Raw genomic sequence first — 129,384 nt, forward strand, 5'->3', positions numbered from 1 at the left:
TTCTTCCAGTCATCCAATCTGTAGGAACAGTAAACACAAACACACAGAGAATTGTGCTAACCTCTTACTCATGTGTGCCTGCATATTTTACTTCATGGGCTTTATACATTTGAACTTCACAAAAGATCATTTGCCTCTTTTGCTGTAGCTCACTGTTGATGTCAAAGTGGCAGATTCTTCTACCAATGCTTACAATAAAATGAAATTATGTGGCTACACAAAGAATTTAACTCTTCTACTACTTCATATGCATACACCATACACTTGCGCTGAAGCATCCACACTTACGGCATTCAACACAGTACAATGAAAAAGACCAAGATCAATTTCAAGATAGCTTCCCTTTTTAAATCAGTTGCATGACTCTCTTCTCTTTCAGTACTTCTCAACTTCAACATCATAAACGTAGTCTGTGTTGCTACTACTCTTCACCTTACAGCTAAGAGGGAAAACAGAGAGACATACTCTACCACCTTTACACAAATTCAGCAGCCACAGCTCTATTATTACCTTTGGCATACATCCTCTTCATTCTAAACAGAACAATTTTTTTTTTTTTGTGACATATCTACATAGACATTCATTCAAACACCATTTGGGGGGAACCTGCTTTACAAGATTACACTTATAGCAAAATGTGTAAAATACCATCAGTCTCCAATATATAAAAACTGCAGAAGAATCCTAGAAGGTGCATTAAAATACAAGGCTGCGGTTTCATCATTTATTTCAGCAGAGACAATGCAGTTGGTGTAACTCCTGTTACTAGAGGATGTGCTATAACAATACACCACCAGTAAGTCAGAAGGGTGAAAATGGGGGCAAATTTAGGGTTTTGCCTTTATTTAGTTTTTCCTCAGTCTCTGAGAAGAATGGATACCTGATATCCAGTCTGTGAACAGGTATGTTTTGTAAAGAAAGGCACTACCAGCAACACAGTTCAATTATTTCAGGTTTTTTTTTTTCTGAATAATATCTAAGGCAAAATCTATATAAACCCCACTAAATTACTACAGCTGTAAATGTGCTGTACATTTACAAAAGGGTGAATCTCTCTCCTTTTTGCTAGCAGAGTTGCGTATCTTTTCCTTAATCACTGTCACAGGCAAGACAGTGAAATGATGGATCCCAAACACCTGCAATTCCCTACAATGTATTTATTAGCCGAATGACAGTGTTTTAGACAACTGGCTTTATTTTGATTACAGAGGCAATTTCAAACATTACTCCTAAGTTGAAGAAAAGGTCACTACAGTGCCTTTGAAGCACCACTACACAGTAGTGACAGAAAAGCAAAGATTGAGTTTCATGCCTGCAAGTTTTACTTAAACAAATGGCCTCAGTTTGCCTACTCACTTAGGTGCCTCTGTTAGTTTTCCCATAACTGTGAGGTCTGCAGTTAAATGAAATGGCAGATTCATCACTGATACAATCTTTGTCAAAGGTTTACAGTCCTTTAATTTGTGTGCTTTCAGGGCTTGAGGGCATTTTCCAGTAGCTTTTCTTTATTCTGAAGGGATTTGGGTACCCTTAACAGGCGCCTAAATTAATCCCTACATCAAATGATACCAGAAACGTGGCCCTCACTTACTGTCAATTTAGAATTAAGAACGAAATTGCCTTCTCAAAAAGCAAAAGGAATGTAGAACACAAGTAGAAATTACACAGAAAAAAATTACAGTCAATAGTTCAGTGTCTACAACATTACAGAATTCCCAAGAGTAAACGCACCTTCATGTTTGTTGGTCGCAAAATTTTGAATCCACCCTATATATAGGTGTTTGAGCACATAAATTAAAATTAATAGAAGAGCAAAAGCATCACAGGAGGGGGAAACAATAGCAACTGGGGGAAAACTGAAAAACAAAAGTTCATAACCATGCCTATAACTATCAAACATTGTACCAATCTACAGTCATCAGGCTTATGTACAAACACTCACTCTTGTGAAATGTCCCCAAACAACAATATACCTAAAATTTACCCTTTCAGAGTGAAATGTAGAAATGCTTTTTTGCCTTTATTAAGGAGGTATTTTTCTCCTACCCGTAACAACTAGCAGGTTTGGGTTTTTTCTTCAAACACAGCAAACTACTTCAAAAATAGCAAACTACTAAAGAGGATGAAAACACAACAGATTTTATATTCATATTAGACTGTCTGTTACCAGGTCTTAAGACTTCCCACAGCAACTGATGGTTGCTTTGACCATTTTCTAAAGGAACTGGCTAAGATTCTTCACACAAATTTTCAAAACGTTCTTATTACCTTTTAATGAAACAGTGATGTTTTTAACTAAACTCTCTGCTGGTCAGAAGTTGGCTTATAGCCCTAACAAACAACAATGAGGCTCTATCCACTGGCTTTCATAAACTGAATAACCTTGACTGCTGAAGATAACCGGCTGTGTGACTCTTGGAAGAAAAGCAATAAAAACTGTTTCTCTGCACAGTAACACACACCTGAAAGAAAATCCACTGTTTGAGAAACATCTGAACCACTGCCATAACAAGTTACTGCACTTTCTCCTATAACCTACACTATAATAACAAGGACCTGCCAGTTCCTGTTTCCAGAATCTAGTTTTCAGTATTCTTAAGAATGGTTAAAAAAAGTCATGTCAAGATTTGTTTCAGAAAATCTTCACAATCCACCTTCCTTATTTCTGGCAATCTTTGCATTTCAAGAAGCCCACTGATTTTGGGCAAGAGGGAGGAAATCAACGTATTTTGCTGAGTACAGAATTGTGTAAAGAAAAGTGGACCACTATACATCTTTGCCCAGAACAAACATGATGCAATCACAGGAAAACTGCTAACTTTAATAAGTAAAAGTTAGCTACATTTTATTAATATTTACAGATAAGAACTGTATATTTACAATGTAAACACTTCAAATTAACATAACTTCCATTTGACCAGTGGAACACATTTTCCCTCCCTGAATTCAAAGAGAAACAGAATTAAGCTATGTCTGAAAGCTATTTCTTTCATTCTTGGAGGGAAATTACAAGCAGAAATCTGCACATAATAGAACAACATTTTAAACTCACACGAATAGTTAGATAAATTAATGCGGCATAATTCTCATACCAATGCATGTTATTAAGGTGCACATGTAATAAAATCAAGCCATCTTAAGGAAATATATTAACATAAATTTAGTTAGATTCAGGGAAAAAAAAAAAACCAAAACCCAAACAAAAGCCAAAAACCCACAAAACCCCCAACTTTTTTCTGCAAGTAGAAAGAGATTGGGTTACTTTTAGCTTGGAGAGGTTTTGATTTTCCTTATGTAACACTTTTACTAATCCTTTATTCAAACAGATCTTAATGACTATCTGCTATTGCAGATTCCTTTTTCAGAAAGGAAAAACATTCTGTTTACTTCACTGATGGGAATATCCCTCAGTGCTGGAATTGCTTCTTCTTGGAATTTCTTCTGCTGCTGTTTTTTTGCATAGTTATCTACAGGAAAGAATGAGAACATTTCATTTATTATAGATTTTTCTTTTCTTTCCTTTCAAGAAACATTATATAATGCAACACTGTATAAATTTAGCTGCTATAAGTAATGCTGAAAGGCCCATCTTGCTGAGGTATAATAAGATGGCCATCAGAAACACTTTACATCAAGATGTCTTAGCAGAGCCCCTGAAGAAATCAACCCCACCCTCCTGCTGAAATCACTGTCTGGGACTTGGTTTAAGATGCTGTACGACATTAAATCTTAACTACCCAAGGATAAAAAGAACAAACAAAAAAACCCAGAGTGAATAGCTCAGTCTGTAGTTTGAACACGGTACTAGGATTTCTGCTGAGAGATGCAGTCCACCCTCCCTCTATCTTGGCTGCTTGTTCCCATCACGACACAGCACCCACTCCTGTAACAGCATAAACATTTTTGCAGATGCATTTTGAACACAATTACAGAACTTCCCCCTCTGAAAAAGAAAATTTTCAAATACAGCTGTTTTTCAAACATAGTAAGTCCCCCGTCCCACCTGCCATACAGCCACACAAGCTCTTGGGTTGACATCAAAAGAGAAGGTGATATGGGAGCGTCAATGAGTGCCCAGGAACACAAGGGTGACTAAATGACAGTTCTTGACAGCAGCATTAGAGTAACGCATTTGAACTACAGCCTCAACTGACTGCTTTTCCTTAGCAGTGCATTGTAATGTACTACTACTATCTACATAGTTTGTTGAAACAATGCAACTTCAGCAGTTGCTTTAGCAATAAGTAAATTTCGTGCCAAATTTTACTGTCTGCATTTTTTTCTAACACCTGCAAATAGTGGTGGAATTCCTCATGTGGAAGAAGGTGCAGCTGCCTGGAGAATGTTGTGAATGCCTAGAATATGTCCCCTTGGCAGGAGTAAAGGCTACACAAAAGCTAAGAGAAAAACTGAAGAACAGCTTTTTTTACATAGGCAATCACTGACATATTTAATCATGCCTCAATACTACAACATCCGCCTCTGTACCACATTGACTTCTGCTTGCCTTCCTACTTCTACCACTGCCACGCAGGTACTCACACCCTTCTTCCCGTGACACTCTTCACTGGTTCACAACGCAACGCGCAAATCTTGCAGATCTTTATATGCTTAACCCCTGTTCCTCCAAAGTGGTCTGTTTTACCAACAAAGTACTCTTTACTAGTTGGAAACCACTGCCATATGATTGCATAGAGGGAAGAGTCACGCTCATGGCTATCTTTTCATTCTAGTCCTTCAGTACTTCCAAGAACTCCTTTTCTAGATCAAACTATTTAATGGCTTAAAATTTGGTTTATACTATATACAGCTACATATATGTATTTACAGAAATTACCAGTTGAGTAACAAAATTAAAAAACCCAAAACAGAAAAATTAATAAAATTACCTGTAATGGTATGTGTGGAGTTAAGTGGAGCTGTACTCATCATGTTAATACCAAAAAGTAATATATAACCAATTCCTATAGCAACCAGTAGATACACTGGCAAAGCAACTGCCCAGTATCTGAGGAAGAAGATTTTAAAATTCACATATCATAATAACAAACACCTAATGATACAACAGTTTTAATATAGCAGTTGTTATTGTATCTCACACAAACTCAGGCAAGAGGAGAACAAACACCACCTCTGCATAGGGGCCATGGCCTCTCTCATTATTACTGACTGCAGAGTCACCATAGCTAGGCTGGTATAGATCCTCAAATAGATTTCTTACCTATGTGTTGTTGTGGGTTTTTTTAATTACTCTTTGAAGATACACTCTGTGGTTAAAAAGAATACTATCTTTGTACAATCCATAGGCCTAAGGAAGAGAAAAGGGATGAGAGAAATCATCCCAGGAATAACATTCCTCCAGAAAGTCTCTTAGGGAGGATGTTGAAAAATTGGAAATATATGGCTCATACAAACGGAAAAGACAGGAAAAAGATGATACAGTACTGTTGTTTTATATGGAGAAAGGAAAGTATTCAGCCACCGGCCACGTTTTGGCCAAAGTATGGGGCTGAGGAAATATAAGTTTAATCAGGCTTTAAATCTTTATATAAATATCAAGGGGTAACAAAGTTAAACAGGGGAAGTTTAGGTTAGATATAAGAAAGAAGTTTTTTACCATGAGGGTGGTGAGGCATTGGAACAGGTTACCCAAAGAAGTGGTAAACGCTCCAATCCTGGCAGTGCTCAAGGCCAAGCTGGATGGAGTCTTGGGTGACAGAGTTTAGTGTGTGGTGTCCCTGCCCATGGCAGTGGGGATGGAACTTGATGATCTTAAGGTCCTTTCCAACCCTAACTATTCTATGATTCTATCAAGTTTACTGCATTTTCATTGGCAAAGTTCCTGATAACAAATTTATCATAAACATTCAAATACTATTGCTTTTCTCACCATAGATACTTACCTACATGAATAAAAATGCTTCAAAAAGATTAGAGTGCTTTATCATCAAAAACTGGATTAAATACAGGGCCATTATTTAAAAAAAAAAACAAAACAACAAACACCAAAAAACCCAGCTTTTGGTATTTGAGGATATTTAAGGGCATCTGACATTTACACATATTCAGGCTAAAAAGTTCAACTGGCTGAACTTACTTTTGAGGCCAGTATGTTAGTCCCAATGAGAACAGCCAAGTCTCAGGAACATAAGCCCAGATGAGGTACAACACTGCATGAAAGAATTAAGAGGTCACAACAGTACAATTGATAGCAGTTTACACTTCCTTTGTTAGTTTTACAGCAATATTTTGCTTTTACACTATTTAAACCAAAGTAGCTCAATCAAAACATTGTAGAATATGTGTCTCAGGCAGAAAACCTGCCCAACACAGGGATAATGTTTTGTAGGTGGTTATATGGTATCATTTTTATATTTGCTTTAACATTTACTTTCCGATTTCCTATACAGACAGACAAGAATTTCTTGCAAGCTGAACCGCAAAACAAAGCAAGCCCTCAGTAAAAGGATGTCAGATGACTCTGGATGTGGAAAACATAGCAGAAAATGATCACACGGTGAATCATGCGGTTGAGAAAAGTCGGTAGATTTACAGTGCTTGGACAGAACTGGTCAGATGCTGTTACTGGAAATACTGTTGGCAAGATAATAATTTTCATGTCAACTAAAACAATCAAGAGAAGTTTTGTTTCCTAACAACAAATCCAGAGAAAAGTTTAACAAAACTTGAGGGAACAGGTTAGTAGCCAAACAGTACACAAGCTGCAGAACTTCAGTGGCCTCCTGCAACAGTAACAGAAATCAAATACTTTCATTCTTCTTACTTTCTAAGGGTGAGAAAGACTTACAGTAGGATCCTGGTTTATTTTTTGACTACATTATAGTTGCAGCACCTTTTCTTGTGTTGAAAAAGTGTCCTCACCCTCTCAAGCCTTGGTCCTGTGGGGGCATGCAGGGTATTTGCCCCAGTATTTAAAGGACGACTACAAAGAGGATGGAGACTCCCTTTTTACAAGAAGTCACATGGAAAAGATGAGGGGCAATGGGCACACATTATTCCTGGGAAGATTCCAACTGGACACAGGAAAAGTTTTCACAGTAAGAACAACCAGTCATTGAAATAATCTCCCAAGGGAAGTGGTGGGTTCTCCAACACTGAACACTTTTAAGATCCAGGTGGGCAGGGTGCTGGGACATCTAGTCTAGGTCATGCTTTGCAAAGAAAAGGCTGGACCAGATGATTCTTGAGGTCTTTCAACCTGGTATTCTGTGATATGCCAAAGCATCTGTCACACCAATAAAGTGACAGATTAGTGTAACCCTAATCATTCTCCATTGCTGTTGGCCAGAATGACTCATTTTTTTAATTTCAATACTTGGGTGGGGAAGGTTACACTACTAGCAACAACAGCGGTTACTGAATAACGACCACATGTGCAATTCAAGTAAAAAAAGCTAACAAAAGAATGCAGAGAATTTTGTAAATAATTTGACTCTGTAATACTACTAAAGGTCCTGTAATAAGGTTCAAAACAGACAAAACACGAGGAAATTACAAAAGGTAATGACACATCTTTGTAACAGCAGACAGGTTTGCTCATTTTAGGCCACCACACACCCTTGCAACAGGCAGTGTCTTACAAGTTTGATCCTTTCCAGCCGGCCTTATCGGTAACTACATTTGCTTCGTAAACAAAGCAACACTTTTAGGTGAAGTACTCAGCACGCGGTATACTTACTGAAGCCAAACCACGATCCTAAAAAAAGGGCAAATCCATATATTGCCCTTTCCGGCAGTGGGGCTGGAGAGTTTTCAACCATGTCCGTCTCTTCCCTTTAACTACGGGGGGGGGGGGATGGAGGGTGGGGAGAGGAGAGAACGACACACGGAGGGCACGGTCAGGCGCTATCAGAGGTTTCCCGATCAGGCCCTCCGGGGAACACCCTCCCGGTGTTCGCGGGTGCGCGACCCTCTTCTTCTCAACCCTGCACGCACCCGCGGTTTCACTCGCCCCACACACAGGAACCGCAGTGTTACCGACCGGTAACCTCCCACCTCCTCTCACCGGACCCACAGCCTGCCCGCACCCCCGTCCCGTCTCTCTGCCTCCTCCCTTTCGGGGTCACGGCCTACGCAGGGAAGGAAGAGGAGGAAGATGTGCATCACCCTCCCCGCCAGGCCTCATCCCGCACATGCGCACGCACAACCCCACCGGCTTTAGGCCCTCTCGCGGCAGCAGGCGCGGAGCCTGTAAGTTCACTTGACGTCAGGCGGCAGCCAGCCAGTCGCCAGAGCCCGGCTGAGTCCGGGTAGGAGCTGCCGCGGGCCTGCGGAGCCGGGAGGTAGCAGCTGAGGCGGCGGCTGGTGAGTGAGGGGGCGGCGGGCGCTTCCCACTTCCCCGTGTCTCCCTGGGCCCCTTCGTCCACGTGTGGCTGGGTCCGGGAGGGTGATGCCCATCTCTCCGGAGCTGCCGGAGGAGTGACGCCGGGCCCATTTCGGTCAGCCTGAGGCGGACACTGGTGCTGTCGGCGCTGGGAGCCGCGGCGGAGCTCCTCCAGGTCGCTGAAGCTCTTTATTCCTGGTAGGACCGAGCACGGGCAGGGCTGTCCCGGCGGGAAACGCTGGGCTGCGACACATCAGTGCCGAGCCTCGGAGTTTCCGGGGTGTAACGGCGATGGCGAGTCCGGTTGGCTCTAGCCTCGCCTTTGGCGGAACTGTAGAAGGGACTGGCGCTGCCGAGCGAGCAGCAGAGGGATGCGCGGCCTGGGCCGGGGCTGCCGCGCCGGGTCTGTCAGGCGGGGCTGCCCGGGGGTTTAACTCCCCTCACCTGGGACGTGGCAGTAGTTCTGGGATGCTGCCTCCTGCCCGGCTGGTAGAAACTGCATGTTCCTCTGCTGCTGGTCTGGTGCGAGGGAGCGCGCTGGAGTATTGTCAGGTATCAGGGACCTGGGAGAATGTCAGTCGATTTAACTAGCTTTTGACTGATGCCCTAAGTTACTGTTTCGCACATTAACCTATGCTGTGTGAAAATAAGAACACATCTTCCGTGAAACTCTTGCAAAGTGTAATTTAATGTTGTGATCATTTCAAGTCTTGCAAAGCATGTGTTAGTTGTTTCTTCCATTCATGCCTTTCTCATCATCCTTTTCTCTCAGGATCATGTACCATGGGTGAACCTGTATTCAAGTCTGAGTCTGCAGGCCTGGCTTTTTATGCTGATCGTAAATCTTGCTGTGAATTGGTAAGTAGGGTTGGAACTAGATGAAAAACTTGCAAGATGTTCCAGTGGAGTTTGTACCTATATCTGACTAGCAGAATAATTGCTAGTGTTGAATAATTCAAACTGATGCAAAAGTACCTTATACCACTGTTACTCACTTTCAAAAGTACTAAATTGGTGTATAGCATAGAGACTGTGTATCCTCTTATCGAGTAAGTTTTACTTAATGCATATACAGCTATGTGAAATGAGATAGTGATGCATAGGTCCTATTAGCAGAACTCGACCAACTTTTTGGCTATGTATCTAGGCCATATTTGGGATGCTTTGTCTCCAAGTGGCAGATTCACTTCCTATAACTGCAGAGCAATCACAGCTTAGTTCATGTAAGTTCAAGTCTGCAAATTAACAAGTGTTCACCCATTCTGTGTTCTTGTCATCTTACATTTTTTTTCTAGCCCTTAGTGCCCAATAAAGCCTCTACTCATTTAGTTGTGTCTTTCATTGATTAACTGTAGCACTCTTGTGTTCTAATACTTCCAAGATTGCTTTCCTTTATTGTTATTTTCCCTGTCTTGCTATGCTTAAGCAGCCTTAGAAAACACTATAGTAGTTAATCTTCCTGCTGCTTGGAGAGTTCAGTTATGAGTTATTTATCCAAGTGTTGCTGCTGCAAAATACAGGCTAGCTGGCCTAGTGTTATTCTTCCGAAGCAGAAATTAAAAGTAGAGGTAAATTGAATTTACCAGTCCAGTATTGAGACTCATTAGAAATTGTTTAGATCAGTAAAGATTTTTCTTTTTCCTGTGTGTTCTGTGGACAAAATGAAGTACTTTAACAGCTGTGTTAGCATAAGATACTAGACATTTTATCTCTTAAGGTGACATGTGTGCTGTGCTATGGAAACAAAGCCCTTGATTCTGTGCAGGTGCTAAATCTTGGGTTTCAACTTTGCTTTGGTGGGAATACCACCTTGAGCTTGATGTAGAGAGGGTGTGTGTTGGGGGTGTGTGTATGGTTTGTTTTGGTTTTAAATGTTGTAGTAAAATCTGCTCTGTGGAGTGAAGGAGATGTTTAGTCATCTTTCAAGATTAACTGATTTTGAAATATTTTTTTTTCCTCTTTGTCATTGGGTATCATGGTCTGTTAAATATGTCGATGTTAATAGCAAATTATTTCTGAGAGTAAGCTTTGATTTGCATGTAACACTGATAGTTCAGAAATGCTGCTTTGGGTGAAATCACATGATTGCTTGTCATCACCTTAGGTCAAGTTAGTAACTCATTTTTGCACATAGCAAGTCAACTTTGCACATAGCATGCTAGTATTTCCAGAAAGTCCGCCACTGAAAGAATAAAGGTCTGCCAAAGCGCATCTTTTATACTGGTCTAAGTATGTTCAATAGTTACCTTTCCTTGAGAAAAGAAGTCAGTGACAGAATGTAAAAATCGCTTCATCCCTCCCTTCCACTGATGTAAACAACTTGTATTGGTTTAATATTTAAAAACAGTTCATCAGTCATAGCTAGTGTAACACATTTGTGAGATGAACAATGTTAAAAAAATATCTTTATCTTTAGGGTCATGCAGTGTTTGTACAGCGATCACCACAGAAGCCTAAAACAGGTATATAAACTAAACCAATATTACATACTTTCGAATACACTTTTTATGCTGTGTTTAGGTTTTTTGATTGCTATTTCACTTTTTTTCCTTATTTTGTCTGAATAAGTAGAAAATTATTATTTCTGAGGAGAAACATTAGTATGTTCTTTTACACTGGAAGAATTCTCACCTTTTTGTCTTAACGTAAGGTGCAAAAGACTGCTATACATTTGTGAGAACAGGTAAATCCTCAATAATATGTGCATATATGCAGACAATTAATGTTCCAGGATGGTGACTTAGGCTTGTGTTCATTACCTATGTGTTAATTGTAGCTGTATAGATCTAAAAATACATTCAAGTTGATCTTTGTAGGTAAAATTCTGCAGTTACAATATTTAAAAATAGTTTTTAATTGCAGAAAATAAAGTGGCTCAAGAGTATGTCAAGTTCTTCAAAACTGTAACATGTTGGAAACTCATATGAACACAGCCAACTATGTAGAATGGATTTTTGCATATATTCAGGATCTCAGATAATACTGCTTCTGCTCTGAGAATGATTGATGCCATCTCAATAGTGTAAAAAGGATCTTCACCTTTTAAAGACAATCTCTGAGGGAAATGGATTATATTTTTGAAAGAGCCATGCATCATGCATGTAATGGCCTCTGGAGAAAAAAAAGGAATAACATTGCTGATTTTATTGTACCATGTTACTATGAGCCACACTACTCTGGACTTATTGTAGAAAATAATTGAAGGGGTACAGTTAGAAGATGCTCATGTTTTACCTTGAACATTAACAGCCATTAAACAGCTCACAGCCCTTGTTAGGCTCCTCATTTAGTAGCACGCTGTGTTTATTAATTAGACCTTAAGATCATCTAGTTGCAACCCCCCTGCCATGGGCAGGGACACCTCACACTAAACCATGTCACCCAAGGCTCTGTCCAACCTGGCCTTGAACACTGCCAGATATGCTCCATTCACCACTTTGGGCAACCCATTCCAGTGCCTCACCACCCTCACAGTAAAGAACTTCCTCCTTATATCCAATCTAAACTTCCCCTGTTTAAGGGTGTTGTGTGGGACAGTGTCGAATGCTTTGCACAAATCCAGAGAGATGACATCAGCTGCTCTGCCCCTGTCCATCAGTTCCGTAGCCCCATCATAGAAGGCCACCAAATGGATCCGGAAGGATTTCCCCTTAGTGAAGCCATGCTGGCTGTCACCAACCACCTTGTTGTTTTTCATGTGCCTTAGCATGCCTTCCAGGAGGATCTACTCCAAGATTTTGCCAGGCACAGAGGTGAAACTGACTGGTCTGTAATTCCCTGGGTCTTCCATTTTCCCCTTCTTGAAAATGGGGGTTATATTTCCCTTTTCTCAGTTGTTGGGAACTTCACCTGACTGCCATGATTTGTCAAATATAATGGACATTGGCTTAGCAACTTCATTCGCCAGCTCCTTCAGGACCAAATTGATAAGACATTATATTTGTGCAGTTCAGAACACAGGCAATTCCTTGAGCAAGGAATGTAAAGCCTGCCAGCAGACCTGTATTCTCCCATACATACTGCTTCTATACCTCCATATAAATTCCCTCTCCTCCTTCAATTTATAAAACACTTCAAGTTGCCAGATGTATTTAGAGTGTTCAAATTTTCTTGTTTTGGTTACGTAGTACTTAAGAATACAGCATGGAAATAACTGATGGTTTGAATGTTTATTTTGACTTTGGTTACTTGTAATGCCTGAATTGAGTAGTCTAATTCCTAACTGTTTTCTTGAAGATGTTGATCCCTGTGAAGTGTGGTGCAGTCAGCCAGTTGATGTATTAATAGAATGCTGCAACGTTATTAAAATACTCATCTTTTGGCCTCTTCTCTTCAAAAGTGAAAGTAATTCTTTGGCAGCTGATTTGAAGTAAGTAATCATATTCTCAAAATGATTTAATCAGCCTTTGTTTTGGTTTGGGTTTTTTTTCTGTTTGTTTGGGGTTGTCTGTGAAAATTCATTGTATACTTTCAGTAGCAGTTAAACTGTCTACAGGAATTTTTTTACCAGTGGCCTAAGTTAGTTATGGTCAGAAAGCATTTCCTTTTCCAGGCTGAACTGTCTCAGCCTGTCTTTGTATGGGAGGTGCTCCAGCCCACTTATCATCCTCATGGCCTTTCTTTGGACTTTCTCCAACAGCTTGATGTCCTCCTTGTGTTGAGGACACCAGAACTGCACACAAAACACCAAGTGAGGTCTCATGAGAGCAGAGTAGAGGGGCAGGATCACCTCCTTTGACCTGCTGGTCTCACTTCTTTTGATGCAGCCCAGGACACGGTTGGCTTTCTGGGCTGTGAGCGCACACTAAAGCCGGCTCACGTTCAGTTTCTCATCAACCAACACCCCCAAGTCTTTCTTTGCAGGGCTGTTCTGGACTACTTCTCTGCCCAACCTGTAGCTGTGCCTGGGATTGCCCCAGCTCAGGTGCAGGACCTTGCATTTGGCTTGGTTAAACTTCATGAGGTTGGCATTGGCCCACCTCTCAAGCATGTCAAGGTCCCTCTGGATGACATCCCTTCCCTCCAGTGTATCAACTGCAACACACAACTTAGTGGTGTTGGCAAACTTGCTGAAGGTGCACTCAATCCCACTGTCCATGTCGCTGACAAAGATGTTGAACAGGATTGGTCTAAATACTGACCCCTGAGGGACACCAGTTGTTACCGATCACCAGTTGGACATTGCACCGTTGACCACAACTCTCTGTGTACATCTATCCAGCCAGTTTTTTATCCACTGGGTGGTCCATCCATCAAATCTATGTCTTTCCAGTTTAGAGACAAGGATGTTATGTGGGACAGTGTTGAATGCTTTGCACAAGTCCCAAGTAGATGATGTCAGCTCTCTGCCTCTATGCAGAGCAGCTGATGTTGTCTTCCTGGATAACATTTGTAACTATTGAGTTTGTAACCATGGTCCTGCTTAGACCTAATTACCGTAAATAGTAGTAATGATGACCATATAATACAGTGTTATTTTCCTAAATACAAACTTGTTCTGTTTTTGAGCAGCTCACGGATTTTAGACTGGAATTGGAAGAGACTCTGTGATTTAGAGGTTTTGGAAGACCTTTTTGATTTAATGAAAAAAGTTGTTGTAAGTACTATATTTTAACTTTGTGTAAGTGTTCAAGTATAATAGGTTAATTAAGTCCTTATGCATCTTGGGATGTTATCTTAAATTAGACATTTCCTTTTGCTGGAGTGAATAACTTGTCTGATAGTTGAAATTGCAGCTTTCTAGAAAGAGTGTCATAGGCTTTATTTACAGTTCAGATAACTTACTAAGTATTTGCAGAGTTGAGAATATAGTTGACTGGGGCCCTTGTAAATTTCTAAGAGTCATATCTGTGAGGAAAATGACACCATTCCTGGATGTGCAAGTTAAATACTATTTTTTCCCTCATTCAACAAATGATACTTAAAATTCGATATTGTTGCTGACTTAAAAAAGAAACAGAACAGTGCAGAGGAGAGAATGATGTAACAAATGTTCTCATCAGCTGAAGGGAAGAGATTTTTTTAACCTTTAATTTAGGTATGATAAGTTTTTTAAAAAAAAAAAAATCAAAATTCTGTCCTCAACCCCAAGCAACTTTCTTTGATGAGATACTCATGTACTGTGTTATCTTGTGGATTCATACTTCATTATGCTGTTTTTGCTGCTTCCTCCTTTAGGCTATCTGAGTGCTCTGTTTTCACCTTCTTGTACTTCAGGATGTCCCTACAGTTTTTCCATTTTATCTCATGTGATGAGTTCTTTGTGCTGTTTCCTTCTCTGGTAGTCTCCCATTCGATCTTTATGTGTGAGAGTCCATGAATATTCCTATATCCCTGTTTACTTCTGCTTCCCTCTTCTTACTTCCTCAGCCTGTATCTCCTCTACGTAAAAAGATTGTATATCCAATAGTAAATTTTATTTGGAGGAGCATAAGGTCTCAGGAGAGGAACTGCTGTTGTTTTGGATGGTTTTCATTGGATGTATCAGCTGGTTCTTTGGTATGTAGATAACTGCAGAGGTGGTTAAAGTGGCTGACTTTCCTAACTAGATGTAACAACATCCATGCATTTTTATTTCCATGTCAACATTTATTTATTTTTCAACAAAAATTGTAGGGGATTTGCTAGCAAATACAAGAATATTTCTTGAAACTTTGAAATAGACCAGAGCAACTGTCCAGATGATACTGCATTCAACCAGAACAGAAAATGTTATTGAGCCTCAGCAGATAGAAACTAAAGTTATCAGATCTAAATAACTTGGGTTTTATTTGTTTTCTATCCCTCTTCCAGAACATTCCAACTTTTATTTATGGTGTACTGAGTATTGGCAGCAGAGTAGAACACGTAAGTTTCTCAAATTGTTTTTAATAGGAATGCTTCTTTATGTGTGAATAAAACCAAAATATTTATACAAATATCCCAAACTTGAGAATGTTTGCATAAATAAACTGAGTCTGGAGTTTTTAAAGTATATCAGTACAGGACTGGAGTTGCCAGCTGTTGCAACTCTGAGCCACAAACCAAAATCATTGTGTGACAGGAATTGCAAAATAAATATCTTAAGAAGACCAAAATGAGTGTCCTCTCTTTCTGTGCTGGTATTGGTGTGTAATGCTGAAAGGCTAGGTGTGGGCAAAAGGTAAATACACTTTATGTGTAAAGACAAGAAGTTGTTGCTAGTATAGTAGATGTCTTCCAGAATGAACTATTGCAGAAGAAGAAAGAAAATGAGGAAATAAATACTACTAAACAGAAAAACTCTCTAATGATAATAATAATACGGTTAAAATCGTAATAAACACACTTCCTAGTATCTGACTGTTTTCCCAGTGTTATGCTCGCTTCTTGGGATCCTGAAGTGAATCCTTCTGTGTTTGCGTGTGTGGAGTGGTGGGTATAGCCATTGCTAGCTGGAGTTCTTCCCTGCCAGGACTGCTGTTGATGTTTTCTTCTTTCTCATCCTAGGGTCTCCTTAGGTTCATTTTAAAACCAGATTAGTTGTAACCACCTGGTCAGAAGGAAAATTTCTGTTACAGTTAAAGCCAAGTTAAAACAGAGATCTAAGCAGGTTAGAACAAGCTCAGGATAAACATGACAAGTCACAGCCCTGTGGCCTTGCAAACTCCGCATAAAGCAATGACAGTGCTGTATGATGGGGCTACAGCACTACAAGTGAGGGACCACTGAAAGGATGCAGAAGTTCTCCTCTTTGGAGATGGGTTGGAAATCTTTTATGAGATTATCAAATAGTGATACCAATTCAATCTGAAGGACTATGAATGGCAAGAGTAAGAGTGTGATTTGAAAACCTGTTAATCCATTGCCAGTGCCAAATTCGGTGTATAGTAGACCTATACCCGTTACATTTTTCAGCTTGTAAACTTTGGACAGTGAATGTTCTTAGTTTCCCTGTGTTTGTCATTTTCTTCCCACTTTCTAGTTTCTGCTGTCTGCTGTAGGTTAACTGCAAAAGCTAAATTAAAAACATTGAAATTAGAAGGCAGTATCATAGCTGATAGTTGCAATGGGAGAATAGGTACAACTGTATGTTACTACTGGATGACCGGGTTCCTATATGTTTAGTGATAATTTGTCTTAGTTGTGTGGGTTTTTACGTTGTTTTTCAAAATCTGTCAGCTCAGGTAATGTGGGAATATCCCAGCCAATGGATATTATTCACTCCATCCCTCTCCTTCAGTTAAAGCTCTGTAGCTCGAACAATTAAATACAGTTTTAATAGAAAGGAAGTAATGATTTACAGAATTGAGTCTTAGCCCTGCCTGTGTGTCTAACAACCTGGAGAATGTTGCTTTTTTTGATCAGGCTTGTCACTTCACACTGAAGCAATTTTGTGTGCAATCACTGAAAAAAGTTTCTAAATCACATTCTGTAAATTGAGTGGCTCCCCTGTCTCCTGTTGAAAGAATGACTGTTTTCATTTTGTGAATATGCTCTATTATGCTATGCCTGTGTTATCCAGATATTTGTGTTTATGAGCTGTTGTCTGTTTCAAAGGCTAAAAAATCATTAACAAGTGCATAGTGTGTTACAGTGGTATTGTTTGTTATATTTACATGGAATGCTTCCACTGTATTGTCAGTGAGCTGCTGGTTTGTGTGGTGGTGTTTTTGTTTTAAGACTTTGCTTTGTATAGAATTTTTTTTTTCTTTGTTTTCCTTTTCTTCAACTGAAATAGGGTGTCTTTGATTTTGGGCATGGACTTGATTGGGTCAGATACACAGGTGATCTCAGTATTCTGCGAAGGCTAGAGAAACTCGGTGATTTTGGTTCCATGTGTCTTGGAGTTTTCTTTGGTCAATGTAAGTATGAACACTTTTGGAGAAACAATGGTGAGGAAAGTCATTTGTGTTGTAATTACGAAATAGTGAATGTTTGCATGTATTTCATTACTATGGGAGCGACTCAAACAGTGACTAGAAAAATAGTGGTGGTGTGGGATTTTTTCCTTGTTTTTTGTCAATTCTTCCTTGAATTTCTATATGTGGGTCATATTTACAGTGCACATGTTCTTTCTGAACAGAATATTTTTGCACATTGGTGTCGCTTATGGCCTGTACATGTGCCCTGTATTGTTTTAACTTAAGGTTTAGTTGAAAGTTGCCCGAAATACTGTTTGAGTCTTTCTGTTAAATGTTTGGCAGAGGTTTTTGTCAAAATACTAATTAAGAGGTTAGTCATATTTCAAAAATAAGCTTATGTAGCTGATTGAAGTTACCCTGAGATATTAGCACTAGCAGTAGAACTTCTGCTGAAATTACAAAAAGCTCCAGGCTGCTGTATTTGGCACATGTTTAGTGGCTTCTATTCCCGTATTTTTGCATGTGTGCATTCTAACTCAGTAGTTGCAGTAACAGTGTAGTAGAAATTGAACTTACGTGTGAGGAGAAGAATCTTTTTATAGTTAAGAACCAAATTCTTTACAATACAAATCTTTACGGATCTTTAAAGTGCAAATTCTTTAAAATACAGTCAAGTTTCACTTGGTTGCTTGAAACTAGACAAGTACTTAAACATTTTGCAGTCTGTAGCCAGTTATTTTGGACTTGCCCAATAATTAATAAATGCTTTTCTTTTGAATGTTTCTTTTGCTTAATTTGTTCCTGTTATTTAGTTGATATGTCAAATTTTGCTCCCAGTCAGAAAACAGTGTGATTCTTAGCAGCAGCAGATAAACACTACTTCTTGTCGTTGGTAACTTCTTCACCCACTGTATTTCTCTGAATTTTGTCTCCAGGCAAAGGTTGTATTACTAAAGTTGCTTTGGAAGATTGTAATTTAGTTGAAGAATTTAAAGCTATGACCTGTGAAAACTGTAGGAAGGTGAGAGAAGATGTCAGAATGTGTTTATGCTTTTCACTTTCTGTTGTTATCTTTTAAGGGTTTTTAATGATTATGAAAATGACCAGATGATTAAAGATGAATAAGTAATTGTCCTGACATAAACAGTTACCTTGAGACATCCTCTCCTAATAAACAACAAATCAGTTATTTATGTTGCCAGTGTACATTGGAAAGTGTTCCTTTCCTTAAGCCCCGAAAAGCTCAAGGAAATGCAGTTAATGTTGGTAGAGGATTTTCAACTTGATCCTTTTAATACAGAAATAAGATGCTCTAAAATTCTTTGCTATGTGTTCCTTTAGTGTAGATGTATAGGGTTTCTTTCTATGGAAGTCTTGTTAATTCCTGTGTCTTCCTTGCTACAATTATGTAGTTCAGGAGCTGCACTGAAAGCACTGAGTAAGGAACTGTGCTGTACTCTGCTTACTTTCCTATTTGACACATTCTCACTTTTGATGATGACTACACTATGGAACTCAGGAAAGCTTTTGAGTTAGTTCTGCTTTTTAATTATTGTTCATTGTATTCTTGTCTGCAAAAATTTTCATTCATGCACTTCTAAGCTTATTAATTGTAGTGAATTGAAAGTATTAAATTACAACTCATAGCGCACATGTAACATTCTGTTTCTATAAGCATGAAACCTGAGGTGCCTCTTGTCAGTTTTCTTTACTTCTCATTGCAGATGAGTTTAGTTACAGTCATTACTAAATTGTTTTTTCTTGATTTCACAGAACAGTGAATCTATGAAACAGAAGGGAAATGAGGAGTTTTCCCAAGGAAACTTTGATTATGCTATAATGTCATATACTAAAGCCATAGAGTTTTGGTAAGAACTAACTAACTGGTTAACTGGATTGTGTTATATAATATGTATTCAGCTTATTCAGATTTATCCTGGGTTTTGTATAGTTTTGCATGAGCCACTTGGAGGCCAAATGTAACTTTTAAAAAAAAAAAAAAAAAGTTAGGTATCTAACACATTTTTTGTTCTATTTTAGTTCTTGTTACTAATGGTTGTTTGCACTTGTACTGCCCCAAAAGTCCTCTTAAGGCTTAAAGCTGATTTAAAAGGACTAACAGTAAGTATAGTAAACCCAGGAAAGGAAATAAGTTATCTGGTGTGAACAGCTGCTGTTGGCATCATCCTTCCTGAATACTCTTCCAGCAGAACAGTATGACCAGCTCTTGCAAATGTTTATCATCTCAGCTATGACACAGAACAAGTAAAAGAGAACAAATATTTATGTTTAAGTCTTGGCACCTGTGTATGCAAAAGACTTAATTTCCTTTTGCAAGTGTTTTTTAATTTCTTCTCAGAAGTCATTTGCTGAACAGCTTTGGAGACTTTCCTGGGCTCTGTAAATGGGCAGGGAGACTTTCTTTAGAAAGATTAAATGAGAATTTGTCTCATGCATATAGAGCATTTGCCCATTTCCTATAGTCCGTGTGGAATGTCAAGTAGTTACAGAATGCATGCTTGGAATATATCACTGCTTGTGCTGTAGTTGTGCAAATGCTGCTTTTACAAGTCCTTGTGTCTGTGAAATACGGTGAAATTCATAAAGTCCCACTTTTCATAAAATTTGATTGTGGAGACTTATTTTTTTCATTTTGAAGTCTGCAGATTTATAATTGTGCAGTTGAAAGGGTTAGCATTTTCCTGATCCTTGCTTCAGATTTTATGTCACGTAGTAGGATACATTTCAATCCCAAATTGAAGCTGATTTCAGCCTCCTTGAAAAGTTGGGTTGGCTGACTTCAGTCAAGTGACTGTATCCAGGGTCTTGGAGCAGGCTAAGGCAGCTTTGCACAGGGTAGCTGATGAGGGGAAGGGATGAACAGAATTCAGTGGAAGAGCAAAGGAAATCCCATGGTTTGGAAAGAGGAAAGGAAGTCTCATGGTTTTCAGGGGCTGTAGAGCTCAACTATTGTTACAGCTATTTGTTAAAAATTGTTCTTTGGCCTTAAGACCCTCCTAGAAGGTGAAGGGATGTCTAGCAGCTAGGGGATCCTTCTTCATCTGCTCTGTGCACTGTCTTCCCTTTCTCATACTCCCAGTGTGAACTGACTTTCTTCTGCTTCATCATCACATTCCATCCCTAACTAGCTGCATGTTCCCTTGGTATTCTTTCAAGTGGTTGCTGGATTACATTTACTGGTTCCCCGCTTTCATTCTCCATTAGGTACATTGGGGATGATTCTTTAACTCTTTAGAGCAACTGCTTAGTCTGCACAGCTGGGCAGTCAAGCTGGCTTTTCCATGTTCCGTGCTTCATGCTCTTTTTTTTTTTCTCTTTTCCTCCTCCCCGCCCCCCCCTTTTTTTTTAACTTTTTTTTCTTTTTCCTTTAAAGTAGTCTGAAAGTGACTTGAATTGGTTGGAAGTCACATTAGTGGGACCAAATATAACGAATTATTACATAATTGAAACTGATATTCTCATTGACTTGTAAATCAGTGGGGGTATTCAAGGAAACTTGTAAATAATTGATGCTAGACTGCTTGCAGACAGTTATTGTGAAAGCTTACTTTATTTTCTCCTTAAGATTTTCAATAGTAACATATGTTACTAACTCTTCATAATTTTCCTTTTTAAGTCCTGCAAACCATCTTCTGTATGGAAACCGAGCTCTTTGTTTAATTCTCACACGGCAGTACAAGTAAGTAATGCCTTGTTTATAACCTGAAATGTTGTGATCCTGCAGTTAAAAACTGTCAGTATACTTAGGAAAATAATATTCTTAAAACTTAAGTATATAATAATTATGATGTTATTATCTCAGAAAACTGACATTAAGAAAACTGAGTAATATTAGAGGTATCTTCTGGCAGTATGTAATACCACTTAAAATTTGTGTGAGTGTGGCTTATACAACAAGAAAAACAAATCTCAGTACCTGTGAGTATTGTGATTTTTATTAAACCTCTTGAAGAAGAGATCATTGTGAGTATGTGGGTTATTTTCCTTAAGCCAGTTGTTAATATAAAAATCATGTTTATGGGCAAGGTGGATGTATACCTTTTATGTAAAGCCAAACCAAGAATTTATTGCTAGTATAATTGAAGTCTTAAGGGTCTAATTTTTATTAGCCCTGATCTAATTGTTGAAATAAAAAGAAAACATATCAATGTAATTAAAATTGGTATGTACATGACTTTTAGTTTTTGCCCATTTTCTAGTGTTATCCTCACCTCTTCCACTGCTCCTCTGGATGGGTACCGAAGTTGGCAGTTCCATTGCTGTAGCAGTGGGATTAGAAAGCTGTAGGTGAACAGAGCCCTTCTCCATGAGAAATGTGATGTTCATGCTGATGGTTTATTCTTCCTCACTCTAGGATCCACTTGGGTTCGCTTTTTGCGTTTACTAATGTGCTATTACACCTTTGCTCTATCTTTGTTGGTCTGTGGCACTCTGTTAGATCTGAGTTTACTACACATAGTACTTTTTATGGATATTACTTTTTGTTACCCTTAAAGTCATATTTGTCTACATTTGGCATGTCTTTAACTGACCATTGGTGAATTGTTTACAGCCATGGGGTCTCCAATGCCAAGATTGTGCTCCATTTCTTGTCATCTCCTGCCTATACTCCTTTGTTGCATGCTGTGTCTCCACTTCTCAAGGCCTCTGCTGTCATACCAGGGTTGTATTTCTCTACAGGACATCATTGTTCTGTAATCATAAATACCTCATTCTGTATAGATAGCAGTTACTAGTACTTACTCCAGCTAAATCTATGGTCGTACCACGCAAAGATGAACAAGTAGCTCAAATTAACCATACACACCTGCTCAATTAGAGAAGTTGATGTTACACTTAAGTAAAAGAAAGCTGCAGGCAGGTGAAACTGCAGTTGGGGCTGAGCAAGACCAAGAAACCTCAATCCTGAGGTTTTTGCAAACTCAGCAGCTTAGATCCTGTTGTCAGTGGTGGCAATACTGTACTATGGGGCTAGGCAGTTAACAGTGTTCTCCAGATCATCTGCTGGAGCCTTGGAAGCTTTTTCCAAGCTGTGTGTATTCCTCCCAGTTTCAGAGCCTCACGAGAGACGGTGATCATGTTCCCCCCAAGGCTTTGCTACAGGACAGGACCTTTCCCTGCAGCTTGGCCTCATGTTGTGATGTTTTGACAGTGCTTCACTGGAGCAGCTGTCCTAGCACTGCGCCAAGCTGTCGAAAGGTGGCACTGGAGGAAAGACTGGGAGGGTAAAAACAAAACACAACAGCATACACTAGAGAGCAAGTCAAATGCCTCTTTTTTAATCTTTTCAACTGCTTTTATAATCCCTTACTATCTTGAGGTTCTGTACCCCACTGTCTCTTACACACTTCTTTCCTTTTGTTTGCGTCCCTTGCAATATGAATATGGTGCAATTTCTCCCGCTTTAATCACTAGTTCTATTGTGGTTTTTATTTCTTACTAATTTTTTGTAATGTATTGCTATGTCTCTAAATTCTACCATTACTGCCTTGTCTTAGAATTATTGTCTCTTTCAGGCCTTTCCTTAGTGTCCAGCTTTCATTACATCTCGTTGTCCTCCTTCAGATCCCTGTGTTCAAGCTTTCCTGCTATAGTGGTTACAAAAACCAGAGGTAGTGACTAGGCAATTTATGGAGACTTTTTGTGTGAAACACGTGTGGGTTGTTTGGGGTTTTTTTCCCATCTTTCTCCCCTTTGTGGAGGTAAAATAGTTAAAGCCTCAAGCTTTTGCAGTTAGGTTTCGCTGCAGACATTTTGTAAAGGCCTCACTGAGTCAGCATGACCCAGCAATCAAAGGAGTGTGAGATTATTTGTAAACTTCCTCGTCTGAAGTAATCCATATGTGACCACTCTTTGTTGTAATTTACTACATCCTGCTTATCTGACACATAGCTGTAGCTCAGTGAAAAGCAAGTGGTTCATCCCAAAGGTATATAAATTCTTCAACTGTCCATTGTGGACAGCATTGAAAGCAGCAGAGGCCATCACTGGTGCTCTGTGTTCTCTCCTGTAGCCATAGGGATAGTCTGCTTCTCTTATGATCAAAGTTGTAATTCTAGTTATTCCACGACACCTTGTATATAAAAAGTCAGAGTCAAGCATGTTTTGCAGGCTTTAGTTGTCAGGAGTCTTGGAGGTTACTGTTTTTCGTGCTCAGCAGTTAATATTTGCACTCTGCCTGTGATGATGTAACTACTCTCTAATACGATTTTTTGTCAAAATATTTAGGTTTGGTGTTCAGGGTTTTTCATAAGGCTTTTCTTTTTAAAGGAACATTTTGTTAAACACCAGCTAAGTTGGGGGGGTATAGATGCAGAAATGCTGGAAAACCTAGTAGGCAGGAGGAGGGAATAAATAACTGATGAGTGAAATTGTTTAGACTGTAACATTTTAATCCAGGTAAGTTTCAGCGAAGAAGTGTTGTCTGGCCATGCTTTCACACAGGTGAATGAACTCTTCTTTTATTCACTTGTGTTTTTATAGTGTCTTGTGTGTCTGGTCTGTAGGTTTTTCTAAAGTTTAAGTAATAAATACCTCTTCTTTTTCTGTCACTTCTCTAAGGAGAGCCCTTGCTGATGGAAAAAGAGCCATAGTTTTGAAGCCTAATTGGCCAAAGGTTAGTTTCATATACATTTCAAAATTGTCTTCTGTTGGTACTGTAAACTACTACAAGAACCTGGAATCTTAGTTACAGGTTTGACCCAGATAGATGTGACATGTTCTCATCTGCATTCAACACAGTAAATTTAAAGGACAGTAGAACGAGCACAGTACATTGTGAACTAAGAAGTCTGCTTCAGTCAGCCAAGTACATAGTTTGCTTGTATTTTTATATTAAAAATATTGTTTTGACATGCTTGTAAGTGTTGTTACATGGTGTTCTGAATCTGTAAAGAAAAATACATTGTTGTGAGTAGCTATGTTATCACAATGCTTTACAAAGCATATATGTTGTCCTTGCAATAAAAAAATCTTGGTTAATGATCAACATGTATTTCCCAATACTCTTGGCCTGAAAAAGAGTAAATAAAGGGATAGTTACAGAATTGCAAAGTAGTAGTTGAGATTAGGGGAAAAATCAGAATTGCTGTTTTCCAAAGCTGGAGGCTAGATGCTACTTCCAGTCAATTCTCTTTCTGTTTCAGAGTTCTGAGTAGTTGAAAACTTTGATTATTCATCATATGACCTGAAATAGATGGAGTAGGTAACTTCTGAGTATATAAAATGTTACTTTGTCTGTTGCAGCTGGTTTGGATAGAAACTTTTTTCTTACTTGTGTGAAAGAATGCTTGAAATTCAAACTTATGTTCGTGTAGGGTCACTACCACTTCTGTAAGGCACTGTCATTGCTGGGGGAACACGAACTGGCTTTGAAAGCCAATGAGAGGGCTCAGGAGCTATGCAAGAATGTTCTTGGTGGACTTAAGGATCTAATGCAACAAAATGAGAAGTTAAAGAAGACATTAGAAGAAATCAATGGTAACCTTTACTGATTTCAATATCTACCTTAAACATAGCACAATTCTTTCATTGGTAACTTTCCTCTGAAACTAGCTAATTTTTTTTTTTTTTCCCTTCCTATATAATTTTCTATAGCTATTAAACAACATAAACGGAAACCAAAGAAGTCACTTGTTGAGAAAAAGTAAGTAATTGCAGAGTTTCCTTTCCTTTTTCAAACTTAGCAATTCTTAGTATAAGTAATATATAGCATATATTTTGCTTAAATTTTGTTATCTATGAGTAAATAAAAATGGAAGGAATAAACTTGCCAGAAATGCAACCGTAGTGTAGCCTAGGAGTAAGGAGGCCTTCTGGGAACTAAATAAGCTGTCTTGAAACGTGTTCCACTTTCAAGCAGTTTCCTTCAGCATTAAGTTTTACAAATGGGGGAAATCATAGAATCATAGAAAGGTTTGGGTTGGAAGAGACCTTAAAGATCATCTGGTTCCAACCCCCTGCCATGGGCAGGGACAACTTCAACTTAGATTGGCCCTGAACACTTCCAGGGATGTGGCATCCACAGTTTCTCGGGGCAACCTGTTCCAGTGCCTCACTACCCTCATAGTGAAGATTTTTTCCTAATATCTAATCTAAATCTCCCCTCTTTCAATTTAAAGCCACTTCCCTTTGTCCTATCACTAGATGTCCGTGTAAAAAATCCTTCTCCAGTTACGTTTTTGTGGAGATCTTTGTCCTGCCAAATTGAAGTACTTCGCTGTTGGGGAAATTTGGTGCGTGAAAATGTCAGGGCAGTCATGGCCACTTTTTTATGTTAACTTTGCTATATGAAGTTTGCTAGGATAAGCTGACTTGAGGAACTGAATGCTAGCAAATGCATTTTGGCAATGGTACAAATGAATGTGTATCCTAGTTTGTAGGAACTTGGTTTTGCCACATCTGTGCTTTTGCCTTGCCCAGAGAAAAGAGAGTAAGAGAGATTCCATATTCACAGGTTCAGCTAAGTTACCATATATGCTGTAACTTTTCTATTAAACATTTGTCTGAAAGATCTTAATTTTTATTGGTCTACTTGTAGTGATGAGCTATCTGTCATTCAAAAACAGTACACTACTAAACAGCTTTTTGTAAACCTGAAAGTTCTGCAGGAGCTTAATTTTGTTTCCTTTCTATATTGCACAAATAAAATGTGGCTTTGGGCAAGATTTTTCGTTCGTTACCCAAATTATTTATTTATTTTTTTTAAAAGTGCAGTAATTCAGTTCCTGTCCCTTTTCTAGAAAATGGTGTGCTTTTTTTGGTGTTATATTTTGCATAGCTTTGGACTCTGCAATTTGAAGGTGTAAAAAAAATGGCTGTTTGATCAAATCCTTTAAATATGTTTATGCCATTACACTTGTGTGATGGTTAGGCTTGTATATGTTTTTGATTTTTTTTATTATACATATGTGGTATGTGTCCTGAATACGGGGAAAAGACATCAACATTGAAAGACCTCGGGTTCTCTCTTTTTGCGTATCAGAGACTACAGTTCTTCAGAATTCCATTTAATAATCTCTCAAGAACAAAAGGAAACAGAAAAATACAGAAAGAGAACAGAGTCTGATCCTAAAGAACATTATTGTCATCAAAGCCATGATATTAAGGTAAGTTACGCTACAGCTGGCATTGCAAGACAGTATGTTGATTTTCATCATCCTGGACTGTGTTGTTTAATGGTGTGACTGAAATTTTGCAGCCACTGTGTTTTAATAATTGTCTGCTTTCTCAGCCAAGTGCAGTTTTCCTGTAATATTTAAATACCAAATCTGTGTTCAGAACTTTGGATTTGAAAGGAGGTGGGAGGTGGTTGCTTGAATGAGAAGGTGGAGGCTGTATGTTAAAAGGAGGAAAGAGGTCTCTTTGGGCTTATTGAAAGTAAGACTTGAAGTCATGTCTGATTTAATAGACTGTCCAGTCCTACCTATCAATGTCATTCAGATGTGGGTTTCCCATTGGCTTTAGGGGAGGATTCAGTTAATGTGTACTGGTGTTACAGAGTTCAGTGCAAGCTGCTTTAACCGAAGTTAGCAAAAGCCCTGTCTATGGATTATACTGGAGCATTGTTTTGCACTGATAATGTGATGTTAATGTATTTGCATGGTTATAGACCATTATTTTTGTGCTCTGTAAACAGATTTCTTTTGCATGGGAAAAATGCTGGTTAAATAGTATGATTGTATTTGAAACTAGGATTTTGTGGTTCTCGAATATGTTTGGCTTATGTGTTTAAAATGAGTGGTATAGTTCTAAAATGCAAGATGGGCTTGTGTTATTTTAGTAGCCCTTTGCAATTCTTTAGATACATTCTTTCATTTTAAAAGACTGTTTACAAGCGGAAATATTCTGTTAGATTATTAACTTATATGGTTAGGAAGGCTTAAAACAGAAAGAGAAGCTGTCACAGAGGAGATTTAGACTGCTTAAAGAGCCACTGCCAAAAGTAGCAGCAACAGTGGTTTTATTGAAGCAAGATGTTGTAAAAGTGAGGCTTAACAAAGTCGGATGGCAAGGTTCAATCTATTATGCTACTGCACAGAGAATATAATAATAATTCAAAGCTACCAATACAGGAACTTAATGCCCTGTGATACGGGGTCATATGCAATATTAATCATTTACTGAAGATCTGCAGTTGGTAAGGGGTCTTTCAAGCACAAGCAGTAACCTTGAGAGGCATCACTGCCGTGCTGCCAGCTACTTAAGAGGGAGAGCTCAAAAAAAGCTCACTCATGTATATGGAATAAAGTGGTTGGCTTGTGGTCAAATTACGTGTGATGGAGAAAAGACTCCTTGTACCCACAGCTTCCTTTTTTCCTTGACCAAATTAGTTTTGGAAGAACTATCTTCTATTTATGCATTAATCCTGTTTCCAAGTTCATAGACATCACTACGTCACCCTGTCCCTTTGGCTTTTCAACAACAGGTTGGAACTAGAGAAGTTCATGGCCTGGTCACAGCCTAGTCCTTTTCTTCCTTTGGAGCCTGAACCAAACTATTGGGAATCTAGTGCATCACAGAAGCGTAACAGAGTAAACTTTATTCTCTGTTCATGGATTACTTTTGTTTCTGAAAAATAATTACACTAAAGATCCATGTTAGTTGAAGGCCGACCGAATAAATCCATCAAAAAAAAGGCCTCTGACTATTAGGATGTTTTACTGGTGAAAGGGCAACGGCATACAATGTTGTTGTGGTTTAACCCCGGAAGGCACCTCATTCCCACACAGCTGCTTGCTCACTCCCCTTAGCAGGATGGGGGGGGGAAAATCCTAAGTGTAAAAGTAAAAAACTTGTCTTTATCAGTTGAGGTAAAGAGAGTTTGATAAACAAAACAAAAGCTGCATACACAAGCAAAGTGAGATAAAGAGTTCATTCCCCCAGCTTTTGTTGCTGCGCAGGAGCTCATATAGTCTGGGATATCCCTTTGGTCAGTTGGAGTCAGCTATCCTGACTGTGTCACCTCCCAACTTCTCACGTACCCCCAGTTTACTCGCTGGTGGGTGCGCAGCATTTGAAACAGAAAAGATACAGTGCAGGCACTGCTCAGCATTAGCTAAAACATCCCTGTGTTATCAACATTTTTAATCATAGATCCAAAACACAGTACCATACAAGCTGCTATGAGAAAATTAACTTTATCCCAGCCCAAATCAGTATGTATTTTTTTATTCCCCAAAAAACAAACACACACCTTAAAAAAGTGGAATGGTAAGGGATTTTGTTGATACTTACCTTGTTTTACGTGGGTTTCACTACTGGATGTCGTTGGAATTCCTCAGCTGTTGCTGTCTTAGTGCCTATCTTATGGTCAGTATCATGGGGAGCCCATAAGCCATTCCTGTGCTTAAATTTTCCTGAGCAGTTTGCTTTGCTAGATGCATGCAGACTGTGACAGTCCTGCTGTAACAGCGTGGAATTAAAAATCGAATAATCAACCTCCAGTTTGCATATAGACAGTTCTCTTTCACACTAATTCTTAAAGAAACATTTGTGCCTCTTTCTGGTTGTCTGTAGCATTACTATTGTAAGATAATTAATAAATTATTATAATTTGGCCTATAAAATGTGTTATAAATAAGCTATTTAATGTAGAAAACAGGATGATAAATGAATATGCTAGTGAGGTCAAAACAATTTAGCACAGGAGAAGAAAAACATTCAAGTTTCACAGGAGGGTGGGGCAGCAAAAAACCCAGATGACTTGTTAGTGGGGAAAATGAAACCAATGTCCAAGGGAAAAGGAAAAGAAATGAAAATTACAACTTCTTAAAAAAGAAAGCTATTTACAGAATTCACAAGAAGTGCTTGAAGATTTCTGACTCTCTTATGAAAGCTTTCATCTGCTTTTATGCTTTGAAAATCTTCATAATGTAAGTCTGTAAATTTATCTTCCTTGAGGATGAATATTAATGCAAAAAATGCTAGTATTCATCACACTGGTAGATAGCAAACTGATATTAATCTGGGGAAAAAAGTGTAAGTGTACAAATGCACTTTGATTAATGAAATTGTTTTTCTTTATCTCTTGAGTTGGGACATAATATACTGTATTGTCATTGTGATTTCTTTGGTTAAACATTAGCGTCTTAGTTCTTTGTTTAAATTTAGAGTGATATCTGTTTGCTTTTTGTTATCTGTGTAAAACCAAGCTATTGTATTTGTCATTAGGTGACTGACATCCAGAGAACAGAAAGCAAAGGTTGGTCTCTGGAGTTTCCACCAAGTGAGTTTGGTTTTGCTATTTATCAAGTCTGAATTGATTCTTTCTTTGCTGTTGCCATTAATAATAAGCAAAAGTGTATCTATTGTTATTTTCACAATGGTAAGCTGTTATGTTTCACTTCTTTTCCTGTTAGCATGCTATTACTTTAATACTATTTTCTCTTCTGTATTTGTGTTATTTCTTTTGTGTAGTTTGAATCTACTTTGCATGGATGAATTCAGAATTGAAACTGGAAGTAAAAAGTAGAATGCTGAGTCACAGGCTAGAAATGCTTTCTCTCCTTCTGAGATAGATACACGGGATCTAAAAGGATCTAAATTTAAGAGAAGTAGGTAGTTTCAATATTCATAATTCTTTTGTGATTACTAAAAGCTCCATATAGGTCCTTAAGAAAATAATCCTGCAGTTAGAGAGGAAGGAGGCCACAAAATATTTGTCAGAGAGAATTTTGAGCTACCAACTTTAAGAGGTAGAAGTTGGTGTGATTTATTGTTCGTGTTTGGGTTTTTTTAATGAATTAAAAGAAAAACAAAACAAAACAAAAAACCAAACAAAAAAACTCACCACACAATCCTGTTAGAGAGAACTTACCCCCTGCCAAAACTCCCACAGTGCCAGAGTTACTTTTCTGTGGTGAAAGTGAAGTGCAAGCAGTTCTAATCTTCAAAGTGAAATATTTTCCTGAATTTTGCCTGGGCTTTTTATCCCTTGCTAAACCTGCTGTAACCAAGAAAGTGTAAGATATTTCCCCATCATCCTGAAATTTCTTTTATTGATGATGTTTGTATGGAATACTCCTGCCAAATCTGGACCAGCTGCACACTTACGCTGTGTTCTAAAGTTGTGACCCCCAAGGCAGTGGGGTCCTTTTAGTCCTGACCATTCAACAATCTGAAGTTCTGAGTGCCCAGCCATACTGTTCTTTGGAATTTGCATACTTAAATACTTCATTGAATAGGTGCCAAAGTGCAGAGCACTTCAGAATTTGATTTTAGGAAACTAGTGAAGACATGTTACAAGATCTTCCTTTAAAATGGGCAGTAAGAGAAGTGATCTTGCTCTTGTGGACTTTGAGCATATGCAAACATCTTGAGGAATTAGAGGATTTATTGAGAGATGGAAAATGTGGGATAGGTTGCAAAAAAGAGTCAAAACGAACATGTTGAAAAGATGTTATGTGGTAGGATAACAAAAAAAAAGAAACTGAAATGCTGAAGGAACTTAATGCAGAAAGCATAAATCAGGGAAGGGGTTTAGAAAAAGGAAGTCAAGCTCTGGAAGACAAATCAGTTTAGAGGAACTACATGAAGGTGGTGTGAAGGAGCAAAATGTGAGATGCATGGAAGCCATAGGAAATTTTGAATGAGTTTGAAGCAAGTGACAGCTAAGGAAATCCAGATGTTTTCCTGAGTGAGAAGATGTGTTTTGAGTAGTAATGGAGTTTGATGACACCGTATAAAACAAAGTTTTACTGAGGCAGTGGTAAAGGTCAGCAGCAACACACCCATACAGCGACCTGTTCAATCTCCAATTGCAAACACAGGATTATAAGCAATGTCTCAACTCCAGTGGACTCCTAGAGGCACTTGGTGTCCAGCACACCTGGCGGCAAGACCAAATAATGCAAATGCTTTTTGAATGCAAGTAGGAGTTGTGCTCGCCTTTTGGTTCCGCTAACAGTATTGGGATTTGAGAGAATCGCACTTTACATGACTAATGTGGGCAGTGTGATGCTGCCCTTGGTGGGGGAGCAGGGTGCTGGCAGTCTGTCTGCACTGCTGATACTGGTGAAGGGGCAGGATGTCAGAAGGATAGCTAATTTTTGAGGGAAGAGGGATAATGAAAGGCTGAATGTTGAGAGAGAACTGAAAATTCTTCTAGGCTAAAGAGATCAGAGGACTTTGAAATGTTGTATTGAACATAGTAATTTCAAAAAACTCTGTTCATTCCAGTTTTCTTTTTTCTGTTCTTCCTGTCTCCCTCACTCTTACTATTGCAGATAGAGTGGGAGATAGATGTATTTCAAAGTTGTCAGGGAGGCTCTTCTGTTCAGTCACAAGGTTCGGAAAGGACCCCCTTGTTTTCTAAACTCCTTCACAGGGAGGAGCTTAGGTGTGGCTGGATCCAGGGTTAGTCTCAGACTTGGACAGTGATTTTATACCGAAAGGATTATAGATGCATAACCAGTCATTTATACCACTTTGTCCTGCAGGATTAAGGATGGCAAACTTGATCTATCCATAGGTAAAATAAACACTTTAATAGGTAATGATAATTCATAATTATATGATTAGGCCAGAGAACTTTAATCAGAATATCTACTTGTTTTATGAACAGGCAGGGTAGTCTACAAAATGATCACATATTAGTCGTAAAGTATGAACAGTTTATTAAACAAGCATGCTAAAGCAAATTGGGTGTATACATACATATATATAGTGAACAAGCACAATAAATCGAATCAAAGAGAGAGAATACATTAATAGTACAGAGGAAAATTAGCAATGCATCAAATCATTACTGCATAGAGAGAACAGTGATTGAAAAGAAATACATCACCAATTACTACCTAATCCTCATCATCCAGGCCCACACTTCAACCTGGAAGCCCCATTGCAGCTGATGCTGGGAGCCTTGGGTAACTAGGAAAATTCCTACACAATGCGTCCACCTGTAAGTGAGGCTTGATTTGGCTACAAGAGGGTCCTGCTTTTATACCCTTAGAAACACAGCCGACTTTATGCCAGAGCTGTAATTGTTTACTGGTGTGGCTGTGCAGTTTCTCATGATCTTGCTGTTGGCCATGCTGAGAGCATTGGTCAGGCACCCTGGCGTGGCTAAATGTGGAGGTCGTGGAGCAGCTGCACACTTATGTTTTCCTGCCTCTTTCCAACAAATGGCCATAACAAATACATACTTTATCAAATACACTTAATCAAAAGCATACTTTGTTATGTTTCTCACAGTCATGAGCAGGGATCAACTCTTGGTTAGATTCTCATCCATTACACTACTACACAGTATGAATTCTTAGAATTACTATTCACTATAATTCACTATAACTGCCATTTACTAGACTTACTGTTCCTTAAATCAATAGTTTCAAAGCTAGCTTAAGCATTAAGTAGAGCTTGATCTCACCCATACCAGTGACTGTGGGCAACTGTCTTGCTCAGCCTGGAGGAGTACCCTTGAGGGGTGTCCCCACTCAAGGGAGGAATTTTGACGCTTTCCCAGGAGGGGTGTGCTAGAATCTCTGTTGCTGAAAGGTGGGACTAAGCTGTTGTAGTAGAAAGTGATTAACTGTCAGTCATTTTCTACAAGGCTAGATTTTCCAGCTCAGTGAAACAGAATTTGTCTTTAGGTCAGTGACCATTCATTGGTTCCTCTGTCGGGAAACGCCTGGTTTCACATGCTTGTTGGTTCCTCTGTCAGGAAACATCTGGTTTCATATCATGGTGATACTTAATTTTACGGGACTGTTTAGTTCGGCTGGTCTTGGATTCTTCAACACCAAAACCAGTGTGACCTCCCTCCATCACTGATAATCTTCACAAGTAAGGTGAAATTTGAGCTGGTTTACCCCTGCGCAGGCAGAGTGTCCTGCTGCAATTACATCAGTAGAAGAAAGTATTTGATTTGCTTTGATTTGAAAGGAGGAGTTAGGCTCTGAATGCCTCGCTGATACAAATTTCATGTGGGTGGGGAGGAAGAACTTTCTTTTTCTTCGCCTTTGTTTGTTTAAAGGCTCAAGACTTGCAGAAGACCTAATGTAGAGGAACTGTATGCCACTGTATCGTATCTTAAAGTTACTGTCTTTTCTAATTTCAGTTTTTGTCTGCATGTACTATTTTTTTGAGCATGTGTACATTTCTGTTAAATATTGTTGTTCGCTACTAGTCGGAATGTCTAGCAAAAGCAATACTACTTCTACTAATATTTTAAAATGCTTGTGGGGTAAGTGAGTCATATTTGCAGTTGAATTAATATATCTCCTGAAGTATTTTAGCTATAATTCAGCAGGATTTGCTTGTTACTTTTATTTTAAAGTATATTTTAAAAACCTTAAAGTAGTATCTTTTTCAGTTGGGTAGTATATGGGAGGAGTAGTTTCTGTAGGAATTTTTTCTGAAATCATATTTGTTGAATGGCTTTTAGACTCAGATCATTCAATGAAAATATGATGCTGATTAAATTCTTTCATTTGATGGTGGGAGGGAAGGTTTATATTTCTTTATCATAATTAGGATTTTGGTTAGAGTGATACATTGGTTCCTCAAGGGAAAGAAACCTATATAATGAAGAAAAGGGAATATATATCTCTCTCCAAATGGTTAAATGATGATATGCTTGAAGTGTTTTCGGGCTTTCAAAAGGATTATTGCTTTCCAACCATTAATTGACTCTATTATGAGGAATTTGTGATGATTATTATTGTAGCTTTGGAGTTTTTAATGTGTATGAACTGTTTTGACAAACACCATTCAGACTCGTGTGTTACAGTTTCAAGAAGTGTTCATGAAACAGTTCTGAACACATTCAGTCTTTGTGATGCTTGATTTTTTGTTCTGATTAATTTAAATTTTATGTGATTAAGTACTTTTAAATTAAATATTACTGCTGGCATGTATGCATATGATTTAACTTGAGAAATGTGTACATGAGACATCCTGCTGGCTTGAGTGAGATTACTCAAATAGGTAGATTCGTATTTTTCAAAAATCAATGTCTTTCAGTATTTCATGTCCAGTTATATAAGACACTTAAGTATTATGAGATAAACATTTTAAGGCATAGATAGTTATTATATAGAGAGTGATTAAGTCCTTTTTCCAAATTTAATTTTCTGGTAATTCAGCGTTAAGTCTTGTAAAATCCATTAGGTTTAGCTAGCAAAAAGAATCTGCTGCTCTGCATCACTTCCACTTACCCTGTGTAATAAGGAACACCAGCAACATGGGATGCTTGGCAACTGTGTTTGTCAGCTGAGTGTTGATTTCCTAACAGTCTAGAATGTAACTTTTTGCCTTGTTTAATTGTCAGGTTACTGGAAGGCAGCTCTTCCTTAAGTGTATTTTGTTAATGCCTTGTAAAGTTCTAACATAAAATTCTTGAAAATGAAAACCTTCTTGACTTCATCATGAGTATGCATGTGCATGTTCAGATGCCTGATGTTATGTTTTAATCCCACAGAAAACAGTTGAGAGGTTATTTTGCAGTTAATGACATGGCTTCCTGGTTTTGACCACTTACAATAATGTTTTCTTTCTTGTTACTAACGAATTGTTTACTCAGCTTGTACAGCCCTATAACTGATCAAGGACAGTGTTAGACGGCTGAAGTTGTAAAGTATATTAGTAAAGTTTTGTGTTAAGTCTTTGATCTTAAGTTTCAGAGTTAGAAATGGGTCAGTACCAGGATAGATTCTTTCTTGTCTTTATCCAGAATTTCCACATAGGAAAACATTTTTGTTTTGCAATCAGGTACAGAGTTAGAAATGAATCAGTGCCACATGATAGATTCTTTCTTGTCTTTGTCCACTGTTTCCGCATACTAAACATTTTTATTTTGTAATCAGGGACATTTATCTTGATCTGACTCATGTTTCTAAGATTAATGTGGGTTGAACTTAACTCCTTTAGCAAGGTATTATTGAAGCCTCTGGAAGATTTCTGTAGTAAAACTTCAACATCTATAGTGATCTATTATCCCCTTTTAAAATTCTAGTTATCAACTAACAATGAATAATATGATCTGTGGTTTTACATAAGATATGATTTCTTTAGATTGGAGTCAACTTTGACAGTTGTTACAGTATTGTAGAGTCAGATCATATCTTACAGAATTTTAAGAGTCTTCTGTTTATTTAAAGTATCTTTTCCCCTTTGTAGGATTAATAAAATCCAATCCTATTTAATAAAAATAATATGAAATTTTATAATTTAAAACACTGAGGTGGCTTTTTGAAAAACCTTTTGCTTGTGCTAGTTTATGATATTGTGACTGTTTAAGATCTATTATATATAAAGCAAAATGGTGAGTTCTGAGTGCATTTTTCCCCTTTGTTTTAGGTGATGTTAATTTAGTTTTAAATACTTTCTCTTACTACAGGCCAAAGTCATCAAAACAAAGGAAGGCCAAAACCTGGTGACTCTGAAAAGATAAGGCAAGAAATCTGGCTTATTTTTTAATTATTGAGTTATTTTATGTAGTACTTAAAAAGGTGTTAATGCAACTTTGACTTGCTGCTTGACTTTGCTAGTTGCCTTGTTTATGTTGTTTACATACTCTTCAGGATATAGTTCGTGTTAAGATAGCTGATTAAAGTTGACAAAATTCCAGTTTTCACAAAAAGCCTGCGTTATTACTTGATTTTAGTAAATGAAGGCATAATTTTAATAACTGCCATTTAAAAACTGTTGCCCCAAAACAAGTCACACAGCATAGCTGTAACAAAAAATGTGCTTCCTTTACAGCCAAGAAAATAGGGATCTTGGTCCAGTTGTTACATTCAAACTTAGACCACAGCATAACTCAAGCTCTATCTTATTTTCAAGGCCTCTTTGTACTAGTTCTACTCTGTGTACCAAATAATTTTTAAAGCATTTCATATGCTTACTATGAAGAAGAGGTTTGACTGTGAGGAAACCATTGTAAGTCAGTCTCAGAATTCAATACTGGGAAAAAACCTTCTACTTAAAGAGCCTCTAAATTGTTTGTAGAGTTGAATTTTTGCTTAAACCATGTAAATGTCTAATTTAAGTACATAGATACTCCCTGTAGAACATGCTGAATGTGAATGAATATGTTTGACGGTTTGGGGCCAAAATTAAATTAGTCAAGATAAAAAGCATTATAGACATTATGGACAAAATTTATGCTTCCATCCATTATAACACTTAAAACAAAGTTGAACAAAAGAAATAATTTTTTCCAGTGATACTGGGGCCAAAATACTGCAAACAAGTTTGGGGAAATCGCTGCATTTATAGATGATTTCATATGCCAACATATTCCCTCATCTAATAGATAGGTAAGGAGTAAAGAACTGTCACTGACTTATTTGTAAGGTGACTGAGGCAAAAGATGACTGGCTACTCAAGGACACGCAGAGGTGGAAGCTTTCAGTGTTTCAGCCCGAGTTGTGAAATTAGATAAGTTGAGCTTTGAGTGTAACTTCTTGCTTGTATGCTTCTTCAGCTGGTGTTTTTAGTTGTGTATAGGGTGATTAAGAACAGAGGGGTACAGCAAAATAAGTTGCTTATATTAAAATAGGAAAGTTTTCATTAAGCGATAATTTTTTTAAGACAGGTTTCTCATATAGGAGAGGCCAACTTTTAGGAAACCTGGGAGCTGAACTTGATCATTCTCAGTCCTAATCTAAGTGTGACCACAAAACCAACCATCTCTTAATCTATATTTATTACAGTACAATACTTTTAGATTTTTCCATACCTTTTTGAATACCACTGTAGCTAAGACAATTGAAACTTTGTCACAGGAGAGGTCGTTTTCATTCTTTGACTGGGTAGCCACTGCTTTCCTTTTCCCTTCACTTTAAGAGGGAGGTAAAAAATGTTAGAATTCACCATGGGAGCAAATCCTCTTTAAAGTAACTGAATCATCTACAAAATTGCTTCTCTCACAAGAATTTTATTGGGTATATACAAAACATGCTATTTCTCAACAAGTGAGGTGCATGGTGGGTTACAATCTTAATCTTATCTCCATTTCTGTAACTAGCAGGTTGCTTGGCTTCCAAAAATTTATGAAATCCACTGACACTATAAAAACTTTATCTCAGATGATGAGTGTTTGATGGCTTCAAGTGTGAGATGAAACTGAATGTATATCGCAAAAGGCACTATAGTAGCATTAAGTATTGACTAGCAATTTTAGGGATGGGGATTTAGAGTATTACGCTATACTTTGCCTCTTTGTTATACTTTTCCCATTCCCTAGTTGTGCATGTGTTTCTGCTGCAGTAGTGGAAAGGAAATGCTAGGAAGAACAGCTCTATTCCTCTCTTCTCTGCTCTCCCTGCCCCTGCTGTGCATAGCTGCTACGTGTATTTTAAGTGGTCGTTGAGCTGGAATAAAGGATCTTGTACTTAGGAAGAGTAGAGAAGGGGAAAGAGACCTAAGTACCTTCTCATGCTGCTACCTTTAGTATAGGGAAGTTCTTTAGTCACCTCTCCCATCCCTTCATAAGATCAACTCAGCTGAGAATAAGATGGAGAAGGCAAAAGAAAACAAATAAAATTATGGAGAAGACTGCTACTTCCTTGAAGCCCTAGTGATTCCTGAGCCAGAAATACATGAACTATATGAATAGTATCATAATCCTTGATAGTGTTATAATACTTACGGCGATTGTGAAAGTGTGCTATAATCACCTTTAGCATGTAGGCAAATGTAATGTGGTTGACAAAAGCACAGAAATTGCTGTTTCTTGAAAATAAAATTACATATACAGTACACATACAAACTCATGATGCCGTTGTCCTATTATTTCTAGAGATCACCTTGATCTGAAGGTAGAATCTAAAGCCATTCAAGATAAACTCTTCTCTACTATGCAGCAGGTAACTGGGAATTCATTACTATACAACCTTAAGTGTAGATGATTTGTCACCTTTTAGTAACACTGTCCAGAGTAGCAGTTCATTCAAAAATTTAACACTTCATGCTTAGCATGACTTCTGTCGGGAGCCAAAGACTATGTGATTGCACTGACTCATACTGTCTTGTTGCTTGTAGTCTTTTTGCTTCTCCTCTGTCCCCTCTGTAAGACCTCACACTGGAAATTAATGTAACAAAAATTGGTATAGTTATAGAATAATTTAGCTAAAACCATGAGTTAGTAATATAGCTTTCTTGCATCTTAATTTGTAATAAAACCTACAAAAATCACTGAAAATCATTCAGGTATTTATAATACCTTTCCCAAAGTTCTGACCAAATACATTTTAATGTGTTTGATACATATTTGGAAATAACCATGGAACATTTTGTTGAATGGTAGTTTAAAACTCTATGAAATTCATAAGTTGAGAGTTTTCCTTCTCAGATCTCATCAGCATTGAATGATGGGTATCCCAAAGTTCTTAAATGAAATCATGGGGACATACGTAATTAATCATTTCCTCTCTGTTAATATGGGGAAGTAGATACCAGAAATCTCTATTCTGATTTAATTGCATGTTAAGACAAAACTGGATTCAGGAGAAAGTGCATGTTCTGCCTGCATTAAGACCCTTTATTTCCTTTAAAATACCTATTTTTGTAATGCTAATGCATTATTATTATTGAAAATAAGGTTTTTACTTTATTTAATCAGCTTCATATGTCATGCAGTTTAACATTAATAATTTAACTTTCAATTACTGTATTTTGTTCTGTAACTATATGATCTGACAGCATTAACTGGTATCAGTAGTCCTAGGACACTAAAATAAGTCTTAATAATTTTTTCATTTGCACGTTTCTGCATTTTGGTTATTACCTATTTGTATTTTCCACTGTCCCTGCCAACATATAAACTTTTGTTTATATATGTCATTAGATGATGGGTATTTTCTTATGTTTGTTCTTTTTGATCAATTGATACGATGAAGACAAAATAATATCAAAATTCATAGACGCTTAGGAAAATACATTGCAGACATACATTAAATTTAGTATGTCAAAAGCCTAATTCAGTTCACAGGAATACATTAATGTTGTTATGTTCCATTCTTCCCAACCTTCCCATTCTTCACTTTTTCCCTGCCCATGACGGTTTCTTCAGACTCCAAGGCTCAAATGTTAATATATGGAGAGAAGGAAGGAGCAGTTAGCAAAAAGCTTGTAAAGTGGGATTACTTCATACTGAAGATTAATTCATACTAAAATGAGGTAGTGGCATAAACTACACAGATGGGCTTCCTTATTACTCTTTTTATTTTGTTTATGATTGCAGGAGTAGGGCAGGAGTAGGTGTTGAAAGAGCTTCTTAAATAGTCAAATTAGTTCTACCTTGGCACAGTGATCTGCTTCCCAAAGCTAATTTTATTTTAGTTTTTCAACAGATCAAAGGAATAGACATACCTAATCTGCAGCTGCTTGTCGTGATTTACAGTCTTACTGCTGGGAATTCCTGCAGACTCCAGGAAGTATCCATAGTGAAAGGCTAATAACATAATGCATTCTGAAACCTTCTAGTATCAACTATTAACCTAGATGGAGAGAAAGCGTAGGCAGAAGGAAATACTTCTCAGGTTTTACAAAAATGTTTGCACGCCAAATGGAGTGTACAAGTGATGAAAAGCATAAGTCTGAGGGTTTTTTCTTAGCTATAAGAATGGTTAAAATGATGCTTGAAACTAAACTTGAAACGTTCTGGAGAGAAAAAGGATCTAAACTTAGAACAAAACCTAGACTTGAAAGAGATTAGCAGCAGTAGATCCATGAAAATCTTAAGTTTTTAGAAATTTAAAATTTAATTAGAATAAAATTAGAATTTAAAAGTTTTTAAAAATGCACCTGATTTTCTGCCTTAAAATGACACTGTGATAGAACTGTAGGAAGTACAGAAATTTAACAGTTGTCTGTGGGATTTTAGCATATAGTTTGCTTGCTTAAAAAGAAGAAAAACTGTTTTCTTTTGGACTTACTATTTTCCTAAATGTTCCAGGTTGATTTAAGTATGTTCCCAGAGGAGGTTAAATCCCTTGTTCGTGATGGTTATACAGCCTTGATGGACCAGCGATGTCACAGTGCTGAACAAGCCTTTTCACGATTGCTGAGCATTCTGAATCCTTCAGAATTAAAGGTAAACCAAGAGGAATAACTTAGTTTATTGGAGTACTTGAGATTTATGCTTTCAATACCATGTTTCATTCTTTTCTTCTTCTGAAACAGTCATTATTTTTGACTTGTTGCCAGTGATGTTTCACTGATAAGTATGCCAAGGAGCTTGCAAGTGAAAACAGGATTAAAAAAAAACCATAGTAGGGAAGTATTTTTGTAACATTCAGCATCCATTGCATTTGTAGATGCAATCTGAAAAATACTTACTAAAATAATGAGTAATATAAGCTAGTCTTATCAAATACCTTTTTTGATAAGAAACTACTGTTAAGTTTTCAGCTTAACTCTTATTCATAATGATGTAGGGTAAAAAGAATTTATATTCTTCAGGTCAGATAACTCTTCGATGGCAAATACTTTGAAATTTTGTGTATATGTATCTAGCCAGTCAGCCATTGACCCATTTGTCTCCCAGATTTCTTTAAATTCTTGTACTGTAATATAAAGTTTTGTGTGACAGTGCATGTGACACATGTATTGCTATGTTTCAGGCTCTCATTTTAATAAGGGTTGTTGCGGTGCTAATAAATCTGTCCAAGCAAGTAATGCACCAATCCAGTTTATTAGGAAGAAGGAGGTTGAGAAGGTGTTTTGGTTTTTTTGGGGGGGAGGGGTTTGTTTGGTTGTTGGGTTTTTTTTTTTTGTTTTTTTTTTTTTTTTAATAATTAAAAAAAAAACACCCAGCCAAACCCAAAACTAGAAAAACCTGCTCAGTTCTTAACATGAGCTATAGCAAAGACAAACTGCACTCTATGAGGTCAACACAGTAAGTCTAGAATGCTGTAAGTAGTTATACCATTTCTAAAAGCAGAGGTTTTAGGATGTATCACTTTGAAATGCATAGGGGCACCAAATGTCCTGTAGTAAAGGTATAGTTAACCTTCACTTTTTATGCTAATTATAACAAATCTGGATAGAGGCTATGATAAACAAGGATATTTCCTAGCTTTGTTGTAGCAAAGATATTCGATTCATAGTAGGCAATGTCTAGTTACCAGCAAAGTGATTTTGTGCATGCTACTACTATAATTTCTCTCTCTTTGCAGCAGCTGAATCTTTGTGTTATTAATTACGTTGTTATCATTTATGGACATGCCACTGCTCTTCTTGGAATAGGACAACCTGAGGTATGACATTAAGGCACTATATAGATATTATTCAAAACTCTAGTTCAGCTTATTGGCCATCCATTTTTGTCTCTTCTTAACAGACAACATGAGTGGGGAAGGAAAGTTCTTGTCACATTTTAGAATCATATAGTTTAATATCTGGGACTAGATCTTTAATGGTTTTGGATAAAGTAAGCCACCAAATTTCTTCATAAAATTTCTTCTTAAGCTTTCAGATGAGATGCTTAAGAATTAATGAAGTATAGTCAGTCATTTTTCTTCTACTTTATTGTAATGGGGTTATGCACTAGTGTTTCTAACACAAACATTTTGCTTCTAAACAAGAGAAGGAGAATGCTTTTGGTTCTGGAAAACACCGAAACAGATGTGTGGGGTTTTTTTGAGAGTTGGTTTGGTTTTTTTTTTCTCCTGCAGCGTTTAAAAATATTCAGTGTCTTACAGTGAATTTAACAGTGCGCATTTGTAGCTCAGTGAGCTCGATCATTTAATTTCATTACTTCAGAGGGAGCCCATGGTTACAGAATAAGTTTCTTTTTTAAAAAAAGAGAAAGCCTTTGTATGTGATCATGAGGTTGCTCAATTCCCTTTATTGTTCATCAAGCTGATGAAAGAATAGGGCGTTCTGACCCACTCTAATGGAGGAAAAAAAAAATAAAGGAGGAAAATACTGGCAAAGCACCACATATTTTTGTCTTACATTTATTTTGAAGGCATTGGCAAAGGCTGAAGACCAGTTTAAGAAAATAATTGAACAGTACCAGGAAGAAAGATTTGGTTGTTTGGCATACTATGGAATTGGAAAGGTGTACCTCAGACAAAACAGGTTGGTGTAATATAAAGCTTCAGTATTCGATTTAAAAAATATTTTAATTTGAGAAAATGTGTGGAGGTTTTTAAATTATTCTTTGTTAATCATGGAATTCATATATCAGACTGATTTATTACAACTTTGTTACTGCTAAGGACGTAATGGAAGCTGCTGAATCGAGAGGAGTTTAGGGCACAGGGGTATGTCCAACCAGCACCCTCTGCATTGGAGGAGAGCTAGAAAGAAAAGGGCAAAAAATGATGATCTCAGGGAAAAAGTATTGTAAAGAAAGCTTAACTTATCTCAGCACTAGGGAGATGGGAGGGTAACCTTGGTTTTAGATAAGGCAGCTGCACCAGTCATTGAGTTCCCTGAAACAGATAATGTGTTCCGAGCTAAGCAGACCAGTGTGGGGAGAGGCTCAGCCAAACAAAAAGTGCAGAAAGTGGATACCTAGTAAACTTGAGAGCAGAAGGTTTGGGCTGGCTTCAACCCAGGTGTTCCTGGCAGTATTTTCTTCCCAGCATTGTGGCGGTAAGTGTATAGGGAATGGGAATCAAGTTTGTAGTAATTCAACTGTGTTTTGCAATTGCTATGTTATGCTTGTGTTGCGATTTCAGTATATCACCGTATTGCTCTACTTAATCAAAATCCTCCATATACCTGTGGTTGGCTGTGCCTTGGCTGGCTGCCAGACCCTCATCTGACTGTGCTCCCACTCCTCAATGGGAGAAGGGGCTGAGATAAAGACAGGGAGATCACTAGGGCAAACCAGACTCAAGTTGAGGAAAAATAATGTCTGTTAAAATAGAGTTGGATATTGAGAAACAAAGTAAAAAAACTAAAATCACCTTCCCCCTCCTCCCACCTTTATCCCAGGCTTGACTCCCTCATTCCTCACTCCTCTACCGCCTCCTCCCATGAGCTCCCCAGAGAAATGGGGAATGGGGGTTGTAATAAGTCCCTAACACTGGGTCTCTCTGTGTCCTTCCTCCACACACTCCTCCCCTGTTGCAGCATGTGGCCTTTCCGGGAGCCACAGTTCCTTTGGGGCACACCCACCAGCTCTGGCAGGGGTCATCCATGGCTACAGTGTGGGTATCTGTCTGCTCCAGCAAGGTGCTCTCCAGGGGCTGCAGAAGGATCTCTGCTCCATGCCAGGAACATCTCCTCATCTTTTTACCTTCGTGCTTGAAGGGCTGTTTCTCAGACTTTTTGTCCTTATTCCTCAGAGCCGTGCAGTCCTTTATATTGTCCTTTCTTATCCATGCTTTTACTGAGGTGCCATTATCTTGCCTGAGGGGCTCAGCTGTGCCTTGTAGTGGGGTTCACTAGAACCAACTGGAACTGGGGCAGCCCTGGCCCCTCCCCACAGGGGCTGCCTTTCCAGCACTGGTCCCCACCCCTCTGCTTAACCTTGCCGTGAACCCAATACAATGCCAAAGAAATTAAGTTTGGTATTAAACTTTAAAGTCTGCTCACGTGGAATATGTAAAAGCACCCGGTCAGAGTGCTGGAACCTGAGATGGGATTCCTCCTTCCCACTGCCATAGCATAGCCAGATGTGCTGAGACTCAGGAGGTATCTGCATCCCAGTCCCTCAGATGTGGCTTTGTTTACTTTGGCAGTTAGGACCTGCAGGGAGGCTGTGTGTGTGTTCCAAAGAAGTTGTTAGACACACACACACACACACACACACACACACACACACACACACACACACGACAAGACAGCTGGCCACCCAGACTACCCCAGGCAGAGCTGCTCCCACATATAGCACTACCTGAACCCATGTAAAGTATACGTATAGGTGGTGGAGTCCTGTGCCTCCTCTCTGACTGATCAGGTCCCTTGTGATCATACACATGTCCTCACTCTCTGTATTGACGAGCACACTCATGTTCATGGGTCCCTTGATTATCAGCTTAGGCTCTCGGACTGCCTCATATCCATGCCTGGATTCTGGCCTCTTACCCAGGCTGGCATACTGGCTCACTCCTTGAGAGTCTTTAAACAGATAACTTAATGAACCAGCTGCTCTTTCATTCCACATACTCTTACAGTTACCATTTTTTTTTTTTTGCCTTGGATCATAAAATTAATTGTGAAAATATTACAGGCTATGCAGAAATTATTAATGAACATTCTGAACATGTACCTGTTTCAAACTGCAGGTTTTCAGATGCGCTCGATCAGTTCATGAAATCTCAAACAATGGTTAATCACAAGATTGTCCCTGGAGTATTAACTTGGCCCACAACATCTCAGGTCATTGAAGAGACACGAACAGAGAATTTACAGGTTTGTTTAATAAAAGAATAAAAGGTCATAAAACCTATTTTGTCAAATGGCCTTTCAAAAAAATACAGTTCTCATCCTCATTTCTGCCTCCCCATTGCAAAGGCCAAAGAAAGATGAGGGGGGTGCAGTAAAGTATGAGATGAAGACAGAATGCGTGTGCAAACTGAATCACCTTTACTGAGTTTCTTGCCATATTTATACAAAATCATACAAGCTGTTTTTAGACAAGCTATTTTTAGATCTTAACTATTCAGATGTTATCCTTGTTTTTGTACTAGCCAAGCTTTGATCAGTTCCAACACTATAATTTATGTTATCTTTGTTTATTAGCTTGTGTCCACCTGTACAGGATGTGCTGCATACCAACATTTGTTATTCACATCTGTGATGTTTTATGGCTGTTCTGGTCAAGTCCCTTACTTCTTTGACTGCCTGAGGTTATTAGCAGGTCACCTGTATTCCCACAGGGGGGTGAAAGGAGGAGGTTTCAGTCTGGAGCAGCCAGTGCAAATGCTGCTGCTCACTGTCTTGAGTTTGTCAACCCTGATGCCTGGTGTTTGTAGAGCAGAACTCTTCTTGTGACAGCATATTTGAACATCCTGTTTGATGTTTTTTGAAAATTCCATATTTGAGCATCCCATTTACAGCACAAGGCCAGGGGCTCTGTGTCAGCCTCTATGCTTGGGTATTTTTATGCAATAATATGGTTCTAATCTGCTCCAAGTATTTCATAATGTGTTAACTACTTAGTTGCATGATACCAAACTTTTAAGTAGATGTGAACACTATACACAATGTAATGCTAGAGAGAATTGGTTAAAAATTTGAATTGGCAAAAATGTGAAGTTGAAAATTGCAACTATGGTACTATATTTAAAACCAAGTAAGAGAGCTTGATCATGTAGTTCTTGGCTGATGCAGTGGGAATTGTGTGGTAAAATTCCCCATGTGAGTTTTAAAATCTAACTTGTGCTTCTGAATTGCTTTCTCAGGCTGAAAAGCTTCCAAAAAGTTATAATAGTTATTGGTTTTTAAATGGTAATTGAGTCACTGTTACTTGTGAAGGGTTTCTGAATAAACCATGCTGTGAGAGGCAAGACGTGTGAGCCCCTCTGCATGGATGCAGTTTGACACAGCAGAGCTTACTAGGTTATCCAGTGTATGAACTTGGCTATACTATACTAACCTGTTTGGTTTCTGGTAGAAATAGCAATGGTGTTGTTTCCTAAGCAAAAACTGACCTAAGATTTCTAATAGACCCCCTAGCTGATGCAACGGTAGTCTGGCCGCAGTAATATACCAGTGGTCTGGGACTTACGGGAAACATAATGCAAATATCTGAAAGGCTGTAACTAGTGCTCTGTCTGTTTGTAATAATGTCTTATTAATCTGGGCTCAATGCCAACCCTGTGGGACTTTCACTGACTTTACATAAAGCTGCTGTAATGTCTTTTACTCAGATGCTATTCTGGATCTCAGTACCTCCAGTGCAGGGCCAGCTTTGAGTTGTCCCTGGGAATATAATTGATCCTGTAGCCAAGATCCCAGGTGAGGCACTCCTGAAATGCTGGGAAAGAGTGGAAATGAACAGACAGTCCCTTTTTGGCACATTATCTGAGTAATCTGGATCATCATTTTGGTAATGGAAAACTTACTGTATTCTCATGTATTTGGAATTGGTCAGCATGTAAAACATTGGTCCAAGATAAACCTGCATGCAGGGAAGCTACGCGTACTTAGCTGATAGCAGTTCAAATGAGCTTTTGAATATTTTGCCATAAAAGGATAATCTTCCATAGCTTTCACTAGAAAAGAGTTGTTCTTTTGGTATTAGTCAACTGCTGTTCAAAAAGAGATGTGTGTTTCACTGCAGAGTTCCCTAGGAGTTTGTAAGTAGATATTGAATCTTTTCCTGGTTTCTGTGCAATTTGTCTTATATAATTTTGTTTTTCTCAGCTGACTTTAAAGAATTGTATTGAGGAATGCAAGTTCCCTCCAAAAGCAGATGCAATTTGTCGATATCAGCAATGCCATAGCCACTCCAAAATCCAAATATTTTTTACAGACCCAGACTTCAAGGTAAATTTTTAGTTTAAAAGAGTTTGGAAACAAAACTGAATTTTTACATATTTTCTGTTCCCCTTAATATAAAAGAGCTTTCTGAAACATACCACCTTATCCTATCTACTGTGAAGTTGTGCACTGTTTTCTATTGATTTTTGGTTATTCTTTTAAAATATATTAAATTCATACTGTTTCTCAATATTAGGGTTTTATACGTACTAGTTGCTGTAAGCAATGTAGAGTGGAGTTTCATATCAGCTGTTGGAAAAAGTTGAAAACAACAAACTACAGTGATAAAAATGATAAGGTAAGAGTTGTGTTAAACTCTAAGCATTTTATTTTATCCTTTTTTAGTTAGGATTATAGCATTCCTTTGATTTGGGATAAGTGCAGTGCTACAGCCTGATGTTTCACCCATATGACAATGGCAGGAGGGGAGAATGGAAAGAAGAATCTCTTGCTAAATTGTCTGACATGCAAGTGTAGGTAAAGCTTGCTGTTGTCTACAGAACTGAAAACTGTCTGTGTGAAGGCTTAGTATGCTTAGCTTGTTTCACTTGTATCATTCATGTCTTCCCATATGGAAGTTTTGATCTTTCTACAGTCTTGCTGTTGAAGCAACAGTTTGACATTGAGTATGTCTAAAGGAATTTTACCAAGTACAATATCAGCAGCTGGTATAAAATGAAGGAAAATGCAAGCAGTATGTGAACTCATAAAAGAATATTCTTAAAGCTGACTCTTGAATGCGAAGCTGGAGGAGGAGGGGCTTTGCTGTATGTTCAGGAATAACAGGTGTGTGCCACAGATCTAGGATCCTTTTCATTTGCAGTCCTTGTCAAGTCAGTTGTCAGTTACTTTCCTCATCCAGTAAGACTTTAGGGCTGTGCTAGCTTTAAATACCTTGGGCATCTCAAATTAAGAAACTGTAATCTGTATAAAAACATAGATTTTGTATGAATTTAAATATATTTGTACCATTTTCTCCACAGGATTTTCTTCAAGAATTGTGTTTCACTCCTGATTGTACAGGCCTTATATCAAAAATAGTTATTTTCAGTTCTTCTGGTCTGGTAAAATGTGAAGTAAGTTAATGTTCATATAAAATATGAAAATAATCCTTAAAATATTTACTCTGGTAAAGTAGATAAAATGAAGATAAGAATGTAACTGCAAACTGATCAGTAATATGCCATCTTAACTACAGAATTTGAGCATTAGCTGAGAATATTAATTACCCATTCTCTTCTTAGCTGTTCTTCTGGCGGAGCAGGCATTAGTTTATAATGGGTTAGAATTGTCATGGATGGGAACTGGAGTTTCATTTTATATTTAGTTTGTGTGACATGAAAGGAATTCTGTTAGTTTAACTCAGACCTAATCTTGCTAAAAAAAATAATGGTGTTACTGGAAGAGTGCTCTTACCCTCTGTAGCAGGAAGATGGATACTTCTTCCCAGAGCAGTATCGGTATATGAGAAGCAAAAAAAATAATTGTAAAGTTTGCTTCCTGCCCACTGGTGAAGCAAAACAGCCTCCATTTCTTCCTGACCTTGTGTTATCTTTCAACCTGTCTTTCCTGCAGATAAAGATGTATTGCTATATACCGAGTTGTTGCAGTAGAAGATAATTTTAGGTAGGCCTTCCTGAGGTTTATGTAGGCTCTTATTATAATTATAATAATACTATTATCTTACTAATATACGAGTATTATTTTATAGTAATACTATTATCTCTTTCATAGTATTACTTTTACTGCTTTCCAAAGCATCAAATGTTCATTCCTGGGTTTTTGAAACAGCAATGTTGCATTGTAACCCAAATTTAATTAATATGATGTCACTTATTTTGGTAGTTTGAACAAAAAATCACAAAAACCAAGGAACCACCAAGAGCCATTATTAAACAGAAGTGTTCAAGGTAAGCTCTCTGCTGTTTAAAGCTAAGTTGAATCAATTTGAGAACAAAACAGTTTAGGATTGGTTTTCATGCCTTTTTAAGAATTGCTAAAATACCACAAATACTTTGGAAAGCTATTCTTGCCCTTTGCCTCTGATAAGCTAAAAGGTCTGGTAAAATATGTTATGATCCAAATTAAAAAAAACAACTTACAGAATTACAAATTACAAAAGCGTTTAAGTTAACTTGTAAGCAAAGATACAGAACTGCAGGTTTATAACTTGAGCACAGATGGCTATTAGCTGGTATTGCTGAATAAATTCTTGGTGGCTCTCTAGTGTTCATACAGTTCTTTAAAACCAGCATTTTCAGTTTGGTCACACAAAACTGTTTTCACATATACAGGATATGAGTTGATGCAAATCTGATTTACCACACTTCTCTATTAAGGAATAAACTGTCTATTGCACCATGAACTTCCCAGCAATTTTGAGCCAATAGTTTTTTAATACAAGTTGTTTGAGTTGTCTTTAAGTCTTTACACTTCAAACCTAATTTCATTGTGAAATCTGGAGACAGGGAAGTAACATGTTGTTTGGGGAAAGTGTGATTTGGAGGCTGTGTACAGAGCTTGAGAACTGTTTCTTTACTTTTGCTCTCCACACGTCTCGTTTGTGCCAAGATACTTGACAATTGGAATACTGAAAGAGGGGGGGTGTCTGCTATTCTTCTAAATGGATTGAGTGCCTTAATTAGAGTTGACTTTCACTGTATGTGTATCTAGATTAAAATATCACCTCTATTTTCTGTCTGAGATTGCAAGCATAATTCTATTTGTTCCTCATGCTAGAGGGAAGAAACTCAGCAAGAGTTTTAGCTGTATGGGAGCGGTATCACTGTATGGCAGAAGTTCAGCACCTCTGTTCCACAGAATTTGCTAGATAACTAACTGTGTGTGAATTTTAGAAAGTGTAAATAAAAGCTGTGTAGTGATTTGTTGATGCATGTACCTTTCACATAACTGAGTCTACACTTTCTGCTCAAATAAGGTTATAAATAATGAGTCCTGATGAGATGATAAACAAAATTGATTTCTAAAAGTTAAGGAAATACAGCATTAATATTTGGTTCAAAATGCTGAGTTACGAATTAGAAACCTGATAGTATTAAGTTAATTGTAATCCAGACATCTTAAGTGGAAGTAAAAGTTATTGCATTTTGTGGATATTCTCATACTTTATGAAACTAACAGAATTTTGTGGTCTCAACTTCTAAGTGAAAACTAGCTTTATTATATTTGTACTTTTCAGCATAGTATTTTACAATAGCTATGTGCTCCATTCTGCTTTAAGACATGAAAAATAACTGAGATGTGCCAAATTCCTTTGGCAACTTATCTCAACTAACGTTAGGCTCACTGCTTAATTGCTTTTTTTCAGTCTTAGGAAGTTAAAAATGAAAGAAGAAAAAAAATTACGAAGAAAACGTGCACGAGAAGAGGCACAGAATTCTGCTAAAAGGAAAATGGAAGAAAACCAGATGAGAAAAGAGCCATCTCAATATAGTGTTCAAAGTGGTATGTGGAAATACAGATTACTGTTCTAAGTTACCACAAGGTAGCATAATTAGCATTCTGAATGTCCAAAGTCAAATTATAGCAGAACGCTACTATTGAACATAATCCCCCTCTGCATTTTTACTTAAGATGCTTTTATTTCAGTTCAGGTTTTGATTTCTAAATAGCTGTAGGATGTGCATATATGGTTAAATTCCTTGTAGAAGACCTTTATTCTTGCTTCACTGGTTCATGAAAAAGCAGTCTGAAGAGGTCAGGCTCAAATTCCAAGTACATCTATTTAAAAGTAGTTTCAGGAAAAGCTTTATAACCAATAAGTTAGAACACTGCTACAGATAAAAAACCCAGACAGTTGCAATTCAGATAAAGAGTGAATGATAGCCTAACTGCAGAAACTGCAGTGACTTAAAGTGTTCAAAAACTATGTAGAGGAGGCCCTCTGTGATATGGTTTAGTGGTGGTCTTGGCAGTGTCCTGGGGTAATGGTTGGACTTGATGATCTTAAAGGTCTTTTCCAACATAGTTGATTCTATGATTCTGTGACTTGAAAAGCATATTTTAGAGGACTTGGGAAAATAAAATACTCCGACCTGTAAGTATGTTGTCAGTTAATGCTTCAGCTTTTGCGTTCCAGTTACATTGGTCTGCAGCGTTCTGTATTTCAGAGGTGTTAAGGCAAGCTGCAAAGCAAACAAAACTAATTTTGTTTTGTGTTGCTGGTTTTTTTTTTATTTACAAATTTTTGTCTGTATTATTACTTTTAAAATAGTTCTCATGTTAATTTCTATGTAGAATTTCATATTAAGTAGTGTGAGGAAACTTTTTCAGCCCATACATGGCATATTGGAGTTCTTTAAAACCCTGTTGCTTGCTCAGTGGCATATCCTGGCACTTCTTCCTCTTTAAGTGGCATTTCCCCTACCTGCTTTCCTATGGCTTAGCTTTAGTTTTGGTCCTTGGATCCACGGCAGGCCACTCAGGTATATGTATTTGACTTGGCTGTCCTAAATGCCATTAAAACTTCTAAGAATACTCACCCTGAAGTACTGTGAGTAAAAGCTGGGACACTGATGCAGGAGTATGTCAACATGAAGCAATTTAATGCAGTTCTGCAAAAATCTGTGTGTTGGTGTTGGCCAACCTTTCTAATTTGTCCCAAGTGAATTCTATAAGAAAATTGAATTCTTTGAAGACAGTGTATCTATCGCCCTGGGTTTTGGGTTTGGTTTTTTGGGGGGTTTTCGGGGGGGGCTTTTTGAGGTTTTTTTTTTTCTTTTTTTGCTTGGGGAAATTTTGTGAGAAAATCTTTCCAAAAAACCTGTCTAATTTAATCTCTCAAGCTGTCCTAGAGGTTGAGGCACCAATTTCAGGGGAGAGCTAGATCAAAAAGGGTTTTTTGTTTAGTCTTATTAGCAGACACAGCTACCTTTAAATAAGAACAAATCTGCTCATACACTGTAGAGAAGTGCAAGTGAGAGGAGCACTTCTCTGTATCTTACAAATGTACATACAAATATTTTTAATGCAGACTCAGGCCTGGCTTATACCTGTATGAGATGGTTTAAGCCCAGCTGTAAATTTAGTACCATGTAGCAGTTCGCTCACTCCCCCCCTTTCCTCCCCCCACGCCCGGAGGGATGGGGAGGAGAATCAAAAGAATGTAACTCCCACGGGTTGAGATAAGAACAGTCCAGTAACTCAGGTATAACACAAATCACTACTGCTACCACCAATAATAATAATGATAAGGGAAGTAACAAGGGAAGAGAATACAACGGCTCACCACCTGCCAACTGATACCCAGCCTGACCTGAGCAGTGATCTAACCCTTCCGGGTAACTGCCCCAGTTTATATACTGGGCATGATGTGCTGTGGTATGGAATACCTCTTTGGCTAGTTTGGGTCAGGTGTCCTGTCTGCTTCCTTCTGGCTTCCGCTTCTCCCTGGCAGAGCATGAGACTCAGAAAGTCCTTGGTCAGAGTAAACATTCTGACCAGCAACTAAAAACATCAGTGTTATCAGTGTTGTTCCCAGGCTGAAAGTCAAAACCACAGCACTGCACCAGCTACTAAGAAGGAGAAAAATGACTGGTACTGCTGAACCCAGGACACTGTAGAGTTCAGTGAATCCTATAGTACGCTTGGAACTGTTTGTCTTACAATGCTTAATTATTCTATGTATAATATGTAGTGCTTTGTTCTTTAAAAGAATATTTTCAGATCTGAATCTTTTTGTTACTGTTACTGTCAGTTGAGCTCTGAAAGTGGCATTCTATGAATGTATGATCTTGAAGAATGATGAAAGCTGAAGGCTTATATGAACCAGTAATCTTTTTCATTCTTGTTCTACAAAGAACCAGTGGCAGGGTCAGAGCAAAGGTGCTTCAGAAGTGTGCCTTTGCTCTGAGAACTGATGCTTGGGGGAATTCTGTCTCTGCATGAGGGCTGGCACGCTGCCCACACAGACAATTCTGTATAGACAATTGCTTGAAGCTATGGTTACTGGCAGGTAATTTTTTTAATTTTCCTCTCCGAAATCTACTTGGGGTGCTAAGGATTGTTTCTTTGTGTAAACCAAGTTTAAAAGAATGTTGTGTCAAATTCATTATGCTGTGAATTCCCATCGTTTGTATGGGAGTTATATATTCTGTTATTTCCAGTGTTGTGATAAAGCAAGTAATTAAAAACCCCACTTAGTCCAACTTATCTGTACTTTAAAGTTGGTGTTTTAAGTTATGATAGACATGAAATTTTGTTTCCTTTGTTTCTTTATATCCTGTTACAGGTTGTGTTCAGGATTTATATGCTGGTGATAGAGTTCTGCAGCATATCAGTCGAAATGCTGGCCAGATAAAAGCAGCTGTTTATGATGTTTCCAAACTATTAAAGGAATTATTTTCGTGGTTTGTAATCAGTGAGGAAGACTACACATCATATTCTGAAACTAGTAGCATGACACATGAAGTGATGGAGCAGCTTATCAGTTACTTAATTCAGGAAAAAAACAGAGTAAAAACAAGGGGGTTTATCCATGTGCTGAGTGAGCTGGAAGAAGTGGATCCCAAATTACACAAGTGGCTGAAAGATCTTAACAACTCGGGTAGGCTATATATTTATGTAATAGCAGATCTTACTCTGTTATACTTGTTTTGCTTATAGATGAAAAGATAACCTCCCTGTTCTCCAGTCTTGCTTTCTTAACTTTAAATGGTAACGTAAAGCTTTCCTCTTTTTCATTTACTTGATCCTTAGCCAGGATTTCTAGGGAAGAAGGTGCGACCATTGGTAGCACAGGAACAACTGGTCCTATCTGCAAGTAAAGCATTCTAATGTGGGTACGGCTTTGTCTGTGTAGGAAAGGGAAAATTTAACCATTTTTTTTTTTTAATGTCTTTAAATTCCAGAATAGGCTTAAATGATAATATTTGTATGAATATTTTGTTTCAGAAAAGTAAATCATGGTAGGCTTTTTGTCATAAAAGTTTAGCTGACTGTATAATTTGGAAGTAATTTAACACGGTGCTCTTTGACAGTGTTGCTTTACTCAGTAGTTTCCTATTGAATTTATAATTGGATGAAGGTAGAAGTTTGTTTTTTATAGGCAAAAGGCCTGTAAGGTGCCAAAAAAACCTTGGATGAGATTTGGGTTCTTAATTTTGAACTGTAATGTCCATATTCTTTAAGGTATTTATATAGGTCTATTATGCAAATAATAATTTGGTGTTGACTAAGAGTAAAATTTATATAAACTCCACTTATCATTTTTGTTTGCAGTTTTAAGGTACAAGAGGTTTTACGTAATTGTTTCATCTACTGTACAATTTTTAGAACAAACTGTTCCTCTTTGAAGAAGAATATTGCATTGTAAGCACCAAAACTCTGAAACTGGAATGAAATGCTTTGGGGTTTTTTAATCTGTTTTAGGTCTGACAGCTACAAAGAACTTTCTCCTTCAATATGGACAATTTTTACAAGAGCTTGACATTTCTATTTTAACCACACTCTGGAATGAGAAGTATGGTAGTAAATTTGACTATGTGACAACTGGTTCTGAAGACAAAGAAATTCGAGATTATTTCTTAAAACCACCCCTAGAGAAAACGCGTTGTTTTATATGGCTGTTAGAAGACAACAGAGAACATTTTCCATTTCTTCATCAAGCTTTAGATGAATTTTTTGATAAAATGGGTAAGTATGCAAAGGTCATCACTCTTACAAGCACAGTACTTGGTCTGTTTCTACACCACATTTAATGGGCTCTGTAAAAGGGCCGAAACCTCAGCAAACTACTACCCACCTTATTATATCGCATCATCGGTGTTCAGTGCAATATGGCCACAAAAGGCAAAAGCCACCCTTTCTTAGCTTGCATTCTGCTGGTTTGTTTCATGTTCCACAACCAGTACATGAGTTTATGTATATATAATGTCCAGCCAAAATAAGTATTTCTCTTTCAGTATTTAAATAAGTATTTATCTTATTATCAAGCATAAAGGTTCTGCAGCTACACTCTTTGAGATGCTTTCATGGTATTTGATAAAGAATTATAATAGATATTACTCTCATTTCATAGCTTACAAGTTACATAAAATATTACTTTTTCCATTTACGAATGTGACTTTGTTATCTTTTTAATAGATGACCCTACCATTGTATTAAAGAAGCAAGAAAATGAAAATATATTGGTAAGTGAAATTAGTATCTATTTGATACAAGCTCAGAAACAAGTGTTTAAAAATGTGCAAAAGTGAAGAGAAGCGCATCTCTGTTTATTTTACGTTGTCATTCTTCAGACTGGATAAGAGGTCCACTTACTTTTTTATTTTATCCTCCTTCCTGACCCTCCTTTTCTTGAAGCATACCATTGTTCCTAATCTTCTGTCAGTAAAATACTTGTTGGGTTAAAGGACACACCAACAAGATACTTTTTAGATTATGAGCATTTCAAGAAGGCAGATGAGGAACTTGTAGGGAAAGCGGATGTGCACCCCCACCTTTGGATAGGGAAAATAAGGCACGTGGGAATAGCATTTATGTATTAGTTGATAATAGCTGTTTGGTGGTAACTTAGAAAATGTCTCTCTGAAAGCATCATTGGGGCATTAAAAAAAAAAAAGAGATTTTTACCAGCTATTGTACCATAGAATGGTTTGGGTTGGAAGGGCCCATAAGATCGTCTAGTTCCAACCCCATTACCATGGGCAGAGTCACCTCCTACTAGACCAGGTTGCTCAAGGCACCGTCCAACCCGGCCTGAAACACTGCCAGGGATGGAGGATTCACAGCTTCCTTGGGCAGTCTGTTCCAGTACCTCACCACTCTTCTTGTTTATACCTAACCTAGATCTCCCCTGTTTAAGTTTGAACCCACTGCCCTGTGTCCTATCACGTACTGTCCCTGATAAAGAGTTCCTCTCTGGCATCCCTGGAGGCCCCCTTCAGATACTGGAAGGCTGCTATGAGGTCTCCATACAGCCTTCTCCAGGCTGAACAACCCCAATTTTCTTAGCCTGTCTTCATATAAGAGGTGCTGTTGGCCCTGTACCAGCTGTGCTTGGGATTGCCCCAACCCAGATGTAGGACCCTGTGCTTCTTTGTTGAACTTCATGAGGTTTGTGTTGTCCCCCTTCTCAAGCGTGTCAAGGTCTATCTGGATGGCGTCCCTTGTATCTGCATATTTACCATGACAACTGAACTGAAATGTGATTCTTCCTTGAGTATACGTAACTTGAATCTATATCATTTTGGACACTAACTGTACTGTATATTTTACAGTCCAAAGCGACAAGGCGGTGTAACCCATCTTTACCTTCAGTTGTCATTAAATTGTAAGGCTAGGAATTTGACGTTTATTTCACTAATAAGTAAATTTAAAGTGAGTTAGGCATATTTTGCATGTATTCATTACAATTTATAGATGCTTTTCAGATTCAACCCATAAATCTTAAAGTATACATCATTCTGAATCACTTTTTGATTAGTATCTTAATTAAAACCCGTCCTAATTGGCAGAAGTATATTATGTATCTTGGTTAATTATGTGTTTGAGGCACTGTCATTTAAGATTATTCTAGCCTGCAGATAAATATATCTGTGCAAATCCAAGATTTACTTTTCATATAGAATAAAAATAGAGTTGATTAGTTAATATACATCTTAATAAAATGCAAAGTTCTTTGCTTTTCAATTTCATGAATTGGAAATCTAAGAATGGGTTACAGTAAAATTATTTCTATTTCAATGTTACTTATATCCTAAAATAGACTGTAAGTTACTCTTAGTAGAGTTATCTTAATCTATAATCACAGTCCTGTTAAAAAGTGAAGATGCATTTTAATTCCTTCATCTTTGCATACCTTAGAAAACTGAAGTGACCAGAACATTTGACAGTTGTGTTTGCTGCTTGTTGCTCACATGTAACTGTTGTGTGGGATGTCATAGTTCTTCATGCTGTAAGCAATGAGTAATCAGCTGAAATACTGAAATGATAGAATGTTTGGGGTTTTAAAATCCATGTTCTATGTGTTTTAATAAAGAAAATGGTGAAAAAGGACAAAATGGGTAATGTCTTGCAAAGCTGTGTTTCTTTTTGTGTTTTCCACCCGGGGGTGGAGTGGAGAGGGAGAAGATTGCATACTTTGTAAATCTTGCTGGTCAAACCAGAATGAGAGTTTTAATATGAATTTTTGGGGTTTGGAAATGCATCAGGATTTTATTCTAATGAAAAAATGACAATTTTAATTTTTCTGTTTCAGACTAATGGTATCAAAGTTAAAAATAAAAACAGGAAGAAGAACTCAAAAGACTCAAGGGTCAGTAACTGCAGCTGCTTACTACAAATATGTTTTAGAATTGCTGGCATTCAGATGTATAGAGGCTGTTCTCCTAAATACTTTGTGGTATTTATGAAAATACTCATTCTTAAAGTAGTCTTTCCTGAAGTAGAGTAATGCTGTTAACACTCAATACAGTTTGCATTTGTTACATTACAGATTTCTCAATATAAAATATATTTCTAAACTTAAAAAAAAAGAAGTTATTTATGAATAACTTTGGCTCTGACTGGATACCAACACCTTCAGTCTGTCTACTGTCTTAATTCTTAATTATACTGTTCTGGTCTTATTTTGAGGAAATGTGAATGCAGCACACTGAATGCTGTATGGAATAAATACTTTATGCTACGCTTTGTTTTGCACTGATAAATAGCAAATTTAGAGAAGGACACTTTACCCATTATTTTGTGGAAGACAATTGTGTCGCTATACCTCATGACCGTAAATCTGAAATTATGTATTTAGCTGTCTTTTCTGATAATTTTTATGGGCTGAAGATGTGAGTGTTCCATTTATTGCTCAGAAAAATGTTGTTAGTTGTTAAGTATCTAATAGGTTTTGTTAGGTATAATAGTTGTACCTGGAGCTTATACTCTCTTTTATCCTGCTTTTCTAGGATTTTGGTTTAATGAAGGCTCCTGATAGTCTTCTTCATTTCCTCCATGCCCCCACCTTTTTATAATTTTACTAGAACTTCAGGAGTAAACTTAAGGTTTTTCTATTTTCATCGCCAGGTTTTTCTTTTTCTGAGTCAGATGAATTTATGAAGGTCTGTGTATTTCTAAAGTTACTAGATAATAAAAATTAAAAGACAACTAAAATATTTGTAATAGTGAACATAAGAATAACAGGTGTCATATCCCTAATTCCACATGTTTTTAATAACTCAGACTTACTTGGAGTAAAATTATTAAAGCTTGAAGGGTCTCAGATGTAAAGGGTGAGTTTCCTAGGAAGTCAGTTGATGTGCAGCTGACTGAAAGAAGTTATATCGAAGTCCTAACAAAGCGAAGCTGTACTGTTGTTTGGTTTTTAAGCCCAACTCCAAGGAAAATGAGGCACATCTAGGATTTTGGTGAAATTGGAAAAAAAAAAGGAGGGAGCTTGGGTTGAATATCCCAATTTCTTTTTCCAAAATAAAAAGAAATTAATAATTTTAAATTAAGAACTTTCTTGCTATGGCTCAGTACTGATTATTGTACTTAAAAGTTCTGCAGTTCATCATATGGCCTCTGAACATGATAAAGTTACAGAACAAGAGTCAGTGTAAATAAGTTACTCATAGTCTTTAGAACATTTTGCATATTCTTTTGTGAGATGAAAAAAATAATAATCTCTTTTTAATTAGTCCATTTTAGTATTATCCAGTGGAGTTAGTACAGCACCACGAGAAGAAGATAAGATATTTATAGAAGAAAATACTTTGTAAGTACCATCGTGTATCTTTGCTTGTTGCCCAAACTCTGAAGTGCTTTGCATGTACCAGGGAAGACAGTGTCTTAGAAAAACCAAATCTGTGTTAACATATAAGTGGTTTTGACACAAGCTTGTGTGAAGCCATTACTTCTCTGCTTCTAGGACAGGTGTAAGGGGCATTAAAATTTTAAAGTACTTAACGATGTCAGAAGTAAACAAATGGTTGTCAGGCTGCAGCCCAATACATCTTCTAGGCCACAAGATATCCCTTCAAGTAACATCTTGCTTGCTTTGTGTTCCATTTTAATGTAGCAAGAAATTACTTGATGTATTTGTATGTACTGCATAGTCACAGCTGAACTTAGCCATCAGAGTGTGTTGCTCAGAATTTGTGTGTTAATCAGGAGTCAAGTTCTTATATTCTGAGCCTGGTTTTGCTCTTGCTTATGGATGTGAAAGCTGCTAGGAAGACCTAGGCCCTATTATTGTGGCAGGTTAGTTACTAACTTCAGCAGTTAAGTATTCTGGGGACAGTGTTTATTCTGCTTGTTAGAAAAAAGCTTGCTATTGGGGTATATTTCTAGCACTATGTAGTTACCATACAGTATATTCTGGTTTCAGTATATGTGAAAAATACAATAATTTTCAGAAACATGAATTATTGTTCATATGCACTACTTATTTATTTTTTTTTTTCCTAATGGTACAGAGATTTTACAAATTCTTATGAACCATTTGTAATCCCAGAATATATTCAGCGGCAACTAGAGGAATTTGAAGTGCTTCGTGGCATTTCAAATAGTAACCGCTATCAAAGACATTTGGATGATAACCCAGATCCGACCTGTGAGAGCTTGTATGAGTATGTATACATTTCTGTGCTTAGCAGTTTAAAGGCTTTAATATTACTTCATAATTTTTATAATATCTTGAACTAAGTCCATGATTTGAGTCCTGGGGGGCCTGGTATGTGGTTAAAACTTAAACAGGGGAAGTTTAGATTGGATATAAGGAAGAAGTTCTTTACTGTAAGGGTGGTGAGGCACTGGAATGGGTTGCCCAGGGAAGCTGTGAGTGGTCCATCCTTGGCGGTGTTCAAGGCCAGGTTGGGTGAGGCTTTGGGTGGCATGGTTTAGTGTGAGGTGTCCCTGCCCATGGCAGGGGGGTTGGAACTAGGTGATCTTAAGGTCCTTTCCAACCCTAACTATTCTATGATTCTATAAGTACATGAAAGTGTGTACTAATGCTTTGAAATAGCTGCATGTTTTCAGCAAGATTTGTATAAGCAAGAGTATTGCAGAAAATTGTTATGTTTGGCTAGAGCACCATCTTTCAAATGGTTGTTCTTCAGTTGTTCTAGAGGCTCTTTGCTTTTAAGTATTATTGTGAAAATACAACGTTCTAGAATTACATGGGGAGAAAAAACTTTGATAATGTCAATTTCTTTTTTTTTTTTTTTTTTTTTTCTTTTTTAAGGTATTTCTCTCTAATCTTGGAGCAACATGGCCCTATGGAAATTAATGATAAATTACTAGTTGGGGAATATGAACATTTCCCTGAAGAAGTTCGAAAGATTGTAGAAGATGAAGGTGGTCTGAAATCTTTTCTTCTGAAATCTCTTCGCTTCATTATGGTGGATAATCTTATTGGTTTAAGAAAGCATGAAGTTCTTATTCAAGAAAATACAAACAGAAATGAGACTGGAGATAATGAAGAAGAAAGCTGTATAGTCCACGATGTGCCAAACTCTTTTCAGAACAAACTACAATTAAATCCAGATGCTAAGGAATTTAAACCTCTGTCTTATCTTAAGCAACCCCATGTATCAACATCTTCAGACTTAACAGTAGCAAGTTACAAGACTCCACAATATTTGCCCTGTTCTTTTCCTATTTCATGTACATCGGTGCATTCTTTGTATAGTCAGAATATTGATATCATAGGAAAGGATTCCTCATTTCCAGACATTTTACTGAAGTGCTTTGATTCTAAAAATCCTGATATATTTTTGCCTCTGACTTCCTGGGATTGTCGATATGAAAGAATATTGCTAATGCCTTCTCAAATGCCTCTCACATCAAATATTGCCCAACAACCTAGTTATATTTATGCTGATCATGTAGCTCATCAGGATAGTGATGAATCAGCCGTTTCAGACAGAAAATATGTCTTTAGCAGCTTTATACCAACTGAAATAAAAACAGATGAAGACCCTCAGTGCCAAATGGAGAACTCAGGTGATACATTTTATGAGGACAATTTTGCTGTTGAAAATAGTACAAACGAAGCTGAATGTGGTATACAGGTTATTAAGTTGGAAAAAGAAAGTAGAGATGTACCTCTACTGAAAAGCAATCCTCATACAAGGATGATAGCTGTTCAGGTAAGAAATTAAAATGAGCAGTTATTTGAGTGCTTTTAAGTGATAAATGGCAGTGTTGAGCACTGGAAAGTACAACTCCTGTTTGAATGATTTCTTTACGACTTTCCAAAGGGTCGAATATTGTATAGAGTTTCAAGATCAAATACTCAAGTAATAACTCCAGCCACCTAAATATAAAGGATCTTAAAAGTAATACTTAGAATTCTCTAGTACTTACCTCCCCAAAAAAGGCCATGAGTTGGAAGATAACTGAGGTGTTTATCAGACTCGGCACTTCCTTGGAACTTGCAGTTTAAGTTGCTGACACTTTCTACACCTACTCTTGGTTTTCATTTGTAATTTTTTAAAGAGTGGGTCACTGAATTTTGTTCTGCCTGAAATTTTCACAGATCTTTTGATCCAGGTTAAAGGAGGGAACTACTGCACATGCATCAGTTTAAAATTCACTTTAGAGGTTAAGGAAAGTCTTTCTGTCATCATTTTTCATTTTTAATCAGTTCAAGGATTTAACTTTCACAATATTTGAGGATTTAGATAGTTTGTACATTCTAACAATTGCTGGTTGATGCTTTCTTCATGGTCTTACAGTGGCAGCCCAGCTGTATGGTGAGTTCAGGGGGCAAGTTCCATCACATTTCTTTTTCTCTCCTGAAGTAAAAGCTGAAAAGTTTTTTATTGCCTACAGTAAAAGAGAAAGCATTGCTGAACACCGGGAAAGGGGCAGGGCATGCAGCCGAACAGAAGAGAGTCTGGAACATTCACTCTTTAATGGTACCCCAGAGTTGGAACAGCATACACCACTCATGAAAACACAGTTCCAGTAACAGGGAGACAAAAAAATCACATCCACATTTGTTCCAGAAGATATTTTGGACTAAGGTGCTGGGTTTTCAGTTACAGATATGGCAGTTTTACACATCTGTTTATGAGAGATTATCCAACATGCTAGAGGGACTGATCTGGAGGAGTTCCTGATCTTCATTTGTTTCTTGTTATTAAGGGAAGAACAGCTGTTTAAAGCTGTTAAGATAAATAGTTGGCCTTTTATTCTTGCTTTCTATATTAGGAAAGTGTTAACTTTTTTTTGTTTCTTTTGCAAACTTATTTTGTATCCAAAACTTTTCTGCACTCCAGATCTTTCCTTATCGCTTGCTGAAAGCTAGTTTGCCATCAGTCTTGGCAGATGAATTTTGTCACTTGGCTGACTGGGCTTTTGAAATGGGATTTCTGTTTGGTTCTTGAACACACACAACAAAGAGATATCAGAAAAGGAAACAGTTTTTAATTTAGTGAATTCTGGTTAGAAGAGATCAAAATGTCACTAAGTGACAGATAAGTTTCCATTTGCCTTGCTCTACCACAGGTCTTCATTTAACATTACCTGACTGTGGTTTTATTACTCTGACAAAATAGACTCTGATAGCCTGTTAGAACAGTAATATCATAAACTGGCTCTTTAATGTGACACGATTAGATTTTAAACTCCGTTTTTCAGTAAGTTCTTGATGGATGGTATTATAGGAAAACAAGCAGGGACTTGGAGGGTCCTTGAGTGTAGTCCCTTCTAAGTAGAGGCATTTAGGTAGTCCATCTTGAGTTTAGGAGGAGCCACGAAATACAGCTCCTCAGTGAGCTGTCAGGCACTTATTTGCAAATCTGAAGTTTTCAGTCATTTAGAGCACAGCTGTGTTTGAAGACTCAGAGAACTGTACCTGATATAAGTGCTTCATGGTCAATTGACCTAGGGAAAGACCATGACTAAAAAAAGTGCTTTCATTGTAGACAGAAGTCCATTTCAGAAACACTTGTGTGATTTTTTTTTTTCTTTACTTTGTAGATAGATCTACTTTGGGATGGAGTTGGATTTGTAAAATTGTAGGTTAGGTACCAAAGCTCCAAAACAGAGCTGACCTACTAGTTGCATATATAAACTGGAAAGTTTTTTAATCAACTAATGATTCGTTGTATTCTAGGTAAATCATGAAGTAGCTGATAGAGAAACTAATACTTTGCCTTTTCATCCATTTGAAATGCAACAAGTAAGTTACTTACATATTTGTTCATATTTCTCAATGAAGAATGTTAAAGGAATGGCCAGAAATTTAATAGTAAAAAAAAAAAAAGTTCTCTGAAAATGATATGTTTTAACAAATATTTTTTTATTTTAATTTCTTTGGTGTTGTGTGGTGTTGGGTTCTGCCCCCTGACTCATGTTGGACTGCATTCTGTGATGTTCTTGAAAACTTCACATAGGCTCACAACAAGGTTTTGGGGCTTTGTTCTGTAGCTATTCAGATGTTGGAGAATGTTTTAGGGAAATGTAGTATTTCCTCTCCAAAAATCTGGAGGTTTGATTTAAATATTCCATTTGGGCATATAGACAGCTCAGACTGGTGTTACTGGCAGTCTTACATCTGTGCCCAGGAGATAGAAGTGAGAAAATGTGGCCTTTGAACTAGTCATATTCCAGTTATGGTCAGGCATGAATGTTCATTTCCTGAGCTGGATTGAAACTTACAAAACATTCTGTTAAACACAACCCCCTCTTACTTCCCACAACAAACCCCTACAAAAAACCCACCCCAACCAAACTCAAGACTTTGAATCTCACCTGACAGCAGGCTGCTCCTTTTAGACATCACAAATGTTTGCTGCCCTGTGGAAACAATTGCTAGATTGTTTTTGTAACTGATTTATTTTCAGGGAGATATCCTACATATGGAAAAGGAGCATCAAGTATTAAAAGAACAACTTAAAGAAGCACAGGAAAAATACGAACAGTTACAAAGCCGAAGCTCAGAAGAAACCAGTGCTTTAAAAGAGCTCATAAAGAGAAATGTTCAAGAGACTGAGGTAATGTTTTTATCCTTGCAGCAATAGGACAAACTGCACTGGTTCACAAAATTGGTTGTAATTGATCAACAGTGTTTTTGAAACTTGCAATGAGGCAGTCCTCACTGCTGTGAAGTCTAGCTCAGCAAATCTCACAGTCTTTGTGTGTCATCGTCCTTTGAACACTCTCAAACATGTAGGATATTGTTTGCTTCCATCTAGTGGATACGTATCAGATTTTTTGATTCAGCCTGAGAACAAAAAAGCCCTACATCACTGACTCTTTCTTTTGTCTTGATATGTTGGGTTTGCTGACAGGCTTTGTCCTTGGAAATGTCTGGGAGCGAGAGAAGTCATCCCCAAATAACACTGTCAGCCTATTATCACTTTGACAGGATTAATTTTGTAGTTAAAGCTGTAGATTCTACAGGCTGGCCATTTGTCTATGTGAAAAGGAATTTTTCCATTTAAGAAACAAAAATCAGGTGACACCAAAGCCATGTCTCCCCATGGCCTCTCTTTTTATCTTTAGTAAGATGGAGCCTGTCACTCAGTCTCAGTTGTATGTATATTTTTCCTTCTGGTGGCATGTTGAAGTAAACTCCTGTACTGCAGCTTGGGAGCTCCTGAGCTCTAGCTTTGCCATTGCCTGAAAGTAGCTTGGCAAATCTTCATATAAGGGCTTATGGAATCTCATATCTGTTTCTTCTTTACCAACATCGGGTAAAACCATGAGCTCAGAAGGGTTTGAGCTGAAAGCGTGGCAGTGTGTGGGGTGGGTGAACTCGTCCATAGGCATTGAAGCCACTTTTGTAAAAAATACTTTTTGTGTATTTCTCAATGACTCATGGATGCTACGTTGCTTGTTTGGAGTTTCTTGAGCAGTTATGGCAGCCATAAAATCCACTGCTGCCTTGCTCTGTTATGAATAGTAACTTCCTGGTTGTTAGTGTGGATACAACAATATCAGTTCTGATTTTGAGCTGGATTTTGATCTGGATTTCAGTATGTATTTGTATGTGATACTGTGGAACTGGGTTTCCACTACTAGCTGGCTGCAAAACAGGTTTGCAGGCCATATAAACAAAGATTGCAGATAGTTGGAGGGGAAGCGTTTTATGAGTATGTTGCCCACACTGAACGGCTGAAGTAACAGTAAATTAACCACTAGTAAAAGTCATGTTACTGTACTTTTCACTGGCTTAGCTGTTGATTGTAAGTGCCAGCAATCTGCTCTAACTTGCTTTTGAATAAAATAGTGTTTTCATAGAATCATAGAATAGTTAGGGTTGGAAAGGACCTTGAGATCATCTAGTTCCAACCCCCCTGCCATGGGCAGGGACACCCCACACTAAACCATGCCACCCAAGGCCTCATTTCAGAAATAATATTTTCTTATTTTCTGCTTTTAGTTATCAAAGACTGAACTGGATTGGTTTCATCGAGACTTAGAAATGCAAGTGAAAAAATGGCAACAAGAGAAAAAAGAAAGTCAAGAGAACTTTAAAGCACTAAGGAACACAGCTAAAAAGCATACAGATACCAATGAGAGGTACTAATTTTAAATACAGATTTATGTCACTCTCCCTTTGATTTTTTTTTTCTTTTTTAAGCAGCTGTAAGTACAGTGATTTCTGATAGACTGTGGTTTCAGTATCTACTGATACCATGATGTATGCAGAGTGAAAACTCAGACTTATTGCCCTGATTATGTCATTCTGAAATAAGTTAAATGCAATTCTTGATTAGAGCTGCTGTTAATAGGATCTACGTACCTAATTTACCTTATTTAACCTAATTAACGAATGCCACTTTCTTCACTGTTCAAGATCTCACGTTTTCCAGAATCCTGTAGCACTGCTTTTTCACTTTTTTCCTTCATGACTTACCGTTGCTTTCTCAGCGTGCTCCTCTACTGCATTATGATTAGCTTTAAATTTTCATTTCCATTTTCATTCTTCCTCCTTCTATTGTACAGTCAACCCAAGCAAACTCTGGTCTTCATTTGTTTTTCATACAGCCTTTTTGTCTGTTTCTGCCACAGTAGCCTGAGGGTCATCCAAGGATGCACATTTCCTCCTTTTCTAGTCCTATAACTTGTTTCCTAGATTCAAGTAAAACTGCCAGAACCACATAACTGGGTGTATCTATTGAGTTGTCTCAACAGAAGTCTGCAGAGTTTTCCATAGAACTTATATCACAGTATCACACAGTATCACAGTATGTTAGAGATTGGAAGGGACCTCAAAAGATCATCTAGTCCAATCCCCCTTCCAGAGCAGGAACACCTAGATAAGGTTACACAGGAATGTGTCCAGGCGGGTTTTGAATGTCTCCAGAGAAGGAGACTCCACAACCCCCCTGGGCAGCCTGTTCCAGTGTTCCGTCACCCTCACTGAGAAGAAGTTTCTTCTCAAGTTTAAGTGGAACCTCTTGTGTTCCAGTTTGTACCCATTACCCCTTGTCCTATCATTGTTTGCCACTGAGAAGAGCCTGGCTCCATCCTCGTGACACTCCCCCTTTATATATTTATATACACTAATAAGGTCACCCCTCAGTCTCCTCTTCTCCAAACTATAGAGACCCAGCTCCCTCAGCCTTTCCTCATAAGAGAGATGCTCCACTCCCTTAATCATCTTAGTTGCCCTGCGCTGGACTCTCTCCAGCAGGTCCCTGTCCTTCTTGAACTGAGGGGCCCAGAACTGGACACAATATTCCAGATGCGGTCTCACCAGGGCAGAGTAGAGGGGAAGGAGGACCTCTCTCGACCTACTGACCACCCCCCTTCTAATACACCCCAGGATGCCATTGGCCTTCTTGGCCACAAGGGCACAGTGTTGGCTCATGGTCATCCTGCCGTCCACTAGGACCCCCAGGTCCCTCTCCCCTACACTACTCTCTAACAGGTTGTTCCCCAACCTATACTGGAACCTGGGGTTGTTCCTGCCCAGATGCAGGACTCTACACTTTCCCTTTTTATATTTCATCAAGTTATTCCCTGCCCAACTCTCCAGCCTGTCCAGGTCTCGCTGGATGGCAGCACAGCCTTCTGGCGTGTCAGCCACTCCTCCCAGCTTAGTGTCATCAGCAAACTTGCTGACAGTACACTCAATTCCCTCATCTAAATCATTGATGAATATATTAAATAATACTGGTCCCAGTACTGACCCTTGAGGCACTCCACTAGATACAGGCCTCCAACTGGACTCCGCCCCATAGACTACAACTCTCTGGCTTCTGTCCTTCAGCCAGTTTGCAGTCCACCTCACTACCTGATCATCCAGACCACACTTCCTCAATTTAGCTATGAGGATGCTGTGGGAGACTGTGTCAAATGCTTTGCTGAAGTCAAGGTAGACCACATCCACCACTCTGCCATCATCCATCCACCGTGTTATTTCCTCATAAAAGGCTATGAGGTTGGTCAAGCATGACTTCCCCTTGGTAAAGCCATGTTGACTGCCCCTCATAACCCTCTTATCCTTGATATGCCTTAAGATGGCATCAAGGATAAGGTGTTCCATCACTTTCCCAGGGATGGAGGTGAGGCTGACCGGTCTATAGTTACCCGGGTCCTCCTTCTTGCCCTTTTTGAAGACTGGAGTGACATTTGCTTTCCTCCAGTCCTCAGGCACCTCTCCCGTTTCCCAAGACTTGGCAAAGATGATGGAGAGTGGTCCAGCAATGACTTCTGCCAGTTCCCTCAGCACCCGCGGGTGCATCCCATCTGGACCCATGGATTTATGGATGTCCAGATTGCTCAACTGGTCTCTAACCCATTCCTCATCGACTAAGGCAAACTGCTCCGTTGACCTGACTTCATCTGAGGTCACAGGGGTACAGGGCTCTTCAGGACTGCCTCTGGCAGAGTAGACTGAGACAAAGAAGGCATTCAATAACTCTGCCATCTCTGTATCTTCTGTCACCAGGGCACCCATCCCGTTCACCAGTGGGCCTACATTGCCTCTGGTGTTAGTTTTATCAGCCATGTATTTGAAAAAGCTCTTTCTGCTGTCCTTGACCCCTCTTGCCAGATTTAATTCTAAGGAGGCCTTAGCCATCCTAGCTGCCTTCCTACATCCTCTAGCAGCAGCCTTATATTCCTCCCAAGTGGCCAGCCCCTCCTTCCATGACCTGTAAACTCTCCTCTTCCACTTGAGCATACCCAGCAGTTCCTTATTTAACCACGCAGGCCTCCTGGCCCTCTTCCTTGACTTCCTATGTGTCGGGATGCTCTGCTCTTGAGCTCGGAATAAGCAATTCTTGAATGTCAACCATCTTGGCCCCCTTTACCTTCAAGCAGCCTTGCCCATGGGATTTCCCCTAGCAATTGCTTGAAAAGGCCAAAGTTTGCCCTGCTAAAGTCCAGGGATGCAATTCTACTTGCTATTGTACTGGTCCTACCACTCAAGATCCTGAATTCCACCATCTCGTGGTCACTGCAACCAAGGCAGCCCTCAGCCTTTACTGCTTCGACCAGACCCTCCTTGTTAGTGAGGATGAGATCCAGCAGCGCTCCTCTCCTGGTTGGCTCATCCACCATTTGCATGAGGAAGTTATCATCCATACACAGGAGGAACCTCCTGGACTGTGGCTGGGTTGCTGAGTAGTCCTTCTAGCAAACATCAGGGAAGTTAAAATCCCCCACAAAGACCACGGCCTGTGACTGTGAGGCTGCTCTCAGCTGCCTGTAGAAGGCCTCGTCAACTTCCTCACCCTGATCTGGTGGCCTGTAACAGACACCCACAACAGTATCGCCCCTGCCAGCCTGCCCCTTAATTCTCACCCACAGACTCTCAACTCGCTCATCCCCTGTCCCTGGACAGAACTCAGTACATTGCAGCTGCTCTCGCACATAAAGAGCAACCCCACCACCCCGCCTGGCTGGCCTGTCTTTCCTGAGAAGGACATAGCCCTCCATGACTATATTCCAGTCATGTGAGCTGTCCCACCACGTCTCTGTAATTGCCACCAGATCATAATCTCCTGACTTAACACAGGTCTCCAACTCCTCCTGCTTATTTCCCATGCTGCACGCATTGGTGTACAGGCATTTCAAGGAGGGAGCTGAGCTCACCAAATCCACCCTAGTATTATAGGAGGCCTCCCAGTCTTCATCAATTCTAGAGTGCTGCCCCACTGGGGCAAGCCCAGTTACAACCCCATCCCCCTTCGAATCTAGTTTAAAGCTCTCCAAATGAGCCCTGCTAATTCATGCCCCAGCATCCTTTTGCCTCTGTGTGATAAACCTTTCCCACGTGCCATTGTCCGGACTGGAGCCTTATAAAACCAGCTGTTATAAAAAAACCCAAAGCCCTGCCTAAAGCACCAGTCTTGTAGCCAAATATTTATGGACTGAATTTTCCCATTCAGTCCCACATCATCACCGGAAGATGGAAGAAGTGAGGAGAAGATCACTTGAGCCCCAGACTCTTTCACCATCCGCCCCAAGGCCCTGTAGTCTTTCTTCATCCCCCGCAGACTGCGGGAAGCAGCTTCCCCCCCACCTGTCTGGAAGACCAGCAGTGGGTAGTAGTCTGTCGGGTGCACCAGGATGGGGAGCGCCCTGGTGATATCCCTGATCCAGGCTCCAGGCAGACTACACACTTCCCTATGATGAGGGTCAACTCTGCATATCGGGCCCTCTGTTCCTCTCAGAAGGGAATCGCCTACAACAATGACCTTTCTTTCTTTCTTTCTTATCAGAGGCAGTCTTGAGGTGCGAAGTCGACGCCTTTTCCTTGTAGGCCGGCCTTGCACCACATCCTCACCTACCTCTCCTTCAAGATCCAGGGCCTCAAACCTATTACGGAGGGGCACCTGGGGAAGCAGGGCAGGAAGGGAGGAGGGTTGCCCACGACTCCGAACTGGAACTCGCTTCCAGCCCTCATCGTCTTTTTGGTCCCTTACCTCTGTGCGACAGCTACAGGGCAGGGGCTGTCTCGGGCCATCCCCCTCTGTCTGAGAGGACAGGGGGTCCATCCCCTTTTGGGGGGTATCTCCCTGGAACCGTTCCTGCTGGCACACCAGGGAGTTACTCCACCAGTCGATCTCCCTTTCACACTCCCTGATGGTCCTCAGCGTCTCGACCTCCTCCTTAAGTTCTGCCACCAAGCTAAGCAGATCTTCTACCTGCTCACACCTCACACAGGTGGAATGCTGGCCTCCCTCCCTCGGCAGCAGCAGGCTCTGGCACTCCCTGCAGCCAGAGATCTGAACAGCCACAGTTTGGGACGAGATCTCTGTCTGAGTTGCTACAGTCTCCTAACTGCAAGCTCTCCTTCTGGAGGCGACCATATTGGTCAGCAGTCTGGGACACCAGCAACAGGGTCCACAACACGACCTGCTTGCTCCTCCCTGCGCCTGGTGGGCAGTGACCGCTGCCCTCTCAGAGGCTCTTTCAAGGCAAGGGGCAGGGGTGCGGTCGCCGTTACCGCGGGAACGCCCCTGCCACGTCAGCCGCTCTCTCGCAAGGGCTGCTGGGGCTTCGGGGATCGGGAGAGGTCGGGAATCGCGATGTCTCTGCGCTGTCCGCTCTGAGTTTCCTGATCTCTGCTGAACCTCGCGGTCGCTAAAGCGTGCCGGCTCCGGCTCTAGCTGGGCTGGCTCCCATCAGCTGACTGACTGCTAGGATCGAGTTACAGCCGCTTTTAAATCTCCCGCCGTCACCGTGGGAACCATATCATTAAGATCAATGTGTGAAGCCCATCATAACCCTGTCTGTGTGCAGCAGACCTAGCTCTTCCCCTGGCAGTGGGCTCTCCTGGCTGTGGAGGAGTAAGAAGCAACTTCTACCATGGCAAACAAGTACCCATGAGATCATGTCACTGACGTACTGAAAAATAAATCGTGTGTCATTTGATGCAGTATCGTCAGTAGCTTTTCCCAAAGCATTCTGAAGACTTCAGAAATCTTTAGGTAACCTGATGATTGGCTGTGTAACCAGATAGGTGTTTATCACAGTAGTAGACTGAAATATGTACATGTCTGCTTTCGCTATTTTGATTTTTTAAGTTACAGGTAAATATTTAAAATAGCTTCTAGGTAACTGATGAAACTGACTTAGGATAAATTCTCTAGTCAGATTTGACAATTCTTACTGTATTTTTAAGTTCTCTCCAAGTTCACAGACCTGAGAAGACTTCAGGCCTTGAATGCTGCTGTGTTATCGTTAGTCTAAATAGTTTGGGGTAAATTTGTCTTGAAGAATCATCAGCCTGCTTTTACATTAGTTACTGCTTAATTAGGAGTACATTCAAATGTACTTACAGTATTAAACACCATTGTTACTGCTGCGCAGTTGTCACTGTTGTTGTATAGGAACATGCCATGTATTTGCTAATGCACATTTTTCAGAACAAGCTTAATAAATGTTTGATTACTGTAGGTATTTGAAGACCATTGATGAGAAGGAAAAGCAGTATAAAGAATATTTAAATACATATCTCGAGACCAGGTAAAACTCTTGTACCTTTCAGCAATATTTACATTTTTCTGCTGACTCATCATTATTGAGTTCTTCCTTCACTTTGAGTAAAGGCTTAGAAAAAATAAGCACTGTAACCTCTATCTCTTATTTGAAGTTAGTTTACGTTTACTTATTGTGAGTAAATATTATTTTCTTTTAGATATTTAGGATAATAAAAATCTGGCTTTTCAACATACTCTCGTACGTTTCCCTTGATTATATGATGTTGTGTTTTCGAACACGTGTTAGAAGTTGGCTGTGGTACAGACATACTGAACTGCTATGTGTAGCTTTGCACCTCCACACGCTTGTAGTCCTAAATGTACTTCACGTTACCTAACGTTTTCTAAAAGTAACTCATTTGCACATAGTGTAAAGACAAGGTTTCTTTTATAGGTACATTCTTTATCTGTGTGATCAGGCACACTCGCATGACTGCAGTAGGCAAACTCCTGCAAACTGTTTAGGTTGCACAGTGAGAAGTGGTGAAGAAATAGGGAGGTTGTGCCTGTGGAGCCAGCAGTAGGGCTGCATGAGCAGGATGCTGTACCTGAATGCACAAGCTGAACAATGTAAATGGAGATGTGCCATTCTGAAAAAGAGTTTGCTTGTATAAAACCTCCAAAATGCCATAAATTTTTAATACTCACATATAATGTCATAAACATTGATCAAATATTTAACTTTTTTTTTATTTCACAGTAATAAACTTGCTAGTGAAAAAGTAAAATTGGAAGAGCTTATAAAAAAGCGTCAAGATGACTACCAAGAGTGTGTGAAAAGAGCTGTTAAAGCAGAGGTACAAACAAAATATCTTAAACCACTTTTGCTAAAGCTTGGATCATTTGCACTAATAGTAGGTGGGGAAGACGACTGATGAAGCCTTATTTACTTTTTGAATAGCATCTAAAACTTTTCATAAGCGTATATCAAAAGTGCTGTCCATGATGTTATCCTATGGATAACTTCACAGATCATCAAAGCACATTATTATTACTGACCAGTGTTAAAAAGCATTCGGGAGATGTAGTATTGCCCCAAGCAAAATTCAACTAGTGATTGAGTTTCATACTTACCCTTGTTATGAATAGATTCCATTAGCAAGAATTAACCATAGGAACTTGAAAAATTTCTTGTTTAAAGTAAGTCACAGTTAGCTAATGTATAGCTGCTGCTTTATGAGCTAGAATCAGAATGTAACAACCAGCCTGTGTGTTTCACTGAAAGGAGATTACTGAGAAATACCAAGATTTTTTCTAAAGCAGTATGTTTTATACTGGAAATGCTTTGAATATCATGGACAATTCTCCCTTCTTAAGAAGGGCTTGAAGGCTGTCTTGGGATTTTTATAAAAAGATTAGATTGTTGGTTGACATAAGTTTTCAACTATGCAGTATTTAAAAGGTTGCCCTGATTACTTTAAGTGGGTATTTATACATATATAAATATATATATAGGATAAGTTGCAAATGGAACATTTATGGAAGCTTTCTACTATCAGTTGAAATAAATGCAGCCTTTTTAGCCTCCTGAAGGCCTGCCAGGGCTGTTAATTCCATGTGAAATTGCTCATTGTAGGAACTCTGTGTGTGTTGTAGTCTGTATCATCAAACTATTGTTTCACATGCTTATTAAAATCTATTTGAGGTTTTATCCCTTGTGCTACAGCAGTGCTTTTACTGTACAGGGGTTTTTTACACTGTTTTGTTACAGATATCAGTACTCAAAAACTGGAAGGAAACTGAAGTATGCAAGCTAAATGGCATAGCTGCCAAAGCAGAAGCAAATGTCAAGATGCTGAAGTCATTGAGCAGGTATGGAGAGTTTACACCAGAAATTTCAGTACTATTAGTAGCCACATACAAATAACTTTTAACCTCGACAAGTCAGTTTTGCTCAGAAAGAGATGTCAGCTTGAAAGGTGCGTAGAAACATAATAGTTAAATACAGCTTTCCTGAAGCTGAATTTCTTCGTAATCTGAAATTACCAAGATGTGTGATACTTAAGAAGGAACAAGCTTCTTGCCTTCTTATTTCTTAGCCAGGGAAGATCAGGCTACTGGGAACATTCTAGTTATTCCTGCACAGTATCACTGTGAAGGGCTGCAATGGAAATAAAGAAGAGTGCAAACAAAGCTGCTGGGCATACAACAACATTGTTTTCTTCCTTACGAGAAACTAATTCAGCCCTTGGTGTTACCTTTTTAAAACCCTATGCCAGGTTCCATTTCCTTACATTGCCAGAAAATACCAATTTACATTTGAGGAATCCACTTCTGAGATTGGATGGGATCCACGGTCATTTCACTGGTTTTAAAATTGCTCAAGTCTTTAACTGTGATTTAGTTGGTAGGGAAAAGAACTAACTGTGGTACTAAAACCAATCGTCTTGAGCAAAAAATAATGGGAATGTTGGAGTTTAACTGACATCTTGAATGCTTCAGCAGCTCAGCTTCAGCAGCACCTAAGTTGAAGTCACAAACTGAATCCTGGGAAGTATTTATTTCAAATGTAAAGAAACAACTGGAAAAAGTAGAGGTAAGCCTTAATTTCTGCTAAAGAGCTTTAAGTTGAACATTGGAAATTAAAACAGAATAAATACCTTAAGTAATTTTGCATTCCTTTTTTAAAACACCAGTATCTTGTCCTGCAAATGCTGAACTGCAGTTTTTTAATTGCAAAAGAAAGGCACAGATTTAAGTCCAAATTACTTAAGTACAGTTAAATTACAATGACTATCTTCAATTTCATAAAGGCAAAAATCTGTCCTTTATACATTTGCTTCAAAATTGCATGCCACTCTTAATCTTGGTTCTTTTGTACTTTCTGAATTTTAAATAATCCATGCAGCTTCTCTAAAAACAACAGAACAGTTAAGATGTAAAATGTCTAGACTGAGTTTTAGGAACTAGAGAGGGTTTCCCAAACTCTTTCAAGCATCAATGCAAGTACATCATTTATAGCAAATGGTAGCCTCACGCCTCTGTTTGAAAGGCCTGGTATATCATCGGTGTCTTGCAAAAAAGTAGTTGTGTTCATGCCATTTTAAACAGAGCGAGCTTTAGTTAATGCTGATGTGGAGGATAATTTGTGTTTCTTCTGCAGACTGAGTATGAAGAAAAAATTCAGATGGTGAAAAATGGTGCACGAAACTGCCTCACTAAAATGGAAACTGAGGATCTTCCTTCTCCTCCCAGTGTCTTAGTATGTATCTTACATTTTATAGCTGTTTGTTAAGAAGTTCTTTAAGTTTGAATTGGCCTGGCTACCTGTTATAGGATATGTACATAAAGAACTTGAATATACGGCCTTGTATACAAAGTAAGCTGTCTCTCCATATGTCCAAGTAATTGTCAAAAGGAAAAGGTGACTGTGGATTAGCATGATGAAGGCCAGTGAGAAGAACATTATCAAGTCCTTTGAGAGTCTCAAGCTGTTTAAAATGCTTCATAATCTATCTCAATTGGGACTAATATTTTTGTGTGGCGTGACTTTCATGTAGCACCAAAATCCATAGGGACAAGGCCCCATTACACTGACATGTGTAACTGATTACAAATACCAAAATCAACTTCCAGTTGTATCTGTTGTGAACTAGATGGAGCATAGCCATTTATGGAAATGCATCTGCAATGACTACATCCCAGATAAATACTACTTAAACACATTTTCTTATGGGCCAACAGTTCCACAAATGCTTTGCTTAAGTCATGTTAATTACTTCCATCCTCTATGATTGTTCCTGGAGCAAGGACAAAGTCATAGAATCATAGGTTAGGGTTGGAAAGGGCCTTAAGATCATCAAGTTCCAACCCCCCTGCCATGGGCAGGGACACCTCACACTAAACCATGCCACCCAAGGCTCTGTCCAACCTGCCCTTGAACACTGCCAGGTATACTCCATTCACCACTTCTTTGGGCAACCAGTTCCAGTGCCTCACCACCCTCACCTAAAGAACTTCCTCCTTATATCCAATCTAAACTTCCCCTGCATAAGTTTGAACCCATTACCCCCTGTCCTAATGAAGAGTCGCTCCCCAGCATCTTTACAGGCCCCCTTCAGATACTGGAAGGCTGCTATGAGGTCTCCACGCAGCCTTCTCTTCTCCAGGATGAACAGCCCCAACTTTCTCAGCCTGTCTTCATACGGGAGGTGCTCCAGTCCCCTGATCATCCTCATGGCCCTCCTCTGGACTTGTTCCAACAGTTCCATGTGCTTTTTATGTTGAGGACACCAGAACTGCACACAATACTGCCAGTGCGGTCTCACGAGAGCAGAGTACAGGGGCAGGATCAGCTCCTTCGACCTGCTGGTCACGTTCCTTTCGATACAACCCAGGACACGGTTGGCTTTCTGAGCTGCGAGTGTACACTGTAGCTGGCTCATGTTCATTTTCTCATCAACCAACACCCCCAAGTCCTTCTCCGCAGGGCTCCTCTGAATCAAGTATCAAGTCAGTACTCCTTGAACTGTCCATGAGCACAGCAGTGGGGAGACACCTGACAGTGATAAAATACAGCCAGGGTAGCTGCAGCGGTGGTGCAGATGTTCACTGATGGCAAAACTGAAACCAGGGCAGGGAGGTGATGCCCAGCCCTGAAGACGAATAGCATTCAGAAACTATATGACCTGGGATGGTGTGGAGTAAGGGGAAGACGATTCAGACATCCCTCAAAATAGGGGAGATAATGGACTCAGTAAGTGATACATTTTCATAATGCACACACATAGGAAGTCCGTGAATTTGCTGAAGAGGCAAGACAACTTTTTATATATATTCTCTGCAAAAAGTCATGTGGCTTTTTTTGGTTGTTTGGTTTTTGGTATAATTTAGATTCAAGGTTCTGTTCTAATACTGTAATGATCATTACTACAGTGTTTCTAGACTTACACACGTCATAGTTACACTTAACACTTCCCTGCATGCCTGTTCTTCCCCACTTATTTCTAGGTCTCTCCTTTCTATTTACTGGTACAGAACTCTTAAGAGTATGTAGGTAACTTAAGTTACCATCCTTTGGTTACCATCAACTTACAGGTTGGGGAGGAGTGTCTGTTGAGCCTCTCGTTCTGCATTTGGTGGCTATTTTTACTGCAGTAATACAGGAGTAACCTTTTAGAAGGGGTATCTATAATTCTTTCAGCTTTGAGAGGGCTTTATTGAGCCCAAATGAAGAAGACTTGAATGAAAACTCTTTTTTTCCCTATTTACTAAACACCTTCAGAGGGATGGTAAAATATCACTTTGAAAAGGTGCTAAAGAACACAGAACAAGAACCAGCAAGTTCAACTTCAACTATGAAGAAGTGCAGAATTTCAGTTCTGTGTGTTAGGAAGCCACCTTCCTAGAGCAGTCAGGCTCTGCAAGAAGTAGCAGTCATGGGGTCAAACAACTAAACTGACTTTAAGGAGTTCTTCCCATTTATGGAAGAGAGTTGTTAGTGTAAAAAGTTTTCCTGACTCGCGCGAGCTCCAAGTGTTCAGGATGATGACTACAGCTGATGCATGTTTCTGGTGGTAAAAAAAAATTACACTGAATTATATAGAGATCATGTAACTCATTAAAAGCAGTGGAATCTGTATTTCCAACCTGATGGCACTTATTTAAAGCAGTTGTTTCTACCACCAACTTCAAGCTATACCTGCGAATAACTGACAGCTGTCCAACAGCTTTGTCTTCAGTTAAAGGAACAGCCTGTGTATGTGCTGTCCCATTGAATCCCATTTCAGACAGGTGCTCTACATGTAGTACCTGTTACAGAGCATCTTTGTGCAGTGCTTTTACCCAGGTGGAGCAAGTTTTGATAAATTAATGTAACCTTCCAGTTCCTTGGCATGACCAAACATGTCATAGTTCATGCTGCAAATGCTCAAGAGATCTGCTCAATTTATTTTAATCACTGTTTTTCCTGTGAAATCATTTTATTTCTAGATAAAACAAGGTAGGCCTCCAGACAGTGATCCAGCCATCGCCATGTGCTCCGCTGCACCTGCACAGCCAAATTTACTTCCTGCATTTTCAAGTTCTGAAGATCAAGGTCTAACACATGCTTCACTTAATACACAGGCTGGAGCTAAGCCAGCATATGCAAATTATAAGGCTTGTTCCGCAAGTGGTGGATCAGTGAAAACACCCTCCAAGCCCCTGGAAGGATCATATTCCAATAAAGTTTCAACAGCTTGCCCATCAGGGATTTCTGGAAGTAATGCTCAGAATGTCCAGCTGAACCAGAGGCACCAAGATGACTCAGCTACACAACTGAGGCCTCCCAGACTTCCAACCAACAGAACGCTCCCAAAGCCATTGGAAAATATTATTGCACATCTACAGAGCATATTTCCAAACTACAGCAGGTATTTGTTTTCATGAATGTAATGCTATGCTGAGTAACAGAAATTCTGAATATCCAGTACAAGAAGAACTGATTTCTTAGAAGGCTTCTGTTTCATGAGCAGAGTAACCTTAGTTGTTCCCTTCCCTCCCACTCAGTGAGACATTCCTTAAAGGAAGAGACCTGTGGTGCTGGCTTATGTGGTTTGGGTTTTTTCCCCAGTTAAGAGCCACTACCAAATAGAAGTAGCATTATTTTATTGTTTGGGGGGGCGGGGAGGGGTGGAGGTGTGTGTTATCATTAAGGTAGGTTCTAGTCACTGCAAGGTATTGGAAGCAGGAACTTGGTGCAGTTCATTTGAGTATCTTCTCACTGCCATGAATCAAGCATGGAGGCTAATGTGTACTCTCATGCTGTGACTATGCTGGTAACAGCCATCATGTTGCCAATCAGACATAATCAATGTCGTCTTTGCCCCTCCAGTTCAGACTTCACTAGCTACATAAAAGCCGTACAAAGAAGAAATGGGAATACACTGTCAGGTTTGAGCTTCGATGAAATTCTCAGCAGAGTGACGGATCTCATTCTGGAGCAGCAGAGTAAGGTACTATGTGTGGTGTACATAGCTGCATCCCTGACAGAGGAGCTGGTGCAGCACAGCCCAGAAAATCGTGCAACCTTGCCTTTGCTGCCAGGCTCTAAAATGCAAACTTGTTCCAAATTCTTTTCCAATACCTGCCTAGGCACCAACTTTAACAGGGAGACCTGTGAAGTCACCATCCTCTGTGTCAGCAGCACAGGCTGGAACTCAGGGTCAGGAAGTCCCTGCAGGAGAATATGTCCCCAGCCCACCCAAGGCAAAACCTGCACTTAAAAATGCTTTGAGTAAGAATCCACCTCAGCCAAGTCTCCAGCCCTGGGGAAATGTTGGAGCAACACCTAAATCAAAATGGAAGAAACGAGACTTTACAGTAAGTTCTCCACTGTTTCCATGACAGGAAGTGATTGCTGTGTGCTTCTTGTAAGACATAAAATAATCCAAGTACTGCTGGCAGAAATAATTGACTCATTCATTTGGTGTGCAAAGGCTTAAATAGACTTTGTTAAAATTAGTAACACCATTAATTTATTAAAATTTGTTGATTAATTGTTGCCAGCTTTCAAATAACTGTGTTTTATGTCTAGGCCTCCAGTGATGATCCTTGCACAATATGTCATGATGAGCTAAGCAGAGACTCGTGTGAACTAGAATGCGGGCATCGTTTTCACAGAGAAGTAAGGACTTTGTTCTTATTGCTTAGATGCAAATGTTTATGGACATTGTCTAGTTATGCCCTTGTTCCATTTTCTGAAAGCGGCCTTCCCCTCTTAACCCATCTGCACCTAAAAGCAGTGCAGAAGCCCCTTTCCTTTTCCATACTTTATACTCCAAGACTTGCAACACACACGGCCTTACTGTGCCAGAAAATTTTCAGGTTTAGATTTTTAAGTAAAATGAGAATTCATCAGAGTGAATTTAAGCTTAGTTTTCAGAGGATGAATCTGGTAGTCAAGTCAGAGTTGTTTGCACTGTACTTACAGAACAGGCTATTGCTTTAAGCCCTGCATTTGCCACCTGCTAGCAGCTGCACGTGTAGCTTCCTGTAGTAAGAAGTCAGGATTATGTGAGAATAACTGGATGCTTCTGCTTGTGACTTTTTCCTTGTTTGTTCACTGCATATTTGTTAATGCAAAGTAGGTGCAAATGTAAACTGATGAGCACAGCGTCACGGCTGGAGAACAGTTCTCTACTGCAAAGTGTAATAACACAGAATATCTTGTGCTTGCCTGTTAGTGACAATTACGAACTTAGTTAAACTGAACTCTTGTTACTAGCCTTTGTGTCCTCAACATCTTCCTATTCTTGCAGTGCATTAGAACCTGGCTCAAGCAACACTCGAGTACCTGCCCCATCTGCCGTGTTCACGCTCTATTACCTGAAGACTTTCCTGAACTTCCTGCACGGAACAAATAACACCTAAACCTTGTTTTATTTGAACACATTGTAGTAAGATGCAAAGCAGCTGCAGAATAACCACCACGATAAGGAACAGAAACATGATGCCTAGAGAGGGACGGAACCCTGGCTATATTGAAATGGTAGCAGAGCCGGGACTGCTGCAGTGTTTACCCCTGAGCATTAAGCCATAAGATACTGGTACTGCCATGGCACCTGCAGAATTAAGCTGGCATCCTCCAACATCCAGCACTTTTCCTGTGTGAAGCCAGTGTAGTTCAGAGGCTAGCAGCACACAAAACTGGTTGTGTTTTTTGGGTAAGGGATATTGAAACTACTCTATCCACTTTTCTCCAGGGATGGTGCATCACTCTTTGCAGGAGTGATGCACCATCCTCCAGAGGTTACACCACCCTGAAAATAAATTCTAGTATTAAAACAAGTAGGTAACCCCAACGCCAGACCAGCAGAATTTGGAACAGCCAAGACATTACCTTCCTTTGGCATGAACAGTTAGAATTTAACTGCAGGATTCAAATCACGCTTGTTGTATTCATTATGAATGCAGTTCACATAATTGCAGCTCCTTACTCTGCATAAATCCATAGCTTGTAATTCAAATTGTTTAAATAATTACTTTTAGTAATACTTTAAAGCAAGAATTTTTAAGTATTCATGTGATTCCTTCTTTTTGTTTATCATTAAGTTGTAATACTGTGGCTCAGTTCTTTAATCTCACAATATTATTTGAATTTGCCTCATTGCTGAAGAGCCGATTTGTTTAAATCAGAATTACAAGATTTTTGTTTTTGATGAGGCAAACCTGTACCTCTGTTCTGTGTGTGGATGTTCATCCTCAGAGTGAGGTACAGAATGCAGACAGCTGAAAGACTGGCTCTCCTACTGCTTTAGAAGTCTGAGCTTGCCTGAGTACCATTGTCACTGTAAGTAAGACTTGTGAGACTTGTGTACACTTGTAAGAGTGTACAGCCTGACCACCCTGAAACTGAACCGTGACTGTTGTTTGGATAACAGGCACTATTACGTTTATTATATGAGGTTGTTAGCTAATTCTAGGAATCAGATGTTCTCCCAAATACATATGTATCCTCCAGATGAAGTTTTAAACTATTCTGTGATTAATCACTATATTACTAGGCATTTGGATCAAAAATAAAACTTATAGCAGCTGCAGTAGTAATTTTTTGTGTGATATTTTTGCTAAGCGTGAGTTACTGGTGAGTGGTCTACTGTAGGCTGGTGAGCCTTGCTGCCTGAACATTTAGGTATTGCACTGCTCGCCATAACAGCACATGCACCCTTTTCAGCTTCCATTATGTTCTTGGGGTGGGGGATACATACACATCATCTTTCTAGCTTGTCACACCAGTAGCCCACATCCTTGACCCTCAGAACCAAGGGCTGGAGCAATCCTGAGTTGGGTCAGGGCAATCCGAACTACAACTGGAGGCTGGGCAGGGACTGGACTGAGAGCAGCCTTGAGCAAAAGGACCAGTGGTTGGGGCTGATTGACAAGAAGCTCAACATGCGCCAGCTGTGTGCACTTACAGCCCAGAAAGCCAAGCATGGCTTGGGCTGATCAAAAGGAATGCAACCAGCAGATTAAGGAAGGTGAGGGTGGTGAGCAACAGTACTGTGCCTCAGTTGTGCTTATTGTTTATTTTCCTTTCCCCTTTTATATTCTCTCCCCTTGTTATTTCCCTTATTATTATTAGTAGTAGTATTATATTATACTTTAGTTACTGGACTGTTCTTATCTTAACACGTGGGATTTGCATTCTTTTGATTCTCCTCCCCATCCTGCCCGGGGGGGTGGGAAGGGAAGGGTGAACTAGCAGCTGCGTGGTACTGAGTTATGGGCTGGGCTTAAATCACATGTACTCTGGATGCTGGGGCCTGGGGCAGGATGGATACCCGTCCGTCCTTCGAAACAACGTTGATGGTAGGATGTGATAGTGGCACTTAAGCAGCAGGTGGCACTCTTGAACCACCATCCAGACTAGAGAGACAACCTTTCCTTATCCTGTACCAGTTCCTGATCTTAATGTGTTTTAAGTTCTAGTAAATATCTACCCCCTCCTGGCCCAAGAGTGTTGTAAGACAAAAGAAAGAATTCCAGATGGTGATTCCTAAAGGTGATACAGAACCAGGGCTAACCCTAGAACTTAAGCTTCCTGCTTCGCAGTGCTGCTGGCTACAGCTAAAGGAAATCATTTCAAGCACTTTTCCTAATTCTGTTGTTCCAAGTTGTCATCTTTACACTTATACTCTATATAATACACAAGAACCTCAGTTCTAAGCATTCCTCTGGTATGGACTTGTGTTCCTCATTTGACTAAAACACACTTAGTGTTATCTCACATCATTATTTGTTTCACATCACTTACTTCACGTTCATCCTTCAATATTCATCCCACATCACCACCCTGTGTTGCTGTAGCACCATTTATTAATGCCTTCAAAGACATGACTCAGTATTATCTTACAAGTCCCATACCCTCCCCCTCAGTGTATATACACCATATATAACAGGACTTTAAGAGGTCTTCAAAGGCCTTTGGAACAAGTATTACAAAATTACATGAAGAGAGAAACTTACTACATATTCCTACAACTTGCAGAAATATACAGAATCATTCCTTCAGGATTTGTCAGAGGAAAATCAGAGAAAACATGGTTGTTGGAGTCAGAAAGATACCTGACATGGCTGTCTGGATAGATACCTCCATGCAGGCTATTGCGAGGCAGGCAAAGTGGTAGCACAATTTACAGAGAACTGAAGACACAAGAACCTCCAGGAGGGAGAAGGAAGTGATGCGTTTCCAGTTCAAGTAAGGAACTCATAAAATTTCACTTTGCCTCTGAAGAATTCTGTCCTTTTTCATTAAATCCTCAAGTGATTCTCCTCTGGCTATTTACATCCTGCAGAGCTTCAGTGGAAAGTTCTCTGTGATGAGATGATCATCGTGCAGAAGGACAACAATGTTAACTTCAAACTCTAGAAGAGGGGGGAATAACAAAATTAGAGTCATGGAATCACAGAATGCTTTGGGTTGGAAAGGACCTTTAGATCATCCAGTTCCAACCCCACTGCCATGGGCATGGAACACCTCACACTAAACCATGTCACCCAAGGCTCTGTCCAACCTGGCCGTGGACACTGCCAGGGATGGAGCATTCACAGCTTACCTGGGCAACCCATTCCAGTGCCTCACCACCCTCACAGTAAAGAACTTCCTCCTTATATTTAACCTGAACTTCCCCTGTTTAAGTTTAAACCCATTATCCCTTGTCCTATTGCTACAATCCCTGATGAAGAGTCCCTTGTGGATCTGAACTGTAGCAGTAAGAGGAGAGGCAGATGGTTCCTGCTCTCGTGTACAGCACTTCTCAGAGCTCTTCCAAGCTGCTCCAGTACCCTGGATTTTCCTGTGGCATGAACACGGTACTCCAGGCAGAACCCCACTCCAGGCATCCCACTCAATCCTCAGACCATTCCTAGAGAACCTTGGTTTGTTCTCATCTTTGGGATTCCTCTGGATACATTTCTGTATCACTGACAAACTATGACATCTGGTCTTCCAGCCAACAGGCAGCGTTCAAGCCTCCAAGATTAAGATGCTTTGAGAAAGATGGCTCACACCAATATGCATGGCTCAGGCATTGCAATGGAAGAGCTGGGGAGCAGACTCCTCCTCTGCTATCAGCATGTAACAGAACCTTAGAATCATGCATCACACATGGCCTTATGAAATTAAACACCAACATCTAATAAACCTGCAAGCTACGATCAAATTTCAAAATCTGCTCTTTGGATAGTATATTGTGTTGTTCAAAACCAAAATCAGATCAATAATGAATCCTAAGTAGAGACAGGATACAAAGTCAGGTAGAGTTAATAAACGAAGGGAACCAGAGATCAAATTAAACTGAAAATAACTGTCCTTTTTTGGAAGCTTCATAACTTCTTAGAAGTAGATACTACACTAACAGGAGCCATTTGTCACTGTAAATTGCTGTTCAACAGCTAGAAATGGCAAAAAGTAAAGAGTAGAAGCATTATGGGGAAACATCACTGTACACATCAGGTTTGAGAGAGCTCTTCAGGGAGCAGATAAACAGGTAGGCAGAAAAACTAGTTGTGGAAAACTAGTTGTGCACATTTGTCTGAGGTGTACAGAAGAAAAGTTCCAGGGACTTCAGCTAGAAAGGATCCTAAAGGCAGGGATCTGTAGCTTCAATCTGATACAGTAAAACCAAAAAAGAAAACCAATAGATTCCAGAAGAATAAAGGGAAGAAAACCAGGCTGGCAATGAGAATTTTTGCAGTAATTATTTGAACAAGTGAGGTATTTGTGAAGGAAAATGTTGGATTTTGGCAACTACAAGCAGGAAGAAGTAGCTGGTATAGATCAAAAAAAGCAAAGTCACACGCAAAAAGAAAAGCCACATGCAGCCTAACTTCTACTTCTGAGTCTGTGCACCAGGAAAATAGGAAACAAAAAGGAGAGGAAATGGAAAGAGAAGTTCTCAGTGATGGTGAAAAGAAGGAAGGGATCATCTTGGCATTTCATTCTTGGACTATTACTCAAGTGGTTAACACATACAATTTTTTGGTAGAAAAAAACCCTAACCCTGCCATTACACTGCTGTTCATGTCCCTTTACCATATAATTCTAGTACTGAGAAGTAGCTTAACAGCTGCACAACTAGTTTTAATTGTAAGTATTTGGGCTGTATTTTCTCAATCTACATGAAATACAGCAGACTACAGTCCTGTTCAGGGACTGCAGGGAAAGAGAGTGATGTCCTTGGTGCTTCTTGCAGCGCTAGCAGCGACTTACCCTGTTACCTGCCAGAAGCTGAAGTGAAACTCGGAAACTTCCCTCTGGTGAAAGACACCAACACAGCATAAAGCCCTACACACACTTACCAACTTTGAAGTTTGTCGTTTCCAGGGTAGGGCAGGTGAACAACCTGGGAAACACCATGTATATAGGAACTGGCAGGCCCCTGCAGACATCCCCATCAGCAATCTGAATATTCTGTATCTCTGTGGCATCTCTGGCGTACCCTTCCGCGCACCCTGGTGAAAGTGGGAGATTCAGAGGGAAGGGAAAGAGAGAACACAGTGGCCAAGATTTAAAACAAAGATGCACCGGGGCTAAGGGGTGAGATATGTGTGGGCAAAACATTTTTCCCTTTGACCTGCACGTTTTCACGTGAGCAGCCTGAGTTAAGGATCGCAGAGGTTATTTAAATTAATGTGTGGACTGTTCCATCTAAGGCACAAAACAATTGTTTGCAAGTCTTTTTAATTATATGGCTTTCGACAAGCTTTCATGTTTAAGCTGAAAAAGCACAGGCAGTAGCTACTGCAGTCCGTTCTATACACACTCCACATTCAATATACACATTGACAGAGAAACTTACCACAGGTTTCCACACGTACTAACTGCAGCTCGATACTTTTGACCGCAGCTTCTGCATTCTCCACTATCAGCTGCCCTGTCAGTGGCTGTGTAATGATACAGTTTGTAGAACTGAGATGACCTCTGATGAGAAATTTTGGAAGTGAGGCTCTCTAAAAAGATTATGGGGAGGGGGGAAGAGAAAAAGACACAACTGTAAAAGCAGACTAAGAAAAAAATACCCTACAGAAAGGTACCAAAATATGTAGGAGATCCCCAAAAGCTGCAAAGTTAAGAATTTAAAAGTTCAGAAATGCCTCAGGAAACTCAAATCTCTTTACATATGCATCCGTATGCAAATGCATTAAGGTATCTCTTAGTACCCCTGCTCCCCTTGACTTGCATCGCCCTCCTACTCATTCCATCCCCAGGAGCTTTTTCTGACAAAACCTGCACTGACAAAACCTGGCCATTGTAATTAATCCAGAAGTCGGAACTGCAGGGTGAAGGAGGTAGGCTGGCAAGAACTAACAGGATGGTCAAGTAGGCTAGGAGTGCTCCAAGAACCCCATGCTGGTCCCATTTTGTTACAGATTACAATACAGTCTCTCATTTCAGTGATTTTCCTACCCTTTAACGTTTCCCTCTCCTAGTCACTAGCATTGGGAGGGAAGGCAGACATTTAAAAACCTTTGTTTGATGCAAGATGTAGCACACTGTGTATGTACTGAGACACCAATTAAGGACAATTAATAGAGAGCTTAATTTACATACAGGATCACACTTAACTTTCAACATTTTCTTAACAGCAAGCATGTTTCCTACTTCTTAAGGAAGGAGCAGTAAGAACAGCTGATTGAGAATGACAATCTATAAATCAGTTTCCAGGAAAGACCAAAGCAGGGGATTGCTCTCCCTGCCCTCCCCCTTTTTTAGGCCAGCAGGCACCACAGGTATTCTCTGCCAGCAGAAAAACTTGTGTGCCACAAGATCCAGTTAAAAGTTCTGGCAGGAGGCATACTGAAACAGTCAAGCTTTCTATCCACATCTTCAGCTCATATCTTCACCACCCAGCTTTCTTCAAGCTGTTTGAGCATCCTGCTCTAACTTTCCCCTTTTGCAAGCCTTATTCTCTCCCTCCTTAATTTTTTGTTATTGACATCTTTGATGTTAAACCCTACCTTCCAATCATTTGTTCACACTTGCTTGTGGCATTGGATTACCTTGCCCATGTTACTGATTTTCCGTTCTTCCAAACCACCTCTCTTGTTGAAAACGTTTTTCCTCCCAATCTGTTTGGTTTGCTTCTGAGTCCTGACTGCCAGTAGCAATGGCAGTAGCTATTGTTTAGATTGTTTCACTCAGATCCCCAACACCTCTGCAGAATTTAGCTGTTCCACTCAAAACAAATCTTGGGGGGAAATAAAAAGAGAGGAATTTTCATGCCTTTAGTAAATGAGTATTTTCTCCTAACTTAAATAACAAAAGTTACACCTCTGACAAAACCATCCTGTGAAATACTGAGTCCTAATGATGTATTAGTAAAATGCTTTCTTATTGTATGATCCCTCACAGGTTCTTCTCATCACCACTATCAGTAAACAGAGAGCTGCTTCCCTGGGACATCATACGGCTATGCCCTGAAACTTAGTGGTCAGGAAGCTAAGAGACAGAGATAAAAGGAACTTGTAGAATGAGAACTCAAGGCCATTTTTCTCAATCTTAGTCTATGTAATCCTAGGTAGGTCTTCTCTCATGGGGCCTACCATCTAGTTCATAATTCCCCTCAAACAGAGAATCAAGAACACAGAAGCAAATCAATCCTGGTTTTTCAGCCAATGTCTTTGTGCTTTGCTTGGCTACTTCAAACCTCCTGATCAGTTTTCTAGTAGTCCATCAGAAACTATAGGTCTGTCCTAATCTCCAGACAAGCAGAGAATTTAAATTTTAATGTTTTAAGTATACCAAACCAATGACTTTTTCTACCTGTCCACTGGGTAGTCACTTCAGACCATACATTTCATACACTTTTCTGAGACCAGCTAGCGCTGTTTGTGCTACCATACACATTCAACACTATTCCTTAGACAGCTCCATAATTAGACACCAAGATCTGCTGGATCAGAGATGTCAAAAGTTTCAGAACCTACTTCTGTAGTTACGTACTTGAAATAGCAAAAGGTGCAAGGTCTGTTAAGAAAGAGCTTTTAAAGAACAGGACTTTCATGATGTACACCACCAAGTTTTTGCTGTGTCAGTGAGTAGAAACTATCAAGATACAGAAGAGAAAGAAGAAATAGAAAATCATTTATATGGAAACATGGTTCGTAGGAAGAGCAGACTGCTGAAAGCTTACTATTTAGCAGCAGTATCAAAAGAAATTTTACTACCAAGAGTAGTTATTATATCCTTACATTTAGAAAGACTTGTTTTCAGCATGCAGCAGTCTCCAGAGACATGAGAGGCTGCTGGACACAACCTGCTCATCCTCTAACTCAGTGGGACTTAGCTAGTTTGTTTTCTAGAATCACCTCCTCCATGCTCAAGAATGGCCTATTCCAACAAGCAGAATGTTAAGCAAAGGTACAAAGAGACCTGCATGGATGGAAAAGATACTACTGATAAAAATCATAACAAGGAAGTATACAGAAGATGGAAGTAGAGTCAGGTGACCCAGGAGGAACATAAAAACAGTATCCAAGTGTGCAGGGATGGCTTTGCTAAAGCCAAAGAACACCTGGAGTTAAATCAAGAGACATGAAGGACAACACAGACCTAGTGACAAGAGACATGAAAAGGACAGAGGCACTTAATGTCTTCTCTGCCTCAGACTTTACTGATAAGATTTGCCTTCAGAAATCCCAGGCCCCTGCAACCACAGGAGAAGTCTGGAGCAAGGAAGAGTTATTCTTGGCAGAGAAGGAGCAGGCTGGAGAACATTTAAACAGTCTGGATATACACAAGTCCATTGGACCTTATGGGATGCACCCACAAGTGCTGAGGAAACTGACCCATGTTCCCCTGAGGCCAATCTTGATTATCTTTGTAAGGCTGTCATGAGCAAAAAGGGTTCCTGAATGTCACCCTTATCTTAATTATTTATTCTTAACTCTGTGAGGGTGGTCAAACACTGTAACATTGCCAATTGGTTGCAAGTCCCCATTCTTTGAGATACTGAAAGCTTGACTACACATGGCCCTGAGCAACCTGCTCTAGATGACTCTGCTCTAAGCACAGGTGATGGACTAACCAATCTCTAGAGGTCCCTTCTAGCCACAGTGATTTGGAGAACACATAGAATAAGGTCAACAATAGCATGAAAAAACTGGACAGCTGAATAAGAGGGTCTGCTTTGAGAAACAAGTGGAAAAGTATGTCTGAATTCAGAAGCCTGGGACCAAGAGCAATGGAAGACAAACTGGGGATGCAGAAGGGAAACCTAAAGCAGGAAAACAGTCCTATTAACAAAAAGAGCACAAGAGGAAAATCTGGAGAAAAGAGAACATACGTTTCAGTGGACAAACAGAAACAAGTGTTCAGAAAGCTAAATGACCAAAATAGCCACTAATGTCCATCCAGACTTCCCAAAGCCACATGGGGCTGCAAGAAAGAGGCATAAACAAGGATCCAAATGTACATTTTTAGAGGATCTTGACTACACCAGGTTTAGAATGGTTTCTCTTGCTTCGCTGCCATCTTTCACTCAGAAAAACTATAAAAATGTTTAACCATTACTGGACAAAGTTCCACCTTGCATTAGTCACCACCACCACAAGAGGCCAGGCAGAATCACTTTACTGCTTACAACAGTGGGGAAAAAAAAGAGAAGAGGGGGGTGGGGAAAGAGAGAACTGATTATCTATAGGACGGCATTTAACCATTCCTCTCTCGTTCTCACTAAGAATCACAGAGGCATTACATTTAAATAATATGAAAAGCCTTACCTCTTTAACATTTTGCAAAGTTTCAGGAGTGATTGTGAAGTCAACTGGGCTTGGCATCAGTTTCCCTTTCTGTGACTAGAAGTAATGAAAGAGTTAAACTGTAAACTATGATTTAGGAAACACACACAAGAATATTAAAAAAGACAAAGTCAAGAAACTATAGGATGTGTTATTTTTCAGGATTTTCTTCATACTGAAAGTATGCATCTATAATAAAAAAAAAAATTTCCTGCCTTGGTTATTAAATAACATTACAACATTGTCTAAGTACAAGTCACAATGCATCACAAATCTGAACTGTAGAAACAAAACCATGTCAATTTTTGGTTACTTTGTGCTTGCCAAATAACAACCTCTTTGCTCTCCATTTGTAAGTTTTGGCATACACTCTACCTACACTGGGGGAGAAAGAGAAAAGGAGAAAACCAAATCATGCGGTTGACTAACACATCTGGAAATAAAGAAATACACTACCTATCTGAAGCATAGGGTATACCTTAGAAAACAGTTAAATTTCACAATTCTGTATTTACAAATAATTGCATTTCATGTATTACTTGCAATGCTTCCTCTCATTATTAATACTTAGTGAATTTGGGCAGGCCAGAGAGGGGGAGATTATAAATGAACTTGCTTCATTGCTTCAAACATGTTTGAGCACAAACATCTTGAGCATTCTGAACTCATCTGCTGCCCTTTAAATAACAACTCAGGTCTCATAAGCCATCCTCACATTACTAGGAGATCATCAAATCATCATTCCATCCTCAGATGATGGAATCAAGCATAGCATTGATTTAATGGACTTAGCATTCCAGCTTCTTTAACTGTAAAATAAAGAAAACTTGGTCCAGGTTAGCTTTCCATGCTCGAGAAACAACTGTGGGGGCACATTACTAGAGTTCTTCAGTATCTATTCACACCATTTATCACAAAACCAAGAAGTCCTTATGTAAGTGTCTGAATGAGCCCTGAGCTCTGTTGAGATGGAAGCCTGTACTCTGCACCAGGAAGGCAAGCTTTGCTTACCATTCATTGACCTCTCTCTTCATCCTTAGATGCACGGTCTTTCCCCTGCATATTTAGAATAAGTAGCCAGCACAGCATGAATTCTGAGTCCCAGCTGTATATAACTGGGAGTTGGCAGAGCACACCACCACCACCAATGGGCTTAACTTGAATTCTTAGTTAGGATCTACCCTCACTACTTAAGAATTCAAAATAGCTTCTGCTGCCCAGCTGCAAGATGGAAGATATTAGCAGAAGACTTGACTGTATTTTCCCATAAATGACTAACTCTGGCAAAGAATAAGGTTAAGGGAAATGGTACATTGAGCCCTGACAGTGAGAATTATATGTTCAGTAAAACCTCATTAATTCACCCTGACTGAGAGACTCATGATTTACTGACTTGTGATCTAAGAAGTGCTGTAGTGGGAACAAGAAATAAACCCAGGAAACTGCACAGTATGTAATTTGTTCACTATTTTGACAAGTGTGGCTTACTTACAATGTAATAATGGACCAATAAAGTGTAGCATAATATTTCAAAAAAAATGAAATCTTACCAACAGGAAACTTCTTCATAGCACCTTTAAAAAAGCAACTAAATTTTTAAAAATGTACTATAGAACTAAAATAACCTATTTCCACCACCATTCATAAGTAAAACAAAAGAGTCTAATACTTTACTGCCCCGTTAACAGTTCAGAGGAATGATACAAACAGTATGTTCCAACAAGTTGTGGGTGGAAAAAGATACTTAATTGGGCCTGCACAGGCTGTACTGACATCAGATGCTCTGGACATGCATAAAGTCAATATAAACTAAAAACCAATCTGATAAAGGAACTTCAAATAACAAAGCAGCAAAGCGTTCCTTGGGAGACAAGCCAATCTCATCCCACAACGGTATCTCCGTTGGAGGAGGAGGAATGGTGTCTCCATGCTGCTAACTGCAGGACGTTGATATTTGTTAACCTAGTTATCTTAGCATATTGCCAACCATGGGCTTACTTAATAGCAAAGGTGATTAAGCTGACAAGCTTCTTATTTCCAACTTGATGCAATCCCAGCTTTGATACTTTGAGTCAGGGCTCTCAATTGAAGTTAGTCATCTGAATAACAGATATCAGATACTTTCTCTTCATCAACAAACTCCTGGTTTTGGGACAGGCATTGTGGGTGCCTAGAACCCTTGGCTAACAAATGCTTGGATAACCTGAAACAGTGTTTAGACCACCACCATAATGTTTAACCACACCTGTGTTTCAGAACTGAAAGGATGAATAAGAGAACAAACTCAGTACAGTATAAAATCATCTTATAAACCAAAATCTCTTTATACTGTTTTCTTTAAATTAAGACAGATGTGTTATTCTAATCAGAAGCAACTGACACCCTATCTCTTCCGGATGGCTTTGCTTTGAGGCCATCTTCCTTTACTTGTACATATCCCTATACATATATATACACATTTAGTTGTTACAAATTACATGGTTTTACTCAGTTTTCAAGCCTTACTGCCAAACTTTACATGAAGTGGGGAAAAAAAAAATAAAATCTCACTTTGTACAGTTAATACAAATCACACTTACCAGTGAGTGGACAATGAATTCACAAGTCTTAGTTAGGTCTTTTGCCAGCAGAGAACGTTTCATATCACACCGTAGGGTATACTAGCAAGAACAGGATGGCAGAGAACAAAAAGAGAGACTTAATTAAGATTTCCTCTCTCTTTCTCTTGACTTTTCATCTTCTTATTGCATATGTGCAGAATGTTACTCTTATTAATATTTAAGGCATCATTTAAAACAGATTAGCAGGCAATGTACACACCAGTGACGGGGAAAGGGGAAAGAGGTAAGAGGTATAGTGATTTTAGATACTCCCAAATGAAAGCTGATTTTTCTTTGAGTTTACAGTCCCCTAGTCATTTGCAAAAGCTTTCCATATCTTCTGCATTATATAACAACCTGTAAGATTGAGGGACTAATTCACTGACAGAGAGTGGTATTCTTTTACGGCGGCTTCAGCACCCAAATTACATTCAGTTAAGAGTGATTATGGTACTGCTTTTCACCATACTTTGGATAAGTGATTATCAGTAAGATATATTCATAGCCCCTCTAATTTTAAATCTACTGTAAAATTGAATTTAAATATGCATGTAACTGTTACCACTGTTAATGGGGAACTGTCTTCAGCCATACATCTGAACTTAAAAGCAGCAGCGGACAGTAAAATCAGGCAACAAGGTTAATTTTGCTGTTCACTGTTCAAAACCTTGCTGACAATTTCCTCCCATTTCTCCCCTAAAAAAAAAGGAGCCATGAACCACTGACTGAAAAATAGTAGGACCTTCATTATCACAGTAATCATATACTTCAGCATCTATAACACAGCTGTTCAACATCCTTACAAGACTGGGAATTTGTTGGGGTGGTTTGGGTTCTTTTTGCTTTGTTTAGTTCTTAATTCCTTCTTTACAGATGAGGAATTGGCAAAAACAGGTGCAACCAAACTAGGGGTTGATTCAGCTTAATAACTTCTAGTTCATGATGTCCCTCTGCACATAACCTCAATATACGTACAAGAAAGACACTGAGGAGCATTACCTTTACCCACCCCATACAGACTATGGTTTCCACTGAAGTTGATCACTGTGGAGCAAACCTACTACTGCACTATACTCCACTTGGACCAGGGAACACAGTACAATGAGGCAGCACAACCATATAAGCCTTGGAATTTGGCCCACAGCCTCCCCATCAGTGGATTAATTAGAAGGTCTCTGCAAGAGGACAGAGTCTTGAACCTTGAAACTGAACCCCCAGCTAACATACTAATACCTTGATCAAGAAAGAGAGGCTTGCTTTTAAACTGCACAGGACTTCGACACAGGTCTAGGAACTGTTTCTTAAACAGCACCTCAACACTACATTTTCCTCTTCAGGAGAACACAGCTCTCACAGGTTGGCTGAAATCTAATGATTAACCTTTTAATTACATTTTATTGCCAGCTTGTAAAGAGAAGCTATGTATATGAGGGAACAACAAACAAATATTCACCATTAAAGTATACTTTAAAACAACTGATATTGATCATAGGCAAGTTATCTGGATATGGAAAGCAACTCAACCAGTTTTGCACCATTTTTGACATATCTTCTACAAACAACAGATGTTACATTAGGAAGAAAGCCAAGGCTGAAAAAAACATGAGAAGCACTTAAACATCTGGATGTACACAAAAAAACAAGGGAATTTTTCTTAAAGTTACTTCCAATAGGCTAGTAGGTAGGGGGTTTTCCTGTGGGTTTCTGGTTTGTTAGGGTTTGGTTTTAAATCCCAGACTGTAATATGTTCAACTAAATAGCCAACAGTTTTATCCTTTGTCATCAAATTCAATACTCAGTGAGCTACAAGTGGAAAAAAAAATTAACCAAACACAAAACCAACCAACCAAAGCCCAACAAGCAAAAGAGGAAAACCACACACACAAAGAATAAACCAGCAGCTTTATAACCCACTGATTCTCCATCAGCAGTAGGTTTTGAAACTTTTTGCATTTAATGGCTCCTTCAACTTTTTCCTTGAAGAAAAAAACCAACCCAACCTAAAATGCACCCCTCAGTCAGAAAAAGCATTGTCTAACACAGTATTTATATTCAAGAGATGGCTGAAGACTTTTCCCTTACAAAAAAACCCCTAAACCCTGACAAACACACACACAAAAAATCCCAACCCAAAACCCAAACAAATGAACCCCCCTATGGTAAGACAATTTTTAACCAAAAAAAGTCAAATTTCACAACAGTGTTTCCACGAGATTCCGTTACAAATTACCATGGTCAGTACAGATTTGGCAGGAAATGTTACTACTCATCTCCACAGGAAAGCAAACACTTCACGATTTTGAAAACACTACAAGCTCTCAACACTTTGGTTTGAGCCTTCATTTTGAAATCACGCATTTGTTTGTACCAAAAGGACACTGCAGTGCTGTCTTTTTTCATGAAGAAAATGTAGTTGTCTACAACATAAGGAGGGATCACAGCAGCTCTGTAAAGGTATTTCAGGCAACGCTTCTTGTTACTGTTCTGTTTATACCATCATTCTTAAAAGATTTACTCTGTTACGGAAGGCATGAAACAATAAGTGACGGAAAGATTTCCTCTATTTAGAGGATACTTCTCATAAATGAATGCAGGAAAACAGATTCTGAATACTAAGTGGCTTTGTTACCGTAGGATTTACCCCGTGTCTTAAAATGGATCTGCTAAGTCAATAAACTTAATTTTTAACATTTTAGTATTAGCAGTAATTTTTGTCTACTGCACTAACAAAGTCTCACTGGTACTAGGCGACCAGTACACACACTCGCGTCTGGGTATGTACTCTTATGCAGATTATCTCCAAAATGGTAAATACAACTTCTTTCACAATAAAATCAGAACCCTGTAAGAGAGCTGTGCAAGATCTAACACGTGTGGCAAATTAATAGATCTTTCTTAACCCAAAGCTCCTCTTTCCAGTATGCTTTTAATTCTCTCTTATACTTCCCACGTTACATCTAGTTTCACTACTATCAACTATCTACAATGAAAAGCTTAAACTTGCTGAAAAAGAGACTTCACAACTTTTTTTTTTAAAGCAACATTATATTGATGGGATTCTGAGATCTCAGGATGGTTTCTTTACCACATTTAAAAAGTGTTACCTGTGGAAAGTGCTGACTCCTAGAAACTCTTAAGTGAAAACCTAGAAACTACCTACAAACCAGTACTTTGAAGGTTAACATGTATCATTATTTTTAATCTTAATTTATATTTAGAAAACACAGTATATACCAGAAGAATGCTGCATTAATAAAGGAAAGCTTAGAAGCTACTTACTTCAAAGGATCTCTGGCTTTCTGCTCATTCTTCTAATTCGAGAAAAGAAAAGATACTGCACTATGAAAACTTTATTGCAAAACTTTATCCGCTTCTCCCATGGAATAAAAGATGCTTTAGAGTAAATACATGCTGCAACTAACAAAAGTTCAGATTTTCTTTACAGAAATGACTGCCTTACCTGAATATTAACAAAGACACCATGATATGTCTCATACAGAACTTTGTTGCCCTTTGTTTGCAATGGAAACTCAAATGGGATTTCTGTCTTGCCACTGGGAAGCTTCCCTGGTTTTACCATTTCAATAGTGCTGTTAATAATTTGAATAGGCTGCAAAGATAAACATTGAGACATTTAGGTTGGAGTGACAGCCCCACCATTTCAAGGACCAGCAACACCCACTGAATAGACTTCCTGAATTTCGACAAATTCAGGTGTTTATTCACAGCACAGAGCATCATTCAGTAACCTATTATTTATGTTACTGTATTTCAGCCCCAAAGAAAACTCTCAAAACAGTGCGAGCTTCTTCCCGAAATGTCATCATGTATCACTAGATAATACTGAGCATTTTTCTGCTATCATTTACATAGCATGAAGTGCTATAACTACCTGAAAGTCACTAAGGAAAGATTTAATTTGAGAAAAAAGACAAAGGTTTTGTGCTAAAAATACTAATCTGCACAGGTCTTACCTTGACAGAGTTATAGAAGGCTTCGAACACACCCACACTTTTGGCACTAAGCTGCAGATTGACTGATCCTTCCATTGTCAACGAGATACCTTGGTGCTGGACTGTGTCCTTACTTGTTATGACCACAACTCCAGAAAGAACTTCCTGATAGGAGAAAAGACAACAGGAAAATATTTGTTTAAATAAATTTCTTCTATAGCTGTTACTCAGACAGTGTGCTATCTGATTTCCAAACTCAAAAACACTGTTCCTAGAGAACAGTCTAATCTTGTCAGAGAAGACAAATACCGATACCAAAAGCAGTGTGAGGAAGAGAACTCTGTACTTCTGGTTTCTTTCTTTAAAAATATTGTCCTCTTCCTTGCAGAAGTACTGATCCAAGCTTCAATTTCTTTACAAAGTTTCACGATCTTCCTCTTCAGAAAGATGAAAAATATCCTCATGAACAAATATCAGGTCAGTTGGTAATAAACAAGTTTAATTTCACATGATAGAATGAAACCCCAGCAGGAATTTTTGTATGAAGAGTGGGACAGCCAGACATGGGAGATGAAAGAGAAAGTGTAACTGTGAAAGTGATGGCCAAGCTGAGGATAAGACTCTCTTCAAGAGTGGAGTGGAACAGGTTTAAAATAAATAAATAAATAGTTGCTCTGCTACACCAGGAAATTCAATGCTACAATGGGAAATCGAAGGCACAAGTTGTATGAGTCAAGCAACGCATCATTTATCCCATTAAGAATGCTTTGTCTACTAAACGGTATTTGCACAAGAACACTGCATCTTGAAAAGTATCAACTTAGAAGTTCTAACGCTGGAAAAAAAAAAGAGATTAACTGCAGGAGAACAACACGCAGTTCATTTTACATACCCCAGAGTTTATCCTTCCCCTCTCCTACAACAAAGAATCCACTCCAAGTCAGTGTTCAACGTCAACCCTTCGTACACATCTGGAAATACGAGCAAGTGATTTGAGAACCTGCGAAAGTTTCTTGGGGCTAGCCTTCTCTTCCGCTATATGGTAATGCTTCCTGCACCTTCACCAGGCTTGTTAGCTAGACACCAAACTACAGATCACACCAAACAAAGAATAATTCAGAGACTGCCCACTCTACACTCAACCAGTTAAAACCAGTCTAGTTATGTACATCTCTGACAGACGCTATTTGAATTTTGCCAGCCTTTTGTCTTTACTAGAGGTACATACAGGATGACAATATAGAAAATGGGTCAGGGGGTTTAAAGCAGAACAGGACAGCAGAAGAACATCGAGCATCACAACAAAGGCTGACACACTGCAAGTCTGAAAAGAGGACCTGCAGCAATTGGGAAATGCCAGGAACAGGAGGCACAAGCACAAAAGGACAGTGAAGAAAAGCTGACCTAAATACTGTACTGCTTTGCTAACAGGCTTTAATTAGTACAAGCAATTAGGTTATTGCTTTGAAAAATGAGTACAGCTGAACTATAAGAAGCAAGGACAATCCTGAACATATGAACTGCTTTAATAAATGGGAACAGTCTCCCACCACACAGCAACAACCTATTCCAGAGCTACTGCCTACATACTTTCACACGATAAGGGTGTATGCATTTGGGGCAGAACAAAGAGTGACTTGAAGTTATATATTATTTTTTCTTATAACACTCAATGTCTCTTAAGAAATAAAAAAAACCCACCTCAAGACTACTTTCTAACAAAACTTTCAAAGGTTACTGATGTGGGGGAGAGGGAAGAATCATGAAAAAGATGCAATAGTATTTATTTATATAATATTCATATTTCTGTTCGATGTGTTGGGAAGTGGTCAGCTATGTATTTTCTGCGAAAGAGCCATTTTGTGTAAGGCCAGAGACCCCTCTAAATACAAAGCTGTCAGTAAACTTGTCCTTCTAAAAAGTAAAAAACAACATAAGCCTACCAAGATGTTAAAATACTTACAGTTAGCACACAATTTATGAGAAAACTAGTTTTGAAAAACATTTGCAAACGTGTACTATTTGCAAAAGCTATGCAGCATCATGTCATACTAAAATAGTACTGCTCATATCAAAAGGGGCTTGTTCAGCTTTAACACCACAAAACAAAAGGCACAGAGAATGTCACCACTGGAATCAATCCCCTTGTACTATAATGTAGTAAATTGCAATCAGCTGTTCTTGTTCACTTCTTCCCTTCTCCCTTACTAGAAACTCCTCATGGCTTCACCATAGGATGACAAACCTTTGAAAGATGGAACTAAACTAATACAGCTCTACACAGAATTATTCATCTCAACAAAGTAACCATCCATAGGAAGGCCAGTGTATTACATGAAAAAGAGAAGTGAGGTACATGTTCTAAGCTGCAAACAAAACATCTTTGTAAGAAGACTGTCTCAGGTTAATAATCCTAAACAAGCTCTTTTAGCTTTCTGTTCTCAGTTCCTTACCACTCAGATATGTACATGACACTTTGAAAGATTCCGTCACTTCCAAGGTCATAACTAAGATGAACAACTGCTTCACAGCAGCACAACCCCTTGTTTCTCTAGTTGTGGAGCAGAGTTATCCAGGTCTGGCTGAGGACAATTTGGAATTATCTTCAATCAATAACATGAAATGGTTCGTAACACAGCACAGAATCTCATCTTGAGTCCTAAGCCATATCTAAAGACTTCTTACTGAACCAGACAGCTATTCAGTATCCATAAACTTTCTGTAAAGACTGAAAGGACTGAAGCACACACTATGGTGTCCCATAAATTGTTGGGACAACTACTTTCAGTGTTCAAATTTTTACTAATTCCAATCTAACTGTTTACACTATCAGATCTGTTTGCTACACTCATGAGCTAGAAAAAGATAATTTTAGCTAGCTAATATGTATTTTCAGATTGTATCTAATCACTTGACAGCATCCCTAATAAAATCAGTGTCATTCTTTCTTTCTTCTCTTTTCTCAAATGCAAGATAGCTTTGAATAAACAACAAACCACGAGGCAGATTTAAAGAACACTTGAAATCTGTCATCACACATTTTGAGGTGTTGACAATAGGAGAAGGATGTCATATCTAATGCCATACAGAAATGCCTAACATTTTTCTCGTTCCATTTGATAGCCACTATACATCCATAGATTAAACTTCTCCTTATTTTGGTAGAATGGAAGTCCACAGTCAGTTGGTTACCAACAAGATGCCTTAGGTTCCTCTTAGATTCCACTTTCCACATCACAGGCATTCACTTTTAGGACAAACAGTTGACAATCTAAAAATTCATGCTAAGTTCAGGTACATCATATTTACTAAATAATCCTGATCATTTTCTTCCACATCTGTTCCTCTAGGCAAGCCACCTGCAAATCTTAACTATGTATTCTTTTGATTATTTAGACAGAAACTGACCACATTCAATAGAAAAAGCCCGCTAAACCCAACTAACTAGTCATTAGATGCTTTAAAACCTCAATGCTCATATATACTAATTACTTTGCCTTTTTTTAGGGAAAAGGAAAATTTGAAGCAAATTTGGTGGCAACATGGCACCCCAGAGAGAACTGAGTCAGACAATGGGACTCACTTACGGAACAACCTTATAGACACTTGGGCCAAACAGCATGGCATTGAGAGGGTGTATCATATTCCCTACTATGCACCAGCCTCTGGGACAATTGAACAGTACAATGGGCTACAAAAACTACACTGAGAGCAATGGGTGGGGGAACTTTCAAACACTGGGAATCACATTTACCAAAAGCCACCTGGTTGGTCAACACCAGAGGATCTGACAACAGGGCTGGCCCAGCACAGTCAGAACTTTTACATACTGTAGAAGGGGACAAAGTTCCTGTGGTGCACATAAAGAATTTGCTGGGGAAGACAGTCTGGGTTATTCCTGCTTCAGGTAAAGGCAAACCCACTCATGTGATTGCTTTTGCTCAGGGACCCAGATATACTTGGGGAAGTCTGATGTGTATCTCAAGGGGATTTGATTTTAGGGGAAAACAGCCAATGAACTCAATTGTTTGCTGTTGCCTGCTATGTAGCACTTTTATAGCCCACCAACTAGATGTCTCCAGGTCACCAGCGACTGGCCCTGACTTCCCTCCGACCATCATCCCAACAGAGAATGAACTTTGACGAAAACAGACGAGCTAAGCAGTGACCAGACAAGTTCCACGGTGTCATCAGCAGGCAACAATCCAGCACTGCACACTGTCTCTCCTGCTCTAAAAGACTGATACAAGAGATGGAGCCCAACATCATGGACCGGATGAACGCAGCAGCTTTATACGGATTGGTCCATGCACTAGGGAATGATATCTCTGTCTTCATGTGTGTGGGGGTGTTTATATATATATATATGAGACAAGAATGATGGTATATTGAAAAATGCGGGATCTCAGCATGACATGAATGGTATGGAATAAGGGGTGGATACTGTCCTGGGTTCAGCAGTAGCAGTCATTTTTCTCCTTCTTAGTAGCTGGTGCAGTGCTGTGGTTTTGACTTTCAGCCTGGGAACAGCGCTGATAACACCAATGCTTTTAGTTGTTGCTAAGTAATGCTTACTCTGACCAAGGACTTTCTCAGTCTCATGCTCTGCCAGGGAGGAAGGGAAGTCAGGAGGAAGCAGAGACAGGACACCCGACCCAAACTAACCGAAGGGGTATTCCATACCACAACACGTCATGCCCAGTATATAAACTGGTGGCAGTTACCCGGAAGGGTTAGATCACTGCTCGGTTTGGCTGGGTATCAGTTGGTGGGTGGTGAGTGGTTGCATTCTCTTCCCTTGTTATTTTCCTCATCATTATTATTATTATTGGTGGCAGCAGCAATGGTTTTGTGTTATACCTTAGTTACTGGACTGTTCTTATCTCAACCCATGGGAGTTACAGTCTTTTGGTTCTCCTTCCCAACTCTCCAGGGGTGGGGAAAAAGCGGGGGGGGGGGGGGGAGAGTGAGCAAGCAGCTGCATCGTTCCTTATGAACAAATTTTGATTTAAGAATATTTTGGACTCACTTGTCACTAAAAGTTTTCACTGATGTTAACTTTAGTACCTTTCTTTGTACAACGCATTTTTCAGGCCTTTCAGCCTACAATTCTTCTAATTATCAATCTCGGAATTCCTCCAGGCATCCTGTTTGGGTTTTCCAGATAAAACACATCATTAGTTGTGCCTGTCTCCTCATTCTCCTAGCATTCCAGAGTTTATTAAATGAGCCTCAATGGCTCAAGAATTCTCCATCCAATTAAATAAAAAGTCTCCTGAACAGATCTTTTGTTCTTAGGAACTTAAACACAGTTTTACTGCAATAAGCCATATTTTGCTATTTATTAGGACCCATTTTATTGTCTTTTTGTTCTTAAATCCCCTTTTTATTTTTTTTTCTTTAAAAATGCTATTACTTTTTTTGGCCCAACAAGTGGGAAGCTTCTTTTTTACTCACAATTTAAAGCAACCTGTTTAAGCTAGCTTTTCTCAAACTGAAGTCTGGACAAAATAAAGGTCTTTGTTTGCTCAGTTCCCCCAGTTTCTGGTGATTATAAATAATGAATACAGAAATTGGTTACTGCTTATCACAGCATGTTATTTTAACCAACTTCCTTTTTAAAACCAGGAACACAATCTCGCGCTTGCATGATGCATGACTATTTTACAAATTTTGTGTCCAATTTCTCACAATTAGAAAGGAGCCGTCAACACAGAAGTAAGGAACTAAAAAAACCAGAACAGTTGCCTACTCAACTACCTAGAACTAAAGAAAGTCTTAGGAAATGAACTGACTTCCATTTGGTATAGGAGATTGCTTTGCAACAATGAGAAATGCTTGAATTCAGCTGGATTTAGTATAACCCAGGTGACTGTGGCAGGAGGTAGTCTGACCCAACCCAAGACAACAGAGAAGGCTTTGAAGGTTCTATTGTATGATATTTCAGGACCAAAGAGAAATTTTAAACATCTTGACCTGGTCAGGAAAGCCTGTAATGAAATGTATGCATCACTCTGACCTTATAAAGAGCAAAAAGAAGTTATTCAACCTTTATTTTCCTGGTCAGCTATTTGCTTTAGGCACACCTTTATCTTCTCCACACACCAGCTTTCTCGTATATACTTTCAACATCATTTTTCCCTAACAAGACTCAAATTCAGTCCTGCAATAAAATTAGATATAAGTTCGTTAACTTTCAGAGTTCTTCCCTAGGAGTTTTTAATGTAAACTCCTGCACCTTCAGGGTCTTATTTAGTATGGAATTTACCATTAAGAGATTCTCAGAACAGTTACTTACTAAACATGGGTCTCTCCTCTGTTTCCCTTTACCCTTTCACTACTTGAGGGAATAAAGATTTATAGCAAATACACTCAATAGCTGTAAAGACGCTGGCTGATGTACACAAAACAGATTGAGAGATGCCGATTGCTAAAAACCCTACTTCATCCAGACTACATGCTCTCAAGATGTACACAATCAGAGCTGTAATGGTAATGCCATGCCGATTCTTCCTTTGAAGACTGGCTGAATTCAGCCATGGCCATTACCTGTTCTTTGGTCTATTATCACCTAACATCAGAGGCTGAGATCCTTTAGACTGCTCTTCATCCACCCCACTTTGTTTTTCCAATTTCCTGCTCGACTATGTCTCTTCTTTTGGCCATACACAACACTGCTCTGATACCAACTGTTCCATATCCTGTATTTCACTTGGAAGACATTCATAAGAAAAACTAAAAAGGATGCCCATGATCATTTTTTTATTACCATTATTACTTTTTTGAGTGTCTTGCAACCAAATACTATCCATTTCCCTGATCTAGCTTACTGCACAGCCAATACTGTCAGCACAAGAAAGGTGGCAGAAATTAAATGCTAGGTGGGTGGCATGATCTTGGGCAAATTATTACTTAGAATGTTTCAGCAATTTTTTATGCTGTTACGATGCAACAGGCATAACAAAAAGAGTATTATGCCAGTGCATAATTTAGGCATCACCTTCTTCCAAATCCAAATGCAGGATAAATACATTTGGGGCGGGTGGTGTGTGCGTATGTAGAAATCAAATCTAGCTACAGCACCCCTAGCGCCTTCGAACAAATAACTAGACATACACACTGGGATGAACCACTGTCTTTACTAAAAGACTCCATTTTCAAGTAGCATTGATGCAAGTATATATTGGGATGAAAGTTGCCATAGACTAAAGGTATTATTTGCATAGCTACTGTCACTGAAGTATAACCAGTAAATTCCTAAAAATAAAAAACAACAAACCAAACCTCAAAACCAAACCTGTATACATTCTACGCCTAACTGAAGAGATGTCTGTAATTCTTTCATATCCCTACGAAATTTCTATTGAAAATTCATGTGTTTCTAGTGTACAGTTCTTTCGTCGTGTTTTCACACCACTCAAGACCTCCAAATTTCAGGCCTAGTTAACGAACTAAAATTATAAACCTTTTCACATGGAGCAAAAGTAGAAGCAAACAAACAAGACTGACAGATTTACTAACTATAAATGTCTTCTTTAATTTCAGCTTAAAGACATAAGAAATACCCCTTTTCTGTAAAATAATCGAGTTTAAAGTGATATAAGGTAAGTCATGTGAAGAAACTGAAAATGGACATAGCAATACAGTACTGAAATAAATAATTAAGGTCCTTCGAATAAAGTGCATTAGCAAAACAAAGTGAAAGTGAGACACAGAAAGTAGCCTTTACCACTACACCACCATATTTAAAGGATGTGCTGTTCACAAAATGATAATTTAGCTTTATGAAAGTCACCCTTTAGGCGATTTAGCATCTGCAGAACAGATGCTGCATACCTTTCCATCCAAATCTGTTTAAAGCAGTTTTCCAGCATTAAAAACCTTTAATACATCAAAACAAGCTTTATACACTGTAACAACCAAAACTACTAATTTACAGGAAAGCAGTGCGTGAAAAGACTTTTTAGAATACCACTGTGTGGCTGCATAACAACAACAACAACCAAAAAAAAAAAAAAAAAAAAAGGGGGGGGATGACCTGAAAACTTCAGCTTAAACAATATTTCTAAAAAAACAGTGATTAAAAAAAACGTTGAAAACATAAGCCAAGTGTTGGGTTTTTTTATTTTTAAACTGTGCTTGAAGTCTTCAACAATGAAAAAAGGCACAACGTTTTTCCAAGTAGCTGCAGAAGTTGAACTATCACTTTATTACTATCAATAACTGCATCAGTGAAAAAAGTTAAGAAATCAGACTTCTGTACAGTGGCAAGAAAGAAAACAAAAGTTCGACCTGTTCTTGCTTCAGTACTTCATCTAAGAGGATATTTCCTATCAGTTGCAAACATCTCGAGACACTTTCAGGTTTCTTGCAGAGCACAGAAACGAAACAAGACTGTAACCTACATACTGTACTGAAGCACCAGTCTTGCTGTAATGCACAAGTATTAACGACTGAGCGACGCTGCCCTACAGGTGAACGCCACAGTCACTCCCCGGGGAGCCTTACTCCTTCCTTCCCTCCCTCCCGAAGCCCTGCCGCCCCCCCTCCAAAGACTTGCTAGAGGCAAGCACCGGAGGCGGAGCACCGTCGCTCTAGCTAGGGACAATGGGAGGACAAAAAGCAGGCTTTAATCCTAAAGCCGTGCCGGAGCCCAGGACCGCTTTGCTGCAGGAGGAATCCGTGGCGTTCTCGGTAGAGGAGCTAAGGCGGAGGCACGGAGTGGGCAGGGGTGATAGAGAGGGAAAGCTCAGAGCAGGGTGGAAGTACGCCTTCCCGCAGCTCGCTGGCAACAGGCTGCAACCCCCGCTACAGCCCCATCTCCACGGTAAAGAACGGCGCGAAGCAGGAAGTGCCCTCCTGCCTCAGAGCAGCCAGGAAGTTCCCGGGCTGCCGGCAAGTCCCAGCGCAAAGCCGGGAGACCGGTCCCGGAGCCCGGTACGTGCCACACTCACCCCGCAGCGGTAGACCTTATTGGCCCGCTTGATCTTGATGTCCAGCGCCGTGCCCATCGCGGCCGCGCAGTATCACGTGGCCGCAGGCTGGTCACATGACCCGGCTGCAGAAAAGGAACCCTCCCCCAGCCACCCGCTTCCGCCGGCGAGGCTGTGTCCGCATGTCTACCCCGCTAACATCCGGGTCCCCCGTGGCGTCATTTCTCAGCCGGTGACTGCGCTTCCCGGTTGGCTCCGCCCACTTCCTGGCAGCCATAGCAACGGGGAGGAGTGATCTTCCCGCCCGGCGGAGGCCGAGGGGCCGAGAAGGGGTGCGGAGGCACGCCCTGGGGACTGACAGCAGCTCCGGGATGGGCCCGCCGCGGGCGCTACCAGGCTTGGCCTGGCCCTGCCCGGCCGTGCCTGCTGGGACGTGTCGGCGGGGGCGCTCGCGCGAACGCGGAGCATGCGCAGGGCGGCTCTGCTGTAACGGTCGAGCCCGGAGGGCAGGAGGGGAAGGGGTTCTGCGCGTGCGCAGCCGTTACGTCGGGGCGGTGCGTGCTCTCTCCGTTGGTGGGGGTAGAGAGGAGTTGGTGCTCAGAGGTCTGTGGGTAAAGGTGGTGTCTCTGGGCTGTGGCCGCGAACGAGCAAGCGAGCGGGCAGCTGGCGAGGCTGCCTGGTCAGGTGCTCTTGTAGCGATGCTGGTGCTCGTGTAAGGGCTCCCTTGGCCTCTCCGCTGTGGTGCTGTGGTAGCGCATGGGGGCCGTATTCTAAACAGCGCGGTAACAATGGGAGATAAGGAGAGAGTTTGCAGTCTTTATACTTCTGCCTACACAGAAGGGGTTAGTCTTATGTATGCCTTACAGTCACACGAATCTGCATACGAGGACTGAATTTGTCGCTGTTAGAATCACACATTCAGTATATTGAGTTTCAAAATACATTTCAGCCTTTCTCCTCAAAGTTGTTGGCAAGTTGTTGGATACATTTAAGAAGGCACTGCCTTATAATTAAGTACACGGTGTGAAAGTTTGTCTTAAAAGCCAGAAGCAAAGAAATAGGTGGTCTGGAAAATGTTGCAGGTGTTTTAGTACTGAGAGAAATGCTTCAGTTTCTTACAGATGTGGACCATGGATATGTAATTTCCATTATTTCAATGGGACCAGAAAGTATACATCAATGGTATCTCAAGTCCCAAAGGAAATCTATAAAGCATGAACCTAGCTATGAATTTTAATGCTTTTCTAAAGTCATTATTCTTACTGTGTTGAAAAGTGAGTGCAGCCATTTAATTGAGATGTTAGAAGCACAAGTAAATTTCAGTCTACAGCACCATCCTTGCCTCATTTTAAAAGGTAGGAGTTTGCTAATTCACTCTTAAACTATAGCTTGGTGGAGGGGCAGAAGATTGTGATATATTTCTGGGGTTTGAGTACTAGCAATCAAAATAATGGAACCACTGAAAGCCTGAACAGTGAAAGTGGAAGTGGACAGTGCAGTTACTGTAAGCTAGCTCTACTCTTAACAAATGTGTATGAAATGTACAGCTGAAGAGTCAAAACAGATTCCTGGAATGCTGTCTTCCAAGAAGTCCAAAGAGATAGCCCGAGATAGGCACTCATGGAACTCTGCATTGGTGGCATTAGGGATTTTTGAAGCCTGGTTGCTGGAGCTGGGTCTCTTGACTGGAGCTTGAGGATGTCTCCTGGCATGTTTATCGCTGTTCTCCATGAAAGCAGGTAATGCAAATGCGCCTAGAAGAAACTGGAGAATGAAGAAGCCATTCTCTGTTCTTTATAAATAACTGTGCTTTTTCAAAATTGGTATTTAGAAGTAGCAAGCTAAAGATACATTTTCTTAAGCTTCATGTAGTTAAAAAAAAACAACTCTTAGCCCCTGTTAGTGGTGGGAGTACCACACTAGTAGCAACAGCATGCAGAGACCATTCCTGAGCATGGAGGGGCTCCTGAAGCAACAGGAGGGAAGAGCTCACAGCTTACATGAAGCAGTCTGAAGTCTGCATTCCGTCCTCTCAGCTATGTGAAGCCAAGAAGATGATTCTGTCCTATTCCTCTTTACCCCTACACACACTTCGGAACTGAAGACCACCTCATCACTGTGTTCTCTTCCTGTTTGCTTACAGAAAGCTTGGCAAAAAACAGTGCATACTCTCATAATTAGGAGCATCTTTTGTTTTGGGGAAAGAAGTGAGAGATGTGAGTTATTCCTGAGTGTTAGTTTCAGAGAAGAGAGAATGAAAGGGGCCACTGTAAAGAGAAAGGAGCACTTAACTTTGCTTACTTAATGTCAGTAATCAAAGCATGCCGCCTATAGCTAGTTACTAGTTACTGTGAGGCAGGTAAAGAGGGATTTTTTTTTAATTTTTTTTTTTACCCCTACAAAGGAGAACTAGAAATAGAAAAATATTAGTCTAAGCAGTACAGTTGCCTTCAAAAACACATATTTTTCACAATCAAGTGTTTTATCATTCTTTTTAAAGGTACTCCAGTTGCTCATTTCTAGGAACTGAAGTCTCATGTCCAGAAAAAGCTCCTATTGGTACAAGCTGTAGCTGGCCATCTGCCTAGCAACACAGATCATCACAAACAAACTACTCTAGAGCTCCCTGGCTCCCAAGGACTGCGGCATCCAAATACAGTCTCTCTATTGACAGTTAAATACTCTAAGTGCATTTCTTCGCCAGCGTTGGTTATTTCCTTCATGACCATGACCTCCGATGCAAGGTATGTTCTGGTGGACTATTAAGGCTGTTGGCCAAAACAATGAGATTTGCAGATGTGGCCAGCAGTATTTCTAAATGCCTGGACCAAGCTGATACTAGTTACAGTGACTAAGAGATGCCCAAGCCAAATACCAACCTCATCAATTCAGCAAAATCTGACACCAATTTTTATTGTTCCTTTATCGTGATCATCCCTTCCCCTTTTGACCACTTTTATCACAAGATAAAAAAAAGTTTACCAGAGTAAAATTTAACTCTTTGAGGGGAAGATCATGAGTCACCTAGTGACCATATCTTGTATTATTTGTTTCTGTCCTATTACTAGTTGCAGGCCTAACTGGAACCATTCACAAGAACTGATTTCTTTAGATTGATCCAAGTTACAAATCTTCTTTACTGAGTATCCACTTCATGCTGAATTATTTTGAAAGATTTCAGCAAAATAAGTTCAAGCTTCAGAGCAAAGTCTTGAATTTTGGCTCTGAGTTCTCTCATTGTCACAAATGTGCCGCTTCTGTCCACTTGAAAAATCCACTCCAAATATGGACAAATGGAGAGACTGAAAATTTTTAGTCTTCATTTGGCCAATGTCTGGGAGGTCCTTCAGGAAGTTGCAACTATGTTTTTTTTGCCCCAGCCATGCTCCAGGCTGGAAATGCAGAAGGAATGAAAAGGGAAAAGGGGTTAAGGGGCATCTCAGGGGAATATTGGTGCCTGCAGACTGGAAGTGGGAAGGCAGCTCATCTGTCACCACGCCTGGACTGGCAGCCACTGCCTGTGGCACCAGGGGCAAAGAACAGGGCTTACTGCCTTTGAGGGCAGGCCCAGACTCATGGGGACAGCTTGGATCGCTACAGGGCAATTCAAGCAGCAGTGGTTTGTGATGGAGAATAAGATATTCCCAACAGATTATGTGCATGTGGATCACTGCTGTGCCATGTAGCAGAATTTGGAAGGTATTTTTGTTGGTTTCTTCAGCTTTTAGGAATTTGGAGGTGCTAGTTAGATTCCCGAGTTAAAAAAATCACAGGTTAGGTAATTTCGGTAGGGTTATTCTACAGTCCCCAGGTGCTCTCTCTATATATGCATTTTTAATGACAAAATCATACTGAATATTTCCCTCCCTTGAAGTAGCTCTTTTATTCCCCCCTTTTTTATTTTATTTTTTTTAAATTTTTATTTTTATTTTTTCATTATTTTGGGGGTGTTGGTTTTCTTTAACATAGTTTTATTTGGGAGATCTGAATTAATTCAGAAATGCACTAGCTACTTTGATATGACAGCCCTTTATTACTTCCTTTCTATAATTGCTGTTGTTAGTTCATGCAATGCTGCATTCAGCTGTGGGAATAAGATTAAATAAATATATTCTGTTTTTTCCTGAATTTATCACAAAGAACTAGACTACATACTTTGCTTGAATTCATCTTGGATGTAATACTGCTGGTGAAGTTAACCAAACCCAAACTTGACTTTGAACTTCAATTGGTTTTGAGTTTTGCTGAGCCTGAACCAAAACTGAACTAGAAAATTCAGATAACATGAACTTAAACTGAAACTAAATGGAAAAATTATATTACCTTCAGTAGAAAGATACATACATTTGTTTTATGCATGTAACTGATCTCCTTTGGGACATAATTTTAATAAATACATTTAAATTGTTCAGAATAATCAGGCTTCTATATTTGCCTCAACCCAGAGCTGAACATACACGTTAAGTGGTGTAGAATGATAGCATTCATAACTTGAAACAAGCAAAATTTAGTCTGTGCAAATTGGGTAATGTCCATAGGGAAGCAAAACATAGGTGTTTCTGCTTTTTTTAATAGTTTTGAAATCTTTGCTTAGACAACAATGGTATACTTAAGGAATCCAATGGGAGAAGTTGTACAAGTAATAGAGAATCACAATAGAAATGTACTTGAAAGTTCACTATTTGCCATCAGACAAGTATGGAGTACATACTACTGAAAGAGATCAAAGGTTATTAAGTCTAATAAAACAGTAATTCCAAATACTGTTCATGTATTGGACAATTTCTAGAGCACTACATGGTTTATATAATGTTATATATATTTGATAAACTGAAAATTGTTTTTAGAGCACATGAGTAGAAAAGATACTCTTTACTCCTAACTAACAAAGGAGTTAGCTGAATAAATAACTGTAACTGATACACTAAACAACAGGAAGCATATTGAAATTCTCTTTGGTGGAGAAATTGTACCAAATCCCAGAACTGTGACACAAAAGTGGTAGTGTTTCTGAATGCCTCAGAAATAAGGAAGATAATGAAATTAAAATCTGTGTACCACATACAGGGACTATGTACATGTTAAAACTTATCAATGTTTTCTAAACCATTTCACATTGCACAGAAAATTCTTTTTCATTAAAACTTACCCTTTAAAGTATATCAGACTTAAAAGAACTATGTATAACATATATATATATAAACAAGAAAAGGCTACAGAAGGCAACAAAATATACCTATTTGTTCAAATGTGAATGTGGAAAGAGCTAGTCAGGGTGAAACTAAGCTGAGGAAAAGTCCATATGAAAGGTCTAAAAAAAGCCAAACAGTACAGCATGTTAAAATTGAGAGGTAGAGGTAGAATGAAAGTAAATGCTTAAAGGCTTGGAAACAAGAGACATATATAGAGTAGAAGAATGCAGATGTACATTCTTTGTAAATGTAAATTAAGGACCATATTCAGCCACTAGAAAGTAAAAAGAACAAGGACTAGATTCTGTGATATTGAAACCTATAGAGTTTTTTGTGTTAACTTCAGTGGCAGCATGATGAGGACTCCTCTGAAGAGGGTAAAACCACTGCAAACTGATGTGTTATAGGAAATGTCAAGATACCTAATTTTATTTGTGCCAGGCAACAAAACAGTGTTGGAAGCTGAGGTGTTGAAAAAACAGGAAATGGTGATAGGAAGGCAAGAAACTAAATACATATAATTCCATAGATGAGGTAATACTAGTCAAGGAATTTCAAAGGTGTTGAAGAATAAACTAACTCATTTTCCAGCAAAAAAAATGCACATTTTTTAAAGGACTTACCTTAGAATAAATACCATTAGATAGTTTAAAAAGGGCTTGAAATTACTGAAAATTACACTGAGCTTTACTTACCTCTCGAAAGAATTAGCAAATATGGAAAATAATATGACATATGCAGGGGCTGACAACCAGCAGTAGATAAAACAAAACATGTGATATAGACATTTAAAAAAATTACTGAAATAATCTGGCAGGAAAATAAAATAGTGTCAGGCAAGGCCTTATCCTGATTAAGATATACTTAAGAGTTGGAAAACAACCCATGGAAATAAATGGTAACTTTTTGTAGTGCAAAAAGTTGATACTGGGTGTTGTGGGATTGTGTATGATGATGTGCAAGTTGGTATCTTTAAAAATGTCGTGGAAAAAGAAATTCTTAACAAAATAGTAAAATTTGCAGACTTCTGTGTGAGAACTGATGGATATAAAGGAACTGTTTGGTAAGTTGCCAGATAGACTATAGCATGATAGAAATATGTAGAGTAAAAGCAGTAGAAAGTAAGTTGCACTCTCTTACTGAATCTTCTGCCAGCAGCAATAAATCAAGGTAGTCAGTGTTAAAAAAAAAAAAAGGTTTCTTTAAAGAATGTTAAAATAATATTTAAATCACACATGATAAATGTGTAAATTAACTTTCTGAATGCTGATAGGACTTGAAAAATAATTTGATATTTATATAGATACTGAACACATCCACAATTATATTAAACAGAAAATCTTGCCCAAAATTTATCTGGGAGCTGGATATTCCATATTACAAGTCTTATGTAGATAACAAAATCCTGGGTCAATCAACCCACTAGTTTGATCTCAGTTGATAATTTTTTTATTCCTTTGGTCATCAAGCCCAGTACTTAGGTCAGAGCAGCCACTTAAAGGAACAGAAATTACTGTATTTTCTCAGGAAATGAGTGTATGTGCTTACTAATAATGCAATATAAATTGCACATTTTACATCAGCTTTTATAATCAATGAGCTTTGCAGTGGCCTCAAAGGAGACTTTAATGTAACAGGACTCTTTAATTTATTTTTTATTAAATATTGATTTTGGACTGGCAAAAAAACATCCAAACCTAATATCAATACTCTGAGCTGTTTACATTTTAATGTGATATAAATAGCTGTTAAACCTCCATGTCTAAAATTACTATTTATGGATTAGTTTTTATCCACTGTTGTTTCGTTCTGCTAGTTGTAAGGAGTATGTAAGTGGGCATGCAATTTAAGGTTTGTTAATGACTGGATATTTACAACCTCACTATCCTGACTGTTGGTCTGCGGAGCTAGCTGAGATAGTACACAGATCTTTTTTAGATTTCTTGTCACATAAAAGCAAAACTATGTAGCTTAGTCCTTAAAATAGATTTTTTTCTTGGCATGTTTTATATACAGGGGCAAGGAGATACCATCAGAAAATGTTGAGTGACACTACGCATTTTTAATGACATACTTTCCTTTATGTTTGTATGGCAGTATTTTAAAATAGGGTAAGGAACAGTACGGACATTTTTAACTTTCATATAGACACACACATGTACACAGTAAAGTTAGCCAATAATTTTCGCAGGCAATAAAGCATGTATATGTATAAGATTCTTCTTAAAAACCACTCTAGTTTCCAGTTTAAATCTCTTTCAACATTGCAGAGAAATCCTCAGCTGCTGGTTGAGAGGCCTTGGCATTGACTAAGAATGTCAGAGGAGAAAGAATCCTATAATTATGGAGAAGAAAATTTCTGTTGACAGGAAGATGCAGAGTAACTCTTCTGCAAGGTGAATTCTGGCTTTTAGGCCTATTCTCTGGTATTCAAGAAAAACCTAGTTTTCATCCTCTTGCTAATAATGGGCTACTCCAACTTCTCAGAACATTATAAAGAAAGACACAGAAGAAGAGGAAGCAAGTATGCTTAAACAAGGTAAAGAAGGTTAGAAGAATCTAGAAGGTATCTTCTGGAAACTGTTTTGGAAATGCAGAAAACCTGTGAGTTCATAAATTCTGCTACATTAACATGATAGGCAGATCACAACTGAGCTTGAGGAATGACTTGCCAGGCACGAAAAAATGCCCAACCAAAATCAAACCAAAACCCAAGTAGTATCAGGAAGAGTAGGCTTGCCAAAGAGTGGGTAGGCCCTGTAGACCGTCAAGGTGCAAAAGGAACACTCGGAGAAAGCAAGACCATAAGAGAAGACTACATTCAGGTTCTTGCATCTGTGTTCACAGTGCAACAGCCAGAACTTGGCATTATGGGGCATTTAGCATATCTATCTGAAACATAAGTGCAGGGCAGAAGAAGTTAGAGAACAAACATAAAATAAGCAAGACATCGTAGAGACCAGGTGGCCTACATCCAGGAGTTCTAAGAAAACTCAAGTGTCAAAGAGCTGACTTACTACCTGTAGTGTGAAACCTTTCCCTGCTAACCAGGTGGCAAAGGCAAACACAAAGACCCAGGCAGCTACATACAAGTGAGCCTGTTGCATTGTCTATGCTGAGTAAGTAAGTAATATCTGTCGTACAGTGCAGAGTCACTGTAAGCATATATGACAATACAGCTTTTGTTGCATTATATCAAGTATTACAGATCTATGTGGACAAGGGAAATCTCATGTTTAAGAGATAACCAGGATTTGTAGGGACAATGAGGTTCCCAGACAAAGCATCATTTAAAAAAAAAAAAAAAAAGGCATCTTTAAGCAAAAAGAAGCAGCAAGAGGAATGGATCTAAAAATGGCTAAATGACAGGAAACAGAAGTGAAACAGAAGTAAAACAGAAATAAAAGGTCAGTTTTCATAGAGGGAGATCACAAGAGGAGTCTGCAGGGACCTGTGCTGTGACTTGTGCTGCTTAATGTATTCATAAATGATCTGGAAAAAGAGGGTGAGCAGTGAAATATCACAGATTGCTAATGATATTAAGCTATTCAGGTAAAGGAAAGGTAGAGGACAAATTGCGATACAGTTGAAGGGGTGACTGTGAAGAGCTAAAGATACCTTACAAGACTGAGTGACTGCATAATAAAACAGCAGATAAAATATGATACAGTTGTGTAAAGTAGTGCACAAGGGAAAAAAATCATATATACAAGGATGGGCTGTAAGCTGATTTTCCACTCAGAAATGAGATCCTTGGGTTTTAATGAATATTTCTATGAAAATATCAGCACAATGTTCCCTTTTACTGAGAAAAGCAAATCAAATACTGGAAATTATTAAAAGTGGAACAGAACAAAACAGAACATTGTAGCACATCCACCCCAGTATCAATCCATAGTTCTCTGCATATTAAATAGTATGTACAGTTCTTTCCTTCACATCTCAAAAAAAGCGTAATAGAACTGGGAGTGATTCAGAAAAGATTTGACATGGATAATCAAAGAAAACAGAATGGTTCTGTATGAGGTATACCTATGGGCTGTTAACTCTGAAAAAAACAGATGACTATGGGGAGATACAACAGAGGTCTACAAAATCACCAGTGGCAGAGAACAGATGAAGATGGAGACAGTGTCATTTTGCAACATGAGTACTAAGAATATTAATGGAGCTGGTAGGAGGCATGTTCAAAACAAAAAAGTTGTGTTCTCTACATGATTTTAAGCAGAGGAAGTCTTTGCTGCAAGATACTGTAGGTTGCTGCAAGATGCAAAGGGTTTAGGAGATAAACCCAACTGGCAAACTAACAGAAGAAAAGCCCATTAAATATAAGGACTGTTAAATAAGAAAACATCCCCCACTGTCCACACTGCAGAAACCTCCGAACCACAGATTACTGGACACTGGTAATGCTTGAAGATAACATGCTTACTTTGTAAGCTCTTCCTTGGGCATCCTTTATTGGCTGCTGCTGGAAACCAGATGCCAAATTAGATGAGTTTTAAGTTCCAAATATTGCAGTTTTTCAGGCCAATACTATAGAAAAGAGAAAATTAAGAGGCCGTGAAGTTTAACATTGACACAGAACCATAGAATATCTCAAGTTGTAAGGGACCCATATGGATCATTGAGTCCAGCTACCTCCTCCTTGCAGGACTACCTAAAACTAAACCATATGACTAAAAGTATCATCCAGGTGCTCCTTGAACTCTGACACATTTGGTGCTATAATTGCTTTCGCAGGGAGCCTGTTCCAGTGACTGACCATCCTCTCAGTGAAGAACCTTTTCCTCATGTCCAATCTGAACCTGCCACAGCTTCATTCCATTTCCTCGTGTCCCATCGTTGGTCACCGGAGAGATCAGCACCTCCTCCCCTCCGCTGCCCCCCTAGAGGAAGTTGTAGACTGTTGAGTGCACCTCTGAGCCTTCTCAAAGATGAACAAGCCAAGTGACCTCAGCTGCTCATTGTAAGTCTTGCCCTCAAGACCTTTCAAGATCTTGATCGCCCTCCTTTGGACACACTCCTTGGTGGGTTTTATTTTACTATGATCAGGCGCATAAAAGGTTGGGAGAAACACTGATGTCTTCAGGAATTAAAAAACTTAATCCATATAGCTGGCAAGTAGTGTCAAAACCAGTTACAGAGTGAAGTAGGTCACCCATGTGTAAACACCTAACAGCAGCCGTCTGCAGGGAAGGCATGCTGGTGTCTGAGTGCTCTGCTGGTGATGACTGGGACAGGTGCTAGCTACAAAGATGTATCACTGAGCAAAGGGAGAAAATTAACTTAGAAAGCAAGAAAAGAAAGAAAGAGCACATGGTGGATAAAAGAATACCTCTTTGTGTGAGAAGAGGCCACCTCAAGATCCTTCTCCAAAAATAAAAGGAAAATCTTCATGAATTGTCCAAAATACTTTGGTTTGTTTTTTGGTTTTGTTTTTTTGTTTGTTTGTTTGTTTTTTAAGGTGGCCACTGCCATTTTGGGAAACAGAAAAGACAAGTGAAAATGTGGGAGGTAAGAATGCAAGAGGGAGCATGACTGTCAGATGAGAAGAAGACAGTGTAATTTCCCCCTTTGTGGTTGTATACTCAGAACTTCTTTCCTTACGTGTGTATGGTAGGACATGGCATATTACCTCAATGCAGCTTGAATTAAAACCTTTTTATTCATTTGCATAAAGGTAACCTGAAAACAGACTGTATCAAAGATGCTAATCTTTGCTCATCAGCTGTTCCACATTCACCAGATTATAATGCTTGCTGCATTGAACTGTATTAGCTAAGGTTGTGGTTGATTATCCTTTCTGATTTCTCTTCTTCATTAAAAATCCTTTTGCACTGGAGCTTTGTGTGCTTTGTTTCAACTCAAGAGTTATTGGGAAACTTAAGCAAAATCAGTTATTTTTTACTTATATGGCATGAAGGAAAATACATTTTCCGTTAGTCACCATTTGAAATGTCACACAGTCATGATGCAAAAGATGAAGTTTGGCTTGTGGCACCATTAAGGAAAGGAAAACAATCTAAGTCTGAAGAAAATAAAATCTTTATTTTGATGCTGGAGATATTTAAAACTGAAATATCTATACTGATGGAGCAAGAAACACTACTCATTCTAGGTTATATATAGCTAAAATTGTTTACAGTCCTATATGAATATCAAGCTGCTGTAGTGCTGATTATGCTCCTCACAAAGTTACCTTACACCCTTAGTAATGGCCTTAAATTTGGATCTAACTATTCATTCTGCCACTGACATTTCTGTTGCAGATGCTGTGCCATTTTGGAGGTGGCAGGTCCAGGCCCCTATGTCTCCCCCACTCTAGCAGGGCACTGGAAAGATGACTGCATTTAGAAGATCAGACAGCCAGGAAGGGATAGTGACTCCATCAGTGGTATGTAAACTCCAGAACTTAATTGTAGTCTCTATCACAGGTGCGTAAAATCAGTGTCACACACAAACCTTGTCACTTGACTAGGAATATGGTTAATTCTTGAATAGGTGAATTTTATTTAAGTATTATAATTATATTTAAAATATAGAATAACATATGTACTATTAATAGGATATAATTAATTTATAGGATACATAGTATAAACAGTATATAAATATATTAATTATATGTATTATAAATGTGTTCTAAATAATATAAATAATTAAATAATATTCTTCTTCTAACCATAAAATGAAACATGTAAAAGAAGATATACTGTGGGATCGTATAAAATCTCTCAGTTGCTTCTGTTGGCTTGGAAGAAGCAGTGACTTAACACCTTTTCTCTCAGAACTTAACAGTGACAAAGTCAATGTCGTAAGTTTGAGATACAACTGGAAGTTGTTGCAGAAAGCCCTGTTTTGTGGTTTATGATACTGTTGGGAAAAGGAACAACAAATGCTTGGAAAACTTCCCTAATTCAGAACTAACTTTTAACCAAGATTTTTTTTCCTCTGTGGAACACATACAGTGACATGTGTCTGTTGCCTGTAAAAAAATCGTATATTGTTGTCTCTTTGGCTAAGAGGTAGATGATGCTTAGTGCTATCTGGGGTTTGGGTAAAAATTAATGATGCAGAGTTTGGTATATTTACCATAATTTATTACATACTGATTTTACTGCCCTGGAAAGCAACATGAAAAAGACATTTTTTTCTTGTGAAAATCTCAACTGGAAATATTTTTGCTGCTTATGTTTTCAGCCTTTTAAACTTGCTTTTGTTTTCCAGTTGTTTATAAATTCCCAACACCAAAATATTACCCTTTCTAAAATGCCTGAAATTCTTCCTGTTTCTTCCCCTTTAAAAAAATAAAGGGGAGAGGAGGTGTCAGCCTGAAGCAAACCCAGGACAGTTAAAGCTTGGCAAGCCTATAAACAATGGAAAACAAACAAAAATTAGTTGGATGTTTGCCTGAGCCTGAACTCAGCCTGAATGTTCTGGACACAAAAAACCCCAAGCCACCCCAACACCCCCTCCCCCCAAAAAAAAAAAACAACCAAAAAACAAGGCCAGGAAGGTTTCAGATGTTTCTCAGGATGAAATTAGGGAGAGATGTGTTCTTTTAGATTTGTGTACAACCCTTAGACTTTTAACTGAAAATTCAGTCCTCTGGAACCAGATTTTAATCAATATAGGTGCTGCCTTGGTGTCAGAGTAGTTCTGTTCCTTTCAGGTTCATCCCAAATTTCGTATTATGAGTGCCCAAAGCTCTGACCACTGTGCACACAAGTACAGCATGTCCAAGACACCCGATGCATTCCACATATGTAGAATATGGTTCTGCATCCTACATACAAGAGAATCTGGTCTCAGTGACTACATACCATCTGTATTAGTTGATTATATTCTGTGCCAGGCTTATTGAACACTGGCTTTGAGACCTAATTGAAACATACTTGGTTCTCTCCACAGGGCAGAAGAGGACAATCCTTCATATTATTCTCCCAAGCAAAATTACGGATGTCTAAAGAATGGCAGTTGCCCATGCACAGTAGAAACTTTGCTGATTTCCCCAAAGTTCCTGCTTCCCCAGCTAATACAGCAGTGGACTAATTCAAGTTTCTTGCTCCAGTATGTGATGGCATCTGAGTTCTGGGCACCTGCATCTCCAGTGGGGAGAATATCTCTTCTGTCTCTTCAGCATTGCTGCTGCTGAGGTTCTGAGGAGACAGGTAACTCACTGAATGTGACAGGACAAGGAGCAGGGTTACTGCAGGCAAGGAGATAGGTACAAATGCGGAGAGAGGTGGGGAGAAGAGATCTCCGAGATTTAGGAGATGATAGAGTCAGATGGTACAGACAGGAATTCAGTCTCAGTAAAAGTGTCTGTAAGACTAGCTTCGGGCATCAGGCTTCTTTTGAGAAATACTGCTTTTGCTATGCTTTTTGGGTTAGTGCTGTCAGCCCTTGCTTTACATCTTAGATACATCCTATGATGTTCTGTAATATTAGGACTTTGTCTAATTTAATAAAAAGTAAATAACTTCCCATAGCACAACTCAAATACGACATCTTATTTCATCTAGCTGACCATTTGACCAGACGACCTGGCTTTTCAATGTATTGGGGAATTGCTCTGTTTAGCTTCAGTTAATGCTCTGGCATTAACCTAGTAATGAGAGTATTATTTAGAGTAGCTAAGTACCAGGAAGGGAGAGTTAGCAGTTACAAAGCAGATGAGCTAAGTAACAGTGTTCTGTACTCTGTTTCGTGTAGGAAAGAAAGCATATACTCTGTCCATTCCAGGTATAAAGTACCTGTGACAATTTGAGCACTGTTTTTCATTACTTTTTCATTTTCAGGGCTGTTCAGCCTGGAGAAGAAAAGGCTGCGTGGAGACCTCATAGCAGCCTTCCAGTATCTGAAGGGGGCCTGTAAAGATGCTGGGGAGGGACTATTCATCAGGGACTGTAGTGACAGGACAAGGGGTAACAGGTTAAAACTTAAACAGTGGAAGTTGAGATTGGATATAAGGAAGAAGTTCTTTACTGTAAGGAGGTGAAGCACTGGAATGGGTTGCCCAGGGAAGTTGTGAATGCTCCATCCCTGGTGGTGTTCAAGGCCAGGTTGGACAGAGCCTTGGGTGACATGGTTTAGTGGGAGGTGTCCCTGCCCATGGCAGGGGGCTTGGAACTAGATGATCTTAAGGTCCTTTCCAACCCTAACTATTCTATGATTCTATGATTAGTCTCCCATGTAGACAATTGGCACTGTGTAATTACTACTTTATTAAATGGATGTAATCTGGTTCTTCAGAAAATGTATTAATTCAGACTTCTAAGTGTCAAATATGGGATTTACATTCAATACTGATGCACATAAACTTTACAAGTCAGAGTAGATATGTTACCTTAATTTTTTATATACTTATGCTACTACAGACACATCTTGGCTATAGCAAAGATAAGGTTGTGTTAAAAAATTTAAAAATTAACATGTTTGGGATTTTCTCTGAAGTTAGTAGGATTCTGCTGTGAGCATTCACAAGTTAGTTTTTAGGCACTTTGAATTTTTTATATGTTTTTTCTTTAGCTTTGTTATAATTTTTAACTGGAAGTCTTCAAAATTATGTTCTGTCTGAAACTTGGCTACAGTAGTCTGGATTTCACATACCTGAGGAAAAAAAATCCTCTGTCAATACATACAAAATTCAATTGAGCCTCATTGTGAAAAGACCTGTTATGACATACAGGTTGGAATGGTGAATGAAAAAAATGTGATTCAAGTAATTTTTCAGGTTTTGTTTTTCATAACTGAGTTTTATATACCAAGAGATAAACTTTATGTGCTGTTGGCATAACTGTTATGTGCAATGCTTATAAACTCGATGATGTGTGCACTCATAAGCATGATAGTCTGTGCATTCATAAACTTGATGGGTCCTACACATAAAAATATTAGCTATCTGGAGTTATGTTAATTTTATTCCCCAGAAGGGAAAGAATTTATGGGCAATGTACTTAACAGAGAACAAAGAAGTGGGTTTGTGCAGCCACTGGCATAGTGAGTTTCATGAGCGGCTGCTGCTGAATGAAATCTTTCACATTTCCACAGACTTGCCACCTTTACCCAGTCCATTCTACAATGTAAAAGTCCATTCTACAATGTAAAAAGTGGCAGATTTCTTGTGTGTTCTGGGTTCAGCAGTAGCAGTCATTTTTCTCCTTCTTAGTAGCTGGTGCAGTGCTGTGGTTTTGACTTTCAGCCTGGGAACAGTACTGATAAAACCGATGTTTTTAGTTGCTGGTCAGAATGTTTAGTCTGACCCAGGACTTTCTCAGTCTCATGCTCTGCCAGGGAGGAGGGGAAGCCAGGAGGAAGCAGAGACAGGACACCTGACCCAAACTAGCCAAAGAGGTATTCCATACCACAGCACGTCATGCCCAGGAGGTAACTGGGAGTTACCCGGAAGGGCTAGGTTCACTGCTGGGTGGGGGCGAGGTATCGGTCAATGGTCGTAAGGTGTTGTATTCTCTTCCCTTGTTATTTCCTTTATCATTATTATTATTGGTGGTAGCCGTAGTGATTTGTGTTATACCTTGGTTACTAAACTGTTCTTATCTCAACCTGTGGGAGTTACATTCTTTCAATTCTCCTTCCCATCTCTCCGGGAGTGGGGGGAGGAAGGGGGGGAGTGAGTGGACGAGCTGCCTGGTTGGGTTTAAACCACGACATTGTGAATGACAGATTTCTTGTGAAAGCTTAAAATACTGTTTATGAAAAAACACCAATGCAGATGCACAAAACCCAGCAACAAAGGAAAAGCAGAAGTCCTTTCTCTCTTCCACTCACAATCAGGTTTCACAGCACTTAAGCAAACACTACACCTCATCTTCACTTATGCAACCAATGCTTATTGATAGTCCATCATCCTGAATATAAAACACTTTTTTTCATACATCATATAATAGTATCCGGCTTCCACAATTAATACTGGTGCAGAAATAAGGTGAGCTGAAGGAGGTCTATAGTATTTGCATACACATAACAGAAGCTGATGTGACTGACAGTAGTGATGGATAAAGTCAAACATAGTTCAACATGCTTAGCATCTTAAACCACTGTTTAAGAGCCAAAATGCAGATTTTAGACATTTATATTTAAACTAGATCTAAGACTTTAGTAAAAAATGCTCTCCAAATACATTGATACTGACAAAACTTGACCACAAGTTTATTCAATCTGTAGTTATGACTTTGTCATTGTGTAAACGTATCCTAAACAAATCAGTGTGACTGCAGGACCTTCAGACAGCTGTAGCACACTTGTGTACTAGCTGTGTTCTTGTGTTGCCATAGATTTACTCAATGTATAAAACCTGGAACTAACCTTAGTGCAACAAAACGTGACAATACACACTCCCATAAAGGGAAAACCACTAATAAAGAGCAACTATTCAACTATCTGTTCTGTAAAGCTTATAGGCCAGTTCTTGCCCCGCAAGTGTTGCCAAAACACAAGCATCTGGCCCAGCTCAGTATTTCCTGAACTGGTTTGGGGATGGTTCAAGCCGGTTTTGATCAGGTCTTTTCACAAACGTATCTCTGCTGAATAAATGAACACTGTCCTGGGGAGGGTCTGGACCCTTTGCAAGGTTTTCTGATTGCCTGAGAACTGACACTTCTCCAAACTTTTTTTTTTTTAATTTTTTATTTTTTTTAAAGTTAGCAGGTGAGTTCAGCAGGCAAGCAGTTTAATAATAGAGTCCCTTCGGGGTAGAAGTCTCTAACATTGATGCTAGGACACAGATAGCCCTGTAGCCTCTTTAAAAAGAATGGGAATGGAAAACTGGAAGGTCCAACAGAGTCAAGTCAGCCTAGCTCATTGCAAACCATCTAGTGACCTTCTGAACTCATCCCCCTTATTACACCTCTAGAGGGGACTGGGACCTGACTTAACCACAGGAAGAGTGAGCTGGCTGACACGCTAGCACCAAATTGTTTATATGACATTATTCTTCCCACCCCGGTTCAGATTTGTGTCCACACGTGCTTCCCCCACAGCTGCTTGTGGCATTCTGCCCTCCCCAGACTGTTACAGCCAGCCTGGGGAACCTACAGCAGGAATACTTGAGGGATATTCTCGCACTAGCAGAAAAACCCTGCCTGGCAGCTGACGTGCTATTTTAGTATTTCCATTCTGGCTGGACTACCCCTGTGGGATTTGATACCACAGGCCTGGTTGGCTGTGCTGCTGGCATGCAGGAGTGATCATGATAAGGCAGGGGTATTCTCAGCATAAGGTCAGCACCAACCCTGCCTGCTTTGCCAGTTCCTTGGAATAGCTCACAGAGGTGAAGCTGCAGGCCCCTAAAAAGTGTGCCCTACAAAAAAGGAGCACTAGCCCACATAGCAATTAGCCTACATTAGCAGTGCCACAGAATACGCTCAAGGGCCACAACACTGTGGATAGCCAGGAATCCAAGTCTGAAATAGATATTATAGGCAGGTAATGTACACACAGCTGATTTGGTTTATATCATAGAATCATAGAATGGTTTGGGTTGGAAGGGACCTTAAGATCATCCAGTTCCAACCCCCTGCCGCAGGCAAGGACACCTTCCACAAGACGAGGCTGCTCAAAGCCCCATTCAGCCTGGCCTTGAACGCTGCCAGGGATGGGGCAGCCACAGCTTCTCTGGGCAACCTGTTGCAGTGTCTCACCACCCTCACAGCAAAGGCATACTGGAAAGAAACTCTTTATTCTGGTTTCGTTGGACTGAGTGGACTGCCCTTAGGTTAGACCCATCTCTCATAATAGGTTTTTTAAATAATAATGACCTTGTGATTTGACAGACCCTTCTTGGGCAGAGATCTCGAATAAAAGAGGTTCAAAGAAGTTCTGTGAAAACTGATGCAGGGTTGAGAATTGATCCTGGTTAATTAGTTAACGATTTCTCACTTTGGGAAAAGCTGAACTCTTTAAGTTGAATTGCTAATGCTTCTGTTTGGTCGGCTAGGTGGCCAAGCTCTACATGTGTAACCTCAAATAAATCACAGTTTACAGTTCTGTTTGCTAAACAGATAATGCAGGGTCACATACTGGAGCTTTGGGGCAGTTCGGTGTCTGAGGTACTAAGGGAACCTGAAAACCTGAAATTGTGTATTGGATTGGGAGGGGATAAAGGATCTGGGAGGAAAAAGGGATAGACAACCAAGCATTCTTGCTTCTGCTGCTCAAAGAATGATTTCTAGGTATGATGAAGTGCCCTAAGTGGCAAGCTTAGAGAAATGTAATTTAGAACTTGTCACAATTTCTTAATCTTAGCTAGCAGGAGGTTTCTTGCTTGTGTAGGTACCTAGTAGAACATACTTCTAAGAACTTTCTTGAACAGATTTGTGAAGTCTGGATACTGCAGATATCACGTGTTGGAGCTTCACAGAAAATATCCCTCTAGAGGGAGCACATCCTGCTGACATCAGGAACAAAGTTTCCATTTTAGCCGGCAAAGATGTAGGTTCTGCTGCACAACTGGAGTAAGGAAATTTAATTTTGTATCACTGGATGAGCTTCAAAAGAAGCTGCCAAAGAAGGACCTGATTATAACAGGGTTGAGGACAGTTTTTGACTTTCAGGAATTCCTACAGAGAAGCAAAAGCTTTACATTGAACAGGTGTACGTAAATTCAACTTAGCTGTGTTACATTCAGCAGAACCAAATACAAATTTTTAGAGACATGACTTGTGTTGTACTAGTCCTTCTGGATGTGAGTGGAATTTTATGATTAAATTAACATAATGTCTTTTTCATCTTTTTCAAACACACGGAAACCAGATCCCTTTAGGAGTTGGAAACTGAGGATGTAAAGAAGCTCACAGATGGGAAATATTTGACATTGTAGCACTTGTTTTGCAAAAGTTTTAAAGAATCACAATTTTTCAGGATGCCTGATTTTAACAGAAAACTGCTTTCCCACAAATGTATTTATCATGGAAAGTGGTTTCAGAAGGACTTCTGTGATACAACTTCAAAGTATACATTTTCCCTAAAATAAGTAACACAGTTTCCCCTAAAATAAGTAACACAGCCTCTTTCCCAGAGGCTTCTTCCCCCAAAAAACTCCATTGTTTTGGGGAAAGACTTTTCAACTGAGTGAGGAACTTGTCATATGTAGGAGTGTGATCTTCAGCCTACCTCTTTATAGAGTGAGAACACCAAGGAATACATGACTGCCATTGAGGAGAATATTGGAGAAAACGCAGGGAGCTGTACATGTTTTTTTCGTAGCAAGCCTCATCCGGCAGCAACAGCAGCAATTCCAGGACCTTCTGGTCCAGAGGCGTGCCAACCTACACAATATGCAGTACTGGCTGTCAATCCAAACCTTGTACTATCAAAGCCGGGCTCTGATGATGACTCAAAAGCATATCTATCTACATTTGAATAGGTTACCATGGCAACCTCTCTGGCCTAAAAAGAGATGGACCACATTAGTTACTTAGCAGAACCTTTTTGACAGGCGAAACACAAGCTGCTCACTCCAGATGATGGTTTGATTTAGAATTAAGTCTGTCTGAGCGCTGCCATGGTGTTCTCTGAAGTGTTAATGATGTAACCCAGAGAGAAGAACTTCTTTTGGGACTTAACTTCAGCTTGTGGCCTAGTACTGCAGGGACTGAGCTATGTGATGGCTTTCCCTGAGAAACACAAGTTAACAGAACAGTTGACATCATCACCTTTTTTCCATATTATGAAGATCTTCCAAGCTGGTTCTGCTGGCCTAAGAAAGCCACTTTTGAAGAGGATGTGCAGGATATCAAGAATTATTTGAATTGCTACTGGCACAACACATCATTTAGCCTGAAACATCTATTCAAAGCACAAATATTAAGTCCTGGAAAGGTCAGAGTGCCCATGACTGGTGTGAAGGAAGCCTGGAGTTGTGACAGAAATGCACACACTTCAAGAGAAAACTGCACAGCTTCATGGGCTTTTTAGGGTTTGGATCACAGAATGAAGACTTCCAGAACATACAGTAAAGAGGCAAATAGACCCCTCTACTCAGTGTAGGAAGGTTGGAAAGGGAAAAACTGGATAGGTTACCCATAACTGCACTCCATTATCAGTTAACTGTGTGGGTGAAACAACAAAATCAGTATATATAGTTTGAAGCAGGGATAGATGGATCCAAGCTGGTAAGATACTGAGCAGCTTCCATAGACTTGGAAAGTACTTAGCCCTTTAATTAGGAAAACATCTTAATCCCCAAAATGGTAGAGACTGTCTTACTGATACAGTGTGTACTCAGAAGGCTGCAAAAATTACTATTGACATAACTATACTGCTTTAATTCTATGACTGGCAGAACACTGGCTTGAATAACTAAAAAGATATTTTTAAATACTAGTTATGTGAGTAGACATTCCTAACCCAGGAGTTACAAAGTTCTGGTAATCACAGGAAGTGAGGAAGGTTCTGAAAGTAGCTATTGCTTCTAACATTTCGGAACCAGGGTAAGTAAATCCGGCATCATATGCAGACTTGTAGACTATGCCCACAATCATCAGCAAACAAAACAACAAATAAATGAGCAGACCTGGCCACTGTGGATGCAAGAAGTGCCGTGTTTAGCACACCAGTAGTCCATTCTTTTACTACCAGAAGAAAAGTTAAAAAAACAGTTAAAACCCACGCAGACCTAACAAGTAATTCCTTTCTAATCTTTACTGACTAGAAGCCTCAAAGGATGAAACTAATACTATGTAATTTTCAGCTTTTCCCTCTAATTTATTGATCTCAATCTATTGCATTGATAAAAGAGTAATAGGAACACACAAGTATTTCTTTCTGACTTTACATTTATCTGTATCATTCTTCCCTTAGATGACAAAGTGTGTGCTTTTCCCCCCCTAATACCAATAATAATAATAGCCATCAGCCTGGGCAACCTGTAGTTTCTACAGCATACTTTCTGCACAGTCCTGTGCCTTGAGGAACTCTTGAATTATTTAAGTTCCAATTACAACCATTTCTGCACTGCTCCTAATTCTACTTTGTTAACAGTGTAGATGAAAAAAAAAGAGGAAAACAGTAGGAATATGTTTCTCAGCACAATCACACTGAAAGACAGCAGAGGCAGAAGAGTCAACTGACGTTGTCTGTAAGGGAAATTTCTGTTCCATTAAGATACTGTAATTTAATGTTTTGAATGTTGTGTATCAGGTCACCTTGTACTTGCTGAACTAGGAAAACTTTTATACTGTTTTGTTGTTTCTTTTACATCTGTTCTATTTCTCTAGACTGTTGTGTATTTTTTTTTTGTCTTAGATCTTATTTCTCCATACTGTATCCTTTCCTCCTCATTTTTATGGCCTTTTTGCTTGGGTTTTGGGAGGTTTTTTCCCTCTCTCTCAAGTTTTCTGCTTATTGTTGTTCCATTTGGCGCAACATATTCAGCTTTCTGAGGGGTTAATCTCTCAGGAGAAGAAAAACAAGTATTTCTTAGGATCCTGCCTACTAAGTCATAAAGAATGCATGCAAACTCCTATTTTCAAGTGTGATTCTGAAATACTGTCAACCTACTCTAGGTGGTTTCTTGATAGAGTTTAAAAAAAGAAAAAAGGACTCTCAGGCTTTCCTGGCTTGACAGTTCCTTCCTTAAGGGAAAAAAAAAAAAAAAAAAAAAAAAAGAAAAGTAAGATATGATAACATTGCTATGTTGAACAAAGTAGGAGAAATTAGCAAATATTTGAATCCCCTTCTTCCAGATCACAAGTTGTTCCTCCTTGCTCCATCTTTAGTCTCTATTATCTCAGCTACTTCTCTCCAAAGCGGACTTCTTAGAAGGTAATGCCATATTTATTTTTGGCCTGTTGTATGGAGTTCACTAGCAAAACCAGTTAAAATGTACCTTCATGTTCTGCCCCTTACTCCCACCCACATCTATGCAGTACCAACTTCTCGGTTACTCCAGTACAGCCATTTATGAGATGTGTTACACAACAGATCTGACCTGGTTTTAAAATCAAAACAAAACTTCCCTAGATGGAACAAGATTCTGGCTGAGTCCCAGCTTGGAAGACCTTCACTTCCCAAATGCTAGGCCTAAATTTACCTGTATCTGCTGCACAGAAAAAGACTGCTAGCTCGCAGGGCCAGGATCGAGCTCTGTCCTGTTCCCACCCTGTGTGCCAGGTTTCCAAGTGAGGCAGGATTGTGGTAGAGTTCCAGCCTGGAAGACACTCAGATCCCCAACTCCAGTCCTAAACATACTGGCACCAAAGGACACAAGTCCACCTCCCAGTGCATACTGGTACTCCTGCAAGTCCATGCTATCACCAGCTCCAGTTCCAGGTTCTGTGGCTGGAGCAGGACTCCGGCAGAACTGCAGTTCACAACGGCCTTGTTCCTTAACTTTAATGATTACCAGCTTCGACACTTCAACTGTGGAGGACCTAAACAGACAATGCTGTAGACCGTCTGTAGTGTGTATACATGCTTTTAATGAAATGGACATTTCAGCGGGCATTGTTGTACAAGAGAAGAACTATACAGGTTATTCATTATCAAGACAATATTAACAAGACAAAGGTACATAGTTATTTGTACTGGAAAATAAAATTTTATAAAAGGCCATCACCTTTTAAAGAACATTTTATCTCAGCCCAAGTTGCCACATACTATAAGCTTGGGTATAGCCAGCAAAATAAAAGCAGAGGACTATGGAGCAAGTGCACAAACTCCTGAAGACTCTGTATATTTAAAAATGTTAGTAAAAAAAGAAAAAAAAAAAAAGGCAGAACCAGCTATTCTCAAAAAAAACCCTCAACCCCAAACCCCAACAAGTTACATGCTTGAATAAATGGTGTGACAACTTTCAGTGTTAGTTACCTAACATTGAACAACAGAGAAATTATTCCATCACTGCACATCACTGTTCACTCAGAATGGCAAAGAGATGTTAGCAAGGTTTACAAAGTCCTCCTGGGGATCCCCAAGAGAAGAGCTGCCCTTCCTCCCCCACTGATGAACTGGGCTGAGCATATGCAGCCAATGCCCTTCCATATGCTTCAGATTTCCTGTACAGTACACTGTGTGTGCAGGTACTCCAGGCCAGAATATGATAATACTAGCTTGGGAGTCCCTGGGTAGAACAGGGGATCCTCTGGGCCTTGGCTACTGGACAGAACATGCACATTGGCTTTCTTCATCCCAGGGCAAGAACTGCGTTCCGGTCTGACTTGCAGGCAAAGAGAGAAGTGTAAAAAGCAGCTCAAAGTGACCTCCCAGTTTTTCTGGGGCTGAGGCAAATGAGCAATGCCTGCTAAAAATCATGGTGTTCCCAGACACCTACCATGGGTTTCACGTGCAATTTCGTGGATGATTTAATCTAACACCGTGCATTGCTCTGTGGGGGGGTCTCACAATTCCCCTGCCACACGTTCCTGCCATTTCCTGTGCACCGGTATTTCTCCCAGCCATGCGGAGAACTTTTTATTTCAGATGGGTGTTTTGGTTAGTTTGACTGTGCTGGCATTCCTGCTGATGTCAAAAAAAGGGAGCAAGGGACTGCCTGGATGATGGTGGAAGGACTCTGGGCTGCGCTTTCCAGCAGCAACTGTGTGTGATACTGCACTTGTAAAGCAATGCTTCGATTATTTGGTGGACCTATGACTTTGGCTGTTGCTGCACCTGTCTCCCTATACTTGGCTGCTTATGTCCACCTTTTAAACTGAGGTAAAAAAATACTGAGGAAGAAAAGCAAGTATAAAAAGTGCTAGCCATACGCCCTAATTTCTTCAAGGAAGCTGGCTGTGAACTAAAATGCCTAGATTAAAGCATCACATGTTAGAATTAAAGTATTAGATAAAGGCCATACTCCACTTTCTGATCTTTGTGGGCATTCCAGAAAACAGAACTTAGAAATCCCTGTCACAGATTTCAGCTAGCTGCACTGATGCCCTGCAATTACGAGTGGAAAGGAGCCTTCACTCAGCAACTTGAGGCTCACTTGGCCGAGCACACTCATACCGCGCCTGCCAAGTGAGGCAACTCCTAGGTGGATTTCTTTCCTCTTTTTTATAGGGACTGTAGAGGGGGTCGAGAAGGACCTTTGCGTGCCCAAGAATCCCGGAGACACCGCCCAGCCGCTCCTCCCGCGTCCCAGGGCGGTCTTCAAAAACCCTGCAGCCCTCCTGTGACCTCCCCATACGGCGGGCACCGCGGGAAGCCTGCTCTGCTCCTCTCGGCCTAGCCTTGCTTGGCAGGGCCTCGCCTCCGGCGGCCGCGGTCCCTCGCTTTCCCCGGGCCGCCGCGCTGCCGGCGCCCCCTGCGGGTACGGGAAGGGCGGTGAAGGCGCCCACCGTGCCGCAGGGACAAGCGCAGCTGCTCCCCTCCACCTCTTTCCCTCAGCGCCGCTACCGGCTTCCGCCCCGCTCCGGCGCTTCCCCTCCCCCATGGTCCGGCGCGCCAGGGCCATCCCGGCCTGCAGCTGTGCGGCCGCACGGATACCGTCACACGCCGGAGGGCGGAGGGGGGGGGGGTGAACAGCGGTTGCCTAGGCGACCAGGGCCCGCCCTTCACCCTTCGCTCTCTTCCCCGCCTTCCCCACGTCAGCACCGACTCCCGCCCGACCGGGGTGGGGCAGCCGGGCCTCGTGATTGACAGTTGCCATGGAAACAGGCTCGCCCCGCCGCCATTTTGTCAGTTACCTTTTTTTTTTACATTATTTAAAAAACCCCCTCTTCCCGCCCGAACCCCGCGTTTATATTATTTCTTTTCTTTTTTTTTTTTTTTCCTCCTTCCCTTCTCCCCACCTCCACCCCGACAGACGTTATCGCAAGAGAAAACAAACAAAACACCCCAAGAAACAACCGTCCCCTAAGGGTCTGGCGGGGACGTGCGAGAAGTTCGCCCCGCGCGGGCGGGCGCGGACCGGCTAGAAGCAGCGGCGGCGGTGGTTCCTTAACGGCAGCGGCGCGGCGACCTGGCGAAGCCGGTTCGTGAGGGAAGGAGGGAGGGGGAGAGGGAGGAGGAGCGGGCGTGGAGGGAGGAGGTAGAGGCTGGCAAGC

At 39.5% G+C, this 129,384-nt stretch overlaps 3 protein-coding genes across 16 annotated transcripts; 1 reads left to right on the forward strand and 2 right to left on the reverse strand.

The window, feature by feature from the left end:
- Positions 1–1,930: 1,930 nt before the first annotated feature.
- PIGP (phosphatidylinositol glycan anchor biosynthesis class P) lies at positions 1,931–8,149 on the reverse strand. 4 transcript variants are annotated; one of them, XM_080612442.1, is made up of 5 exons: positions 8,027–8,149; positions 7,700–7,800; positions 6,098–6,170; positions 4,890–5,008; positions 1,931–3,467 (listed from the first exon to the last, which is right to left on the reverse strand). In XM_080612442.1, the coding sequence occupies exons 2-5, from the start codon at positions 7,779–7,781 to the stop codon at positions 3,337–3,339; spliced, it is 405 nt and encodes a 134-aa protein (XP_080468568.1). In that variant the 5' UTR covers positions 7,782–7,800; positions 8,027–8,149; the 3' UTR covers positions 1,931–3,336. The 4 variants fall into 4 exon arrangements, with proteins under 4 accessions (XP_080468568.1, XP_080468569.1, XP_080468571.1 ...); XM_080612443.1 differs by having other exon boundaries at positions 8,049–8,144; XM_080612445.1 differs by having other exon boundaries at positions 8,095–8,139.
- A 76-nt stretch (positions 8,150–8,225) lies between these two features.
- Positions 8,226–81,777, forward strand: TTC3 (tetratricopeptide repeat domain 3). Of its 10 annotated transcripts, none has more exons than XM_080612394.1 (47): positions 8,226–8,325; positions 9,117–9,202; positions 10,761–10,806; positions 12,581–12,713; positions 13,856–13,940; positions 15,137–15,190; positions 17,043–17,166; positions 18,102–18,187; positions 18,940–19,034; positions 20,804–20,866; positions 21,387–21,470; positions 23,749–23,803; positions 24,504–24,666; positions 24,784–24,832; positions 26,171–26,294; positions 29,359–29,413; positions 35,525–35,579; positions 37,931–37,997; positions 40,088–40,225; positions 41,310–41,390; positions 42,104–42,216; positions 44,376–44,502; positions 46,459–46,581; positions 46,772–46,873; positions 47,559–47,651; positions 48,421–48,485; positions 49,904–50,040; positions 52,826–53,140; positions 53,965–54,228; positions 54,679–54,725; positions 56,795–56,851; positions 58,224–58,300; positions 59,001–59,153; positions 59,768–60,674; positions 62,648–62,713; positions 63,378–63,527; positions 64,919–65,058; positions 70,894–70,962; positions 71,677–71,773; positions 72,688–72,788; positions 73,419–73,512; positions 74,080–74,178; positions 76,908–77,329; positions 77,791–77,911; positions 78,051–78,278; positions 78,493–78,582; positions 79,217–81,776. In XM_080612394.1, the coding sequence occupies exons 2-47, from the start codon at positions 9,128–9,130 to the stop codon at positions 79,319–79,321; spliced, it is 5,994 nt and encodes a 1,997-aa protein (XP_080468520.1). In that variant the 5' UTR covers positions 8,226–8,325; positions 9,117–9,127; the 3' UTR covers positions 79,322–81,776. The 10 variants fall into 10 exon arrangements, with proteins under 10 accessions (XP_080468520.1, XP_080468521.1, XP_080468516.1 ...); XM_080612395.1 differs by lacking the exon at positions 8,226–8,325 and adding an exon at positions 8,374–8,519; XM_080612390.1 differs by lacking the exon at positions 8,226–8,325 and adding an exon at positions 8,811–8,896 and having other exon boundaries at positions 79,217–81,777.
- An 81-nt stretch (positions 81,778–81,858) lies between these two features.
- On the reverse strand, positions 81,859–104,617 carry VPS26C (VPS26 endosomal protein sorting factor C). Of its 2 annotated transcripts, XM_080612034.1 has the most exons (8): positions 104,205–104,609; positions 95,272–95,415; positions 94,758–94,907; positions 91,277–91,357; positions 88,680–88,754; positions 84,758–84,908; positions 84,258–84,410; positions 81,859–82,322 (listed from the first exon to the last, which is right to left on the reverse strand). In XM_080612034.1, the coding sequence occupies exons 1-8, from the start codon at positions 104,259–104,261 to the stop codon at positions 82,240–82,242; spliced, it is 894 nt and encodes a 297-aa protein (XP_080468160.1). In that variant the 5' UTR covers positions 104,262–104,609; the 3' UTR covers positions 81,859–82,239. The 2 variants fall into 2 exon arrangements, with proteins under 2 accessions (XP_080468160.1, XP_080468161.1); XM_080612035.1 differs by lacking the exon at positions 94,758–94,907 and having other exon boundaries at positions 104,205–104,617.
- Positions 104,618–129,384: the final 24,767 nt, after the last annotated feature.

The sequence above is a fragment of the Psittacula echo genome, assembly GCF_963264785.1.
Source record: "Psittacula echo genome assembly, chromosome: 3".
Taxonomy (NCBI): Eukaryota; Metazoa; Chordata; class Aves; order Psittaciformes; family Psittacidae; genus Psittacula; species Psittacula echo.

What these genes read in the sequence shown, in the direction of transcription:
- PIGP (XM_080612442.1), bottom strand. Translation starts at nt 7,781, where the DNA reads ATGGTTGAAAACTCTCCAGCCCCACTGCCGGAAAGGGCAATATATGGA. An exon ending in CTAACATACTGGCCTCAAAA is followed by an intron (nt 5,009 to 6,097) that starts GTAAGTTCAGCC and finishes CTTCTTCCTCAG; the next exon opens with ATACTGGGCAGTTGCTTTGC. An exon ending in CTCCACACATACCATTACAG is followed by an intron (nt 3,468 to 4,889) that starts GTAATTTTATTA and finishes TCTTTCCTGTAG; the next exon opens with ATAACTATGCAAAAAAACAG.
- TTC3 (XM_080612390.1), top strand. Translation starts at nt 8,845, where the DNA reads ATGTTCCTCTGCTGCTGGTCTGGTGCGAGGGAGCGCGCTGGAGTATTG. An exon ending in TCTTTGGCAGCTGATTTGAA is followed by an intron (nt 12,714 to 13,855) that starts GTAAGTAATCAT and finishes GTTTTTGAGCAG; the next exon opens with CTCACGGATTTTAGACTGGA. An exon ending in TCAATATAGTGTTCAAAGTG is followed by an intron (nt 50,041 to 52,825) that starts GTATGTGGAAAT and finishes ATCCTGTTACAG; the next exon opens with GTTGTGTTCAGGATTTATAT.
- VPS26C (XM_080612034.1), bottom strand. Translation starts at nt 104,261, where the DNA reads ATGGGCACGGCGCTGGACATCAAGATCAAGCGGGCCAATAAGGTCTAC. An exon ending in CCTTCTATAACTCTGTCAAG is followed by an intron (nt 94,908 to 95,271) that starts GTAAGACCTGTG and finishes TTATCTTTGCAG; the next exon opens with CCTATTCAAATTATTAACAG. An exon ending in GTGTCTTTGTTAATATTCAG is followed by an intron (nt 91,358 to 94,757) that starts GTAAGGCAGTCA and finishes TGTTCTTGCTAG; the next exon opens with TATACCCTACGGTGTGATAT.